The following is a 144,179-nucleotide window of genomic DNA, read 5'->3' on the forward strand; positions in this document are numbered from 1 at the left end:
TTTTCTTTTCTGTGGAAAGGTTCATTTTTGCCATATATTAGATTTCAGATGTAAGTGATATCATATGGTATTTGTCTTTCTCTTTATGACTTACTTCACTCAGTATGAGAGTCTCTAGTTCCATCCATGTTGCTGCAAATGGCATAATTTTGTTCTTTTTATGGCTGAGTAGTATTCCATTGTGTATGTATACCACCTCTTCCTAATCCAATCATCTGTCAATGGACATTTAGGTTGTTTCCATGTCTTGGCTATTGTGATTAGTGTGCAGGGACCTTTCAACCTTCTGATTAGTCTAGGACCTCCCTGAACAAAGCAACTATTTCTTAAAACAACTGAGTCTTCTAACCTCCTGAGTTTTACAAACCCTAAACCCAACCCTACAGGGCTGCTTGGTGATTATCCAGATTAGAGAAAGAGGTGTCACTCTCCATTGTGCAGCAGTTTTAAGGTAAGATAGAACAGCTAAGATTCTTAATAACTTCCTCAGGTCCTTGGTAGAATGAAGTGGGGAGTGAACAAGTGAACACTTGCAAGCTTGCTAAAAAAAATCGGCCTCTATTGAACACAGTCCTGAGAAGCAGACATCCAGGTGTGCAATTCTTGGCTTCCACTGGCTATTTCTCCCATTGCTGGGGTTTTCATAATCTTCTTTTAATTTTTAAAATTTTTAACTTAATTTTATTGGAATATGTTTGACTTACAATATTGTATTAGTTTTAGGTATACAGCTGTCTTTATTGCAGGTCAAATACCGGACTTTCACCTTTTCACTGCTTCTTCACTGGTGACGCAAAGAGGACAACAGCTTATAGTAGCTGTACTGAAATGGCAGGTGAAAGTGCTTAATGGTTAAAGGCTGGAGAGCACTGTGGATGATGGACTAAATGTGAAGATCTTTTATGTTCTAAAAATATCTGACTTACAGATCTTCATTCCCTTCCACGGTAAACTGGTTTGGCTAACCCCTAACCATGAACCCATCTTGTATGTATGTCACTTTCCTTGGTTGCATCTGAGGCTCTTCTACTAAGAGCTTTCCACTGACTAAGTTGACTAAATTAACTGAGGCTTTTTGTTTCTGGGAGAGGGACCAGATTAGAGCAAACAGCAATGTAGGAGGCACTCAAAAAATATTTCACCCATGAAGTTGGCCTTTTTCCTTCACCAAGACATCTTATGTCTCAGGCTGGCATGGGTGAGTGGCTTCAGCCGCAGCCCAGAGTTTGCCAGGTAAGCTAAGAATGTTCAGCCTAGGTTCTAGGCTGCTTTAGTATATCTTCCTGAGGTATATGTGTCCCACGTGTGTCTCAGCAAGCACCTCATGAATGGATAACCAACTAATTATCCAACACATGCCTTGCCACCCACCAGCGGGGGTCTCAAAGAGCCATGCCCTGCCCTGCCACCCAGGACTTTTTTCACCTTACCTAATTATCCTATGGTCTGTAGCATCTGCCATTACCAGAATTCAAAATTGAATTTCCCTGGAATTTTTAATGATCTAGTTGAGTTGCCTGAACATAGAGTACATAGAAAATTGTCTGGAACTAAACATACCAAACCACTTACGGCATTAATCCTTGGGGTATTGATTGGAGAACTAAGGGGAAATCTTTCCCATTCTAGTTTATACATGTTGGTATTGGTTGAAAATTTGTCAACAAATATGCTTGTCTTTTGTAATTGAAATCATTTCAAGTAACTTAATCTGTGAATGTAAATTTGGTGCCAATTTAAATTGGTTGACGAAGGAGGGCAGGCTTAGGCCATAAGACACCTGAATGGGAGACATGCCAAGAGTACTTAGATTCCTGAGCCAGGGATGGGTGTGGTCATCCTGAAGCAAAGCAATGAGGGCTCTGCCCAGGCTGGGTAGGGGCTAGGAGTTGCAGCTGACCCCAGTGCCCACCAATGGACTTGTTTCACCATCTCACCCCACTCACACCATTCTCAGAAACAAAAGCTCAAAGGGGTGAGTGGTTTAGGCAGAGTTAGAATGGGGTGAGTTGTGAACAGGGAAAATGAGGAAGTCTATTTCCTGTCCCCTTTCTCCTATCTCAGAACCTATCCTTAAGTTATATTAGACTCAAAGGCCTTAGGGATCAGGAAACTCTTTAGATGCTCTCTTTTATTCACAAGGCAGCCTAGCTTTTACCCACCCCTCCCACCCTGTCCACCCCACCGCCCTTAAAATCTTTTGCAGAATGAAGTAGTAAGTCTCCTTTGGGGCATTAGCCAGTGGCTGTGCAGTTAATTCATTTGAAACGTTGGGGGAAAGCAGATTTGTTTTCATACTTCATCAAAGTAACCATGCCAGCATACGATCCCTAAAGGCATGCCCAGGTGATGGATGGGAAATGAATAAGAATCTTTGTATGTACAGACTATAGCACCTTTCACATAAATTTAATTCAGAGACTTCATCAACAGCTTGTTGTTTAGCTGTATTGCATTTGGGCTTGGGGTAGGTGAATATCCACCAGGACACCAAGATAGCTGGTGACTTCTGATGACTTGTTCAGTGTATGTCCATGGCACGCCAGAAGAGGGCAGAACAGGATGCCAAGAAAGAGATCAACTGCTTACTTCCTTGGGCCTAGTTATCCTAGGCCATTGCAGAGACAGATGATTGACCAGATCCTGAAGGATTAAGGGGCCTCTAGTCTGGTCCATGAGGTGACTGAACCAAATAAGTCATTTCTCTGAGTCTCTGTTTCAAATGTGCAGCTCATTCCCAGGACCAGTGCAAGTTTTGGCAAAGAGAATCAATTTGAATTCTGGCTTCAATTAGACTGGCCTTTTGGCCTTTAAGCACATTTGCTAAGGAGCAAGATTGGCCAAACCCATTGACTGGTAGCTTAATTGCTTTTTGTCCCTGGGGACTTATCTTAATTTAGGAATATAAGAAGACAGCACGATGATTGCATGAGGTTAAACAAGTAAAAATGGCTTCTCGCAGAAGACCTGCCCTCACTAGTCTGAAGGAAACATACACATATCTAATACCTTCTATTTTTCCAAGGACTTCCAGATATATTATTTCTTTTGAATCTCACAACATCCCCATGAACTAGGTAAAGAAAAAACAAATAGTCCCATTTGACCAAAGAGGAAACCTGATTTGTCCCAGACAAGTTAATGACAGAGCTTGGACTATATCACAGGTCTTCTGACTCCCAGAATTATGTTCTTTGGACTATGCCGTATATAATATGTCATATTTCCTATTTTTCCCCAAACATTTATTGAATACCTACCACATTCCAAGCACCATTCAAAGAACTAGGGATAGGGCAGTGAACACAACAGTCTTTCCTCTCATGGAACTTAGATTCTAGTGGTAGAGAGAATAAACAAGTATAAATACAGTATTCTTTTTCAAGTGATGTTGGATGCCACAAAATTTTGTTAAAAAAGATGAAAAGTATGATGAGTGTGATTTCAATAAGGTAATCATAGAAAGCATTGTCCATTAAGGTCACATTTGAATAGAGACATGAAAAAAAGGGAGGGAGCATGTGGAGGTAAATTCTTCCAGACCAAGGGAACAACAGCATGTGCAAGGACTAAGGCAAGAGTATACATGGTGTGTCTAAGGAACAGCATGGTGAGTTCATATTTTATAGTGATAGCCACATGCATCCTATTGTATTTGAAGGCAGACAGCAGTTCCACCTTAGTCTGTTGTCCATGCTCTCTCAAAACTTGATGAGATTAGAGGTAAGATGATGCAGGGGTCTTCAGTGAATTGCTCAGTCAAAGCAGAACTGAGCTATAAACAGCAGAGCAGGGCTCTAAGTCTGGTATCTCAGTGGCATCATCAATCAAGGACTGAAATGGACTGGACTAACACATACATCAATTAAATTCAGGTTTAAAATAAAGGTTGTGTACTCTGAAGTTCGGTGTTAGTTTGGGTTTGATCACTTTATAAAATACACAACATTGGTTCCAGTTTTAATCAGTTCACTATTTATAAAGGAAAAATAACAACAAACTTTGGTACAGGTCACAGTTCAGTGAATATATTTGGCTTCAGTTGGTGAAGTATGGATTAACCAAAGAGTATGGCTAGTCCCGGCATTTGGCTCCTGGTTTGGTTCCATTCAAATTCCAGTATTCAATATCAATCAGGGTCCCCTTCTGTAAGCAGAGGTAGACCATCTTGAAGCACTGATGGTTTTAGTGATGCAAAACTTTTTAAAAAATTGATTCAGTGGATAGTTTTTCCTCTGACCAATGTTTTGAAACAAAACCTAAGAGGCTGAAATTTCAGTTAAGAGCAGTGTGACTTAATGGTTTGTGTTTGCTTATTTCATTTCATGTTTTGAAGGAACTTGTTTCTAACTACCCAGCCAGACAAAACCCAGGAAGCACACACTCCAACTCTGATTGCTGAATATGTTTGCCCCCCACCCTTGTGTGTGCTCCAGTAGCTGCCTCATCCATCACATGTCTGTCGAACCAAGCATCAAAGCTGGGAACCTGTTCCCTCAAGTGGGAAATAAATTCCTAGAATTAAGAATTCCAAATAGTCCAGTGCCTTGCAAAGTCTGCAGTGAAAATGTTATTTTTGTCTCCTTGGATAATTTCACATCATTTGAGGATAATAGAATGTGAATCTGGTTTTGATTCCACTTGCCATTTATGGCTTTTGTGGCCTCGGGCAGTTTGCTTACCCCCTCTGAGCCTCAGTTTCTTCATTTGTAAATTGGAGTTAATAATAGAGCCTGCCTCCCAGGACTGTAGTGAGGATCAGAAGAGATCACGTATGTACAGTTTCTGCCACATAGTAGGTACACAGTGACAGTGCTTACGATAAAGATGAGATTTTTTTTTTTTTTGCTAAAAGGAATAGATTAGCAATTTCCTGATTTGAAAATGACGTGTTATCTGGCTCTTCAGAATGCTAATGATGCCTAGAGTTAATGGCCACATTTGATGTTTACTCCAAGGATGATGAGCTAAAGAGGAAATACGCCTTTACAAATTCCAGTTACTTGATTTCTCATAAATAGACAATCCAGATTCTTTCAGCACCCCTACTGCAAACAAAAATCCACTGTAGAGACCATTTATCTGGTTTGGCTGCTTCTGTGAACCTGATTAACAGGGTATTTGCCAGATCTCTTTGCCATATGTGCCATCCTTGCATTGATTCTTTGGCTCAGAGATCTCATTGGAAAGAAGCGGAAAAGAAACTCCAACTATTGCCCATCTGGCAGTACCTCCTTGACACTGTGATAAAAAGTGACTTCTAAACACATGCCCGGGATTGCCAGGCTATATGAAATATCTAGCTGATCTCACAGCATACAGACTAACCAAAGAGTTACTTTAATGAGTAACACCTTAGAAAGAATGTAGACAACAGCCTACTCCAAATTGTTCTATTGCAGTCAGGTCGGTGAATGGTATTTTAGACCTCTGGGTAAAAGTCTATTGACTGGTTAATATTCAACATATTAAATCATCTGGAAACTAAGTTTATCTCTATAAGGGACAGGAAGGACAGGTTAGAATAGCAGTTGCCCACTGGAGTTAATGTCACCATTGCCTACAACTGACTTTGAATAAACTCAATTTTCTCTTTCCCAAGATAGATAATACCACACTGATGAGTGTCATAATTGAGTTAGCACTCACTGGCATAAATACAGGATGGAATTTTAAAATCATTTAACCTAATATCACAAAGGCATTATTTTAAAAAGTTAGTCTGAAAAAACTGTTACGTGGGAGATCTGGCAGCTCTTAGCAGATACTTGTTCTCGTTGTAACCTTTCACAGTCAGAAGATTTGGGTCAGAGAATTTGGAAACTAATTGGTCGATACATGATCCTAAACTGATCCATAGATTGGCAAATTCAAGCCTCTCTCCCTTGTGGGAGGAGAAAGTTGGATAAATATATTATTCACATAAGCATGATTTACTTCCTTGTAAGGTCTGAAGACTAAGTCCATTTAGAAAGTATAAGTCAGGAAATTCTTAAGAGTGTAGACTAAATAATCAAAAGTTGGGGCCTTTCCTTTCTGTTGAGGTGATATAACTAACCAACTGAGCTCGTCCAAAAAAATAGTCTGTGTAGCTTTTTCAATCAGTGCCAAAGATGAAGAGAGAAAATGCAAGATCATGGAGCAGGCTAGAAATGATAGTGCCACATAAAGACCTAATTAACTGCTAATGATTCATCTGTTTCATAATGGAAAGGGGTCAGAATATATTGAAATGAAGTGCAGAAGCTATTGAGGACACTTGGTGCCAACAGCCAGTGTTTGAATTTAGCAGTAACTATGTACCTGAAATAGGGAGAAAGGAAGTTCTAGTCCCAGCTCTGCCACTAACCATCTGTGCAAACTTAGAGAGGGTGCTTTCTTCTCTGGGGAGTGTTACCCAGTCTGTGAAATAAGAAGTTGAACTAAATGATCTTTAAGGTCCCTTCTAGCCTTGAAATTCTATGAATCTATTTATTGGCACCATGAAAAATGAACAAGGTATGAAAACTCTTTTGGGGGGGTCTGTAGGTGGGGTGTTTGGGTAGATGATTAAGGATGGATATCATTTTCATCAGCCATTAAGCTTGACCTGCTTTTTCATTCATACATGCCAGAACCTTTGATAAGTGCTTTGGACAGTGTGCCAATACTACTATGAATCATTGAGTTATTCTCATTGCTGTGTTTATGCCAACTACTATTTCCCATATCTATAATCAGAGTGCACATCCCATCTGGTATTAGTAGCCCATGACTTAAATCAAATAGTAAGGTTAAAATGACCACCAAAGTGATTTATATTGTTAATCTGGGAGGAATCTTGGAAGAAACCTAGAAATTTAGACATAGTGCATACTTCTTTACCTTTCTAAAATGTACAAAAGCTGACATTTCTTTAACTCTACAGCCAGTGTTTTAGAGCCATAGATGAGAAAATGATGATGCTTTCTCCATACCTTTAAAGTGCTTTCAACTCAATCTTATATCTCTTAGCTAAAATCTTTGCCAGTAGAGAAGAATGAATGGTGTGATCAGTTGCCAAAATATTTACATTTGACTTTAGAATTTGGGGTTGGATTTTTGTTTGAAGAGGTATTCCTAACACTTGGGGATTTCATTCCATAAGCCAAACATTGAAGTTGCACTGCAAAGGGAAGACACAGGAAGCATTGGGAAGTTTAGCCGACTCTTCCTTTCTCCCTCTACATACTAAAGATGACATCTCTCAGAATGATGTGTAACAACCAGTCCGAGAGGAACCCCAGCCCTTTGGGCTACCTTTTCTTACCACATCCACCAGGAGGTTTGGCTATAATTAACCATTGTTTCCAAAGGTCTTTGTTTCCAACTCCAGTGGGAAAATCTATAAATTGGACTGGAAAAACAAGGGAAATTGGACTAGTAATAAAAGGCAGTGAAAGTGAGTTATTCTGATGATCCATCTGTCCATAATGAAGAATTTACTAAATTTCCATGTCATAGTGTGATGAGGTGAAAATCATTAATGCATATATGTTAACAATCTTTTTCCTCTCTCAGTGCATCAAGGAAAAGTTGAGTTTTATTTTTTCAGATTCTCACCATTCTAACCTCTCCCTCCTATGTCTAACAAAATTGATTGCTTTTTGTGATACACAATTGAGAAGAGAGAGCAAGAATATGTGAGAGGCAGAGGAAAAGGATTTAGGCTGCATTCTAATATACATAATAAAGTGCTTAGAGAGAAGGAAATATTGAGAAAAGAGAATTGTTCTGCCTGGAGGCCCAGGAAAAGTTAGGAGTGGAGGGCGGCGTGGGGGATAAGGATGGAAAATAGAGACACTGGAGACCTGTGGAATATTATGAAAAAAAAGACATACAGGAGAAAAAGGGGCATTTGATGAGTTGTTCTGAATCCCCTTCATGGTTTTTGGTTAGTACAAGAATTTGAATCATTTTGAAATTACTTTTGGTTGTTAGACTATGTCTTTGACCAAGACCTACTCTAATACTGGACAATGAGGGTCCTTACTGTATAAAAGCTTCACTAATTTCACAAAATCATCTTTCTGTGAGGTTGAACTCCTTGTCCCTGTACATGTACAATGATATTTCACAGCAGATCTGCCAAATTGACTTTTCCAGGTAGCTAACCTCCAAAGCCCTGCTGGAGGCCTAGGCCCTGGTGAGATGTGGTCTGGTAGCAATAACACTATCCCTCATCCCTGACATTTGGTTAGAAATTTTAACTTTCCCCAGTGGTTTGACATCAGTTTTCTCTTCTTCCATCCTCATGGCATCCCCATTGGGTAGGTAGGACCAGGATGTATCTCTGTTGTCCTTTGCCACAAGTAATTGGCAGAGACCACAAATCCTTAGGCTCCTAATCTCAGTGTTCCATGAGAGACTCCTCAGAGAATTCAACGATGAACTATCTGTGATCCAAAGGATCACTTGATACAGAGGATACTTGAGAGAAAATAAGGTTTATGTTAACTGTCCATTCTTCTAGGTTCTCTGTGCCAGGTCTCTATATTAAGGCAGATGAACAGAAAGCAACTTACCTTAACCATGCTATCTTAGCTTTCTGAGAGAAAAAGACTCTTACTGCCTTAAGATTTGACATTTTACACACACACCCGTTTTTTTGAAGGGGAAGAAAAGACATTTCCATTTGAAGATTATATCTGTATCTTTTGTAAAACCACATTGTCCATTATAATAAATACTACCTATTATACAAGGAATTACATGACTAATTCCTCCTAGAATTCAATGGCAGGGGAAAAAATCTGTCTGGGCTGATGAACCCACAGGCTTTTTTTTTTTTTTTACTTGACAGAGAACCATGCAACTCAATTTTGTTGTTTTTTTTTTTCCATTTTTACCTTAACCGCCAAGAAACAGTAAAATTTAGTGGTCAAAGACAGTGATTTATCATAGGACTGTCTAATCTTTCTATCTCTGTTTTCTATAATTTTTTTCTGGTTTTAATTTTTTTGCAGTTTTAGAGCACATGGACTCTGATTATTTTCTTTTTTTAATGATTTTTATATTTTCCATTGTAGTTGGTTTACAGTGTTCTGTCAGTTTTCAACTGTACAGCAAAGTGACCCAGACATACATACATATATACATTCTTTTTCTCACATTACCCTCCATCATGCTCCATCATAAGTGACTAGATATAGTTCCAAGTGCTATACAGCAAGATCTCATTGCTTAGCCATTCCAAAGGCAATAGTTTGCATCTATTAACCCCAGATTCCCAGTCCATCCCCCTCCCTCCTCCTCCCCCTCCCTCTCCCCCTCCCCTTTGGTAATCACAAGTCTGTTCTCCAAGTCCATGAGTTTCTTTTCTGTGGGAAGGTTCATTTGTGCCCTATATTAGATTCCAGATATAAGTGATATCATATGGTATTCCTTTCTCTTTCTGACCTAGCTCACTTGGTATGAGAGTCTCTAATTCCATCCATGTTGCTGTAAATGGCATCATTTTGTTCATTTTTATGGCTGAGTAGTATTCCATTGTGTAAATACACCACATCTTCTTAATCCATTCATCTGTCGATGGACATTTAGGTTGTTTCCATGTCTTGGCTATTGTGAATAGTACTGCAGTGAACATAGGGGTGCTTTTTCTTTTTCAATGAAAGTTTTGTCTGGATATATGACCAGGAGTGGGATTGCTGGGTCATGTGGTAGTTCCATATTTAGTTTTCTGAGGTATCTCAATACTGTTTTCATAGTGGTTGTACCAATTGACATTCCCACCAACAGTGTAGGAGGGTTCCCTTTTCTCCACACCCTCTCTAGCATTTGTTATCTGTTGACTTGTTCATGATGACCATTCTGATAGGTGTGAGGTGGTACCTGATGGTAGTTTTGATTTACTCAAATTTACTGGAGTTCCCGTCGTGGCGCAGTGGTTAACTAATCCGACTAGGAACCATGAGGTTTTGGGTTCGGTCCCTGCCCTTGCTCGGTGGGTTGACGATCCGGCGTTGCCGTGAGCTGTAGTGTAGGTTGCAGACGCGGCTCGGATCCCGCGTTGCTGTGGCTCTGGCGTAGGCCGGTGGCTACAGCTCCGATTAGACCCCTAGCCTGGGAACCTCCATATGCCGCGGGAGCGGCCCAAGAAATAGCAACAACAACAAAAGACAAAAGACAAAAATAAACAAACAAATAAATAAATAAAATAAAAAAAATTTTACTAATTACTCGAATAATCAGTAATGTTGAGCATTTTTTCATGTGCTTGTTGGCCATCTGTATATCTTTTTTGGAGGAATGTCTATTCAGGTCTCTTCCCCATTTTTCAATTGGGTTGTTGGTTTTTTGGCTGTTGATCTGTTTTTAATTTGAACTGATATGTTTTTATGTGTTCTTAAAATCTGAAAACTGCTTAAGTCTATTTCAAGGATACACATTAGGGAATCATAGAACCAAAGGCTCTTAGAGTGGAAAGATATTATAAAAGATCATTTATTCCAATCCCCCCAATACAATCCTAGAAATATTATCTGCTCTCTCCCCACCACATGGTCATTCAGACTGTATTTGAAGACCCCCAATAACAGAGAACTCACTATCTTTGAGGCCCAAACATTCATTTTTGGACTGCTCTGATTTCTAGAAAATTCTTCCTTATATTGACTTTAAATCTTTAGCTAATTTGCTTCATATTGTATTGCCCGAGACCACATAAAACAAAGTGAAACCCTGCTCCCCATTGTATCCTTTTGCGTATATCAAGAAAGCTCTCATGACCCCACTCCTAGTCCTTTAGTCTCCACTTTTCTTGGCTAAGTATAATTCCTAAAGTTGCCTCCTTTCAATGCCTTAAGAGAAAACCCTAGTAAACAATAAACTGGATTCTTTTCAGTGCATAAATAGGGAACACTTTTGCTATCAAAGGTCAATGGCCATCAAGAAAAAAACTGTTAACCAACAATGGCATAATAAAAATATGACTTAATTTATCTCTTGGAGATTTTATGGGGGAATATAAAAACACCACTGCTTTTCACATGAAAAACAAGATATTTAATCTCAACTTAATAAATACAACAAGGAGTTCCCTTGTGGCACAGCGGGTTAGGGATCCAGTGTTGTCATTGCAGCGGCTCAGGTCGCTTCTGTGGCCCAGGATTTTCCACAGGCCACAAGTGCAACCAAAAAAAAGCCCACAACAAGTACAAAATATATTTTGGCTTTTATAATGGTTAATTAAATTATATATATTTATATAGAGATACAGATAGAGAAAGGTAATGAGAGAAAGACAAATGAATGGGAACATGAGAAAAACATTAGATAAAAAAGGAAAAGAGGAGTTCCCACCATGGCAGAGCTGGTTAAGCATCTGACTGTAGTGGCTCAGATTGTTGCAGAGGTACAAGTTCAATCTCCAGTCTGGCACAGAGGGTTAAAGGATCCAGCATTGCCACAGCTGTGGCTCAGATTCAATCCCTGGCCCAGGAACTTTCATATGCCGTGGGTGTGACCATAAAAAAAAAGAAAATAGATGAAAATGTACAGAGGAAAGATACATACACAGAGAGGCATAGAAACACATTTATTCATTCAACAAATATTTACTGAGTGCCTTTTATATATGTCAGGCACTGTGCAGAGTACAAAAATGAATCAAACATGGTTCCTACCCTCAAGAAGCTTGTAGCATTTACTTTTTTCCTCTCCAGATTAGTGTATAGTAAGACACCAAGACAAGTATACAAATAGCTATAAAACAAGTTAATATTATATAACCATTAACAAAGTATAGGTAAAATTATCACAGGAATTCAGAAATAGGGGCATATCACTAGAGGGACCGAGGAAGGCTTTATGGAGGAAGTGATACTTGACTAGGCTTTGAAGGATTGGTAACATTTGGACCTATGGTGATAGCAGGCTGGGGGAGATTTCAGGTAGAGGGAAAAGCATGAATAAAGGTATGGAATCAGAAAAGGTCAGGGGAAAGAGCAAGCAATAGAATTGTGCTAGAAAATAAACTATAGAAGGATAGAGAAAATTACAAGATCTGAACTCTAATCCCAGAAAAGTACACGAAAATATAGACAGATATAAAAAGGGAAAAAATTTACTTCTCTGGATTAATATAACCACTTTATGACACCCTTTGGGAATACTGTCACTAAAAATCATTAGTGTTGCATTTTATAGGCGGAAATAAGGCTGTTTCATGTTAATGTTTTTTCTTTGAGGTCAGTGACCAAGTTATCCCAAGTCTGACCAATGAGACAGGTTCTGCAGGCTCATAACCATCCCAACAAATTAAATCTGACCCTAGATCGCTCCTGGACCACAGGATACCCAAAAGAACAAGAGGTCTTCCCTCTTGATCATACCAAATATGCCCCAATTAAGAAAATATACTGCTACTTACAAAGAACCTACCTCCATCCGCTAGGTCCCTAGAGGATTCTAAGCAATTGCTTGGGACAACTGCCTTTCCTTTGAACTCTCATTCCATAATGCCATGGTTATGAGAAATTCACCTGGGACTACTACCCATAATGGGTTCGATCACCCCAAAGTAGCTGGAACCAGTGCAGGGACAAAGTGCCTCCCTGACCAGCCTATTCCCACAGAACCGCACTCACAACTCAGATTTCATGGCTCTGGAAAGGTGGTGTCAACAGTAGTCAGAGTCAGTTCTTATCTTGCTTTGGAGCATGCGAGCTTGGTTCTCCTCTGACTCCCCTCCCTATATACTGGAGCTCTTATTTGGATGATGGACACAGCGAAAATATTCCTAAGATGTCCTCTGAAGTCAGGCCTCTTCTCAAGGATTTCTGAGACTTTAAAATGTTGTAGGAGTTCCCACTGTAGCTCAGCAGGTTAAGAACCTGACACAGTATCCATGAGGATGCAGGTTCAATCCCTAGCCTCACTCAGTGGATTAAGGATCCTGCGTTGCCTCAAGCTGAAGCATAGGCCGCAAATGCGGCCTGGAAACTTCCATACGCCACAGGTGTGACTCTAAAGAAAGAAACAAAAATTTAAAAATAAATAGTTCTAAAATTGGAACTAAGGCCATGTGCTAGCAACTACAAATGAATCCATAAGGCTGGGTAGAAATGGAGGTTCATTTTCCATCCACTAGAGCCAAATCAACTAAGGAACAGGTATGACTATGGATGAGATCCTGTCTGCATGATAAAGATGATTTAGTGATCAAGGAATCCGCAATCTCTTTTTTTTTTAATCTCTCTCTATCGACTGTGATGTCAGTGCAGTCTCCTAGCTCAAAACATCCCAAACCAAAGTATTCCTGCCAAGTTTATGCCTATAAATATAGTGATCTTTCCCCGGGATCTCTAAGAAGTGTTCCTAAGGGCCTGGGGTTATTCTTGATAACTCAGACCTCTTTTTGATTTGGTAAAACAGTTCCTCTTTTACTAACTAGATGGTGACTTTAAGAAGATAACTTCTCCTCTCTGGACCCTAATATACTTTTTCTCCACATTTCAATAGGGTCGATGGTCTCTAAGGCCCTGCCAGCTCTGAGTCTACATACAGGCCCATTCATTTGCTTGGAATTAAGTCACCTTTGAAAAAGCTTTAGTAGCTTCTGCTTGCAGTGAGCCAACGTGAGAATATAGAGTAATGGTCACCTCTGTTCTCAGTGTCTCTTTGAAAGAGATCCACTGTTGCTTGGCCTGCAGCATATCCAAACTAGAAAGGATATGGGATAGCAGGATTGACCTGTGCACACTACTATATATAAAAGAGATAGGTTACAAGGACCTACTGTACAGCACAGGGAAATCTACTCAATACTGTGTAATAACCTATATGGGAAAAGTATCTGAAAAGGAATGGATCTATGTATATGTATAAGTGATTTACTTTGCTGTACACCTGAACCTAACACAACTTTGTAAGTCAACTCTACTCCAATAAAATTTAAAAAATAAAAATTTTTAAAAAAGAGTTTTTAGAAACCCATCCAGAGAAACACAAACAACACACAAATAACAAATGTATTATGTGTTTTTTAAAGATAACTTGTGTCCATGTCTGTGGTCTACCTGTCAATCATCTTGACCTGAAAGACGGCATGAACTAGAAAAGTGGTGAGAGAGAATTGTATTGCACAGATTCCATTATTTTAATGAGCTCGAAGCAACCAGCCAGGTGGGAAATGTGCTTGATTAGGTCAACCAGCTTTGGCTGGAGAAGAAGTTAAAATTAAAGGGCCAATTCATCGTGGTCTTTTGTCTAATTAATGCTTACTTGATTCAACTGAGTTTTCAAGTTACATTCAATTGTTTGATGTCACATAGATGTGACCACCCAGTATACGAAATATTACTATTTGGCTGTTTGCCACCTCCCACTCCTTGCAAGTTGATTCCACTTGGATTAAGGACAAGAATGTGATGAGATGAGTAGCTTGGTAATAAAGTTGTTTATACTAAGTCTAAGACAAGGTAGGCAGAATGGGAGTCCTTGGAACAACACTTTTTGGTAGAGTAGCTTTATGTAGTAAACCAAGTTACACATGAGGCAGATAGCCATCTGCTATCTCCTCCTGCTTAGCTATGCCAAGTGAAATAAGGAACAAGTGGGTCACTGAAAGCTGCCCACAATCTAAACAGAGTCAGCTTCTCGCCACCAAAAATATGAGTAACACTGCCAGCCATAAAATAAAATAAGAGTAAAGTGGACTAATTTGAGAATCGGGCTGACTTCAGGTATTCTTTGGCTGGATGGATGTTATAATAACATGCAATAATCTACTAAGTGAGCCCAAACAGGAAGGATAATATAGAATAAAGGATTTAAAGGGATTTTGAGCAGTTTTAATTTCCTTTGTGCCTTTCTGTGTTTTCTAAATTTTCTACAGTGAACATGTATTGCTGTTGAGGTCAGTAAGAACAAAATCTAAAGGAATTTAAATAATCCCCCATAGGATGACCACCTGAAGTAAGCAGAACCCAACTTAAAGTTCATTAACATCTGGCTTTCTTTTTCTAATAATCCAGTTTGAGAAGAGGCAAATCACAAGAAAACAAGCAGATATAAGGAGTGTGATGAAATTAATTGAAATATCCATTTGAAAACCTTGTTTAAATTATTTTCTAAATATTTTGTTCTGCACAAGGAATATAAGTTACTTAGGAAAACGTCGTCTTGAAAAAAACGTTTTGGTCTCCCTTAACCACCAACCCAAGCTAGTGTGTGAATTATTAGCAACAGGCAAATAGAGAAATGATCAGTTGTATCTAAGAATAAGGCTATACACTCCATTAAATAAATGAAATGGTACATGAAATTAGAGAGTGTTTTTCTCTTCCACAAATAATTAAAACACTACGGCAAATTGAGGAAAGGTTAGTTTGGGTCGATGCAGAAGGCCTTCAGGAAAAGGAATCCAACAAAGGATAGAGTGGTTGTAAAGAGAGGTTCATGATAGACTCAAAGGAAGATGTGATCATGATCAAGACAGGACTAGTAAGTTATGCAAGACTTGGTTGACATGCTGAACAAGAGAAATCTCAGAGAGGGAACTAGGAGAGAGGATTAGACACAGAGCTAGCAGCCACACTCAGTGGATCTGACGGCTCACTAAAAGACTGGTCAGTCTTCGCTTTGCAGGCCCAGCCCAAGGGGCTATACAGTTCCTTGGGCTAAAGCACTGCACTATATCTGGGAGAATCCTGATCCATGGAGCTTCCAACTGCAGCCTCTCCCCAATAATCCTTCCATAGTCATAGCAGAGGACAGAGCCACCTCGTCTGGAGAAGTGAAGTTACCCTTTGAGTTGGTCCCTTTTATGGAAACTTCCCTCCAGCTTTGCCTCTTTCTAGAAGTCTTTAAAAGCTCAGCTTTTGACTGAGACCTTGCCCCAAGTAAAGGATGATATGTCATGTCTCCTCCTCCTCTGCCATATCTAGAAAAAGGAATTAGAAACTCAGTTCAAGGAGGTTGAGAGGCAACTTGAGCCTTTTCTGCATCCTCTTCAATGGCTTTAGCGTAGTTAATAGACCCCCTCGAGGCTGAAAGAAGTTAGCTTCTGTGAAGGGAGAATAGTCCAAGGGCGCCTTGACTGAAGATTGAGGGAACACTGCTGGGAAGAGCTTTTGACTCTCAGCTCAGATTCAGGGTGAGTTGATAATGGAAAATTAAATATTAGTGCGAAAGGTATCAAATTATACCTTAGGCATTTCTTTCTTTAAAAGGGCTTGTTCTAAAAGAATTAACTGCTTTACTGGCTGATATGTTTGGGTTCAGCTGTTTTAATAAAGAGATTATTTTTTATAATAAAAGAGAGGAAAAGCTTGCTTAACTATTTTAAACATGCCTGTGTCTTAAGCCTTATTGCTTTGGTCCATGTGACTGTGGCAAGCCACTGCCAATAACCCCTTGAAAGTAGAATCTGGAAAACTAAAAGCATAAAGTAAAAACAAATGTTCAAAGGGATTTATTTTAAGGGCAAAGGTAAGGGCTTGAAAGGGAGGGTGGGCAGGGGAAGGGAGAGAAAGTACCAAACTTTAAGAGAATTGCTCAATTCAATCTATGACTTCTGCATCTTTTACCCTGGCAATATCTCTTGCATCTCTTCCATCATGTTCAGAATGTGACCCTGAGACCCAATGGGAGACTCACCTAGCAAGGACAATTCAGTTATGTTGCCTAGATTCTCCTTACTTAGACAAGAAAAGAGACCATGACAATTTTGGAACGATTTCGAGTAACAAGCAATAGTGAAACAAACTTCGTCCTAGGCCTCAGTTAACCACACAATTAACCAGACTCTTCGTCCCCCCTCCTCTTCTGTATGCATTCCAGCCAACTGAGGTCACAGTGGACCGGGATTCAGATGTATGTTTGCTACAAGATCTTTTTTTTTCCTGGCACTAATCTCATAGTATCTAAGTTATAAATTATGCTCATTAAATACTTTCAAGAGATTCAAGCAAAATGAAAAAGAAAACAAAGCACCTCCTACTTTTTTTTTCTGTGTGAAAAATCAAGGCCTTCTTATCTTAGTCCAAGGAGGGCCTGCTCTTTTGGAATGACTAAACTTGGAGGTGGTTTGTCTGCCCTTCCTTCACATGCGTGGTAGTTTACATTCAAATGGCCTTTTGGTGATAGCTACTATGTTGGCAGCAAAGCTTATTAGTTACTTCCCAGGGGTTGCTTTACACTGGAATTAGGCTTGAAGAACCCTAGAGATTGGTCATCCTCAGAAGTACAGTCATTCACTCATTTCTTGCCCAGGCAGAACACTTTGTTGAACTGGAGTGAGCTTTTCCATTGCTTCCAAGAGAAGATTCCAATCTTGGAACCCTTTGCTCCTAGGTGGGAAGAAGAGAAAATAGTAAGTGTACCTTCTCTATCCTAGGCCACAGGATTTCAATATAAATGATTCCAAGTCCTGAAACACCATGCTACTTCATGGACAGCTTACAAATTGCTAAACTTTCCTGGATCATTGAATAAATAAACATTATTGTACTTGTCAGGACTGCATAATTACAATTGCATACTATTGCTATTTACAAAGTTTTTACAGATTTAACTAAAAAAGGGGGGATATTAATATATAGATAATTCTCAACTTACTAATGAGATGTGTCCTAAATATTTGCAGGTCAGTGATTTGGAGTTTGGAACACCTTGTTGCATGGAAACTGCATTACATGCATGGTGGTCAGGTTTCTAGGCCTGTCTACAAAGGCTGATTTAACCCACATGAAGCAGAGTTTTATTAGGGCTCTGGCAAAGATCCTAGGTCCTGAGAGCAGAAGCAAAAGCATGTTTTCTTCTCATTCTTTGCATTCAAGGAAAAGCCGATGCAAAAAAAAATTCAAGTCAGAGTTTCCGTTGTGGCTCAGCAGGTTAAGAACCTGACATAGTGTCCCTGAGGCTGTGGGTTTGATCCCTGGCCTCGCTCAGGACATTAAGGATCCAGCATTGCCACAAGCTGCAGCTTAGGATTGCAGATGCAGCTCAGAGCCCGTGTTGCTGTGGCTGTGGCTGTGCCCAGAGGCTGCAGCTCCGATTTGACCCCTAGCCTGGGAACCTCCATATGCCCCAAGTGCAGCTCGAAAAAGAAAAACAAAAGTTTTCAACTCGGAGAATCTAAACTGCCTTTCCTACTCTCATACTTGTTTTTGCCCTTTTCCCATCTCATAGGGATCTGTTGCTCTTGCGTTGTCCCAAGCCCTCCACAGTGACCCTCCATTTTTCAAAACTGCCAACTTCCTCCCTTCTCCAAGTACCCCTCAAAATGAACCTTCCCAGTCTTCCTGGACATGTAACTCAGTTCCCCTTCATTACGATATGAGTGATGAATTACCCCTTACCCTCCAAAAGGTATCTTTGTGGTGGAAAGAGGAGGCTTTCCCTACAGAGAGAGCCTCCTGTTTCAACCCCAAATGAACCCCAGTTGGTAAAAGTCTAGGGAAGGTAACCAGATAAAGTAATAACCTCTTGGAAGTTTTAGGAAGCGACAGACATTGGAGGACAGGGGGAAGGAGCTACTAGGTAGACAGCAGGGCACAGCCTGAAAGGCAAGCCCTGCAGTCTGTTTGCCAAAGCTGTACCCCCTTTCATAGCATTTTTCCTTCCACCCTGTCTGACATCACAGCGCTCTCTAAAGGTTTTGGCTTTCTGCTTCCACGGTTGAGGCAGGGCATGAGAGGCATTCTTAGGTCTTGCGGGTCTTTTATAAGTTGGGTCTATATCACTAAGAGTCATTCTGAAAATTCATAGAAAGTTGGAAACATTCTGGAATAGGTGATGTTTCTGGGTGACATCAACATAGGGCATTTAAGGAGAGGCCCATGCGATGTCTGGGAGCTCTTGAATTTAGGTCAAGCCTCCTGAAATGTGTTAAGGGTGCTTTTTTTTGAGGATTTTTGTGATCTGCCTAGCCTGGCAAAGCCCTTGTGGTCCCTTTACATGTTGATTAAAGTTCACGTGCAAATGAGGCCAGGATCCAAGGTCAAATCTACTTTGAGGCCAGTTGGCTTCAGTTTGTTCCATATCCCATGGAATCTTGCCCTCTGTCAAGGGGATCCAGATGAGTAAGGGTAAACGGCCTCACCCACATGCATCTGCGATGCCAGGACAGTGTTCCCAAGCACACAGCCAGTGATGATGCAGTGTCTTCTGCTGCAAACTCCAACACATTTTTTAGGAATGGATAGTTTCTTGTACAGAACCCCCAGTGCCTGTGCCACCCTGCCAAAGGCAAATCCTTTAAGAGCTTCCAAACTCTTTCCTGCGTAAGAAAGAGTCAGAGAGACAAAGACCGAGGCAGAGACTGAGACTGACTGTGTGCTGTGTCTCTTGGATGTTTCCTTCCCCACAGGAAAGAATATCCTGGAGATTGGATGAATGAATATGTGTCCCAGCTGTTTATCTGCTTGTATTAGTTGATAGAAAAGAAGAGCCCAGTGCCAGGTGACAGGGTGGCAGAGGATGGTACAGGGGGCTCAGGGAAGCCACATGCTCAGTACAGAAGCTTTCTGAGGCATAATTGTTATGAATCATAGAGGGTACCTATGCTAGTTGCAGAAATGAAGATACACTGGGTTTCCTTGGGAGAAAAGCAGTCCTAGAGAGTTGACGAAGTCAACAGAGGTTAGTGGGAATATGGGAAGTATGTGGGTGCTTTTGATAGTTGCTGCTAGATTTGCGATTATTCTGGAACATGCCAAAAAAGAGGAGGGAGCATGAGTGTGTAGAGATGCCCTAATGTTTACTTTAGAATCTTTTGATTTCCAAGGGTATGTGCAGGGAGCAATGGTACTTAGGGTCAGTATCTCCATGAAAGAGAGAATAAGAAAGCATGGTAAAGAAGAAAAGAGATACCGACAGGAGCCCAGTAGCGCAATGGATTCCTCAGAGATAAATACAAGAGAATTCTTGATAATTAGGCTATTGTTGCCGCTTCAGAATGATACCATTCTAGTAGGGGTGGAGGGATGAGGGAAATTGTTCTGAATTCAAGCCAGGTACTCAAGGAGTTGCCAGTTGTATTTTGGTTGGCAGTGCCAAACTCAGAAGCAATCAGGCAGGGCCTCCATAGGAAATGACTAAGCATCCCCTCAAAGATGATCTTGCCAATAGATCCTGAGGGAAAAAGAGATTGTCTCGACATTGCTGTGTGGCTTAGATAGATGTGAGTCTCTAAAGACCGGAGGTGGTTCAGCATGGTGGCCCAGGTGCTCAACAATGAAAGAGACAAGTGCACCTGCCTGATAACTGGATAACAAGGCCAGCCTTGTTAACATTCAAATATGTTATCAGAGCAGGAGGCAAGGATCTCTCTCAGGCCAGGGCAGCCAACCTCCCTCCAATGCAGCTTGCTCTGCAACAGGCATCCCTGCAAGGGTTTTGCACAACTCAGTGGAGTTTGGAAATTTGCCAACTCCATCACACTCTGCCAGCAGAGTGTAGGCTGAGACTGGTGCCCATGCCAAAGGGAGCCCCAGCTTTGAAAATTTGGCAAGCTCCTGGGCTCTGTTTTTCTGCTGGCCATTACCTTTTGGCTTGTTTCTCACTAGCTGCCTTTCTGCTCTTCTTCTTTGGAAGGCTGAGATCTCCGCTGGTTGCAGACCATGGCCCACTTGCCTGCAGGGCAGGAGAGACACAAAAATTAGTGAGGAGAGTGTGGCAGAAAGAGGTCATGGGAAGGTGCTTAATTAAGTGTGATCTCGTCTTTGTCTACTGGTGGGGGCACGGGAAGGGGCTTCGTGAAGCCTTTTTTCCCAACCAGCCAAAAGGTCTCTTCTGTGCCTTTACCCTTACTATAGAAAATATGGAAAATCACAAGTGTACTATACCCAACTTTCCTAAAGAAGCCCATCTGGTCAATAGGGTGCAAATATTCTGTTTGGATCAGAAACTGTCCCGGCTTTCCCCCTTGTCACCACTCCCTGGAGTCTTCCTTCCTGCATGGCTTCTTTGCCACTTATACCTAAGGCTCAGACAAGCTCCATAGGCTGCCACAGCAGCCAGATGAAAAGTGAACAGCATTTCAAGCTGTCATCCAGATGTTTTGTCTACCCGCTGCCATGCAGCTCCATCTTTGGGAATGTGTGTCTGTTTCACTTCATAGGAACCAAACATCTGCATGCTCAATTGCAGATTTTGTTTGTCATCAATGCCTTGAGCTTTTGGCATTAAGCCACCCATTGTCTTTTGTATCTGGAGTACTTATGTTCAGAGTCTACCTCCTCCCAACCCTCCACCTTCCATCGGCTCTCACAAAACCCAAAAAGAGAATAGAAATGGAAAGTACCCTGTGCAACTTTGTTCTTAAGCCCAAGACATCCTGGCCGCTTTGAGAAGTCTACACTTCTGCAGTGTTCTTTTCTTCCTGCCCAGGGATGCTTACAGGTAGAGACCCCAGAGAGGCCTCCATCTGTAGCCCAGTTAGTTGAGTATCAAGAACCAAGATTCTGAGAAGAGAAAGGGAATGTAAACTCAAGCTCATTGCCCCAGAGCCTGAGTGATGACCTCAGAAGAGCCAGATTTTCTGCCTCTGCCCTGCCCTCTCCTCTTTCCAATCAACCCTCCTCAACGGTGTGTTTCTCTCTCTGCCTTTCAATTCTCTTTTGTCCGTCCTCTCGATTTCTCTAATCCGTACAGGGGAAATGTGTTTACAAAGACTGAGAAAAGTAACAGGATGTGTTTCCAACTCATTAATCTGAAATATGGCCTCACACTATCTAGGCAGATCTCATTTGGAACAGTTTTAAATTGCTTAACTTAGAAATTTCAATTAGGTTTGCCCCCTTTAAGTATCAAATCTATCATTCTCTATTTTACATCACATATATCCATCCCTTAACAAGAATGACAACAACCATAATAATTAGCACATTTAATTGGAGAATCTCAAAACATTTTGCAAACATTTGGTTCAGGGCTCTGAACAAGCCCTTCAGGAAGCAAGTAGATTGAGAATACCACAAGAACCAAACTTCCATGAACAGGAAACCAGCCCACCCTAAACCTCAGATAACTGGACTATTTTGAGCCACTCTTTTCAGGAAATTATACTCATATCACTCATTTCTACATTTATCCCACACTTCTTATACCAAAGTTGGGAATACAGTCATGGCTCCATCCTTAAGGAGCTCATAGTATAGTTAAGTAAAAACAACTGTCAGGCCATGTCTTAGGTCCTAAACAGAAGCCCAAGTGGTCTGCCTCTGAAATGCTCCCTTTTCCTCACCACACCTAATACAATGTCTCGTATAGAACAGGTGCTCAGTAAAGACAGACTGTTCCATTAAGTGAAACTCTCAACCCTTGAATACTTGGAATACTCAAGTTGTCGTTGGACCTCATTTTGGTAAAACCTATTCTCAAAACTTGACCTCAAGCCCCAGCCATATTTGACTGCTTGTCTTGAGAGCTAGAGGCTATCAGGACAGCATGCCAATCCCCAAGGGAGCTTTGCCAATGCCAGGGTTATCCTGATATTTGGGTGAGTCCTGGGACATACCAGGATGCCAAAAATAATGGTTGCAAAATAGGATGGGAGTATTATGGACTCAGGCAAGTTTCCAAATCAAAGAGTAGACACGGGAGCTCCAGGGGCTCTCTGAGGTTTTGGAGCCCATCCAGGAGAATTCTTAGAATCCTAGCTCTCTGTTTACCCGACCTACTTCCAAAATTCTGCTGAAGGGAGAGAGGAGAGAAACAAGTATGCAACAACTAAAACCTAAAGCAAACTCTTTGACTCACTCTCTATCCCTAGGCAGTCCCAGAGACCCATCCCCCAAATAATAGCACCTTACTTTGGCCTTACTTGACATCTCCTGTCTTATTTAATCCTCACAAAAACTCTGGAAAGTAGGTTTATTATTAACTCATTGCACAAATGGGGCCCCTGAGGTTCATGGTGATAAAATGACTTGTCAATAGGCAGGCATAGCTGGGACTTGAACCTAACTCTACTGGACTCCAAATTTTATTTATTTTTTGCTATGACTTAGCTATATTTTATTGAGGCATAATTGACATACAACATTATACTAGTTTTAGGTATACAACAAAATGATTTGAAATTTGTATATATTGTGAAATGATCACCACAATAAGCCTAGTTAACACCTTAGACTCCGAATTTTAAATGTTCTTCCCTCGGAGTTCCTGCTGTGGGGCAAAGGATCGGCAGTGTCTTGGGAGCGTTGGAATGCAGGTTCAATTCCCAGCCCACCACTGTGGGTTAAGGATCTGGCATTTTGCTGCAGTTGTGGATTAGGTCACGACTGTGGCTCAGATCTGACCCTGGACACAGGAACTCCAGATGCTGTGGGGCAACCAAAAAAGGAGAAAAAATATTCTTTCTTATATACCACATAGCTTTTCCAACACACCGGAATCAAGGGGCAGGTCTACAGGCCAAAAAGCAACTGTTGGGACTTTTAAAGCTTGTGATCAATGAGCTTCCTGATAATCACAGGCCAAAAGAGGCCTCTATGCTGAGAAATGAAAGCACAGAGAGGATGAAGTTACCTGTCCAATGTCACACATTGAGTCATTGATGGGACAAGAATTGCAGATCAGACCTTCTGACCTTCATGACTATCAGTACGACCTCATTACTTCTTAGCTCAACTTCGTGCTTACTTAGTTGCTGGTATGTAAATGTCCACCTCGATAAGCAATGAGATCCTGCTGTACAGCACAGGGAACTATATCCAATCACTTGTGATGGAACAGAATGGGGGATAATGTGTGAAAAAGAATGTATATATGTATATGGCTGGATCCCTTTACTGTACAGCAGAAATTGGCAGAACACTGTAAATCAACTATAATGAAAACAAACAAACAAATAAATAAATGTCCACCTCTGGTAAGGACAACATAAACAGGTTGAGAACAACCATTTAGGAAAAAAACTTCTCAGAATGTAATTCTACCTAAGAGGCCCTGGCAGATATATGTGACAAGCCTAGATGTATACAAAGTCTCAGCAAGGAGTTTCAGATTTGTCCAGAAAACAGTAACTTACACAGGACTCATTCCCCATGTCAGAGAAGAGGTAATAAAATGACTTATCAGCAGGCCACTAGGAGAAAATATTGAAAAAAAGCAGAACTGGCCAGTTAAGCACTGATGGTTTGCTGCTAGTATCGTACAAGAGCAGGTTGGAGTGGGCAGCTGGATAGCCACCCAGAGAATGTGAGCTCTAAAGCGTCCTCGTTTTGGTCTCTTTCTTTGTATCCCCCACCCAGCCAATTAGTCAACTGCTCGGTGTTCTCTTCTCTCAGCCAATCCAGTCAACATCTTTGATTCCACTGAGGGAAACAACTTAAAGTGTCATCATTCCAATGAAGGAGATGGGATGAGAGAAAAGAGTATTGTTGCTGGATCCAAGCCTTGAGCTTAAGAGAAGAGGCTCTGATGAACGAATTCTAAACATCAGCCAGCTGGAAGGAGAGGATGTTTCTAACCATCAGTTTTGAAATCACACCTGGCTAGCCATCAAATGTGGTCCTTCTGACCTATGCACTAGAGGGATTCTTGCTTTCCAGCAGCAGGAAGTGGATGAGGGGTGGAGATGTTGAATTAGAATTTCTAAAGTGTGCTGATGGAGTTCCCATCATGGCTCAGCAGTAGCAAATCTGACTAGGAACCACGAGGTTGCAGGTTCAATCCCTGGCCCCACTCAGTGGGTTAAGGATCTGGCATTGCCATAAGCTGTGATGTAGGATGCAGATGCAGCTCCGATCCCACATTGCTGTGGCTGTGGTGTAGGCCAGTGGCTACATCTCCCATTTGATCCCTAGCCTAGAAACCTCCGTATACCACGGGTGCAGCCCTAAAAAGACCAAAAAAAAAAAAAAAAGTCTGCTGGTAATATCGTCTTACTGGGGATACTTGCATGCCGTCAAGGGAGAAGGAATCCTCTGTCGCCCAGTCCCTACTATATAATATCCAATACCTGCTTCTGGTGGGGAGGTGGGGGTATAGAGTCCTTTCTTTGAGTCTTACTTTCTGTTCTTACCCTTCTTCTCATTGGCCCTTCCTTTCCTCTGGGGCGCCCTCTATTCTTCTCTCTCAGTATCTCCCTCTCAATCTCTCTTGCTCAGGAGGTGCCTACAGCCCCAATAACCAAGGCCTGATGTGACCTTAGGGGAAGCCTCCCCCTGCCTCTTCCTTCAAATTCCCTGCGGTAGGAGAAACTGTGAAGCTGCAAAGGGCCCTTTTGTAGTCCTGCTTTTGTGTGTTAACCACCCAAAGATGTGATTGCTCCTGACTGGTATTTGGGGGAGGAGGACAATAAAAACCATGGAGGTGGGGGCGTATTTTTCTTTTTCAGTTTCAAAAATGGCACCTCTTCAGCTCTTAAATGAGGAAATCTGTGTCTAGTAATACAGGGAGTCAAATGCTTCAGGAAACCAAGCCACCTTTGTCCCCTGCTGAGAAATGACTGAATATATAGAGAGATCACAAAAGCCTTGGGTGATCTGATTCATTGCCCAAAGAATATTGCCACCCTCATCAGAGGTGAGAAAGGAACTTCTGTCCCCTAATAAGTGACCCATCCCCTCTGCTAGAAGATATTAAGGATCTATTAGAAGAGACAAACTAGGACTAGTCATAAAAGGAATTAGTTGATCAACTAGAATCAGGCCTTCCAATCTTTGACTTCTGAAATCCCTTTATAAGTAAATCACCCCATTTAAGGAAGGCATACCAGTGACAGAAACAAATTGCCTATCACTCAGTGCCCAGATCTTGCTTTGCCCAAGAATAATCACTGAGGAAATAATTTTCATGCACAATGGTATCATAGAAAGAGTACTAAGTGAAAATTTAGGTTTCCTGGGTTATGGCTTGATTCTATTATCAATTGGCTAGGTAACCCTGATCAAATTAACTTCACCTTTTTGAGCCTTGGCTCTTCATCTGGAAATGAAGGAGTTAAATTATCGACTCTCTAGGGTCTCTTAAAATGGGGACAGCTAGGGGCCCTGGGGTCATCCAGAGGAAGATGAAAAGAATCCAGTGGACATAGCAAAAAAAAAAAAGAAAGAAAGAAAGAAAGAAAAATGAAAATGACTCTAATCCTGAATCCCAGATCAAGTGATAATCCCAGCAGAGAAAAGGCACTACAAAATGTTTGTCTTTCATCAGAACTGACTTTATTCCTCCTGGTCCTTGGGGAAAGCTATAAAGCGTCTCTGTAAACATGGGGTCAGTGTTGTGAATGCAAAGTCAGAAAGGGAGGCCACCAAGCAGATGGACAGAAAACCCCAAATCGCCAATACTGTACCTTACTGAACAATGCCTGGCACTGCTAAGTACTAAATGAAATGGAAGTTAGAAAATGAAAATAATAGGGCAGCTCACTGAAATGCCAAATTCTGGGCATTTTTTAGGACAGAAAAAAAAATGCAACTCCTAGTCTAAAATGCGCAGAGGGACTTTTAACAATCCTCACTGTAGCCATGTTTTAAGGAAATGAAAACTGAGGCAAAGGGGAATAATCTTTTGGGAACCACCAACAGAGCTGGAAATTCTGTCCAAATGATAGCTCCATGTCTCAGACACTCAGAAACTCTCTCGGCAGACCGTGAGCTCTCTAGAAGCAGGTGTGTCCAAGTGGTTGGACTCAAAAAACAAAAGGACCTTATACTTTGAGCTCTGTCCTTCCTCTAAGCTCCACTTCATAGCCCTCCCTCAGGGTTCGGAGGATTGTCACTGTGCTGTGACTGACATGAATGCGATAAGCTGCGAAAGAAAGAGAGGCATGACTTTGGATCCTTTCAGATAAAATCTGTGAGAAAATATTAATGTAATAAATGCTCCTACTTCTAAATGAACTAGACCTTAAGCAAAATCCCTGGGAGAGCGAGCTTTCTGTTTCACAGGAGGAGGCGGGCAGTGATGACCTTCCTCTCCAGGCCCAAATAAAGCATTGGTTCTATAGCACCTATCAGCCTCCTAGACACTATCTCGGAGGAAAGGCCATGCAATAGAAAGGTGTTAATTTAACTCGAAGGTTGAAATGAAGAAACTAGCAACCACCACTTTCCTCTCAGCTGAAACGTGACCTCCTCTGAGGGAAGTTAGGCTTCAGCAGCCACCCTCACAGACCGTAGCTGGGGCTGAACTCTCAAGGTTTACATATCCTACTGACGAGACAAAAAGGGGAGTTCCCATCGTAGCTCAGTGGTAACAAACCAGATTAGTATCTATGAGGATGTGGGTTCAATCCCTGGCCTTGCTCAGTGGGTTAAGGATCTGGTGTGGTCGTGAGCAGTGTTTGTGGATCACAGATGAAGCTCGAATCTGGCGTTGCTGTGGCTGTGGTGTAGGCCTGCAGCTATAGCTCCAATTCGACCCTAACCTGGGAACCTCCATATGCCACGGGTTTGGGCCTAGAAAGACCAAAAAAAAAAAAAAAGAGAGAGAGACAAAAAGGTGTCACTTAAACTCATAAAACTATCTTTTGATATTTCTGTACTTAAAACCTCAAGGAGAAATGTCCTAAAACTTCTGCCAACATTTTCGGGTGACTGTCCTTTGGGTGGGTGTCTCTAGCTATGTGTACACACATGAATGTATTATTTTCCAACTAATGATCCCAATCAGTTGGGATAAGAGCTTTACATGGCAAACTATGACTAAAACTTCTATTTAGAAATTAAGTGTAAATCTTTGCTGAAGAACAATCATTTAACTGAGGTCGGATCCTTGACTGTCCAGAAAAGTGTCATCCTATGAAGTAAGACCTCGTTCAAGTTGAGTGTTCAATAAAAGCCCTAGACATTCTCACACACACTTGAGAAAGTAATTCTTTTAGAATCAGAGTACAATCTGAGTAGGACAGCAGGGCTGAAAAGAACTGCAAGAAATTTCTGCTGGATGTTCTCATAATGACTTTTCGTCTCTTGACAACATAGTATTGTTTTCTGCGTCTCCCTCGTTAACTGATGGTTACCCATAATTTCTGCTCCAAAAGGGTTGTTCTATTCTTAAAAGTCACATGCTCACCTTGTGTGTCCCTAGCCATCCCTAGGTGTGCCATTCCACTAGCATCTGGTCATCGTCGTGAGGGAACCTTTCAGTAGAAGAACCTTACTGATGGGGAACACACAGCTCAAAAAAGAGAGAGAGTTCATTCCAACCACCATCCAGTTATGTGGCAAAAAAGATCACTCCAGGGCTGGATCACTAGTCACTTCCATTCCAGAATCAGTGGATTCAACTAAGCATAAAGGAGGTAGTGACGAAATTGATTTTTTAAAAATAGACCAATGAGTACCCTAGTCTCATATCCAACAGAAGGTTAGAGGCTACCTCTTTACAGATCTTCAATCAGTTGCACTGCTTAATGTCATATTCCGGTCACAATGATTAGCTTCCAGAAAAGCACTCTAACCAGTTCCTCTTGGGCAGAGACCACATACACAGGCTGCTTTTTATCCTTCGCAATGCCTTCCTTGCATAGTCAGTGCTTAATAAACACCTGCCATGCATGATTCACTCCATTTTCTCCCTCCTAGTTGATCACTGGATGAGGTGCTACCTGAATTTGAAAAATCACTTTCGGCTCTCAGCTCTATATTTCCAATGTGAAATGTGTGGCATTTCCCTGGTGCAGCCAGCATATGCCTTTAGTGTTCCACAAGCTTACATCAGTCCAGAGTACTATGCCAAATCTGCATTGTGGTTCCATGATCAATTTCACTTCATCCTGGGTTGCACTTCAAGAACAAAGTTATATGCATGCAGCAGTTCCTGTATGACTACTTTCATGGCCTCTGCCATGTCTGGGGAGTTCGAAGACTTTCCCAGATGTCAGAAAATTTATTCTGACAACAGCCTCTAATTTCCGTGCTGCCTCCTTAATCATGGCAGCACAGGCTAGATTGACTAAGACTGGACCCATTGTGCAAGCTTGTTTCTGCTTATGAGTGATGAGGAGTGGGGTCAGACAGGGCGCCACCCACTGTGACATAGGCCACCATATCATCAGGGACTACTTTGCGTACATTGCTGAAGTTTGAGAAGAGCTTGTCTTGCTTAGTAGCTGCCAGATCCAGGGCTGCAAAGGGACTAAGTGAGTTTTTTAATATAAAATCCATGAAAACTGTGTATAGAATCTATTGTTCGCTATGCTTTTTTAATACTAGCTTGAACAAATTGCTTGGCTCAGCCGTGATATAGGTAAAGCACATTGTGATTCTGACATTGCCTTAGTAGTGGCAGAAAATAACAAGAAAGGGTTGCCAGTAGCAGACAAATGGCATAATAGCTTGTACAGTTTTCTTTTCAAGGAAGTGGGGAGGAAATGGTATCTTTGATACCATGCCTGTTTTGACAGAAGCTAAGGGTTTTATATACAGGCAAGTTGAAATTAATTATTTCAGAATTCCAAGCTCCTTAGATTGAGGGATTATTGGTAGCTAAATTCGAGGGGGCTATTTGATGAAGCCAGAACTCCTGGGGTCCTAACTAGTTTAAAAGAGGACCAGAGGAGCAAACAAAAACTGGCTGGGAAGCAACTGGCTCTGGGTGTGTCTCCGCAAACTAGTTGAAAAACTAAAAATGTCAGTCCCTTATCTATTTCTTTTTCAACATGAGACCCCCAAACCCACCAGGCTGGCCAATTTTTTCCTTTACCAAAAGGATATTTTTTAGTTGTTTTGATCAAATTGTCTGGCTGTTTCAGTGTCACCTAACTACAGCTTCATTTCTGGAACAAGAAAGGTACATCTTCAATCCAACATCACCCCCTACTGGTTTAGCATTAGGGACCAAAAAAATATGTGTTAAATTTCCTTCATCTTCTCAAATTATCTTTTATTTTTTCTTTGAAACATTAAAATATCTCTCTGCTCTCTCCCCTCTCTTGAGGAAGAATCACTTTCCCAATAGTAGGAGATTACCATCCTATCCATTCCTCTAGAAGTACTCACGTAACCCTGTTGATTCCATCCGAGAAGCTGTGTTCACACTGTCTCCAAACAAGCAGTATATGGGCATGGTGAGGCCCACCACTCCAGCAACAACTGGCCCTATAGAATAGCAGGCAAATGGGATTACAGTCAACAGGTGTGCATCCAATGCTATGAGAGGAACACGGCCAAGGGAAGGAATGTAGCTGCGTAAAAGAATAAAGTTGCCACCAAATAGCTCTGAGAATCTGAAGAAAATCTTATAATGAGTAATGAATTCTTTGCCCTACAAGAAAGAAAATTTGTAACGAAGCAGAAACGACTAACCTTCTGATTTATACCTTTGTTCCAAGTAACAGTTACATCCAAGATGCTTATATCTGTCAACAGGGACAAATAAGCATTCAACCCAATCAGAAAAGCCTGGGCAGAGACTCAAGACCCAAACATGTTTGTTGCAGGGAAAAAATATGACTCTTTTTAATGCCTTAGGGTTGGAAGGAGGGATCTCAGAGGGCTATCTGTCTCCCAAATTGTATCTTTTAAGAGAATTATTACTAAGACAGTTGGAAAATCTGAGAAGTAGAGTTAACGTTCAATCATTTGTGTTAGGGACATGGAAGAGTAGTACATAAAGATAACCTGAGAATATTTTCTGTCTGCCTTTGGAATGGCTTTTGTTTTTTTTGGGGGGGGGGTTAATTTTTTTATAGTTGTTATTTCCCCAATACAATTTTTTAGGCTTTTGTTCTTACATTTAATATGGCCATGTTAAGTGTTCAGAGAATGAACATTACTTGAAAACATTACAGCACCCACACTGAAAGATAGTTCAGGAGGATCTAGAAATTTCTCCACCTTCACCTTTTTGGTCTCTGTTCTGTTTCTATGTGAAAATTGTTCAGCATTATCTTTTTGCTGTTTGCTGGGTTAGAGAAAATAATTGTCTTTGCTTTGAAAAGTTCTTTTAGAACATTAATTTTTAAGAATAAAAATAATAACTACAAAGGTTATGTTTCTCGTGTTAACTCATTTTTAACCCATTAAGAAGCATTTGTTGAGCACTGGACTAGGCACTAAGGGGAGAAAAAAAATAAATGTAGCACAGGGTCTCAGTTCTCCAGGAGTTTATAGTATAACTGAAGAGAAAAGACTACCAAACCAGAAGCAATTAGGCAACAACCCAAGACAATGTATGGTTGAGGCAAGATAAATGGTACAGGCGCAAGTGTTGTAATAATTTAGAAAATTTGGGAGGGTGCTTATTAAGACCTGTTTCAGTCAAAAAAACATCCAATGGAGAAGGTAAGATTAGGTTTGGATCTTGATGGGTGGGTAGGATTTGAGTAGGAGACAAGGGATATGAATCAAAGGTTTGTGGTTGGGAATTAACATGGAATTTTGGGAAGCTCTTGGAGAAAGCCATCTGCCTAGTTCAGGTGGCTAGGAAGAACCTGGAGACAAGGTTAGTGGTAGGATTGTACAAAATGGAAGACTGAAACACTAGAGAATTTTGAGCAGGGAATTACATGATGAAATTCTTTTTATTTTCCTTTTTTCTCAATCAGTGGTAGAATGCATTGAAAGGGGAGAAAGTAAAACCAGGGAAATCTGTTAAGTAGCTGTTGCAGTAATTCAAGCACAAGGTTGTAAGTATTGGAAAGGAGGTGATGATGGATGGGGGGGCAGCAAAAAGGAGTGATAAAAGAGAGACATGGAAGGAGAACCAAAAGACATGTTGGCTGTGTAATTGACAACCATGATGAAATTGTCATGGGCTTAAGAGCTAGCTTTTGCTGGTTTTTTGAGAAAGATGACTTGACGTTTTAGATATGCAGAATTTGAAGGAACAGTGAATCACCCAAGAAGAAATGTGCTGAGGGGGGTTGATGATATGAAACTGAAGCACAAATAAGAGGCAAAGGCTTTCCTTTAAAAGACTGAAATCTGCTATGTAGTAAGCATTCAGGATACAAATGTGAGTAAAGTCTGGTTCCTGCCATCAAGGAGCTTATAGTCTAATGAAAGGACAGGCAAGCAAACACAAATTATGATGATGATTATGAGAAGCATAGATATAAAGAAGCAAGAGTGGAAGCAAGAAGATGCTATTGCATATGCACAATGTGGTATGTGGAATGACTGGCCAACAGGGACCTGCTGTACAGAACAGGGAACTCTACCCAATATTCTGTGATAATATGTATGGGAAAAGAATCTGAAAAGAATGGATGAGCATGTGTAACTGAATCACTTTGTTGTACAGCAGAAATTTTCACAGTGTTTAAATCAACTAGACTTCAACAGAACTTTTTAAAATGAAAAAGTAAAAATGTACTTTTAAAAAGATGTTTTGCAGTAATCCAGGCAAGAGATGGTGGCCTAGACTTGAGTAATGAGATGCAAGAAGAGACAAGACAGAATCAAGAAATACTGAAAGGGTTTGCATTTCTCTAATAATCAGGGATGTTGAGCATTTTTTCATGTGCTTGGTGGCCATCTCTATATCTTCCTTGGAGAAATGTCTATTCAGGTCTTTTGCCCATTTTTTCCATTGGGTTGTTAGTTTTTTTGCTGTTGAGTTGTATAAGTTGTTTCGATATTTTAGAGATTAAGCCCTTGTCCGTTGCATCATTTGAAACTATTTTCTCCCATTCTGTAAGTTGTCTTTTTGTTTTCTTTTTGGTTTCCTTTGCTGTGCAAAAGCTTGTCAGTTTGATTAGGTCCCATTGGTTTATTTTTGCTCTTATGTCTGTTGCTTTGGGAGACTGACCTGAGAAAACATTTGCAAGGTTGATGTCAGAGAATGTTTTGCCTATGTTCTCTTCCAGGAGTTTGATGGTGTCTTGTCTTATATTTAGGCCCTTCAGCCATTTTGAGTTTATTTTTGTGCATGGTGTGAGGGTGTGTTGCAGTTTCACTGATTTGCGTGTAGCTGTCCAGGCTTCCCAGAAATTCTTGCTGAATATACTGTCTTTTTCCATTTTATGTTCTTGCCTCCTTTGTCAAAGATTAATTGACCACAGGTGTTGGGTTTATTTCTGCATTCTCTATTCTGTTCCATTGGTCTGTCTGTCTGTTTTGGTACCAGTACCACACTGTTTTGATGACTGTGGCTTTGTAATATTGCTTGAAGTGTGGGAGAGTTATGCTTCCTGCTTGGTTTTTGTTTTTCAGAATTCTTTTGTGGTTCCATATAAATTTTTGGATTGTTTGTTCTAGTTCTGTGAAAAATGTCCTGGGTAATTTGACAGGGATTGCATTGAATCTGTAGATTGCTTTGGATAATATGGCCATTTTTACAATATTAATTTTTCCAATCCAGGAGCATGGAATATCTTTCCATTTCTTTACATCTTTTTTAGTTTCCTTGATTAATGTTTTATAGTTCTCGGCATATAGGTCCTTTGCCTCCTTGGTCAGGTGTATTCCCACATACTTGATTTTGGGGGGTGCAGTTTTAAAAGGTATTGTGTTTTTTTATTCCTTTTCTCAAGTTTCTTTGTTAGTATACAGAAATGTGACTGATTTCTGAATGTTAATCTTGTATCCTGCTAATTTGCTGAATTTATTGATCAGTCCAAGTAGTTTTTGGGTTGAGTCTTTACCACCTCATACAAGTCAGAATGGCCATCATTAATAAGTCCACAAATAACAAGTACTGTAGGGGGTGTGGAGAAAAGGGAACCCTCCTGCACTTTTTGGTGGGAATGTAAGCTGGTGCAACCACTGTGGAGAACAGTATGGAGGTACCTTAGAAAACTATACATAGATCTATCATATGACCCAGCAACCTCACTCTTGGGCATATATCTGGACAAAACTTTCCTTAAAAAAAAAAAAAAACGCATGCACCCGCATGTTCATTGCAGCTCTATTCACAATAGCCAAGACATGGAAACAACCCAAATGTCCATCGACAGATGATTGGATTAGGAAGAGGTGGTATAGATACACAATGGAATACTACTCAGTTGTAAAAAAAAAAAGAATAAAATAATGCCATTTGCAGCAACATGGATGGAACTAGAGACTCTCATACTGAGTGAAGTAAGTCAGAAAGAGAAAGACAAATACCATATGATATCACTTACATCTGGTATCTAATATACAGCACAAATGAACCTTTCCACAGAAAAGAACATCATGGACTTGGAGAAAAGACTTGTGGCTGCCCGGGTGGAGAAGGGAGTGGGAGGGATCGGGAGTGTGGGGTTATCCCATGCAAATTATGCTCTTGGAATGGATTTACAATGATATCCTGCCGTGTAGCACTGAGAACTATGTGTAGTTACATATAACAGAGCATGATAATGGGAGAAAAAAGTATGTATACATGTATGCGTAACTGGGTCCCCATGCTGTATAGCGGGAAAAAAAAATTGTGTTGGGGAAATAACAATAAAAAAATTTAAAAAGAAATACTGAAAGGGTAAAATGTTCAAGACGTAGTAATTGGTTGAATGGTGAAGGTCAGCATGAGAGAGGAGTCAAGGAGGATAACCCCCAAACTAAATGGAATAACTAGGTGAATGGTCATAACAGCAACTGAAATAGAAAATAAGTATAGGTAGAGCATCAGAAACCAATGTTGTATAACCAAACAAGCATGGCATATACTGAAGCCTCAATCTATTTGGCAAAAATACTGGTTTAGAAAAATATTGACTCATGAGTATCAGTGCCAAAAATGAGAGCGACATTTATAACTATAGCGGGTTAAGAACCTGACTAGCGTCCATGAGGATGTGGGTTTGATCTCTGGCCTCACTCAGTGGGTTAAGGATCTGGCATTGCCGTGAGCTGTGGTGTAGGGTGCAGATGCAGCTCGGATCTGGCATTGCTGTGGCTGTGGCGTAGGCTGGCAGTTGTAGCTCCTATTCGACCCCTAGCCTGGGAACCTCCAAATGCCACAGGCGTGGCCCTGAAAAGAAACAAAAAATGAGGGCCACATTTATAATAAGAAAGCAGATGTCACAACAGAAGAGAGAATATAGGAAAAATACTGGTTGAAATGACCTAACTTAGTAATTGCAAATATAAGGGGATGCTTTCAAATATATTTTAATCAAGGTAAAACGCAATTCTGATCTTAGTGTCTTAAAATGACATTGATGGGAGAAACAATGTTTCAGAAAGAGACCCATAGATAAATTCTTCAGGACTAATGCTTTGTTAGTGTGAATATGCATACTTGGTGTGTGTATAATTTTGTATTTTTAGTTAAATTTTTTAAAAATAATGAATGAATAATGAATAACAACCAGTGCTATTATAAAATATAGGCATCAGATTTTAGTGCCAGCATGTGCCTTTGTGTTTATAATTATAACATTACCGGATGAAACCAGATGATATCTAGCACAGTGTGCCAGTAGGTGATTCACAATAATTTGAATATATTAAAAAAGTGGTAGAATTGAACCATAACATGGCACATTGTAATATACTTAAGTTGATTTTAAAGGAATGTGTAAGGTAGCAAGGTCCACATATGATCCATCATGCCAGGATACAAATTAACTGGGTAAAAATAAGAAACTATAAAAACATACAAATTCTGCGTCTAATACTTTTGATATTAGTGATATATTTTCAGTAGAACAGCATTGTTTGTCAAAACATTAAAAGTTGTCAGTTTGAATTTCATTGTTTTTATTTTTTGATGCTTTGTTCATTGATTAAAAGAATATGTATTTAACATACAAAACTCTAAGTACAGGAAGAGGAGGCAGGTTATGTGGGCAGAAAAATCATTCAGTTTTGAATGTGTAAAATCTGAGGTCCATGTGGAACATTTAAGTGGAAATGTCGGCAGCAAGTCTGATATATAGGAGTGAAGCTTAAGGGAGAAGACAGGTGCTGAAGTTGTAGAGTTGCAGGTCACCAGCGCACAAGTGGTAGTTAAACTATAGACACAAATGAGATTGCCTAGAAGAATATATAAGAGGAGAGAAACAACGGATGAGGGACAGTACCATGGGGCATATCAATATTTAAGGACCAGATAAAGACAGAAGGAATTATCAGACAATAGTAGAAAAATGAAAGCTTCGTTAGAGTGAGTTGAGAAATGAATTCCAGGGTCGGGACCTACCGAGAGCCAGGAGACCACAACTCAGAGCTTTGTAGAAAATGTGGGAGCAACCTCAGTTAGAGAACAGGGATTGCTAGGAGAGCCAGTACATGAAATGGAGAGGAAGCATTCAGAGAGTGAAGAGCAGGTCATAAAAGCCAGTTGAGGGAGAATTGTCAAGAATACCAAATGCTGAATAGATAAGGGCAGACTAGGACTGAGAAAAGTGGTGTGGGCCGAAGCCAGATTGCAAAGGGGCTGAAGAGGGAGTGGATAGTGAAGAAATGGCATACTGTCCGTCATTCTTCTCTGACATTTGGTAGAAAAGGGATGAAAAGGATGGGGAAGAAAAGGAGCCTAGAAGAGCAAAGCAAAGATAAAGAGGAGGAGGGTGGGGAGAGGAGCAAGAGAGGCTAGTAGGTGAAAGATCTATGAAGATACCTGTGAATGTGTGAACATAGGTGGAAAGGGTGCAGTGAAGGGGAGTCCTGAAAATGTTCCAGCAAGTGAGGAGGAGTGTGGGAGAAAAACTATGCCAGGAGTTGAGATTTTAATGAATCGAATTAATTATCCTAAATACAACATACACAGGCTGATCCCGTCTCATAGTCAAACGTGGAAATGATGGCTATAACAAGAAAGATAGACTGGAAAGGTTCGGGACCTAGAACAGGGGCTGGGAAGAGAGTAAACTTAGTCACAAAGGAAGGATGCAGCACTTACACACCTGGATATTCCAGCTGCCAAGAATCAAGGGAGAGCTACCCTCTTCCTCCCGTTTTTAGCCTTCCCTTGAGGTGTGTGGGAACATCTTCTCTTGCGTTAGCTGGTGGTTGTTACCTGAGTGCAGGCCTATTGGAATCCGGACTGGCATCTCTGGCATGTGCTGCATCTTGAAGGTACCCACAGAGCTCAAGATGTCTAGGGACATGTTTGCAGTCTCAGTTGTGTGCCTCCTGCCATTCCTCTTTGGGAGGACTGAGGCCACCATGTAAGCATCGCCAGTGGTCTCTTCCTGGAAATCAAGGGAAAGAGAATTAGGAAGCAAATAACGTGTGTGTGTGTGTGTGTGTGTGTGTGTGTGTGTGTGTTCACAGAGCTTAAAGGATAAGATGGAGAGTAGATGTTCTTCTTGTAAAGTGAGGAAGCCCAAGAGAGGCTGTGATTGCTTCACAGGCCTGGCTGCACATTGAGATAACTTAAGAAGCTTCATTTAAAAAAAAAAAAAATACTAATTCTAGGTCCCATACCCATAGATTCTGTAGTTACTTTGCAGGTTCCTGGTTGGCCCTAGAGAATGATCAGGCTCCAAGTAATTCCCAGGGCAAAGGAAAAGGGAGATTTCTGAGACTGACTGGGGATTTTGGTGGGGGATGAGCAGGCTTTCCCAGCAAGCATTTCTCTAGATGATGTCTGATAAATGAGCTAGGGCAGCCTTAAGGCAAGTATAGGTAAAGGAAGGAAGTCAAAGATTCTGTTCCTTCTGCTTCACCTTGCAAATATGATTGAATTAGTTTTGCAGTCTCCTTGGGTGTGAGAACTTGGCCTTTGCCCACCAGCTCCCTCCTCCTCTCCCAGTGCCAGTGCTCTAAGGAGCAGCAGTACCAGGCTGTGCAGGGGCCAGTTAGAACGGGACACTTGTACATAAAGTCAAGTCTGTGCTCCTCATCTTCCCCACAGAAGGGTGCTCACTCTTTTAGGTGACTAGTAAGGGGAAGTTTTTCCAGTAAATCCAAAAGATAAGTAAGGGGAATGGACTTCTATGAAGTGTGCCTGTCAGGATCTGCTAGTGCACGTTTAGATCCAGTTAATATCTGTGTTCTCCTAAAGAACTACACTCAGAAGGCCATAGTTAAGGGCATAAAACTCTGAAGTCACACAGCCTTGTTTAGAATCCCAGATGCACCATTTACAAACTGTGTGTCCTTAGTCACATAACTTATCCTCTCTGTGCTTCAGTATCCTCATCTGTAAAATAGGGATAGTGACAGCACCTACCTCATGGAGTTTTCTAAGGACTAAGTAACTTGATATACATATATCACAGCACTTAAAACCTGCCTAGTGGATGATGAATACAAGTCATTGCCGCCATCATCATCATCATCATCATCATCATCATCATCATCATCATCGCCAAACTGACATATACCTTGAAATAAGCCATAGGACTGCGGCTATGACTCAGCCCCAGAGAAAATTTAGCAATCAGCAATAGACTCCCTCATCATGACTTTCTATATAGCCCATCACTGTGATCCTTTGCACCTATGGGACTTTGTACCACAGGATGCTTCCATCCAGAGCCTCCCTTACCTGGTGCAATTTGAGAAAAGGACCCCCTGCCCTCAAATAAGCATGCATGCCTATGCAGAGGGAGGCATCAGCACAATGCAAATACTGTATGGGAGGAGGAAACTCACTGGTTGGCCATTATCAGAGACTGGCAGTTGACCCTTCAGCTTTCAGTCACCCAGGAGTCCCCAAGGATGTGGATGAGAAGATTAGAAGGGCAGGGAGCCTGGGCACTGCTTGGCCTCCGTATGACACTGCTGTGGGGAATTGTGGGTTGCATAAACCAGCGTAAGGACACAGAAAGGAGTCTGATTGAGATGGAGTGGTAGCTGGAGAACTGAAACTGAAGACAAATCACCAACTTCATAATTCTGCAAGTAGCTTTCTCACTTCTATTTCAGATTACCAAGTGCCTGGGGAGGTGATTCCAATTTTACAGGTAAGGAAAATGAAAACACAAACAGGTCTGGTGACTCGCTGCTGGTTCAATTTTTATTTCCTTTGCACTGTGCTGTTTTTATTAAACAGCACTGAAACATTAGATTCCGTTTTGGGATTCCTAGAGCCCTACTCTATCCTGAAATCAGCCCACTCACTTCATCCTGCGGCCATAAAGTACCAAAATACTTGACAGCCTCATTCCCAAGACCCCCCAACAATTATCTGAACAGTATCAGCTGGATTGATTAAACCAGTGGCTGTGTTGCTGCCCACACTGAATCATCTTTGATTTTAGTTTCAACTGAATTAGCTTTCAGTGATTTGTTTTTCTCTTCAGGCTGCTTGAGTTCAACAAGTTAAGACAGGTAAGTCTGATTCCATGGATTTTTCCTCCACCATGGTTTCCATGTGTGCTTCTTGATTAGTTTGCAGTTCCTGCTGATTGACAGGTATGATGTCTATTTCTGAGCCCTATTTAGGCAGCTTGGCGTAGCCCTGAGGCTCTCTGCTTGACCTGAAAGGGCCCTGTCTAATCTGAGATAAACACACTACCCTGTGTGTGATTTGAGAGTTGGAACGTTTCAGACTACTGTGAAGGATCCAATGAATGGAGCTACTCATTCTCCAGCTCTACCTTGGTTCCTGGGACAGAGGAGCTGTCTAAAGTGTGGGATGCCTGGGGCATCTTTCTCCATCAATAAGACAAGTATCCATGTTGCAGACAACATGGAAGTGTCCCTGCACAGCTGTGAAATTTTTAGTCATTTTCTGCCTAGACAAGACAACACGTACAAGCAAGCATGGCACTGAAATGAGTGAATGTAGTTATCTGTTTTCTACTCATCTTCTGCAACCTTTGATAGGAAGAGTGGAAATTGATAGGCTGGAGGGGTGAGGGAATGTGAGAGAAGCGGCTTGCAACCTCACAAGTAATCACTTCCTGAAACCTCAGACCAACAGGTGGGCTTTAAGTTACCCTGTGGCAATCCCAAAGAGCCTTGGGTCCAATGGCTCTTTGACATGTGTAATGCCAGAGTTCCCTCCTGTTTAAAAACAGTACCTGAAGGAGGAAACCAAGTTTTAACAGCATGTATTAGATGTACGCAAACTTTACCAAGACAAACTCTGTAGTAGTCATCAGCTATGGGCAAAACACCAATACTTCTGTAGCCCCTGGAGGGCCTTGCGTGTTATTGCCTGCACTATGAGTACTTAGACACTGAAGTGCAATAATGGGTTTTGGCCCCAACCTCTTCTTAGTCCCAGTTCTAGAAAAGAGCTCAAAAGATATCTGACCAGCAGTCTCTTGCCAGGTTGAGATTGTTATCTTGGAAAGTGTGAACTTACATGCATTCTCTCAAGTCCTTCAGTTCCAGTGGGAAACCAGTGGAAGTGGTGTCCTATTTAAGTGTTAATTCCTAAATGATGGCATCCAATAAAATTGCCTCCTTTCTTCAGTTTTGGAGTACACATAGATGTGCCTCATCTAAAAATTCCTCTCTGGACTATATTGCTCTGCTAAGTTATGTACCTTGTAGACATCATGACTGCCAATGATGGCATCAAACAGTGTGTACAGATCATTGAGAAGATCCACCACCTCAATGGGCTCCCTCATGGCCGAGATGGTGGTAAAGCCCACAATGTCGCTGAAGTACAAGGTGACCAAATCAAAGCCCTCAGGTTTGACTCTGCAGCCTGTTTTGAGGGATTCAGCAACTGATCTGAAAAGCAGACAGTTACTCCTCCAAGGACACAGACCTCCCTCCATGACACACAAAACATCTGCTAGAATACAACCTCTCCAAAAATCACTGCCAAGTAAAATGATAAGGAAGAAAATGTCAGCTGGATGAAAACATTTATTCTACAAATAGATATTGAGTGCTTACAGTGGGCCAGGCACTGTGCCAGGTGCTAAAAGGTCTGTACCTTGGTGGAGTTTTTTCAACTCTCTTTCTCAGCTTTCCCACCTCCGTCATCACCTGGTGGGGGTGAGGGGGGAGTGGAATGTTCCCAAGCGGTTTCCTTTGCCTGAGACTAGTTTTCCCAGTTATCTCCTAGAAGATCAGGTTACAACATGATAAGCTGCCTTAGAAAATTTGGAAATTGTAGCAGCACACAAGGCTTTCACTTAAGTGATGAAGGTAGAGGGAACCTAGAAGAACAACCTTGCTACTTTCCTCTAGGACCTCAAAGACCTGCCACCTTTTAATCGGTCAACTTCTAGGAAAAGTCATGAAGTGACACATAGAAAAACTGAGGCATCAAAAACTTAAATAACGAGCATGATCCGCAAGCAGTGGAAAATTAGGAAGTGTGCTCTGCTCCCTTGGTTTTCCAATTCTTCTTTGATTTGAAGGTGTGATTCAAATCTACTGGGAGTAGAGAGGGTACAGGACAGGGGGAGGGAGCAGTTAGTTGACCAGTAATTTTTTTTCCATTTTTAATAGAACACACTGATACAAGCATTCGCACTCCTCAGGTGTTCACACATACGGTGGTAGCATCTATGTTAGAAGCTTTTCCGCTTTCTGTTTTTCAATTTCCAGCTCTTCAGTCCGCTCCCAGATCAAATCTTCCAAGTTGCTAGAATATTGCTCCAGCATCCGAAACATAGAATCAATAATATTAGTCTTCTTCCCTTTATTGAAAGTTTTAAACTGAAAGTAAAACAGAGAAGAGAAGCCAGGGAATTCTTATTTCTTAAACTTAGAGGTCATGGAGCAGGACCCCCTTATCAAAAATCCCTTCCTCCAAAATGCCAGGGCAGGAGAGAGGAACCCAGGTATAAAGAGGAAAAGTCATCACCCATCCTTATGGTCACCTGGCCCATTCACAGGGCTTTTTTTCCCCAAGTAGTTCTTCCTCTACCCTTCTGGTTCTTTCAAGTCTGAGCTAAGGTGCTCTCCGGGCAGGATCCTTCAGTTCTGAGATGCTAGCATACAAATAGTGGCCCCGTCAAGGGCAACAGAATTGGGTCTTAAGCTCAGGCCAGCTATGAGTGGGGGTAAGGGGAAGAAGTCAGTTCTCTTATTTTTCTAGATCATCAACCTACAAAGTAATCCTTCTTTTAAGATTTTGATTTTTTTTCCATTATAGTTGATTTACAGTGTTCTGTCAGTTTCTACTGTACAGCAAAGTGACTCAGTCACACACACACACACATATATATATATATATATATTCTTTTTCTCAAATTATCCTCCATCCTTATTTTCTAATGCTATCATGTTGCCAGTTCGTGGACAGTGGGAGGTTTCTTGCCCTCTTAAATATGACACAAGATCTACATGATAAGATCTACCCCTATTTCTTACCAGGGGGTCTAGGAATAGTGGTGTGTCATAGCACTTGGCCTTTGTGTCAGTCAGGGTCATGTAGAAATTCAACTGGTCTTGCCCCTAATCCTTTAGAGGTAGCTGCGTGCCACAGATTTTCAATATACCCTCCCAGAACCCTGTTCCTCTACAGAGACAAGGAGCTTGGCATCATGAGGGGTAGCCCCTCCTTACTGCTGAATTCAGCATCCAAAAGGCTGGGTTGACACCCAGGAGAAGACTGGTAGTAATTTTGCTCAGCAGACAATTAGGAATCTATCCCACTAAATGCTTTTACATAGATGGGCCACACGTGTTCCACGAGGCACTTAATGCCCCAGGGCTAACACTAGGAGTTTCCTTCTGAGCCTTGTCCACATCTACATGGCCACCAAGGTCCTGCAAGTAATCTTGGTAGCCAGCTTACATGCTTTGGGCTCTCACTATTTCCTAACCCAGGGAACCTCCCTCTCCTCCTCTTCCCATCTAAGTTGTATTGGCTGCAGGGAGGTGGGAGGCTACCTTTGTCTTTCCAACAGTCCAAACTTCCACCGAAGCGTTTCAGTGAGGGCAGCCCTAGCAACGTCTTGTCTGAAGGCTGTATGATGTGCACTCCTTCTATCTATCACCAGCTTCTCTGCTGCCTTCTGAAATAACATCTCTAGCATCAACATGAGGGCAAATGCTTTTTCTCCTGCCTCGTGGTAAGTTTTCAGAAATTTGACCTTCACGGTCCTTTGCCTTTTCCATACTATCGAACACCTGTTTGAGTGTCCTCGAGAAACTCAGCCGGGCTAATGGAAGCATTGTTAGCTGGGGATACGGATGACTTCATATGCAGGGCCCCTCAGGCTTTCAATCCAACTCTTTCTTTTTTCCGCCTCAGATACCTGCCACTCAGAAAGCATCTCTGCACTGTACCCCAGCCAGTCTCAAGAGCCTCTCCGCCAGAGATGACACCACGCTCCCAGACAGCACCCTCAGTTTCAGTCTCTTGTAGTTTTAACAAAGTCCTCAACTGCATACTCCAATGTAGGAACCACACCCTAGCTGCCTTTGCAGGGCTCTCTCCGTCCGCTCTTCATTCACCCCTTTTAATCTCCAATTCTAGGGAGTCAACCTCTTTAGAAATTCAGTATCTTAAGGAGAGAACTTATCGCTTTTCACATACTCTATTGCCTCAAGGAGCTCCCTAGGAACTAAGGAATCCCCTGCTTTTGTACTCCACATTTGCACTTCTTTCCCTCTTGGACACCCTTTCAAACACCCCATCATTTTCCTGAACCCTCCCCCAAAAAAACAACATGGCATCACTTAAATGGGATACACATCAGAGTTCTCTGGAATTTCCAAAGCAGATGGGGCTCTATGAGGAGTCCCATCCATTCCAAGACACATCTATTCCATTTTCTAATGGTCTTAATGTCATTGCCTTGCAAATGCCTCATGGTTCAATTCCATCTTTGAAAGATCAGTTAGGTCAGATCCTGGATGGTCTGGAATAGAGGTTTGGATCCAAAAGAGCACCAAAACCAACTCTTGTGCTCTTGGAGGATATACGGGGGATGCTCCAGCATCTAAGGTTTTCAAGCAGCCTATTCTATGCTTTTTTCCCAAGACAAATGCATTTTTTCATGCAAGGGGTGCTTTCCACAATAAGACGACAACCCAAGGAGATAGATTTGGGTAGGCTGGCTTCAGGATGGCTTCTGGGCAGTGCTAAGATTCACAGAGTACTTTTTTTTTTTTTTTTTCCTTTTTAGGCCGCACCTGTGGCATGGAAGCTCCTGGGCCAGGGATTGCATCCAAGCTGCAACTGCAGCCTGTGGAACACCTGCAGCACTGCCAAATCTTTAACCCAATGCACTGGGCTGGGGAGTGAACCAAGTTGTCACAGAGACAACACCAGATCCTTAACCCATTGCACCACAGCAGGAACTCCTCACAGAGTCCTTCTTACCTGGTTAAATATCTCATCAAATGTGGGTTGCTGTTCTGCAGCCTCAGCCCAGCACTGCTTCATCAGCTGGAGACGCTCTGAAGGGGCGTGCTCAGGAGGAACCACAGTTCTATAGACGGGAAGAGGCTTCTTAACTCTTTCTATGATTTCTGTCCAGAAACAAGAAGAGAAAGGTCTACAACTTTTGGGGAAAGCACCAACATTTGACAAAGATAACTGAGTTTTAGCCAAGTATGGCACTGGTCAGGAGAAATTGCAGAAAGGCCATCTCTTTTGCTTTCTCCTTAGGTAGACCTGAATATAAATTGTATCTGAGCAAAGCCTGCATCAGTCAATTCAGGAAGAAAAGAGAAACTAATCAATTGAGTTATTTGGTATTTTTTAAGCACGGCTTTATTCTGCTTTTGCTAGATTTTAGATACAGCCTAATTTCAGTTCTAATGCTACATCTCCAATGATCTGGCTCCCATCACCCACCCCCAAATCCTAAGCCTCTCGATTCCCACAGTAGACACAGCTAGCCCCTACTGAAGACCCAGGCCCAGCCCAGGTCAAGGCTATGGGCCCTGCCCGGCCCCTAGGGGAAGGGAAAAAAATACTCCAGCAAATAGTTTAGGGCCTCATTGGTATCCTCCTGGCTTCTGGTGCTTCTGGTACTTGTACTCCATGTTCAGTGGACTATTCACTGCATAATACACTTAGGGCTGAGCACTCTGCATGGACTCTCTGCTTCCAGCCTAGCCTTCTCCATATCACTCTGAAAACATGAATTTGGCCACTGTCACTTTCTTGCTTAAAATCCCCTTCATGGATTTTTCTTACCCACAAGATAAACTTCAAGCCCTGACTATCTCTTCAGCTCATTCTTTCTCCCTCGACCCCTGTCCACACCCCTGATTCTAACATCCTCATCATCCTCATCATATGCCAAACCTTACTTCCACCACCAGGGTGCCTTTCCCACCCATGCATTGGCTGTAACATGCCAACAGTATTGCTTTATATGATAATAAGGGTGCCCTTGCCTCCACGAAAGAATTTCAGTTGTTGCCTCTGACTTCTCAGCTCCTTTGACACTGCACCTTCTGCTCTGTTAACTCAGATTGGCCCATGCCAATAATGATTTCTCCATCATATCTCTCACCCTGCCCCTAGTGCAGTAGATTCCATGGAAATTGGCCCCTTGGAGTACAACTGCCACATCCACTCTCTGGTAGAGTCTCTTTCTCAGAACACCATCAAGTTCCTTTGCTCCATTCTCAGAATACCCATGAGTTAAATAGGTCCCATCTCTGCTTAGGCCCAGCTTGCTTCATGTCCTTGAGGAGCTCACAGTTCAATTGAGGAGACCAACAATGACCAGCACTCAAAGTGCTCTAGCTGATATATGCACTGGAGAGCACAGAGGGGACACCTGATAAACACTAAAAAGGTCAGCGAAGGTTTCCCAGAGGATGTGACATGAGTTGGATGCGGCAAAGTGGAGAGAAGTCAGGGGCACTCCATGTACTGTGTACAACATACGTAGAGGCACAGAGGTGGGAGAGACTGTGGTGCTTTCAGGGCACTGCCAGTCATGTGGCTTAGCTGGAGTATGGAGAGTGACAGAAGATAAACCTAGAGATGTGGCTTGGGCCTGGATCATGAAGAGCCTATGTTATGTGAGGAGACTGGGCTTCATTTAACTTAAGAAGAGGAGGAGTTTGGGGGGCTTTAGGGAGAGGCATGAAACAGTACTCTGAGTAGGGCAAAAGACAACTAAGTATTTAAGGTTCGGTTTGGTTTGATTTGGCTCTTTTAAAATCTTTTATTTTGGAGTTCCCGTCGTGACACAGTGGTTAACGAATCCGACTAGGAACCATAAGGTTGCGGGTTCCATCCCTGGCCTTGCTCAGAGGGTTAAGGATCTGGCGTTGCCGTGAGCTGTGGTGTAGGTCGCAGATGCGGCTCGGATCCCGCGTTGCTGTGGCTCTGGTGTAGGCCAGCAGCTACAGCTCCGATTTTGACCCCTAGCCTGGGAACCTCCATATGCCGTGGGAGCCGCCCTAGAAAAGGCAAAAAGACAAAAAAAAAAAAAAAATACGAATCAAAAAAATAAAATCTTTTATTTTGACATATAGACTTCTAGAGAAGTTGGAAAAAGAGCACACTAATTGCCTATATATCTTTCACTTGGCTTCCCCCTAATGTTAGTAACCTATAAAACCGCAATACAAAGGAGGTTAATGTTGGTACAATACTATTACTAACCTAGAGTCTTTATTTGCATTTCATCCGTCCTCCCCCTCAAGTCCTTTTTCTGTTTCACGATCCAATTCGAGATCCCGTGTGGCATTTCATTGTCATGCCTCAGTCTGCTCCAGTCTGTGATAGTTCTTCATTCCTTCCCTGTCTTTCACAACTTTCAGACTCTTGATGAGTACGGCTCAGTTACTTTGTGGAATGCCCCGCCATTTGGGTGTGTCCGATGTTTTCTCATGGTTAAACTGAGGTCATACATTTTTTTTTGGCAAGAATACCACCAGAGTGGTGTCGTGCCCCAGTCAGTGCATCATGGCAGGCAATACGTGATGCTGATGTACCTTGACCACTGGGTTAAGGTTGTAAGGTGATGTCTGCAGGATCCTCTGCTAATAAAGATAGAATTTTTCCATTGATAATTAGTTAATATCTAGGTAAGTTTATATCTTTTTTTTTTTTTTTTTTTTTTTGGCTGTGCCCATAGCATACAGAAGTTCCTGGGCCAGGGATCCAACCCAAGCCACGGCAATGACCTGAGCCACATCGGTGACAATGCCAGATCCTTAACCCACTAGACCACCAGGGAATTCCAGGTTCATACTTTTAGCATATGCAAACATCCTGTTCCCCTCAAATTCTGGCCTGATAGCCAAAGATTTTGATGGGAGATAAGGCTAGAAAACTATGGCGTCTCCCCGAAAAGAATAGGAAGACTTCGACATACAGCAGCATCATGAGGGGGGACTGAAATATCTGGCAGGGGTGGGTCTCAAAGGAGTGGGGGGGGGTGCCGCAAAGAAAAAGGGACTAACACAAGTCCTGTGGGCCCTTGGTTTATGTCACAGTTTGGAAAAGGGCCAGCTTCTTGGGTGGGGGAAATTTCTTCCAAATGCCTAAAGCTGTCTGGCTCCCAGCCCCACCTGCTCACAACCGGCAGGCAGTTAGCACAAACAGAACCATGTTCACTCTTCTGGCCAATCGCAACAGCCTGGGTTGGCCTGATGAGCTGGGTCATGGTGGACTCCTGGTGCCCTCTTCTAACTTCCCACTTACCTTTGGCAGGCAGATCCATCATGCAGAAGGGGGTGCCCCGGACCATCACTTCTTACAAGATGATGGCAAAGCTATGGACATCTCCTGCAAAAGAGCCTAACCTGCTGCCCCTCGGGGCTCTCAACAGTTCAGGGGCCATCCACAGCAACTCTGAAAAGAAAGCATTGTGTAATGAATACAGGGAGGATTAACTGACAGCATTTGCAATGCCCTCAAGGGCTCCAAGGGTGCTGTTTCATTGACTGCTTTATATTTTTATTAAGACAGACTGGCATGCTAGCGCCGCCCCCTCTTCTCCCCAGGGTCTGAATCTATGAATCTAAGGAATTACTCACAGAGAAAGTATACTACTTTCCCCACCCCAGGACCATGCAGGCAGACACAGCAGAGGAGTGGGGAAGGCCAGAGAGGCTCGAAATAGAAAAACTGTCTGGTGCTGGCTTTCTTGCTCTCTTGAGCCTGCAAGTAGCAAGCAGTTGGCAGGTTTCCAAGGAAAGGCGAGTGCACTGTCAGATTGGTTGCCATGGATTTGCTGTGTGCTGAGATCTATATGTGTCTGATAATTTGACTGTGCCGGGCTCGGGGGTTCACAAGTTGCTTTCTCTTGGTCTTATCTAAGAGGATTAGAGGATCCCCAAGTCTCCTCTGCTCCTTGCAGAGCAAAAGGGTACAAAAGTTCCTTCAATTCAGTTCTGCAAATATTTATTGAGGGTTTACTATGTACCAGGCACTGTGCTAGGGACAGAGGCGGTGCCAGAGATGAATTAGACCTTGTCTTTGCCCTTGCAGAGTTCACAGACCAGTGAACTAAACATGTGTACCCCTAACTACAATACAACATAGTCGTGAGGCTCACTGTATAGCATAAGGACATGAATCCATTAAAAACCAATACTGAGCCCCCACTGTGTGCTCTGCTGCATTTCAGACCCCAACAGGGGGAAAATAATATTATCTCTTTTTAGAGTGGTATAGCAGTCAGAGACTCAGAAATTTAGGGAAAGGGCCCCGTAAGCAATATATAAAGACATACCAATTAGTAATAGAAATTGAGTAGGCAAAGGTTGGAGGGAGCGTTTTGTATTCAACCATATGAGATTGCCATTTCTGTAGATCCATGTCATTCCATGAGGGTCAAATTAATAAGAAAAAAAAAACTGATCTGGTGCAATAATCCAGGAAGGCTTCCTGGAAAAGTTAAATCTTAAAGGAGCTTGTTAAGAAGGTCAAGGATGCAGTTTCCTAGAGCTGAGAGGGTAAGGGCTTTGCAGGGGAAAAGAACAGTACGTGCCAAAGAACAAGAGGTAGAAAGGAGCAAATTGTGGATGGGGGTAGTGGTAAGCAGATTAGCTTGGCTGAAGAGAAGGGCTCTGTTAAGGAATAATGAGAAATGAGAAATGGGGTTGATGAAGTGGGGGGAGGGAGGGTGGCTGGAAGAATGAGGGCAGAAGGTGAGAGGCCCCCGAGAGCCAAATGAAGGCATTTGGAGTGAATACAAAAGGCGGTAGGGGTGCTGGAACTGGAGAGGGATTTGATGAAAGCCGTGTTCAGGAAGATTAATCTGGCAACCTGCACAAACTGGATTGAAGAAGGAGAGAGGCTGGAAGCAGGGAGAGCAGCTAGGAAGTTATTACAGTAAGAGCCAGAGGAGAGGGGAAAGGGGCCTGAATGGGGGTGGGGACGACAGCAGCCGGATGGGGAAGCGGATACATGGAGGAGGAAGTGACAGGGCTGGGGAGAGACCCAAAGTACTCCTGCCAGGGGAGAGAGTTGGAGCAAACAACAGGTTGACGTCCAGCTAGGGAGGCTGGAGAAGAGTGTCTGGCGAGGACAAGGGTGGCAGCGGGAAAGTACTGGCTAAGTTTTCATCTTGTCGGATTTGGGGTGTTGCGAAGGGAGCCCAAAGGATAAGATCCTATGAAGCAGGAAGGCGGATAAAAGGTCAGAGACTAGTTTGGCTTGTTAGTGAAACCCAAGAAAGGGAAACATACTCTGGAAATTCTTACTTGGAAGTAATGCTGATCAAAATGATGGACCAGGGAATTCTAGCCTCACCCCCACCCCCACCCCATCACATACTCATCTCTCTTTGTCCTCCAGGTGTCCCCAGCCTTTGTCTCCCAACTCCCCCACCCTCTGTCAAAGTCTCTGAGAGCACTCACTACAGTGGTCTTGCCCTTCTGTCTCCTTGCCTAAGAGAATTGATATTTGTAAACAAAACGTAAAAGACTGAATAATACTTTAATCAAAGGAAGACATTTCTGACTGTGGGATTTCAGGCATATGGTTTGTGGAGGGAGAGCAGGGGGGTATTTGGGAGCAGGAAAATGGTATGCAGCTGCCACTTCCTGGCATCCTCTCTCCCTACACATTTAAAAGCACAAGGAGGGAAAAGAGGACAGGACTCTCTGGTAAAAAGCTGGGTGATTAAATGCAATCATTACCAAATAGTATTTTCAGAGAGCACTTACATGTATGTTGTTAATGGCTAAAATGAGGCTTTATCTGCACTATACTTATGTAATTGAGAGTGGGCAGTAATGAATACACTTACAACCCGCCCCCATTTCCCCATCCCCACTCCAGAGCCAAGTAAGAGCCACTACCTACCATTAGACTTGAACTCTCAGGGAAAAAAAAAAACTAGAAAAATCACTTTGCCTTGTTTTGTGTCTGCTGGAGCCAGGACTAACTCCAAGCCCTGCTATGGTGATAAAATCAACCTCAGAGAGCCAGTGTAGTATGGCGCAAAAGAACACAGAGTACAAGAGACCTGGGTTCACAATCTCAACTTGGTCACTAATCAGCCCACCTTTCTAAACCTGTTTCCCCATCTGTAAAACGGAAATTGAACCAAATGATTTCCAAGAGTCTTCCAATTATAAGATTCTTTTAGCCCTGTCATCTAAGGTAGGAAGCAGCAAATTTATTTTATTTCAGCCATTCATTGATTCAACAAACATTTATTCTGCCAGGTACTAGGAAAGGCAGTGAGAGAGGCAAACCTGTTTCTTGCCTTCATAGAGCTTATAGTTTAGGGAGGGAGAGAAGACAGATAACTAAACATATGATACCAACAAAGTGCAGTATTACGGCAACGTGCAAAGCCTTAAAGGATCATAAAGAGGAGAATCTAGCCAAGCCTAGGGGGTCATGGAAAGCCTCTTGAATCAGTGGCATTGAAGTTGATGGAGCCCTGCAGAAGGAGTAGCATTTAGCCAGACTCAGATAAGTGGGTAACAGAGAGGGAAGAGAAAGAAGAGCATCTCGAGCAGTGGACATAGCATGTGTGAAGTTATGGAAGTAAGAGAGAGCCTGATGCAAATAAACAACTGGCAGGTGGAGCAGAGAGATGGGGGCGGGAGGGGGGTGGTCGTGGCCCAGACCACGAAGGGCTTGTAAGCCATGTAAAGGAGTTTGAACTTGATCCTGAGAGCAATGGGAAGCCATTCAGTGAATTTTGGCACAGCCACAACAACCATCAGATTTGCAGTTTAGAAAACTCCCTCTGGCTGCGATGTGTGAAGAAAAGATTGAGCATCTTGATTGCCCTTGCGGTTCAGAGAATGAAATGAAATGGTAAGAGGGAGAACCAGAGAAAGAGAGACAGAGTCTACTTAAAAAAAAATTAAAAAAAAAAAAACCACTACACCTATCCTTTCCTCACTCTAAGACCAGAGTTTCTCAAGCTTGAAAGCTGCCAACCTGTGAATTAAATAGAATTCTGGGAAGGTGGACATTGTGTTTTATCTCTTATAGATGAGTAATTTTGACAGGAAGCTAAGTACTTCCCACCCTGCAGCTGTTGTCTCAACATCCCAGTGCTAACACCAGGCAACTACTCTAAGCTTTCAAACTGAAATAAACCCGATAATAAACATATGACTAAGTCGGCAACAAGAACGGGTCCACAGGGAAGAAGAAAGAGAGACAGAGAGAGAGAGTCAGAGAGAAAAACAATATTACGTACTTCTATTGTCATTATCAGGAGTTTTAAATCCTTCAAAGCACAGATGGGCAGAGGAAAACAAAATTGTTATTAAATGTTTTCACTGAGCTAGTCTTCAGAAGATCTGAACTGAATTCCTGAAGCGGCGTGCTGCTAAGCAGCTCCAGGCAAATCTGGAGCCTCAGTTATCTCAACTGTAAAATGAACAGGTTGGACCAGATGTCTCCCGAAAGTTTCCCACAAGTATTGTCAAGTGCAAAGATAATGTCACTGATAACCGGACTGTCCATCTCTATCTGGGCATGGGTGCCTCTCTGTGTCTTTCATCTTCACTTCTCCTAGATAGTAACGTCAGCAGTTTTAAAACTTCTAACACCAAAGATTCTTTTAAGAATGTATGTTGTCATTTTGCATCTCTCCCTCTCCTTGTCTCCTTTGGATTGTCTGTTTCTCTGTGTCTTTCCATCATTCTGTCTCTTCTTCCCCTTTGCAATACTGGTTAAAGCTTTTAATGTGCAAATTTCCTATATGTATTTAACCCCATTCATTATCTCTCCTTCCTACTCCTTCTCTCTCTTCCTCTCTCCGTTACATCAGTCCATTCCCTCTGAGTTCTCACCCACTCGCGTGTCCCATCTCAAATTCCTCCTATTTCTTTGATCTGCTATGACCCCTACAGGCATTGTTTGGTGCTGCCACTGGGGCACTGAACATAAGACACAAACACAAAATGGACATTAGAGGCATGCCTACTGATCTACTAGAAGGCCATAGTTCTGTCTGAAACCATCCCACACAACCCATGGAGCATTTAGTTGCTGCGGGGGGTGGGTGGGGGCTCCTTGCTTCTTTCTCTCTGACGGAGACAGTGAGGGGAGGCTCTAGTGACATCCTATTCCAGAATGGGCTTTGTGGGAGTCCAGCTACCAAATTACCTTCCATTCAATCTGACAAGTATTTATTGAGCACCTACTGTGTGCCTAGCACTCAGCAAGTTCGTCCAGGGACACCTGGGGTCTCCAAACAATATAACCTAATCCTGCCACAGCAGGAACTCAACATTATTGCACAGGCTTTGTTCAGAAGGCTTGGCTGTGCTGAGATTACAGCCTGCAGACTTCATTCAACTCCTTTGGCTTGGAAATGAGGCTGATTTTCAACAAAAGTGGGGAGTTGAATCAGCCTGAGGCTTTAATTCAGGGCCTGTTCTCATTTGAACTTTGGCGTTACCTCGTGTGCATCAAAAGGGTACAATACATTGCTTACCTTCCGCAGAAGGTTCCTCTTGGGGGAGTCTTAGCATTTCCAAGATGTCATTAAAGCCATAATCTGTCACTTTTAGTACAAAACGCCCATCTACCACACAGTTCCGAGACTTCAGCCTCCCATGAGCAAACTCTCTGTGGTGTAAGTACTTCATGCCCTGCAGATGATACAAACAACTTTATTTAGCAACTTATTTAACTATTTTGTGCTTTTAGAGCCACTTTCTGAGATTGTTAATGGCATGAGCTATTATGCTCCAGAATTCAGCCTTTTTCTCTTAGATGCAGGCAAAGCAAAATTTTGACAACAAGAATTATTTCCAGGTCCCTGGAAGCTTTGATGAAGAATTTTGTACCTTGTAGGTATAGAGCATTGTGTGTTATCTGGAGATTTGTTGACATTTCAAACACAGGATAGATAAATATATATATATCCAACTATATATATATATATATATATGTATATATATATATATATATAGTTTCCATTTCAAACACAGGATGGAGATATAGATAGATAGATAGATAGATAGATAGATAGATAGATAGATAGATAGATACACACACATGTATATATCCAACTATATATACATAATTGCCAAGAACTGGAAGATTCTGATTTTCCCCTAAAAGGTCTAGCCCAACTCCCATTCACTACTGGCAAGGATGAAAACTGGTAGAGCCTTTGGGGTGGGTAATTTGGAAACAGCTATCAAAATCGAAAGTATGCATACCCTGGGACTAAGAGATTCTACTTCTCCCCCAAAGAAATGTTTGCATACATGCACAAGGAGAAATATACAAGAATGCTCATTGCAGTTCTGCTTTATATTATGTAATTGGATCTATAATAAATATCTACCAAGAAGGGATGCCCAAATTGTGATACCTCCAAACTATGGAATATTCTGTTAAAAATAATAAGATAGATCTACATGGTCAGATAGGGAACCATATCTAAGCCATCAAGTAAGTGAAAAAGAGTGAGTTGCAGAACTGTGTGACAGCATGTATTTTAAACAACAAAATCTATCTATAATGAATGTAAATACACATAAAATACATTGCAAGGCTAATTAACAAATTGTTAGTGGTGATTAATTTGGGGGGAGGATAGAAAGGAGGATTGAGTAATTGTCAGTATTTTTCCCATATATATTTATATCATTTGATTTTTAATATGAGTGAGTACATTGTTTTTACAATTAGAAATATTTTATTTTATTGTGCATATAAAACATTAAAGTTATATAAATGTGCAAATTTTATTTTTAATTTTTATTTATAATTAAAAATAGGCAATAAAAAAGAAAGCTAAAAGGAAGAAAGCTGGAAGCAAGAAAGCAGAATACTACTGACTTCTGCATCTGCTTGGCAACCTTACATGACATTCAAATGTGTGATCTACCAGGACTTTATCAGATGGACTTAATCATGCACATATAAATACATCCATATTCTAATGCAGTCATCTCAGGACTGTTTACGTTGAGTCCTTTTAAGTATCTGGCTCTATCTTGCAGTGTGACACCCCTTTGTATTTGTATGCTTTACATCTGGCAACCTAGGGATGTTTGTAGTCCCCAGTACTTACAAGCAGAGTCTATAGTGGGTGAGATTTCTCCCAAGCTGTCTAATGCTTGGGTTTCATTCATCGTGGGCCTGAGAGGACTGTCATTTAGAGGTTTCTCCCTTAACTCACAGGACTTTGCTTACAGAGTGAGTGGAAAGAGTATTAGAATATGAATCAGGAGATTCAGATTTTCTTATCAGCTCTACCACTTAACGGCTGGCTGATAAATATTTATTGAATACCAACTATGTGTGGCAGACACTATATAAGAAAAGGTATCTCATTTAGCTTCTCTGAGCCTCTGTAAAAGGAAGCTAATCACACTTCTGTTATGGAAAACTGGAATAAGATAGTGTCTATAAAGCTGCCTTGAAGAGGGTTAGGCCACAATGCAAAGGTCAAGATTGTGATCAGTATATTAGAAGCTCAACCAGTCATTGATTTTCCAGATTGGCCCACTAAAATGAACATAGACACAATTTTCGTATCTCTCCACAGAGTTCATGAACTCCGCTGAAGCTCACCCATGGACCCATCTGTGAACCAACCCCCTTGGCTATTAATAGTCCTTGCCTCCGAGAATAAAGGCGCTGCCCGATGGACCCAGTGGTCTTTTGGCTTTCTGGTCATGCTGAGTTCCGCATCTATACCAATGATATACAAAGATCCATCACCTAGTTCTAGATTGAACCACCTTTTAGAAGGCGAAAGCCAGGAGATGGCTTTCAGCACCGAAGAGCCTGGGGAGGAGCACTTTCCCACATCCAGAGAGCAGAGAAATGGGATGGAAGAAAGGATTGCTTAAGGCAGAAGAGTGCTCAATGGCTATAGGAAGTAAAGACAAATGTGCCCCTCAAAATGGGCATTGAGGACAGAAAACAAATCCTTTCTGTATCAGGACCTTATAATAGATATGGACGAAGGGGCTGTTGAGAAGAGGTGGGGGCAGACACAGGGAAGAAAAGTGGAGGAGTGAGAGGATCACAATGATCCAAAGAAAATAAAACATCCCAAAATATTGAAGTTCTAATCTACAGGGAAAACCCATTTCCTATCTTTCCATTAACCTTGATGAGATCCAACAGGAGCGATGACTTAAACATCCTATCTAGTTTCACATCCTAATTTGTCATTTATGTCTTCCATGCTCCTTCCGGAACAGAATTCTGTCACAATGGCAAACTTCCCTAAGTCGTAGAAGAAGCCCGATAAAGAGTTAATATTCTCAAGACGAAGGTCCTTCATCTGGAAACAGAGGGAGAGAAGAGAGTCACAGCTGTCCTATCTCAATTGGAGCTAAGACCTTTTCCTGATTCTTTAGGGACTCTGAGGAGTAGAGCTCAGTGACCCAGGAAGACTGAAGAGGTTAGTACAGTAGGAGGTAGAGTAGATTGTCTTTCTGTAAATATTCATCTATGCAGAAGCTATTAAAATAAATAACTTACATAAACATCAGGCCAAAGTCTACTAAATTTGCTTCAGAAGAAACATTTAGAATTTTGACATTTTACCTTTGCTTCCATTCATTTTTTTCACTAGTGTGAGAAGCATTTAGTGTGTGCCAACAATGTCCAAGACATTGAACTGAATGCTAGTGATACAGAGATAGACAAAATGAAATCAATATCATAAAGGAGCTCACATTGAAAAAGGGGTGATAGACAAGCTGTATTTCCCTGTGAAATGGATTCTAATGGAAGGGAGAATGGGACACTGGTGGAGCTCAGATGGTAAGAATCTAATTAAGCCTGGGGGACCAGAGAAGGCTTCCCTGAGGAGGTAATGTCTGGACCAACATGAAGGGCAAGTAAGAGTTGACCATGTGGGTGTGACATGGTGGGAGGGGCTTAGACTGAGAGTATGCTATGCTGAAGAAACTGCAACAGGTTTAGGGTGGCTAGAACACAGTGCAAGGGGAAAAAAATATGAGACATGAGACCGAAGAGATAGACAGCAGCGACATCCTATGCGAACATAAGAAGCTTGCTGTGGAATTTTAATTTAATATTATGGGCACTCAATAATTGCTATCTATTATTACTACTGTTTAATGGGGGGTATGAGAGAAAAGAGCTCCATGATCACTTCTAGTTTTCTACTTGGATTCCTGGATAGATTGCGGTGATATACATCAATAAAAGGAATTCGGGGACGGTTTAGTTGTGGATATGTTGGTGTCCCACCCATATCCCCTTTTCCATGCATCCCCTCAGCTTCTGTGAATGTTGGCTGATTACTCACAGTTGCTCTGTTCTGGGGAAAATTGTCCTAGAGCCCAAGCCAAGTGGGATCCATCTTACCTGAAAGGTGGGGGCTCACCCACAGACCTCAGCCAATGATTGACTGACTAAGAATGGTGCAAAAGTTCAACTCCCTAGCCTCAAGGTGGAACTCATGGTATAACTTGTGCTCCAGCATTTCTCCCATAAGATCATAATGAAGCTAGTCTTAAGCTAAGATCACATACTTGCTGAGCTTTTACTTCTGACTTATCCTACATCCCTCACTCCCTTTCTCTTGAGAGCATTCTCTCAATGAGTAATTTGAACAAGAATCTCTGTCTTAGGCTCAGCTTTTAGAGAATCTGACCTAAGACAGTGGGAAAGCAAATTTTGGGTGGTAGGGAAGGCTGATTAATTCAGGTTGAGACATTAAGAATGAGATGCCTGTGAAACATCTTACAAAGATAGTTGGATACTCAGGGTTTGAGGCTCAGGAGAGAAGTGTGTTAAATAGACTTGAGAATTGTAAGAATGTGAACGGTAAGATGAAATTAATAGGAGTGAATGAGATGACCTAAGGAAAGCATAAAGAATAATAAGAAAAAGGGGGAAGTATCAACATTTAAAAGATGGGAAAGGAAAGAACATCCTGCGTGAAGACTTAGAAATGAGGCCAGAGAAATGGAGAAAGGCTTATTTATAACAATATTATGAACACCATGGGAAGAATTTCAGAAAAATAAGATAAATGCCAGAAGGGATTTCAGGAAAATATGATAAATACCAGAGAGGTCAAATAAGATGAAGACAACTATACCTAGATGCATCGTAATCAAAGTCTTAAGTCTGAAAATAAACTTTTATAATCAATCAGAGAATATACAAAAACCTCTTCATGATTAAAAAAAGTAAAAAAGAAAACCAGAAGTCAAAGACACATGTGAAAAAAAAAAACTTGGGTAACATCAGACCCAATTGAAAAACATTAAATGCTTTTTCTCTAGCGTCAAGAGCACTACAAGGATGTCTTCCTTCACTATTTCTACTCAATATTGTATAACAGCATCAAAAACATTGATGAGAAAAATTGAAGAAAACTTAAGTAAATGAAGATCTATCTGTACCACATTAATGGATTGGAAGACTCAATATTGTGTTCTTTATCGTGCAGTGACTTGATGTTGGATCTCAGTTTCCATATCAGGGATTGGACCCAGGCCACAGCAGTGAAAGTGCTAAATCCTAACCACTGGGCTGTCAGGGAACTCCCAATGTTGGTAAAATGTCATTTTCCCTAAATTAATTTATAAATTCATATAACCACCCATGAGAAATTCCAGAATGCTTTATTGAATAGACAAGTTGACTCAAGAACTTATTGAAAATTAAAATGAACTACCCTATCCAAAACAATCTTGAAAAAGAACAATTTGAAGGGAGCTTACCCTACTTAACTACAGAACTTACTCAACAGTTATGATAATCAAGACAGTGTGATATTGGCAGTAGGGTACACTAATGGGTTAGTGAAACAGAGTCCAAAACTATACCCACACATATATTGTCAGTTAATTTTTCACCAAGTTGTAAAGTTAATTAAATAGAGAAAGGAAAGCTCTTATTAAACAATTGTTACTGGAACACTGGATATATCTATGGAAAAAAAATTAACTATGATCACTGTCTCAGTCCATACACACAAAAAAATAATTCAACATGGATCATAATTCTAAATCTAAAATCTTGGAATAGGTAAAGATTTCTGGGCCACAAAATAAATTATAAATTGAATTTCCTCAAAATTAAAAGTTTAATTCATCAAAAGACACCATTAAATGAACAAGCCACAGATTGAGAAAAAATATTTGAAAACATATATCTGACCAAAGGCAGTATATATATAAAGATGTCTGCATTTCCATAATTAAAAGACAAAATCCTCAATTTTTTAAATGATCAAAAACGTGAACATACAGTTCACAAAAGAATATATACAAATGAATTATAAAAACATGAAAAGGTGCTCAATAAGTTTAGTCATCAAGAAAATGCAACTTAAAACCACAATAACATTTTTACACACTTGAAAGACAAATATCAAAAAGACCAATGTTGCTGAGAATTTAAAGCAACAGAAACATTTGTACATTTCTGACAGGAGTGTAAAATGTTATAACCAATTTGGAGAACTGTTTGGATAGTTCATATAAAGTTACACTTAAATCTACTCTATGACTCAGTCTATTCTTAAGTATTTACCCAAGAGAAGTGAATATGTTCACAAAAATACTTGTACAAAAATGTCTGTAGTTGCCTATGAAAATATATTCAACATACTAATCATCAGAGAAATGCAAATGAAAATTACAATGTGATATTACTTCTCACCCACTAGAGTGGGTACTCTGAATTTAAAAAAAATAAAACAGAAAATAACAACTGTCAGGAAGGATGTGGAGAAATTAGAACACTGTGCACCGTTGACAAGATTGTAAAATGGTGCAATTGCTATGGAAAACAGTATGGAGGTTCCTCAAAAATTAAAAATAGAACTACCGTATGATCCAGTAATTCCACTCCTGGATATATAGCCAAAGAATTGAAAGCAGAATCTCAGAAAGATATTTGCACACTCATATTCATGGAAACCCAAAAGACCATCAATAAAGGAATGAATAACATAAAATGGAGTATTATTCAGCCTTTAAAAGGAAAAAAATCCATTCACATGAAATGCAAATCAAAATCACAAGATACTATCACACACCATTAAAATGGCTACTACCAAAACCATAGTCGTTAGAGCTCAGCAGTTAGCGAACCCGACTAACATCCATGGGGACACAGGTTTGATCCATGGCCTCACTCAGTGGATTAAGGATCCGGCATTGCCGTGAGCTGTAGTGTAGGTTGCAGATGCTGCTCGGATCCTACGGTGCTGTGGCTGTGGTGTAGGCTGGTGACTACAGCTCCGATTGGACCCCTGGCCTGAGAACCTCCATATGCCACAAGTGAGGCCCTAAAAAGACAAAAAGACCAAACAAAACAAAACACAGAAAATAATAAATGTTGGCAAAGATGTGGACAAATTGAAACTCTTGTGCACTGTTGGTGGGAATGTAAAATGGTACAGCTGCTGTATAAAACAGTATGGTAGTTCTTCAAAAATTAAAAATAGAATTACTGTATGATCTAGCAATTCCAGTTCTGGGCATATACCCAAAATAATTGGAAGCAAGGTTCTATGGGACATTTGCACATGTTCATAGCAGCATTATTTACAATAGCTAAATCATGCAAGCAAACCAAATATCCATCAATAGGTGAATGGATAAACAAAATGTGATACATATATATAGAACCTTGAGGACATTATGCTAAGTGAAATACACCAGTCACAAAAAGACAAATACTATGTTATTCCAATTATGTAAGGTGTCCAAAGTAGTCAAATTCATGGAAATAGAAATTAGAATGTTGTTTAACCAAGAGTAGGGGGAGGGGGAAAAAGTGGGTTGCTATTTAATGGGTACAGAGTTTTATATTTGCAAGATGAAAAAGTTCTAGGAGTTCCTGCTGTGGCGCAGTGGGTTAAGAATCTGATTGCAGCAACTTGGTTCACTGCAGAGGTGCAAGTTGTATCCTTGGCCTGGCACAGTGGGTTAGAGGATTTGGCATTGCTGCAGCTGTGGCTCAGATTAAATTCCTGGCCCAGGAATTTCCATAGGCTGTGAGGGTGGCCATAAAATTTTTTAAAAAAGTTCTGGAGATGCAGATGTATTTAACACTGCTGAACTGTACATTTAAAAATGTAAGGTTGTATTTTATGTTACGTGTTTTTTCATAATTATACAAATATTTATAGTCACCTATTCATAACACACACAAAAAATAGACTAGCCAAATGTTCATCAAGAAATTTGTAAACAAATTGTGATATATTCATAAAATGAAATACTACTCAGCAATTTTTTAAAATGAACTACTAATACATGCGAACATGTGAATTAATCTTTAAAAGGATGATATTGAGGGAGTTTCCTTCGTGGCTCAGCAGTAGCAAACCCAACTCATATCCATGAGGATGCACGTTGGATCCCTGGCCTTGCTCAGGGGGTTAAGAATCCAGACGTTGCTGTCAGCTGTGGTGTAGGTTGCAGACTCAGCTCAGATCTGGCATTGCTGTGGCTCTGGTGTAGGCTGGCAGCTGCAGCTGCAATTCCACCCCTACCCTGAAAACCTCCATATGCTGTGGGTGCAGCCCTAAAAAGACAAAAAAAAGTAAATAAAAATAAACATACTATGCTGAGAGAAAAAAAGCCAGACACAAAAGGGCTTATGCTCTACCATTCCATTTATACAAAATCCAAGGACAGAAAAAATACTAATTTATGGTGATAGATACCAGAACAATGGTTGCCTCTGGTAAAAGAAGTGACTGAGAAGGAAAACAAAGGAAATTTCTGGGGTAATGGACATACTCTGTACCTTGTTGGGGAAAGTGGTTACACAGATATATGGAATTATTCAAAGTTAATGAACAGACCACCTAATTATACCTAAATAAAAAATGTGTTTTAAAAACAAAGGAGACATTATAGCAAGTGAAATAAGCCAGTCACAAAAAGACAAATACTATATGATTCTACTTTTGTGAGGTATCTAAAGTAGTCAAATTCAGAGAAACAGAAAAAGGGATGGTGGTTACTAAGAGTTGAGGATGAATGGGGAAAAGAAGAGTTTTATTTAATGCGAACAGAGTTTCAGTTTTGCAAGATGAAAAATTGTGATGATCTGTTGCAAAATAATGTGTATGTACTTCATACTACTGAACTGTACACTTAGAGATGGTAATTTTTGTTATTTTTATCATAATTAAACAATTAAAAAACACAATGAGGGGAGTTCCCCTTGTGGCTCAGCAGTAACCAACACAATTAGTACCCATGAGGATACGGATTCAATCCCTGGCCTCACTCAGTGGGTTAAAGGATCTGGCATGGCTGTGGCTGTGGTGTAGGCTGGCAGCTACAGCTCTGATTTGACCCCTAGCCTGGGAACCTCCATATGCCATGGGTTCAGCCCTAAAAAAAAAAGACCAAAAAAAAAAAAAAACCCACAATGAGATACCCATGCAAGCCCACCAGAATGACTAAAACCAAAAAAGACTGACAGTATGAAATATTGGTGATGCTGTAAAGGGAGCTCTCATAACTTGCATGCAGGAAATTGAAATAGGAAGGAAATGTTTGGTAGTGTCTTGTAAAGTTAAACTTATACTACACTTTAACATAGAAATTCCACTCCTAAGTACTTACCCAAGAGAAATTAAAATATGTGTTTTAAAAGACTTATAAAAGTAATATTCATATCAGTTTTATTCACAATAGCCAAAATTGGAACTAGTCTAAATATCCATGATCAAGAAAAGAGATAATTACATTGTGCTATATTCATACAATCAGTGACTACTCTGCAATGAAAAGAACAAGCTATTTATACATACAATAACATGAATGAATCAGTCAGTATGCTGTAGGATTCCACTTACATGAGGTTATAGGATAAGCAAAATTAATGCAAGATAGACCCAAAAAACCCAGAACAGTGGTTTCCTTGGCGGGGGCAGGGGTGGGGGGAGGCAATAATATACTAAGAACACAAGGGAACTTTCTTGGAAGAAAGAAATATTTTATATCAGGGATTAGCAATCTTCTGTAAAGTTACATATAATAATATCTTAGGCTTTGCAGATCATGTATAGTTTCTATTGCATAATTTTTGTTTTCTTTTTCTACAACTCTTGAAAATTATTTAAAAATATTCTTAGCTCCCAGGATGTAAAAAACAGGTAAGAGGCCAGATTTGGCCAATGGGCCATAGTTTCCCAACCCTTATTTTTATCATAATAGAAGTATAGTTTATATGGGATATCCCTTCATCAAAATTATGTATCTATGATATGAGCATTTCAGTGCGTGTGGTTGTACCTCAGAAATACAGAACTGCAAAATAATAACAACAATAATAATAACCAAATTAGAGATGTGGAAAGTTGGTGGAGGTATAGATGAAATAATAATGGTAGAATGTGATAATTATTAAAATTGGGTGATGGGCATATGGAGTTTGGTTATATTATTCTGTTTTTTTATGTGATTATTATTTTTCATGATAAAATTTTTTTAAAAAGAAAAGAAAAACTTCCAGGATGTAGCTGAAGCAGTACTTAAAGGGAATTTGCTAGCTTTTAGTGACTATATTATAAATTAAAAAGGGTTCAAATCGACTATTTAGCTTTCCACTCAAAAAACTAGAAAAATGTTTTCGATATCGCTTTGGCTATTCAGGGTCTTCTGTATTTCCATACAAATTTTAAAATACTTTGTTCTAGTTCTGTAAAGAATGTCATTGATAATTTGATAGGGATTGCATTGAATCTGTAGATTGCCTTAGGTAGTATTGTGCTTTTGACTATATTGATTCTTCCAATCCACGAGCATGGTTAGAACATGATGGAAAAATGAAAAAAAAAGAATGTGTATGTATGGGTGGCTGGGTCATTTTGCTGTACAGCAGAAATTAAAGGAACATTGTAAATCAACTATAATTTAAAAATTAAAAAAATAAAACTCAGTAATTAAAAAAGGAAAAACTAGAAAAAGAACAACAAATTAAAAACAAAGTAGAAGTAAGGAAATAATCAGAACACAAATCAATGAAATACAAAGCAGACACACATGGGAGTTCCCATGGTGTCTCAGCGGTAATGAACCCAACTAGTATCCAAGAGGATGTTGGTTCGATCCCTGGCCTCACTCAGCGGGTTAAGGATCTTGCATTGCTGTGGCTGTGGCATAGGCTGGCAGCTGTAGCTCCGATTCCACCTCTAGCCTGGGAACTTCCATATGCCGTAGGTGCGGCCCTAAAAAAAAAGAAAAAAGAAAAAAAAAGCAGACACACAATAGAGAGAAATAAACAAAGCCAAAGGTTGATTTTTGGAAAAGATTAGTAAAATTAATAATCTTCTAGCAAAACTGGTCAAGAAAAACACAAATTATCAGTATCAGAAATGAAAACAGGAGCCAAAATCAGATTGAAAAGCTATTTAAAAGATTGCATGTGGAGTTCCCGTCACTGCTCAGTGGTTAACAAATCTGACTAGCATACATGAGGACACAGGTTGGATCCCTTGCCTCGCTCTGTGGGTTAAGGATCCGCGTTGCCATGAGCTGTGGTGTAGGTCGCAGACACATCTCAGATCCTGCGTTGCTGTGGCTGCGGCTGTGGTGTACACCGGCAGCTGCAGCTCCGATTGGACCCCTAGCCTGGGAACCTCCATACGCTGTGGACACCACCCTAAAAAGCAAAAAACAAAACAAAACAAAACAAAAAGATGGCATGAGTATATTATGTACAACTTTTATCAGTAAGCTTGAAAACATATATGAAATGAACAACTTCTTTTTAAGCCATAACTTACTGAAACAGGCACAAGAAGAAACAGTTTGACTAGTCCAATATCTATTCAAAAAATTGAATATATATTTTAAAATCTACACACACACAAATAGAGATCGATTTAAGCAGAGAACTGACAAGATCAGGTTTGATTTTGATTCTGCCTGCAATGTGAAGAAAAGTTCTGAGAGTGGTAAAAGTGGATGTGCATAGTTAAAAGACAATTGTCAGTGGTTGCCAGGGCTTAGGGGAGAAAGGTGTGAATAGGCAGAGCATAGAAGATTTATAGGGCATTGAAACCATTCTGTAAGTTGCTATAATGGTACATATATGTGCATTTCCCAAAATGCATAGGATGTACTACCCTATGAACCCTAATATAAGCTATGGACTTCGGGTGATAATGATGTGTCAATGTAGATTCATCAATTATTACAAATGTACCACTTTGGTTCAGGATGTTGATAGTGGAGAAGGCTCTGCATGTGTTGGGGCAGAGTGTGTGTGGGAACTCTTTACTTTCTACTCAATTTTGCCATTAACCTAAACTGCTCTAAAAAATAAATTATCTCTTAAAAAAAATGGGGGGAGTTCCCATTGTGGCTCAGTGGGTTAAGAACCCAACTAGTGTCCGTAAGGATACATGTTCAATCCCTGGCCTCACTCAGTGGGTTAAGGATCTGGCTGGGATTGCTGCTGCAAGCTGTGGGGGTAGGCCTCTGATGTAGCTTGGATCTGGCATTGCTGTGGCTATGGCATAGACTGGCAGCTGCAGCTCCAATTCAACCCCTAGCTCAGGAAGTTCCATGTGCCTCAGGTCCAGCTCTAAAGAAGAAAGAAAGAAAGAAAAAGAAAGAAAGAAAGAAAGAAAGAAGGAAAAAGAAAGAAAGAGAGAAAGGAAGAAAGAAAGAAAGAAAGAAAGAGGGAAAGGAAGAAAGAAAGAAAGAAAGAAAGAAAGAGGGAAAGGAAGGAAGGAAAGAAAGAAAGAAAGAAAGAAAGAAAGAAAGAAAGAAAGAAAGAAAGAAAGAAAGAAAGAAAGAAAGAGAAAGAAAGAGGGAAAGGAAGGAAGGAAGGAAAGAAAGAAAGAAGGAAAGAAAGAAAAAGGCAATTGCAGTAGCTCTAGTGGGTGATGACGATGTCTTGGACTAGGATGGTAATAGTAAAAATAGAAGAGAAGGACATCAGAAGTTTAAGGGAAATGGAGAAGCTTTGAAATATGGGTTGTAGAAAGTGAATTAACCAGTAAAGTACTACAGTGGACTTAAAGGACAATGTTAAGGGACATTTTAAGATCAATTTAACATGAATTTATAGTGGAAACAATATACCTTGTTGCATGACTTTCCGCCATAATACTTGGCTGTTCCAGTACAGACACAAAGAGACTTAAGAGTTAGGATCATGCAGAATATGATTTTGTGTGTCTGACCAAAAAGGCAGAAATAAGAATGTATTCAACTGTGGAATCTAAAGTGGGCATGAAAGAAGATAAAAGAAGGGCTTGTGGGATGGGAGAAAGTAAATGTCAGTAGACTGGAAGACCCAACGTAACATAGATGCACAGTTGAAAGAAGAGAAGACTATAGTGAGGGAGTGTGATGTTTCAATCTATGATTTTGGAAATAAAGCATTTTCAGCAGCAATGCTAGATAATGACAAAGCCCAAGGTAAAATGATAGCAGCGGATGGTCAAAGTGGAATAGTAAAGATGTTTGGAGATTATATGGCAAGGAACTAAGTAGCCAGGTTATTAGATGGTACAGGGAGTATACCACTCAGTTCCAGATGATGGGAAAGAACATGAGACTGGGAGATAGATAAGCCTGATTTTCCTGCATACACTTTTGCAGAAGTTGCAACCCTAAAAGGTGTTGGAAGTCATCAGTCCTTTGGCCTTCTGACTCCAGCTGTTCCTTTTCAGGAACATCCATCTGATTGGTGCAGGGCTCCCTTCTATAGCTAGCTCCCCAAGATGTGCTTTTTTCCAATCTGGCCTCTGGTACTCATTCCCAACATTTTGAGATCATGAAAGCACATAAGTAGGCAAGGCAGTGTTGGACTCACCCTGGTAACATCATCAGATCCACCTCCTGCTTTAGAAAAGTGCTAGAAAGGAATTAGGAAAGTCCTTGCTGCTATGCAGCAGGTTAAGGATCCGGTGTTGCTGCATCTGTGGCGTAGGTCAGAGCTGCAGCTGAGATTCAGTCCCTGGCATGGGAACTTCCATAAGCTATGGTGCAGCCAAAAAAGAAAAAAAGAAAGAAAGAAAGAAGGGAAACAGGGTATTTCACATGGTAAATTCTGGGAAACTGACCTTCACCCTAGGATCGAGTTACTCTCTGCACCTGACATGGCAACACAAGTTAGCAAGGGTACACAAAAAGTTGTCATGAGAATAATGGGAACCAGTTTTTTAACTGCTGGAGAAAAGAGTTACAAATATGGAAAGGGAAAATACAGCATGAACTCTGTGGCATCCAATTACAGTTGGAAGTATTAGTATGAAGTCATGCTTTTAGATACATAGATACCTAGATAATTGAATAAAATTTAAACCACTGATATAAAATATGGATAAATAAATTATAGAGAAGGTGGGGCTCTTTCTTACAACACAATGCCAACAAATAAGCATAGAAAGAATGCTAGAGGTAGAAAATCATCAGTGGATGCTAAAATTAGTAGGTTAAAAATTGGATGAAAAGCAAGATATTGATACAAAGTATCTCTCTACAAATTATGTATTAATTACAATGGGGAAAAATAACAGTAACCCTACAGGGGCAAAATCTGTTAGACCCCACCTAAACCAAGTGATCAAAGGTAGTATCACTAATAATGGGAAAATTAACATTATGCACCTCCTAATACAAGGCACTGAAATGAATACCGCATCACTTCTGTAGCATTCTGGTTGAGGATGCCTAACCTAAATCTAGCCGTGAAGAACATGGGACAAACCCAAATTGAGAGATCGTCTACAAAACAACTCACCTGAATTTAAAAAAAAAAAAAATCAAGGAATTCCCGTCGTGGCGCAGTGGAAACGAATCCGACTAGGAACCATGAGCATGCAGGTTCGATCCCTGGCCTCGCTCAGTGGGTTAAGGATTCGGCGTTGCCGTGAGCTGTGGTGTAGGTCGCAGATGTGGCTCAGATCTGGTGTTGCTGTGGCTGTGGCATGGGCCAGCAGCTGCAGCTCCGATTTTGACCCCTAGCCTGGGAACCTCCATATGTCGCATGTGCAGCCCTAAAAACCAAAAAAAAAAAAAAAAAAAAAAATCAAGATGAAGAAAAACAAAGAAAGGCTGAAAATCTGTCTCAGATTAAAGCAACTCAGGAGACTTACCAACCAACTACAATGTGTGAACTTGGATTAGAAACTGGGAGAAAATTAGCTATAATGTAGTATGACCAATGACAAAATTAAAATATGGACAGTATTTTAAATAATATTATTGTATCAATATTAAATTTTCTGGACTTCCCTTGTGGCACAGTGGGTTGAAGATCCAGCATTGTCATTGCAGTGACTTGGATCACTGCTGTGGTGTGGGTTCGATCCCTGGTCCAGGAAATTCTCCATGCCATGGGCATGACCACTACTCTTTTTTCCGATTTTGATAATTATACCATAGTTATGTGCAAGAGTGTCTTCATTTTTAGGAAATATACACTGAAGTATTTAGAGGTGAAAGGACATGATGTCCAAATCTTATTCTCAAATGGTTCAGAAAAAAAAATATATAAAGTCATCTCTCGGTACACTGGAGATTGATTCCAGGACTTCCAAGGAAACAAAAATCCACGGATGCTGAAATCTCTCATGTAAAATAGTACAGTGGGCCCTGTGTATCCACGAGTTCTGCACCTGCTGATTCAACCAGTCTGAGGATGGTTAAATCGGGGGCTGCAACCCGTGGGTATCGAGGGCCAACTGTACATAAATACATAAATATAGAATAAAAAGCACTAGATAAAATGTAGACAATCGCTGAATCTGGGTAGGGTAGACAGGAGTTCCTTGAATTATTCTTGCAGCTTTTCTGTAAGTTTAAAATTACGTCAAAAGTAAAAATACCCCCCAAAAGGTATCAAGAACACACTCTACTTTGGGTCAATACCTATCTTCTTATTTCCATAGTTCTAATTCATCAGTTCCCTCGGGTGTGGTCCTGTTTGGCTCCATACTTTGGATCCAGCTCTCTGTTTAGCATCCCTCATCATCAGACCAACGTGGAACTGCCTGTTCTAGCTCTGACCTTGGTCCCCCTTCTGGATTCATCTCTCGCTGTTTTTCCTTCAGCTCCAGGCATCAAAACCATATGTTAGGGAAATACCAGGACATGTGCCAGATGCTTTACATGTATTATCTCAACACTGGGAAGTAGACAAATAAGAAAAGTCATGCTCAGGGAGCTTAGGTGACTTGCCTAAGTTAACATGCCTCTTAAGCGGTAGCGCTGGGAATTGAATCCTTCATGTCTTTTTTTTTTTTTTTTTTTTCTGCTTTTTAGGGCTGCAGGTGTGGCATATGGAAGTTCCCAGGCAAGGGGTTGAATTGAAGCTACAGCTGCTGGCCTACACCATTGCTCACGGCAACGCCGGATCCTTAACCCCATGAGTAGGGGCCAGGGATCAAACCCTCATCCTCGTACATACTAGTCAGGTTCATTTCCACTGAGCCACAAGGGGAACTCCCCTTCATGTCTTTTTGACTCCAGAACCCATGCTTTTGCCACTGCATCATACAGTCATAACAAGTCAGTAGCAACCCTGTAATTTTCCTGCACTGATTTGTTGAAGGGTCTCCTAACAGCTGGCATTAGTTACTTAGAGAAAGGACTGGTTTCAGTAGGAATATATGTTAAGAGAGGGTTTCTCATACCATTTCACACATATTACTTGCACTCGACTTGATGGATTTAATGTCTCCAAAGTCTCCAGAGGGGAATTTTTTCAGCCATACCCAATCACCCTAGAAAGAAAAGGTAAAGAGTGTTGATGAGCCTTAGTTGCCAACAGCTTTAGACCAATGTCCCTTCCATATGAAGGGTCTATAATTGGACTATCAACCCAAACAAGCTTTGTTCTTCCTCTCTCACCCTTGACCCCATGGAACATTCTGTATTCAGAGCTTAAAAAAAAAAAAGTCCTACAGGGAACTTAAAAATTCCAATTAACTAAAGACAGGGAAACAATTGCAGGTATGCAGACCCCAGAAAAGGAAGGATACTGCTCTCTGCAATGACTTCCTTAACTAGCTGCAGAAAGTGCTAGGTCATTTCACTCATTCATAGCTGAGTGATGTAACACCACGTTTCCTGCAATGAATGGTGATGGTTGGTGGTTGCAATTCTCACTGCCTTGGGGCGTCTGTGGTAAGAGACGTAGGGCAGGAGATGTAGTGCAGCAAATGTTCCCTGCATTTACCTTGATCCATTTTTCTCTCGTGGGACAGGCCATGGTGGGGGGGGGGGGGCTTGTATGCTTTAATCATAAACCAATTGGCTTAAATACCGATTAAACTTTTTTTATTTGGATGTATGAATGCAGTACTATAGGAATATGCATAGTCTAGACTCTTTCAGAAGTCTGTTTCTGACTTTTTAAGCACAAAACAACTATTCTAAGGCTGCTGTCAAGTCAAAAACAATTATTTTATTGTCTTCACTTTAACTGCCTGATAGATAATTTTCTTCTGCGTGCATAGCCTCAAGGACTCATCAGTCACCAAGCCCTATTTAGTTTCTGTCCAACCCAGATTTGAAAAAAGCAATACATATATAGATTCCTTTTTCTCTGTAATAATAATAATAATGCCTTACATTTGCACAGCGCTCCCTACCCTTCAAAGTGCTTTCACATCTATTACCTATAGCCTGGAGATTCCATTTCAGGCTGCACCAATTTGTCATCAAGTAGAGATAATAAAGCAGAGAGCTCTGTACAGTCAAATTCCAAGAAGAAGAGAGTGTCGCCACTCTCTTATTGAGGAATATATCCAGCTGTGGCACTGCATCTGGAGACCTGCCGGAGGCAAAGGCTAATAATGGGAGCTGCAGGTATCTGAGTTACTCACCTGTACTTTGTGTTAGAGGGCATCTTCTAGTCAAGGAGCTCAAAACTTTTTTTTTGGCCATGGAGTGCAGCAGCTTAATAGGGGATCTCATTTCCCAGGCCAGGGATTGAACCTGGGCTGCAGCTATGACTGAAAGTGCTGAATCCTAACCACTAGACCACCAGGGAACTCCCCAAACTCTTTGACTAGGAAGTGACTTTCAGAGACCTTCAGCAGCAGAACAAAATTGTGCCAGCCAGACTCATGCCCAAAAGTTTAGAAAGGTAGTCCAGGAGCAGTGCCTGCCTGCAACAGAGTGGTCAAAGCACCAAAGGCAGCTTTCCTAGTCTCTTGCCCAGCAATTCTCTGACTGTGGCCCTGGACCAGCCCCATTGTAGTCACCTAGGACCTGGTTAGAAAGGTTAATTCGAAGGCCCCAGCCCATACTTACCCATTTGGTCTTGGGAGTTGTGCATGAGTGCCTGACACGAGCTTGAAGTTTTAGTCTTCAGAGAACTTTGCCCTTTAGAGGGATCAAAGGCTGAGGTTTAAGCTGAAAGAATAAACTCTAACTGGGAATTTATAAATTCAGCCAATGGGTGGGTTATACACTGATGGGCAATAAAGCCTTCTCAACACCTTTCCAATTACATTACTTAGACCATGGTCACTGCTAGTCACTATGGCACCTTTGTGCTGATTAGAAAAGGGCGTTTTCCTGCAAGTAAAAAAAAAATAGCCATTATGTGAGAGTATTATTTTGCAGCCCGGGGTGGCCTATGATGTTGGCAGCAGCCCCAGCTGTATATGTGTGTGTATGTACCACACTCTCATTTACTCCTACATCTCCAAACGCCAGGGAACACATTCCACTAGCAGCTTCAATACTTTGCATACCGCCAAGCCTGCCTGCCAGGTGAGGCCTCTTTGTCAGGTTTGGAATCAGGCTGTAGAGATGGAGGTGAGAAGCTGGAATTAGGCCTCCAAGAATACTAGGCAGGAGAAAGGAGTAACCTCAAGAAATTCCCGGGGCATTGTCAAGGCAGCACAACGCCAAGTGCACATACATTTATTTACTCGTGACTTCGTATGTGCATAGTTAGGATGCTGGTATAAATGTAGATATGAGGTTTCCACTGCCATCTCACTCCAGAACTAGGCTGGAATGCCAGAATCACTTTGCCCTTTCCAGCACCACTCTCATATAAGTTAGTATATGTCTACAATGTGAATAGTACCATCTTAGATGTGGTTCCCTTGTGCAGTGCACAACCTGAACATCAGTACTGGAAGCCCTGACTCTGCCAATACCCAGTGCCTTAAATCTTCTTCCTGGAGCCAGCCCTATTACAGACATGAGTTTGCTCTCTCTCTTGCTTATTAATTTTTACAAGCAGTTAAGCAGAGCTTTTCTTCCTGCCAAATCACCAAATTCGAGAACTAGAAAGGGTCTTTGGTATTTCCTAGTATGAACCCTTCCTGTTTAAAGAAATTAAAGCCTAAAGAGATTTGCCCCAAGGTCAAAAGGCTAGATAGTAACAGAGCCAAGGTCTTCCATCTCCCACTTTTGTTGCTCTTTCCTCCCATGGGCTTTCTTTGCTTTGGGGGATTTTTATATGCTTAAGATTTAAATAATTCTCACAATGTTTGTTTATAAGCAAAATTTTATTAAGTCTGTTTGTGTCCTACTTTATGAATAATGAGGAAAAAGGAGGATATGGGCAGGTTTTATCTTTACCACACATGCACTATTTGTTGTTTTTTCTTTTAAGAGAAAGGATAATAAAATACTTCACTCATCATTCACTTTTTAATTAAGAGGAAGAAACATCAAACTCTAGCCACTAAGGTTTTTAGAAGTAAATTAAAGTCCATCAGTTTTGCACCAAGGCCATGTTGTATTAACTAAGAGTCGAGAGAATTAGGTTCTAGACCGGGCTTTGCCTTAAATTCAAGGGTGGCCTTGGAGTAGCCATTTCATCGGCCTGAGCCTCAGTTTCCTCACTGATAGAGCTGGACAACTTAGATGATTTCTAAGGTCCTTCTCTGCGTTGATGATCTGATTCTGTGATGAGAGAGAGAGAAGAGGGTTGATAGAAAGGAGAAGGATGGAGAAAAAACTATGTGGGCTGTTTCTATAGAGAAAGAGGCTCTGGGAAAGAGAGGTGCATGGGGAAGGTGTGTGGTGGAGAGCCAAAAACGAGACAAAGAGAAAAACATGGGGAGAGATGGAGAGGCAGAAGGAGAATGAAGAGGCAGAGAATGAAGAGGGAGGATAGTAAGTTCGATAGGTTCTCTGTGAGTGTGTCAGGGTTGCACCACTGCTCACCTCACCCCTCTCCCCTAGACACTGGCTATTAGAGCAGACCCTGACATGTTCCCATGGCATCTGCCATTCATAGGGGTTTCTCCCCAACAGTATGCTCATCTGGCTTGCTTTTTACAAATCACAGAGCATCTCTGAGATAAGGGCTGACTTTCCTGTACAATTCCAGGGGCTGTGCATCTGTGTGTACAGTCAAAGTGTGAATTTGCGTCAGAGCATGACAGTGTAATTGCAGGTCCTAGAGAATCTTGTCCTGTGTTATTGGGTGTCTGCTATTCCAAGCACATTGTCTGGAACTTCTAGATCTTCCAATAAAAATTCTTACAAAAACTCCATCTATTGTAAACAAAAAGTAGATAATGGGAGTTCCCTTTGTGGCTCAGCGGTTAACGAACCCGACTAGGATCCATGAGGATGCAGGTTTGACCCCTGGCCTTGCTCAGTGGGTTAAGGATCCAGCATTGCCGTGAGCTGTGGTGTAGGTTGCAGATGCGGCTGGGATCTGGCATTGCTGTGGCTCTGGTGTAGGCCAGCGGCTGTAGCTCGGATTCAACCCCTAGCCTGGGAACCTCCATATGCCTCCGGTGCAGCCCTAAAACAATAAAAATAAAAATAATGAGTATTCTTTAAAACACTCCTACTAAAGGGTGTTTCAGAAGGTACACTGGACCGCTCGTGTTTGGTCTGTTGATTCAATTAACTTCCACTCTCTCCCAGCATCTTCTTCAGCTCTAGCTAGGCAATTTTCCAGCTTCAGCTGTCTTCCTTTGCACCGTAATCTTGACCTCATGGTGTTGTATTGCTCTCGCTAACACCCTCCTTTTGTGCAGATAAAGTCCATCTTTGGCCTGCACAGTTCAAAAATACTCATAATCTGGTGACCAGTGGTCATTATGGAAACTAACTCAACTGTCTGCCCCTTTCCAAAATAAGGAAATATCCGATAGATTCTCTAAGGCCAATTACATACAGATGGTTATTTTGTACCTGCTTATTTCTAGACTATAACCTTCCAGTTCCACCAAATAAAACATATCATAATTCAACACATAAATTCTTCCACAGAATCAGAACATCACTTGTGCCTTAGAAGAGGCCTTAGAGTTCCCTTAGTCTAATAATTCTCAACCCGGGCTACACATATAGGGGAACTTAAAGAAACAAAACAATGCCTGGGCCCACCCCATACCAATTGAATCAGTTACTAGGGGTAGGAGCCTGTGCATAGGTATCTTTTTAAGTTTCCCACAGAGATTCTAATGAGCAGCCAAGATTAAAATTTAGTTCAGGGAGTTCCTGTTGTGGCTTAGTGGTTAATGAATCCTAGGAACCATGAGGTTAAGGGTTCGATCCCTGGCCTCGCTCAGTGGGTTAAGGATCCGGCATTGCCTTGAGCTGTGGTGTAGGTCACAGATGGGGCTCGGATCCCAAGTTGCTGCGGCTGTGGTGTAGGCTGGCAGGTGCAGCTCTGATTAGACCCCTAGCCTGGGAACCTCTATATGCCATGGGTGCGGCCCTAGAAGAGGCAAAAGGACAAAAAAAAAAAAAAAATTAGTTCAACCCTCAATTTACAGATGAAAAACCAAGAGACTTCTTTAGGTATCAAGACTCACTTCAGAATCTTATAGAGGTGTCAATACATTTATAAAGCCATCAGCCCCATTCCATTTGCCATTCCAAAGCTATGAGATTATCTTATCTTTGGTGTTTGAGAGAATAGAACTGTCAGTTCCCCAATACCTCGTTTACACTTGAAACAAATCTCCTCTTTGACTAAATTAAGTTCAAGGCAAGATGCAGAGGTTTCCTGCTACAAATTTAAGTCAAAGCACTTCAGGTACACTAAGCAAATATATACCGTGCTAATCTTGGTGGTTTAAGTAGCTGTCAAATATTTATCCAATGGAGGAGAGCATTCACTTGAAAAATCCAATGGTGGACAACTAAAAACTCATTCTGGCCTGTTTGGGACTTTCTTTGCAGTTACTGTTGAAATTGAGAGTATTCGCTGCTTTGGGGAGTATCTTCAAACAAAACAAGGAAACCACACTGGGAAGGCCTCACTTTAGAGGGACAAAAAGGCAGTCTAGTTTCCCTTTTACCCCCTGCTTAACTCTTTCCTGCTGAGACGAGACAGGTCATCTCTTCAACTGATGCAAGATTTGTTCTGGTTGCCAAATTCCAGTATCTGAGAACAAGAGGTTGGGGGTGGCCTCTTAAAGCTTGAAAGACAGAAATTTAAGTGAAATAAAAAGGATTTTTGTTTTACACAGCAGAAGGCAACTTGTTACTCCATGAGGCAGTACAGGCTGAGAAAAGGAAATAAATGAATTAATTTTTAAAAGAGTTCAATACTATCAGAGCATAACAGGTATAGGAAGAGCAACCAGAATTTGAAGGAAAGCGTTTGCCCCCAAACATGTCTTACTCTATATAAACATGTCTCTAGACATTCCATCAAACCGTTCACCCAGGAAGTCAGTTCTTGTATTATTATTATTATACCTAAATCCGCTGGAATGGGTGACATGGTTAAGGGTTTGGGTCTCATGGACTTTTTTCCCACGTTCATAGTAAATACATGCTATTAAAAGGGGCAATGAAGTTGTGAGTAGATTAGTTGCTGAGGAAAATCATTATCAAAAATGTCACCCAAACAGGTCCCTAAGTGGCTAATGGACAAAAAACTTATCAAAAGGAAAGACTTACCAAAATTCTCACTATTTCTACCCAGAGACTAAGTCCTAAATCTCTGCCTCATTTTAAAAGCCAAGAAGGCAGCAAATTAGATAGCTGTTGGATATCCTACCTCATAAATCGCTATGTTGGAGTTTTTGTAGGTAACCAGAGTAAGACTCCCTGAAGAAAAGGAGAGCCTTGGGGACCTTCCACTTTGGACTTCTGAGGTGATCTGGACGCTTACACTGGCACGACTTCCTCTCTGTGAAAGGATTAGGAAAGAATGTTTATGAACAAAATTATCATGATTAAAGACAGAGCACTGAGCTATTCTGTAGATACTGGCTTATCTGGTTTTTTTTGTTTGTTTGTTTGTTTTGTTTGTTTTTTATTCCTAAGAGAGTAATGCTGATTTGAGCTCTATAAACATGAAGTTGATTAATTTTGGGTTTTTTTTGTTGTTTTTTTTTTTTTTTTGCTTTTTAGGGCTGCGTGTGCGACATATGGAGGTTTCCAGCTAGGGGCTGAATCAGAGCTGCAGCTGCCGGCGTACACCACAGCCACAGCAACGTGGGATCTGAGCCGTGTCTGCAACCTACACCTCAGCTCACAGCAATGCCAGTTCCTTAACCCACTGAGCGAGGCCAGGAATTGAACCTGCATCCTCGTGGATACTAGTTGGGTTTGTTTTTGTTGTGCCACAGTGGGAACTCCCTATTCCCTGCATTTTTTTTTATGCTAGGATTGGTTCTGTGCTTCACTTCCATATGCCACAAAAGAAAGGTAAATGTTTAAAGAAACTTCCATCTCCTGAAGAAAATTAGAGTCATGGATTTGAGGGGGCAAGAAAGAACACCATCATGATTTAATCTGAGACTCTCATTTTATAGACAAAATTAAGAAAAAGATGAAAAAATAACATTTGAGGAGTTCCTCTCGTGGCTCAGAGGAAATGAATCTGACTAGCATCCACGAGGATGCAGGTTTGAGCCCTGGCCTCACTCAGTGGATTAAGGATCCAGCATTGCCATGAGCTGTGGTATAGGTCACAGACATGGCTCAGATCTGGCATTGCTGTGGCTGTGGTGTAGTCCAGTGGCTACAGCTCCAATTCCATGCCAGCATGGGAACCTCCATATGCCACGGGTGTGGCCCTAAAAAGACAAAAAAAAAAAAAAAAGAGAGAGAGAGAGAGAGGGAGAGAGAGAAAAGAAAAGAAAAGAAAAGAAAAGAAAAAATGACATTTGAAAAATCAATAGCAGAACTAGGACAGAATTCCACCCTTTTGGCTCTTAGGCCTAGCTCTTTTTGTTATACCATCTTCAATGGCATCCTTTTTGGTGCATGATTAATAGCAGAAGGTAGGTCAGAAAGCAATAAGATGGTAGAGAGTGACTGTATCATCTGCCTGTGATTTATGAGTCTGATGCTTAAATTCCTTATTTCTTGATTTGTTAACTTGTACATTTAAGTCTGGTAAGAGGGGGCTGGAAAGTGCACAGTTGAATGACAAAAGGAAGGGTTATCTGTAATCTGTGTTAACTTTTAACGTTGACCATCTTTAACTGAACTTAATATCTTCAACCGAATCAGCAGATTTATTTCAAATGAAGAAATGATAAATCAACAGGTTATCAGGTCATGATGATCATTGTACAACTACAAATGTAATAAAATTCGCTGCATAATTAAAAAAACAAATATTTTAAAATTAAAAGAAAATCAATAGGTTCCTCATATTCTTCTCTGTGTCTTTCTTAGAATTATAGCAATTCAGAGTTAGAACTTATATTTGGTATTGTCTAGGCCATTCCCCACCCCCAATTCCAACACCCTCATTTTACAATGGAGAAAGAGAGACCTAAAGAGGAACTTAGGGACTGGAAGAAGGATGTAGATGTTATATTTCTGGTCTTGTGTTCTTTTTACCACATCCTGCCTTGTTTCATTCTTGCTTGCCAATAAAAATTAATCTTAAGTACTTTCACGCACTCTGCCCTTAACAGTCTTTGATAAACTAAAGCTCTCTAGTTGATTGAGCCCCGAGTTGAGTTCATCCTACCAAGACAAGACTATCACAAAGTTCTAAGGCAATAATAAACTAGACCCAGCCCCTAATGTGTTGAAATCCCAACAGCTCAAGGTTCAGGCAAGATGGAAAACTTGATTCTTCACATAACCCTTGCATAAACCTGAACTCTGCTCAACAGAGCAAGGCCAGAGAGGAATCTACTTCCTTTTCATTCTTTATTTTCGTATCTCAACAGGAGCACCTAACTCTGTATTATTGAGATTAGACCCCTCCGTGAAGGACAAAGGAGAAAGCAAGAGAATCTGCCAAAATCCACATACATTTGGGCTTCAGCTTCACTTTCTTCTAAAAACTTCCTTTCCTGACTTGACTTCTACTGACCTGCCAATTTTTCTAGACTGAATTAATTTTATATTCACCAAGAGTTTACACTTTCAGACATTCCATTTGGATGGAATTCTTGGCTTGGCTTCTTGACTGATTAGACACAGCCAGCTGCAAGTTTGTGACTACACAGCAGTTAAGGAAAATGTATGCTTCCCCTATCTTTTCTCATCAGAACCCCTGATACAAGCCAATTGCCAAAAGGGATCCGGAGGCCAAGAGCTATGTTCTTCTATGTTAATGTCATCCCTTGCCACCTGGGCCAATAGAGTAAACAAACAAACAAACAAAAACAAAACAAAATTCCCTGTAAGTCTCTCCATCTCAGTTGCTCTTCATTTTTATCATTCATATAGTGAGAAGCGGTGATGATTTTTTTAACGCACATCATGTCCAAATTTATGCACAAGTGATAGAAAAGGTCTATTACCATGAGCAAAATTTTAAAAACTGTAGACACTTTGTTCATCTGAAGGTAGCACTATTCCGCTATTTATGGTGATTTTGTGAGAACTGCTATGAAACAAACGTTTTGTGTCTCAGGAGGAAAGAAAGAAGGTATGGGGGGAGGAAGTTTTAGTTACTGGACTGTAACTGCAAGGCCTGTGCAAAAGGAAAGGCTATTTCAGTCCAAAATTGAGCTATGTTTATTGTTTTGACACTTTAAACCCAAAACATCTAGGCAATCAACATGAACTATCATTTTGACATGGAAACCACTGAAGAAGCAGGGATTTTAAAAACAGGTTTGTTGCCCTTAACCAAAATTTTACTATATATTGCTACATTTGGACAACGACTTCTAGCCATCTGCTTTTACCACTAATTACCCATTATTGGATAAAATATTTTGTCACAGAATTGAATACTTGTTTTCTTAGTATTAGGTTATCTGTTGGGATTGCTTTAGATCTTGTACCTACCCTTTCTAATTGAGGTGGGAAATTTCATACAAGGCATGTTGAGTATGACAAATCCAGACAGATTCCACTACATGAGTCCTAGGTGGCTTCAAAAATAGAGACTGACATCAATAAGTTTTGATGGCGTAAGGACAGGATGTAGCTTTCAGCCACAGTGATAATTTTGGCACTCAGCGATTCATTTCCAGGAACATGATATCAACCTTACAAAAGGACCTGGTGATTTAAACAAGTCAAGAGTTAGGGTTATAATTGAGACTGAACCAAACAGCTGAACATTGATTAATTTGATTCCAGCTGTGCAGAGTATTATCATGTAAATCCATCTTCACCCAACCAACTAGTTAAAGCACACATTTTAGTGTCACATGGAGGCAAATGATCAGTTCTGTCCCAGAGATAATTAAATCCCAGATCTGCTATGCTGGTGTAGCAAAAGTAAATAGCACCTGGGGACAATGTGAGGTGTTTGCATCCTTTCCCTATACCCTACCACCACCATACTAGAATTTGCAAAGTCTAGTGTCTTCATTTTGACCACATAGACTGGGCACAAAGAGACACACTCTCCTGTTAGAGTTACATTTGCCCAAACTCTTCCTCACACATTCCTTTCCCAAGCTCTTGTTTATACTGTTTTCTCTGCCTAGGATGCCTGTAGGGGCCAGCAGGTAATATAAATTGATGAAATAAGCTGGTTATAAGACAATAGGGAGTGTCAGGAACTGTATCAAACTACAGACACCATTTTTGCAAACTTTTCCGAAAAGGGCAATTACTGCAGAGTTCCAGCCAGTTACCACAGTGATGCCCAAAGCTGATAGAGCTTCCAGCCCTTAAAGAATACCCAGAAGTCCAGGTTTTTATGTGTAATCTCACAGTTCCAAAATTCTGGCCACAATTTTTATAACCATAAAGGTCATACAAAAAGAGTCACCAGTTTGTGACATCAGACCTAGACAAATCCTATCCTTTCTTCTTTAAGACCCAGATTTGGTGCTGGGTCCCAAAGAAGCCTTCCTCTTCTGATCTATCTCCTCTGAAGTTCTACCATGTTTCTAGTGTCTTTTGTGCAATATGGCATCTATCACCTCTTTTGTGTGGTATTATTTGTCTGTCTGACTTGATTGTCATCTCCATGAAGGCAAGGACTCTGGGCCGTCTCTTACAAAGCTCAGCCCAAGGCCAGAACATAGTAGCAGGCACTCAATGAAAACTGCCAATTACAACATAATCACAATCAAAACAGAGCCTCTTGTGACATTTAACTCCCTTTCACAAGTCGATTCACTCACTAAACTTTTACAAGCAACTGTTACACTATCGGTACCACATCAGGTGATACTAGCTAACATTTAAAAAAAGAAAAAGATAAAAAAAAAACCTGGCATTCCTGTCGTGGCTCAGTGGAAACGAATCTGACTAGCATCCATGAGGATGCAGGTTCAATCCCTGGCCTCGCTTAGTGAGTGAAGGATCTGGCGTTGCCGTGAACTGTCGCAGACATGGCTCGGATCTGACGTTGCTGTGGCTGTGGCGTAGGCTGGCAGCTACAGCTCCGATTTTACCCCTAGCCTGGGAACTTCCATATAATGCGAGTGAGGCCCTAAAAAGCCAAAACAACAACAACAACAATAACAACAACCAAAGTGATGTACCTCTGGCCTTAAGGAGCTAGCAATCACATGTTGAGTCCAAGTGTATAAAGAAGGGCTATATGTGGTCCAAGCTACACTACAGCTCAAAACTGTTCTAAGACAGCACTATCCAATAGAAATGTAACATGAGCCACATTATGTACTTTTAAGTTTTCTAATAGTTACACCAAAAAACCTAAAAAGAAATGAGTGAGATTAATTTTAGTAATATACTTGATTTAACCCAGTATACTAGAGTACTATCATTTTGATGTGTAATTAATATTTTTTAAAAATTTAATGAGATTGGGGGGAGGGATGGACTGGGGGTTTGGAACTGGTGTATGCACACTGAGGCATATGAAATGATTGGCCATTGGGGACCTGCTGTATAGCACAGAGAACTCTACCCAATATTCTGTGATGATCTATGTGGGAAAAGAATCGGAAAGAGCATGGATGTGTCTACATGTGAATCACTTTGTTGTCCAGCAGAAATGAGCACAACCTTGTAAATCAACTAGACTTCAATAAAACTTTTTTAAAAAGTTTAAAAAGTTCTTGCCTCCGTAGAGTGAGGCTGGAGAAGAAAGGAGAAAGGAGAAAAAAAAAAATAATGAGCTATTTTATGTGTTTTTGTACTATCTTCTAAATCCAGTGTGGATTTTACTCTTACAGGACAACTCAGTTCAGACTAGCCACAGGCCAAGTGCCCAGCAGTCACTTGTAGCTTGTGGATACCATGTTAGAGAGTGCAGTGAGAGAAAAGGATACTCTTTACCTTGCTGCCAGACTGGGGATTGATAAATGTCACATCCTTCAAAGTCAGTAGAATTCCATTAGGTCCTTTCATCAACTGCATTTTATTTATACGACGTCTGAAACAAGCATAAAATCAGAAGGTCACAGGATGCTGGATGTTTTGCAAACCAGGGGTTAATTTCCCCTATGACAGAAGTTTAAAAATATATATGAGATAACAGAATAACATCCACACATGGATGTTTACCATTGTATCTACAGCCAAGAGAGACAGCAACCCTGGTCCTTATAGCCTGCGGTACTACAAAGACCAAAAGAGACAAGTGAAAATGCTGTGAACAAGGTATCAAAAGGGAGGGTGCTGCACAGGGATGGTATCTCAGACTAATAAAACGATGGTCCCACATCAGGGGCACATTCAAAACAACACTTCTGAATATTTTTAAAGAACTCAACACCTTTTCTCATATGCCATAGTATATATTCTATTTATAGTAGGGTCAGGAATCATTAATCTTCATTTTACAGCTACGAAAAACACAATAAAGACACAAAACAAAATTAAGCAAATTATGTGAGATCCCATAGCCTGAGGCAGAGCTGGGGCTCACATCCTTGGTGTCTGGCTGTGGGCCCAGATTTCTGCCCGCAAGACCACTTGTCTTGCAAAGTTGCATCGATGCGTTGCCAAAGCAACAGGTTGAAAAGTGGAAAAATTCAATCAGTTGGTTGCTTTGTCTACATGATTCCAAACAAGTGGGCTGACTGGGTTTTTTTTTTTTTTCCTTTGACTGAATTGGTCTCTTGTCTGAGCATTATATAGACACAGTTTAAACCTGATTCTCTCCAAACATGCCCATTAATTTGCAGTGAATGCAATTATTTCTTATAAATCAATTACTAGACATGTAGGAGTATATGATGTCTACCCACACAACCAGGTAGGTCCTCAGCTGAGCTAACTGGGCAACTTGAGGGAACCTTGGATTAGTCCATGTGGTTGTTTTGTTCTGGTCTGTCTTGGGAGCTCTGATAACTACAGTTTGGCTACACTTTTTCCATAACCTCTTCATGGTCACACCCTGTGGAATGTATTAAATCCAACAGCCAGAATGGAGTAAACAACCACTGAATCAAAATGCTTTGTCACAATGCTTTAAGAAGTCTACAGTGTCACTGTAGCTTTAAGTACCAGCAACCCAGTCCGTTTTTCTCAGTGATTCCACTGATTTGTAAACAAACAATTAATGTGTTTCTAATTGTCTGCCAACAAATATGTCCCTTATCACTGTGGGAGCCGCTGCCCTGCAGAGAAAATTAAAAGAGCCCTGTAGTGAATTCTTGGGTAGAGCGCATGAATCTTTTGGCAAAGTAAAGCCCCACTCCCTAACTTATCTATTGCATATGTGTAGTGAATTGTCTTAAAGCAGGCACACCTGTAAAAATATTCATGCTACAGGATACACTAATAGAAAGAAAGCTGGACTCCCCATTCAGAGACCTGGGGTGTAGTGCTGATTCTGTCATTAATTAGCCAGATGACCTTGGATAAATAATTTAACCTCTCATGCCCCTGTGTCCTCATCTATCTCGCAGGATAATCGTCCTTGCATTACTTGCTTTATAGGGTTGTTTTGAAAATCAAATGCGATAATATATGTGAAAGTGCTCTGAAAAGCATGGAGCACTATGAAAGTATAAGAGCTCATTATTATCATTATCATCATTAGTATTACAAAGCACGAGAGAGCTTTATAGAAAGGCGAGGCAATCTGGTTCGGCGTAGGGAGAAAGGAGGAGTTCAAAGAATCCTTTGTTTTGGGGTGGTTGGGTTCTTTGCACGTCTTTCTTTCTGGAAAAAAAAAAAACTTAAACAATCAAAACACAGAGAAAAGGAAGGAACAGAGAGCCACTCTCCTGCAAGTAATCACCATCTATTACAGAAACTCATCAGCCGCTCGGCTCTTCTGATTGCAGCCGTGGTGGGCAGAGAGAGGGAGGAAGGCAGCAAAGAGAGGGCATCTTTTGTGCTTTGTTAGCTGAAGAACCAAGGCCCAAGTGACTCTGGGAAATGATGTGCCTCTCTCCCGTCTCTGAGTTTTCTGTGACCACTTGAAGTACCAATTGTCTCAAACTCATTTTCCTCTCCAATCATTTTCCTCTCTAATCATGTCCCTCTCCAATCATTTTCCTCTCCAGTCTTCTTTGCCCTTCAGCCCACAAGCTCCAAACAAACGCCCCCCACCCCCACTTCATGATTTTTTTTTTCTTTTTACCTTCTCTTCCTATGAACTGCAGGTGGGGCTTACTCTATGCCCAAAGAATGAGTCCATTCCTTGGGAAAGACCAATGAGGTCAGACATTTGGGGGGTGGGGGTTGACAAATAACATAAGCAGCTGAGTGACTCCATTTCCCACCTTGCCATGGGGTGTTTGGGCATTAGGGAGCCAGATTACTATAACTCTTCACCTCTCCCTAGAAGGGGAAGAGGGAAGATCTTGATTGGATAGCATTTATTTTCACTAAGTATCTAATGATGTTAATTAAATACTTTATTCTTTGGCAGCAGCTAAAGACATTAAATTTCTGTTCTGAGCAGGGTTATGTCACAGTTATAGAAATTAAAAGAAAAACTTCCTTTGAACTATTGTCTTTATCAAGTGTGCTTTAACAATTCACAAGCTACCTAATGCTTCATGTGGCTTTATCAAGTTCCTAATACTGGGGAGATTAGATAAGAGTGGTTTTTCACAGCAATGCAAACATATTAAACCCTGAGTGTGACACCTGTTAGAGTTTCAATCCAGGATTCCACAGACTCATTAGAATATTGGAGCTGGAAGGGCTCTTAAAAATCATCTAATCCAATTCCTTCATTTCACAAGTGAGAAAATTCTGGCCAAGAGAGTTTCAGGTCTGGTCCAAATTTACACAGACTACTTGATACATTCTAGACATTCTTCCTTAGAATTTGCCAAAAGAGCTACACTCCATTCCCTACCAAGTTCATGTCATATGGTTGTCAGGACCATTCTTACAAGGAGATAACAAAGACATGGTTTGCAGGATGGAAAGGGTTAAAGTGGGAGGGTTGTGGTTGATTTCGTTTTTCATTTTTTTCCCAAATCATGCTGATACAGGGAAGGTCCAACTGTTCAAATGCCAAGATTATAAGAAATGGGTGTCATGTTAAGCCATCTTCAGCCATTTATCCTTGACCCTGAATTAGTTCATTGTAATAGTTGGTCACATGTTAAAGGATCTGAGAGAGGAAGACAGAGACTTGATGATAATGAGATGTTGACGATTAGCTGGGATAGCTTTTGTCCAAGGAAGAAGGACAGTAAAAACCTGGAATGTGATACCCTGGGCAAAAGGCATGAGTGCCAAAGAGAGGATCCTAGGCTCCCAACAATCATCAGGAGAGTCCCATGTGCTTGGGCAGGAGTTGAGATTTACCGTTTCTTGAGCACTGACTGTGAGTCAGGTGTTGTTGTAGGTACTTTACTTGCTTCAGTTTATTTAATCCACACTATAGTTCTGTGAATTAATATCATTATCCCTAAATCTTAGATTCTACCCAAAGTCTGCTTAATTCTTGGAACTCGTTAAAATATCCCAGTCCGTACCTACCAGTCCATACCATTTGGGGAAGGAAATGGTTATAGGAGACTCTGCTGGTGGAAAGGGGAGCACAGAGAGGGAGTAGGCAGGCCCTAAAGTACTAGTTTTCTTATTTCCCGATAGTGTTGAGAGCCAGATCTGCTCACAGGCAACAACACAGCTGAGGAAGTTATTCTTGGCATCATGAAAACACTTCACTCTAAATGGGGCTGGTAGGGTCGGTAAATCACTATGGAAAAAAAGAAAATCAGTGGGTCATGTAAGGAGGCACTTGTACTGAAACATGACTTCCCAGAAATCAATATTAACAAGGTTATTACGAGATGTATTTTTATATACAAAAAGAGGGGAAAAAAGTACCTTATAAAGTAAGAAAATCCATTAATAGCAGAGCTACAAGCAAAGCAAGGCAGATCATCACAGCAAAGACAGGGTCAATGCCTGCAGAGAGGAAGAGGAAGGGGAAGAATGGCATCAGAAAGAAGCTGTAAATAAACAGCACCACAGAGCGACTCCTCATGCTTTCTGATGACTCTAAAATCAAGCCACATCTACCTAACTTAATTCCATTTTTCTCCAGAACAGTCTGTCTTGTTGACTTTATGGACACAGAAAGCAATTTCACTGTTCTGAAGCAAAACCACTCACAACTCTGACAATAACAAATCACATGAATTAAGGCTGACCCGGGTGTTTATTTGGAGAAAAAAAAAAAAAAAAGTCCACGAATGGAAAACTTTGAGTACCTTAATTTAAGTTGGACAGCAATAGAGTTCTTGAGACCAAATACGTTATCTCACCTGTGAAGGGTATTATGTTGCCTTCATAAAATAAAAGACTTTTTAATTCACCCGAGCCCATAGACCTCATGAGTTATAGATGAAAAACATAGCACTTGTCCTTCAAGGGTAAGTCTGGTTTTGATAATTCGTGGTTTCACTAGGATATAAATTGTCCTCTTGAAAATCTAAATATGGATGGAGTCTGAAGATTTCAGAGGAAAATATATGATGATGCAAGTGAAGAGGTTGCTAGGTATGTCATGCTAAAGCAAAAATAAGTCAAAGTCTATTTCAAATGGATGCCTTTGGTTCTAGAAGGGTGTGGGGTATACTTGCATAGGGATAATATTATAGATCCTTCCAAAGTTCCCCTCTGGCCCTCAGAGATTGGATGGAGTTTCCCCTCTTCCACAATCTAGAGGCATTCCATCAGTCAGTCAAACTGCATGTATTTATTGGATGCTTACCATGGTGGGTGGTTGGCGGGGGGCGGGGGGCATAAGAGTTATTAGCCATGGTCCCTGCCCTCAAGGAGCAGTCTATATGGGAGGAAGAGACACAATCAATACCCAAGAAATAATTGAAAAGCAATTTTGTGCTAAGCTGTGAGGGACAGATTTTTTAGTTCAGGGGGAGATCAGAGAGGAGAGGGTATAGATATGGTATTTCTGAAGGGGAAACTGATTGACAGGATTTGGATACATTAGGGGAAGGACAGGTGAATTTTCTAGCAAGAGAAACAATCACAGATCATAGCCTACCAAAGACCAAGGAGAAGGGTCATCCTCTTATTAGAGGGCTCTTTGGGAGTGGGACCCTTTTAAAAATGAGTGGGGACGTCTTTAAATTATAGATGATTATTCAAGGCTGCAAAGTACCTCTCATTTTCCTTATTATTTTAAATTAACTACATAAAGTGCCAAGATGTTTGTGTCACATGAATGCAAATGATTGATTCCACGAATGTCCCAATCTTAAAATATGCCTTCCCCTAAAGAGGTTCCCTGTAACCCAAGCTGAGCCAAATTGACTACTGGTGATTTTCCATTCCCTACCTCCTTGGCAGATCTTCCCTTCTGCAAACCAGCATTTTGTGTCTGCCCAAGGGGGCCTGCCACCAGGGAAGTGAATGGGGGTCTCCCTGAACCATAGCAGCTCCGTTTCCATGCCCACAGTGTAAGTACTGTGGAGCTCCCATTCTTTCCAGTTGGTGTCCAAGATTACATATTCTGAAATTCCATTTCCATTTGAATCTGTCCTTATCAACTGGTTGAATCCATAGAGCTGCATGTTTCTGGAGTGCTGAACCAGGCTGGCAGCACTAGCCCGTCCATTTTCTTTCATAGCATTATTCATGGCTTGTGCGATAAAGTAAATTGAATTGTAGATGGTTCCAAACAACGGTGAAACCTATTTTTAAAAATTACAATTATCTTGAGCCCTAGTTGCCCTAGAGCAATCTCAGAGTGTATTCCAAGCCTGTGTTCATTATTATGGCCTGCACGTCTGAGTGGAGGTGAGCTATGAAGACCCAGGGGGGGAAAAAAAAACAATTGTTTCTGAGGACTTGCTTGGTTTCTCCCCTGAATTTTTCTCTTTTTCTCCCCCAGGCCTTCACATCTTTAAATATATCAAATATGACAATTTTATGAGCAAACCAAGTCATACACAATATATTTTTACGCTCCTAAACTGAGAAAGTGATTTAGAGCTATAAAGGACACTAAAAAAAAAAAAAGTACGAAATAGACAAGAGACACTCAAAAGAAATTTACCGGGTTAATCACTGGTGCATTATGCATGGATAAAATCATTTGGCTGGCCCTACTAGAGTGGTAGGTGTGTGTGGTAAGACTATAAATAATGTCCCCACACTCCACATCTGTGTCCTTAGTTCAAAATGGCCATTTTGCTAGACACATGATCCCCAGAAAAAGTGAACACTAGAATACAGTTTTAAACACATACCCCCACACATACACATGTAGACATGCATACTGATACGTACACAACCTCAAATATAGAGCCAAATGTTGGACTATATGGAGACCGTGGGTTTTAATCAAGAAATCCTATATCCTAGTGGTGTGCAAAGTGGCAAGGCTTTGGTGAGAAGCCACCAAAAAGCAGTAAGGCTGCTACAATGAATAGCATGACCCTTCCTGCTATATAAATATGGTAAAGGCAACAGCATCTGTGTACTGTGCCTGATGCTCTGCTCATTAACCTTGTGAGTTTCGTTTTTGGAACAAACCTTGTATCCTTTTTTCCAAAAATGTGGGAAAGAAGAGCCAATGTTCTCTCTCAGCTTCCCCCGCCCCCACACTGGCCATGGCTTCATGGTTTTTCATACCATTTCACTTCTAGGATGGAGTTCAAGAAAGCTATGGTCATGTCATTTTCCTAAGCTTCAGGGAAAGCTAATACTTGCTACTTTGGTTTCACAAAGTCTAGAAAGCTATCCTCCTGTAACAATCTTTGTCAGAATAAAAGGGTTTAAAATTGAGCGAATCATTTTGTGTTGGAAATGATTCAACAAGTCAAGATGCAGAGAGGTGTAGCAGCTAGCAAGACACTGCCATGCCTTATTAATGTAGAGCAGAGGGTTTTCAACCCTGGCTGCACATTAGAATTACCTGAGGAATTTCAAAAATACTAATGCCAAACACAATCCAGCCAAGAAAAAGAGACACTTTAGGTTGGGGACCCAGTAATCAGCATTATCAAAAGCTCCTTAGGGAGTCTAAGACCAATAGTGTAGAAGAAGACATACTGGCCTAGGGTCTGTTCCTAATGCCAGGATGTTGGCCAAGTCTGTTATTCCCTCTCTCTGGGCTTTAATTTCTTCCTCTCTAAAATGAGGATACAGAATCATGAATGTCTAAACCTTAGGGATCATCTGGTCTAGCTATCTTACTTTCTAGATATGAAAGGGAGACCTAGAGGCGTTAAATGATTTGTCAAGATCAGTTAGCAGGCATAAGAGCCTGTACAAAATAGTCATAAGATTTTGGTCCACATCAAAAGGCCCTTGATATTTTCAGGACCACTAGTTCCTGCCCAAAACATCCATAAGACATTTGGTCCATGCCAAAGTGTCCTTGATATTTGGTCACATTTATGCAAAATGTTCAGAAGACATTTGGTCCACATCAAAAGGTCCTAGAAACTCGACCCTACCCAAAATGTCCATGAGAATATTTGGTCCATGCCAAGTGGTTTTGGACAGGACTAAATATCAAGGACCTTCATTTCTCTGATCTTTTACCATGGACATGCCCCACAGCTCCGTCCTTTGTCCTCTTCTCTATCTACACTCACTCCCTTGGGCTCCTCTTCTCTCATGGCTTTAAATATCACACTTATCAAACTATACCGTAAATCTCCGATTTATACTTCCAGCTAAGACCTCTTCCATAAATTCTGGACTCATATAGTTAACTGCTTACTTGGTATCTCTGCTTGAATATTAAATTTCAGTATACCCCAAGTCAAACTCCTGATCTCTGCCTCAAATCCTCCTGTTCCATTTCCAATGAGTCTTTCCCATTTTTGTTGAAAGCTACTGCTTGATACCAGTTGTTCATGCCAAAAACCTTGCCCCAGTAACACAGCTAATCAACAGTAGAGCAGAAACATCTTACTCTCCTGAGTTTTATCCCAGTGATCTCCCTTTACCACCCTGCCATTGCACACACTATAGAAATAGGCATGGTGAATGGGTGCCACATCCTGCCACCAAGTCATCCACACTTAGCTGCCTAGCACACACTGAGGTCCCTTAAGGCATCTTCACTAACTCTTCTTCCTGAGATTCTCAGGTGCTGCATTTACTTGTATTTAGGATTTCTGCAAGAGTCTTCCTGTTTTCGGGGGTTTTGGTAGGCTATGACAATAAACAAAGGCTGGAAGGTGGAGTATAAAATCAATACTAGTAAAACAAATGAGTAAAAAAAAAAAAACAAAACGGGGTAGCAAACCCCTGAAAGCAAGGGGAATGCTAGTATTCTGTTTAGAAAGGCACAGAGCCTTCTGGGAAAGGGATTGTGTCTAACCTACAGCTAAATGCAAAGATTAAAACTCTTAAAAACAACACCCTCACCTCTGAGTTGACCCATCCCACAGGGTTTCCAGCTGGCCAAGTTATGCTGCCCTTTGTACTCTCAGACTGACCCCTGTTAGAGCTGACTGACAGCAACTCAACAAGATGACTGAACCCTAAAGCTTGTTCTTCAGAATTCTCTAGCTTCCACCACATATCATATGCTACACACACACACACACACACACACACACACACACAGAGCCGCAAAACTATGGGAGAGGGACTTGAAGCTAAGGGAAAGAGCATAGCTGTAGCAACAGCATTCAGTTGCACAAGAGGGGATGGTCACTATGTCCCACTCCCTCTCTGTGAGGGTTTAGATTTGTGTTCTAGCTGGTTTGTGTTGCTATTTTACCGCTGTGCCCTTCAGCAGCGGTAATTGCCCCTTCTCATAAGCCAAAGGCATACTCTGTTAGCATAGGTAACAAAAGCTCTGTAGTTGCTTGCAGCTGCTTCAAAGAAAAAGAAAAAGAAGAGGTAGAGAGTGGGTCGAGAGAAGTTAAGGTCACTCTTTACAACCCTCTGTCTTAGCTTCTGACTATAGTTCCAAAGAAGCAAGATTGGCAGGACCTTCCATCAGACAGATGACCTTGTTACATCACAGGCCAGAATGGACCAGGAATGATGCAGTCTATTGCTTTTGACTACTGTATAAACCTGAACCTGAATAAGTGAATGAATGAATTGCAAATAAATGAATGATATTTGAAAATTGTCTTTCATTGTTATTCAGTAACTTTAGCTAGCTCTACCCTAGGTTTTTGGAGCTTGTATCCAGGAGAACAAGGTCTGGGTCAGGAGTGGTGATATTTGAATTTGTTCACTTTAATGGTTCATGCTGTCATTAAGTTGACTATCAGCAGTCTAGATTTACTGTGTTTGAAAGACCCAAAACCGGCTTCCAAAGAATTCTGTCCTTGGAAGTGTACATTAAAACATACCTGGCTTGGCAAGCATCACTTAAAGGACAAAATGGCAACATCACTTTTGACCAAAAACCCAGGCTCATGCAGCAATCAGGAAACCAAAGGGCAATTGAATTCTTGCCATTAAAGGTGGTACCTCCAATAATGCATGATCTCAGCCCTTGGACTTTGCCAAGAACTGGCTAATAGCCTGATTTGTTTGATATGATATTCATGAACATAACACTCTTATTTTATATAGAATGAGATACAAAGACAATTTGTAGCCACTCTGAGCTGCAAGCAACCTTTTCTGACAACCTGTCTGGTGGGCCCCATCCTGGAATGTTCCAGTCCTAACCGCATCCGCATCAGCCTAGCATCCCCCTGCCAAGCACCCATATTTATAGTAATGGAAAACAATAGGTGCAGGAGCTTATGGTCCCCCAGGCTTGCTGAGAAATCCAGAGGATTTCCTTTGCTTAGCCAAATAAGGCTACACTTGGAAAAAATATCCAAAATGTGTGTTCTAGCAATGTGCATTTGTATCCAATAGAATTTCATTGAAAACAAACGTTGGGAATACAATGAAAGTGAAGAATGCAGGAACCAAACCCTTATTTCAGAAGCCTTTTTTGTGCCAAAATATAAAGGTGCAAAGTGATAATCTTTGCCCAATCATGCCAAGGCCAAATTAGGAAGTTTGTCACTGATGTCCCACCATCTAATCTCTTCATTCTGATTTATTTTTCTCTTTTCATGGGTCCTCATAAAGCCCTACCACCTCCTATATGAGAAGAAAATAATTCAATAAACCCATTCAGGTCAAAGTATTAGTCACTTAGTAATGTTACCTTACGTTAAGCACTAGACATGGAACACAAAGAAAAATTTTTTAATGCTAATGTGTGGTTGAATGGTCAGGTTCTGGTACGTCTGGTAGTAGATGTGAGTTGGAATCCCAGCTCTGCCACTTGCCATCTGTATGACCTTGGACAAGTTACCTTGAGCCTCAGTTTCATCATCCATAAAATGGAATTGATAATACCTAATTTGTAGGCTTGGTCTGAGGATTCAGTGGGATCATTCATATAAACTACCTGGTACAGAATAAGCACTGAATACATGATAGCTGCTATTGTTTGTATTTCAGAAGAGAAGCACAGGCCTCTGGTAATATCATCCTGGAAATGTGGTGTTTAAGACCATTGTCCCAATCTTGAATTTGTGACCAATAAATAAAAGAGTCCCAATTATAGACCCAGCATCTTTAGCACCATGAAATGGTAAAACTGTTCCCTTTCGTTGGGTGAAAGATCTTATTTCTATTTTGTTTTCTGTTATATTGCCTGCAAAGTTCCTAGCCCATCATCATAATAAAAATAACAACATTAATAATAATAGTAAATATTTATTTAGGAATCGTTAAGGTGCCAAGCAAGCCCTTTATGTGTGTTAACTCATTTAATCCTCGAAACTCGATGGGGTGAGTACTATTATTATTCCCAATATAAAAATAATGGAGATAACAGACAGCATAAGTAAATTTACAGCAGTCTGCCTTCAGAGCCCATGCTCTTAAATACCACGTTATAGCTGAACTTAATAAATATTTGCTAAATTAATTAATGAACTGTGGTTAAACCCCCTGATAAAAGAATATCATATCTACCTTTTGTAACTTCTTTTTTCTTTCATAACTTCCTGATTTTAAAAATAGCAAAATTAAAATTTTTTTCTTCATTCCCTTCCTCCTCTCAACCATCACTCCCAATCAACAAGGAGCACAAGAAACAGAAACAATAAACCTCCATATCTGATGGTATTAGGAGACATCTATAATCCTGAACCACACAATAGGAAGATAGAAAGCTGCTACAAGAGTGGTAACTGATTTAGCTGAGTGGAGGGTGATTCCATCTAAGTGTCTGAAGAGGGGACTATTGGTAAGCAACAAACAGATTCGCACCCTGTGAATCCTAGAAATGCTTAGGAATTTGAGGCAGTGTATACTAAAGAAGTGTGGACAAGACAGAGCACTAAGAGAGAGATTGCTGTTTGAATGTCTGTAAGGAGCACTTAGACTTCTGCCATCCCCCCCTCTGCCAAGGAGAGCCAGATCTCGACAGGAAACAGGTTAAACGGATTCAGAGAGGCTCCAGAGCTGGAACACTTGATCAAAGGGAAGGTGAGAGTGAGGTGGGCTATAAAAAAGAAACATGGAGTTAAAGTGTTCATACCTAATGATGAGAATCCCTGTCTACTTCCCCTAACATGGCTTCTAGAAAAGTGACAGCCAGGATTACGGCTCCCAGGAAGGAGAGTGGAACATTCTTCTCTGAAAAAAGGGACTAGCCCAGGAGATAAGAACTACAGATATTGACAAAAAAAAAAAAAAAAAACAAAAAAAAAAAAAAAAAACACCAAAAACGAAAACAAAAATACCACCAAAAACAGCTGGCAAGCCAATTGCCCTATATTGAGACCCACAGGTCAATATACCCAGCATGTACATACACTTTCATATCCTCCTTTAAATCTTCACTCTCAAATATGAACAGACAGTCAGGATCATCAGACATTTCAAGAAAGCATCCAAGATTAAACAGAAAGATCAAAACAAAGAATCACGAACAATTAGGAACTGAAGAAAACTCTAAGCACAGAAAATGTTAAAGAAATGATAATGAATATTTTCAGAGAAATAAACGAAGATACTACATCCATGAAACAAAAGCAGGATGATATAAAAATAGAATAATCAAACAACAAGAATCAACTCTTGGAAGGTAAAAATATGATAGCAAAAAAAATTAATCAGGAAAAGAGTTAGAACACAAAATTGAGCCACACCTCCAGAAAGAAAAAGTAAAAACAGAGATTATGAATGATAAAAGAGAACTAATAAGACAATTTAAAAAATTAAACCCAGGCAGTTTTATATCCAACTAATAGTATTTCCAGAGAGAACAAAGAAAAATGTTGAGGAAATTATCAAATAAATATCACAAGAAAATTTTCTAGGCAGAATGAGCTTCTAGATTGAAAGGTCCCACCAAATACACAGCAGATGTCAAAGATCCAGACATAATCATGAAATTTCATTACATCAAGAATAAAGAGGAGTTCCCGTCGTGGCTCAGTGGTTAGCGAATCCGACGAGGAACCATGAGGTTGTGGGTTCGATCCCTGGCCTCGCTCAGTGAGTTAAGGACCTGGTGTTGCTGCAAGCTGCAGTGAAGGTTGCAGATGCAGCTCGATGAAGGCTGCAGATGCAGCTCGGATCTGGTGTTGCTGTGGCTGTGGCGTAGGCTGGCAGCTGCAACTCCAATTAGACCCCTAGACCAGGATCTTCCATATGCCACAGGTATGGCCCTAAAAAGAAAAAAAAATAACAAAAAAATTTAAAAATAAAAAAAACGAGTAAAGAGATAATCTTAAAAGCTTCGGGGGGGGGGATCAAGGAGGAGTGAAAACAGGTTGCATCAAAGGATGAGGAATGACATTGGAGTTCTGAACACCAAGAGTAGAAATAAGATAATATGCCATGTCTTCAAAGTGCTAATAGAAAATACTTTTTAACCTAGATTTATATACTTAGTCAAACTATCAATCAATAGTGAAGACAGAACAAAGACTCAGTGCAAAATTTCAAATATCTAACTCCTGGGTACTTTTCTCAGAAGCTACTAAAGGATGTACTCCACTAAAGTGAGAGAGTAAACAAGCAAATGGGAGTTATGAGTCATGAATAGTGAATCCAGCATAGAACAGAGAGAAAGGAAATTTCTAGGGTGATAAAAAGTGAGATCCTACCAAAATAGCTGTACTGCAGCCTAAGGAGCAACAAGTTTAGATTGGAGTAGGAGGCCAGAGAGCCTCAGGGAAAACAAATGACATCGATAAGGGACTTAACAGGTTTTACCATGTATAAAATTGTTTTCGAGAAGATTCTACAGCTTTATCAGACAGCATAGAAAGACTTGGATATCCAAATTAAGGTAAAACAAAGTTAAAAATAAAGCAATTATTAACTCCAGGAAAAATCAAGTTATACTAGAAATGAATTATTACTATAGTATACCACATGGGTCATCTATGAATGATATTTAGATAGTATAATTTTTTTTTTGGTCTTTTTGCCATTTCTTGGGCCACTCCCTCGGCATATTGAGGTTCCCAGGCTAGGGGTCTAATCGGAGCTGTAGCCGCCAGCCTACGCCAGAGCCACAGCAACGTGGGATCCGAGCCGCGTCTGCAACCTACACCACAGCTCACGGCAATGCCGGATCCTTAACCCACTGAGCAAGGCCAGGGATCAAACCTGCAACCTCATGGTTCCTAGTCGGATTCGTTAACCACTGAGCCAGGACGGGAACTCCTAGATAGTATAATATTAAAAAGAAAAATATGGAGTTCCTGCTGTGGTGCAATGGGGTAAGGATCTGGGGTTGCTGCAGCTGTGGTGTAGGTAGGGTTGGATCCCTGGCCTGGGGACTTCCATATGCCATGGGACCAGCTGAAAAAGAAAAAAAAAAAACCACAAAATAAGAATTTAACTAAAAATTGTGACATAACTATATTGAGGGCCTGAAGGAGTGTAAGTATATAAACACTAATAATCCTCAACTATAATGGGAAGTCAACAAATAATGTCCAAAATTGAGTAATCAAGAAACCAGTAGTCGTAAGGTATTTAGAAACATGAATACCACAACAAAGAACAAAAAGACATGCAAGTGGTTGCTTCTGATGAAGGGTGGAGGAAGGCCTAGGGACTGTGTTGTTGTTGATATGAAACTTTTAGCATTTCTTAATTTTTCTAAACTATGGGCATGCATCATTTTGATAGTTTTTTGTTTGTTTTTATTTTTTGAAGAAGCAAGTGTGTAAACTAAAAAAAGATGCAAATCACTGCCGTGAGCAATATAACCTATATGTAGAAATTTCAACTCTACTGGAAGTTATTGGGTAAGGGAGGAATATAGCCATCTTTTTCGTATATGTGTTTACTTATTTACTGTCTCTCTTTCACTAGAATTTGAGCCCCACAAGAGCAGGAACAAGCAATGTGCTAGTAAATGTTGGCAACAGTGTGAGGAGGGAAAAAACTCTTATTTGTAGCATTCACCAATGTCTGTGATGTGAATGCTCTCAAAGCCTGATTTCAGGCAACCAACATGATGCCACCGAATGCAGAGTTGGGAAAAGAGGCACACAACTGGCTTTTATTAACTGGCTCCACCAGACTACTAACAAAAATCCTGTCTTATTTACTGTTCTATCTGGAGTTCAGCATAGCGCATGGCACATGGCAGGTGCTTAATAAAGAGTCGTTGATCTATTGACTGAATAGGAAAAACCAATAGGAGCCCAGGGATAAGCAAACATTGAACTACATGATTGGATATGAGAAAATACCAATTGGAATTCTGAAAGTGAAATAATTTTGAAAACTGGAGTGGTTGGGGGACTCTGTGCCAGTAATCAGAAAACCTCAAGACAGTAGGAAGCTGAGGTCAGACAATAACTTAGATGCTAGATCGCCATCAACCCATAAGGTCATCCTGGCCCCAAAGGAGAAAAATTGGAAATGAAGTAGCTGTAAGCCAGGCACTCTGCTAGACACTTTACACATATCACTTTGTTTAATCTTTCACAATAATCCCAGAAGATGTAGATTGCAAACCCACTTGACAGATGGAAAAATTGAGACTCAAAAATCTAAGTGACTTGCCGAAAGACACGCAGCTAGTAAAAGAGCTGAGGTTTAAACCTAAGTGTGTCTTTATCATATGTTCTTCCTGCCATACGTATAGCTGCCTTCAAAAGTACCTTTCAGCAAGGTAATTTAGGGAAGGGGGGTTTGTTTATCAGAGATGTGAAAATAATTGTCTCACTCTTCTATTATTCTTTGGTTATGAAGGTAAAGCCGAGGCACCTGCAAAGTGGGGGTGGAAATGCATCCAAACAGGCTTTTTTATAAGCTCTAGAGTCTTTGTTTTCGCTCTCTCTATTTCCTTGTCTAAAGCAGAGTACATGCTGCCTAGCAACCAAACTAATGGCGTCTTTTTTTTTTTTGCCTTAATTACCTTATGTTCTCCACAAGCTCAAAGAGATTAGATAAAATATTAAGAGTAGAAGGTCTAAATTTTTGTATCAAAATATCTGCTTATATATATGTATAATACACACACACAGATACACACAGACCCTTCCATTCCTCTCAATTCTGTGATTAAAGTAAAAAAAGATGGCTTAATCTCAAATCTCTGTGATGCTGTATCATTGGCTAAAAAAGCACAAAAGAATCACCACCGGCTTGCTTGTCTACAAATATACCAAACAACTGAATTGAGCAACCATTCTTAGCAGTTTGAGGGATTCTTGCCATTCTTGACCAAATCAAGAAATTGTTTTCAATTCAATATGTGGGTGTGTCTCCTAAAATGCATATTGATTCTAAACATATCGGTGGTAATACAATTCACATTCAATGCTGTAAATATCTCTGCTAGTCACTTTTTTTTATTAGAACAAGAATCAGCAAATTCTGCTATCAATATTCAGGACCGAAAGGGATAAGAAAATCTAAGTTTCATCTGAATCTTTTATTCAGAGAAAGAGGCAGTGCATAGGAGAAAGGAATGAACTGTATACAAAGAGGAGAAGATCACGGAGAATGTGAGTGTCAGACACAATCAGTTACCTACCTGACAGCTTTCTTCCTTGCTAATAGAATCTCAATTTTGTTCGCACTTTTGCAACAGCCATAGGGTCAGTCACGTGGTCTCATTCTTCTTTCTAAATTATTAGTTATATGGGTGTGAGACACCATTGTGACCAGGAAAATGTGGGGAGAAGTCTGCCTGAGGAGCTTCTGGGCAAGATTTCCTCACCCTTAAAAAGAGTCACAGGGAGTTCCCACAGGTTAAGATCCAGCATTGTCTCTTTGGCAGTGCCTGTTCGATCCCCAGCCCAATGTGGTGGGTTAAAGGATCCGCTGTCGGTGGCAGCTCTGGCCCCAGTGCAATCCCTGTCCTGGAAACTTCTATATGCTGTGGATGCAGCCATTAAAAAAAAGAGAGACACTCACACACACATAGACACACACACGAGAGGGACAGTCCCCATTTTTGTCTGTAGACACTTCCACCCTGGAAGTGATGTCTGGAACCGTGGCAGTCATTTTGAGACCATGAGAGCAACCAGATCGTGGAAAGTGGAAAGGTGAAAAGAACCTGGTTCAGTGATAGCATCGTTGAGCAGCTGAATTAACTGACCTTAAAGCTCCCATACCTTCCAGTTTTGAAAAAAATATATACATTACTTGGGCCATTTTGTGTCTGATTACTTATAGCCAGAGCAGTATAACTAATACAGTATGCTAGCAAGTGCTAGAACTTGTAAACTTATTTGTCATTCTAAATACTTCTGAAAATGGCTGCCTTCCGTGTCTGGCCTCTAATGTATAAAAACCCCCTCTGTATTTTTTCTAGACTAACTGGCATCTTTGGCCTTCCTATCTTCCTCTCATATTCCTTGTCTTCTTTGTATTTTTCCCTTTGTTTTTGTCTTTTGTCCATTTTTTGGCCATTTTGTTTTTGTCCATTCATTTCTCTGCTTGCATCCTGTCCCCACTGCTTTTCCTTCCCCTAGTTCTCAAGTGATTTCGATTTGAACCTGAAATGTTTATACATATATTCATCTTACATACCTTAAATATAATTTCTTATATATTCTTAGGGAAGAATTCTTTGCTATTCCAAATGATTCCTTTCATACAGACAGAGCTCTACTAGCAAGAAAGGCCTGATCTCTTCACCTCCCTTACTCATTCCTTTCCACAAAGGAGGGGCGACTTAATCGGACGAGTTAGTTTGGAAGAGAGCTACACATATTTAGCAATTTCCAAAATACCCCCGGGAGTAGAATATTTCAATTAAGAACCACTGGTTTATTCCAAACCACCCTTTGTACAGATCAGAACGCTGAAGGAAATTACTTTGGTCCAATCACACTGCTAGCAGGTAGACCATACCACTTCTGACCCTAATACCTCTCAAGACCAACCTCAAGTTGGGAGCAGACTACCTACAGGGAGTCATGCTCCACTGTGCTCTTCCAGGCTATACGTTTTACAAAAGTCATGCCCTCATGGGGAAAGAATATAGGGGTCCAGCAATGCTGGTGACTAGATGGAGAAGTCAGATCATCCTCAGATTCAATATTGGGAAACTCAAATACAGACAGGCAGACGCCACATTCTTCAACACCAGCTTTATCAATGCTGAAGGTAGTACCTTCTTATATACCAGTTCTCTTACTGTTGAATTGGTTCAGAACTTGGATCAAAAACAAGATTTCTTTTCCCTAGGCCCCCTCGGAACAGCACTGGTATAAAAGTTTTATTTCCCTATTCTTAAATATATTTTATGTCTTCTTTATAGCCATATGCTGTCATTGCAGGTTGCTTGAAGATGAAAAAAAAAATTCTCCAGTAATGTCTTTGTTTTATTAATGTTTCCTTAGAAAGAAAGGAAAGAAAGAAAGAAAGAAAGAAAGAAAGAAAGAAAGAAAGAAAGAAAGAAAGAAAGAAAGGAAGGAAGAAAGAAAGAAAAGAAAAAAATAAGGAGTTCCTGTTGTGGCTAACAAACCTGACTAATATCTATGAGCATGTGTGTTCGATCCCTAGCCTCGCTCAGTGGGTTCAGAATCTGGCATTGCCATGAGCTGTGGTGTAGGTCACAGAAGTGGCTGGGATCCCTCATTGCTATGGCTGTGGCGTTGACCAGCAGCTGCAGCTCCGATTCAACCCCTAGCCTGGGAACTTCCACATGCCACGGGTGTAGCCCTAAAAAGACCAAAAAAAAGTTTCCTACAAACAAAAGGTGTTTTTAACTAGTGTGTGGTTGTCTTTGACTCTATGGAATAGAGGCACTTGATAGGAAATATAGTTCTCTTCCTGACTTTTGAGCTTTTCGGCTTCCAAATAACCTGCGAATCTACACTTGCTTGATCTGATTCCAGCTTCTAGGAATTTCACCTCTAGCTGCTGCTTCTATAAAGGCTTGATAGAAGGTCTTTTCCTTGGACTCCTTTGTAATGGTTAACACAGCATCATAGGCTTCCTGGGAGTTTAGGATGGTTTCTCAGAACCTGGTAGGGGGCATGCTTATAAGGTAAACTGTAGAGCACGGCGGTGTCATAGGGAACAAAGACATAGGTTCCATCAGTCATTTTCAGATCGTGAGCCCATTCCAAGAGATGCGTCTCGGTTTCTCCCCCAATCAGGGCTGAATGCATACACATGATGATTACTGAAACCGACAAAGCAGGGAGGTTATGGCAGCAATACGTTAGTAAAATGTGGTACCAAAAACTACAGATTGGGAGAAATAAATGTATTGTGACCGATTTGTAAATGATTTCTGTCTGATGTCTTCAAGATGAGCAAGATGTTGAAGCCTTGAGCTGTGGCTAAGGTATATTCAGGGCCCCTGATTAGGAGATAGGGACAAACCAGACATGTCTACAAGCTGCAGAGGCTTATACTAGACTGGAATAAGAACTCATATAGCAAGTGGGAAGTAGCATAATAAAGAGGCTTTTGGGGTTGGAAGACCTAGGTTTATATCCTAACATCACCAGTTACTAGCTATATACACCTAAGTAAATTACTTAACCTCTCTGTGCCTCAGTTGTAAAATGGAGATAATAAATATATGCTTGTGTTCAAAAAGCATATATTTATTATTAATTTATACCACCCCTTCTATAGTGTGGTATTGATGATTGAAGGAGCGATGTTTATAGTGGGCTCAGCATACCGCCACTCAATAAATGGTAGCTATTATTATGCCTAAGAATAAGAAGGCTAGAGGGAGAAGATGGGAGATATTCCCATAGCCACTGCTACTTTTTATTGCCTACCTCCTACCAACATACATTCTACGAGATGTTGACCAACTGTTCCCACCCTTGGCAAGGCCACTGTCGGGTATGAATGGCACTAACTCACACTCTGTTATAAATGCTACTAATATTATGGGTGATATGTTCAACTTTAGAATATCTAACTTCCCTGTAATTGGAATTACTTTGCACTCAATTTAATTCTTCCTAGACTTATGAAACTATGTTGTTTGGCAAGGCTATGCTAGAATAGAGTGGATTAGAGGAGGCCACGGTTGAAGAACGGCAGCTAGATCATGAGGCTGAAAGTCATATCCAATTTCGCCCTTGGCATGCTAAATGAGTTTACTTTAAGCCCACTTGTGCTTCAGCACCCACATCTTTAAAATGTAGATTCCAATGCATTTCACAGGTACATTGAGTAGTTTAATTTGATAATGCCTGGCAAGTATTCTGAGCTTCTTGAAGAAAGGCAAAGACCCCACTGCCAGTGGTAAATATTAATTATACACGCTTACACGGAAACTTTAATCTCAGGAACTGAGTCTGCTTAAACTGCGCTTAATGACTGGTCTTTGGTATTTACATATTGCTTCATCTATTTTCAAAAACCTTTGCACTTGTTAAATATCCCCAGAAAATGTCCCCGTTTGGGCTAGAGCTGGTATCCTTCATTTTTGAAGGTGTAACTAACTAGTAAGTTATGAAGTTGATTTGAATCTCACACACACCATAACTTTGAATTTTCAAATGACCATTGGCCCCTTCAGTATAATTACCCTGAGAGTTTCTACATGTGCAAAGCTTCCTTTGAATAGTCTAGGGCTAACCTTGGGGCTAGTTTGTGAATCACGAGGAATTCAGCCTCCCTTGTTCATCATCGTACATTGTGTAAATGGCAAAATGGAGTGCCAGAGAGGTCTGACAAGGCAATGATTGGATTTAGAAAGAGAAACTGGAACTGAGGGCCCCTGACTCCCCAGATTTGGCAATACCATTAAACATGAATCACTTTGGCCAAATTAGTGCAGTAACAGGTCCATGAGGGGAAAAACTGAGTTTAGTCAGGGGCTGCTTCAGTTCGGCAGCCAGTTCATCCAAGTCTTCTTGGCAAGTAAGTCAGTATTGGCATCTTCTTCTATAGAGACAGAGATTAGATGACATGACCAGGGTTACCCAATGGAGATAAAATTCCATTTAATTAACTTAAAGGAATATTAAAATTACTTAGATGGATGGAAAATGTTCAATAGAACTCAGTGCTTTGTGTTGGATGAAATACTGCAAATAGTTTCAATATTACATAAAACATACTGCGTGTATTGGGCGCTGCAGTGTGCCAGCCAGATGCAGCCTTCAGAAATGAAGTATTCATTCTCTGAGCTGCTGGGAATGTTAGGAGATAAGAGCTGATACTGGGACTTGCCCTTGGCCGAGGAAAACTACCTCTCCCAAGGCTGCACCAGCTTAGTAGTGTGCTAGAGCGGGCTTGCGCTTCTTCACAAGACCCTGAGGTTACATTTTCAAGGATTTTATGAGCTAGTTATTGTCATGTCGGAAGCTTCAAATTGGCTACAGTGGGCATTATAATGCCATGGAAATCACAAACGCTAAAAATCAAGGCTATCCCCTTTCCTCAATAAATTGGCTGTTAAACAATTATTATCTGGCTCAGTAGTTAACGAACCCAACTAGGAACTGTGAGGTTGCGGGTTCGACCCCTGGCCTCGCTCAGTGGGTTAAGGATCCAGCTTTGCCGTGAGCTGTGGTGTAGGTTGCAGACGCGGCTCAGATCCTGCGTTGCTGTGGCTCTGGCGTAGGCCCGCAGCTACAGCTCCGATGAGACCCCTAGCCTGGGAACCTCCATGTGCCACAGGAGCAGCCCTAGAAAAGGCAAAAAGACAAAAAAAAAAATATTATCGCATTGCACACCTGTTTCTGCATCAGCCTGTACCCAATGACTGGTCAACATGGAGGCATAAAGGCCAATTCTCCTTACCTCAATTCTGGACAAATCCAAAAGGCCATCCCAGCTTCAGAACCCCCACTGGGGCTGGCCAAGACCTTTGTTGTGACAGTTGAATTCTTCTCTCTTTCCAGTCCCAGTGCCACCTCTCCCTCACGGGTGCTGTCCTTGAAAGCATTCCCCCAATAAGCTCCCTGCACACAAATCTCCATCTTCATCTGCCATGCTTTTTTCTAGGGTACCAACCTGTGACACTGGTTTAGAGCCCCACTGTACCCTGAACTGACCTCTATAATGGCACTTAGAAGATTTATTGCCCTTATTCATTCATGTCAGCCTCTACTATGAAACCATGAGCTCCTTGGGGTCAAAAACTGTCTTATTTATTTCTTTATCCTGGTATATAGTATGTATCCAATGAGCAATGAATGTTGGGAAATTTCAGAAAGAGAGGTTGTGTACTTGCATATCTTTTGTGAGTTCCTTGAGATGTGCGATATGGGCATTTGGGATTATTCATATAGAAGAACAATTCGAAGGGATATTTGCTGAGCAGATACTAACATGCCTGTCTTTAATACTTTGTGCTCAAAACCTTACTCTCAACCCGAATCTCTCCTATTCATCTTCCTTTCAGTGGCCCACCCTGAGGACCAGGGAAGGACGAAGAACTTTTATAACTAGAAAGACCCCCTTTGAGATCAGCTAGCCCATCTTACTCCCCCATTATTTTACAGATGAGGAAAGGGAAGCCTCAAGAGGGAATGGTCACAGGCTCCTCTGGTTTTTGTGGGGGTTTTTTTGTTTTTTTGTTTTTGTTTTTGTTTTTTTTTTGGTTTTTTTTGCATGGTAAGACTTTGCCATTGAACACAATGGAAATAGCATAAATACTGAATTCAAACAACATTGTCTTCATTTAATAGATTGAGTGCTTTGTGAACAGGGATTTGTGGATGCATCTGTTCTACATGATTATTTTACTAAATAGCTTCATTATCTCAAAATGACATTCATTAAAATGGGATTTTACCTGTAAGTTGTCAGGAAAGGATTAGTGGACAGAAACCTTAAATCCTAGACAAGGCCTGGGTCAACAGGTGATCGTTGAATAATATTAATTTGTGAGTTTCCATCCCGATTGTTAACAGTCAAGCCACTCTATAGCCTAAACAAAGACCAGGAGATACATCCTCCTGAGATCCCATCTCAGCAGGATACGATATTAGCACTTTCCTTGAGCCACCTGAACCCCACTTGAGCTGTCTAGCATCTGTGTCTTCATACTGTGGCAGGCTGTCCAGGACCCTCTCTTTCACCCTCAATGCCAGCAGCAGGAAATGTCATGAAACTCTAGGAGAAGCCAATTCCCAAGGCACTCAACTCCCACTTCCCTTCTTATTTTTGAAATGCTCTCTCCAATACTTCCTCAAGGGAGAGGAACTGTGTTTCTCCAAAAGCAAAGCGTACTTTCTTTCTCCCCGATTCCTGGCTATGGAGTTCCTGGTGGAGGAACCTGGTCCCGGACTCGTCTCGCACCTTGCGAGATGGAAATGGTTTCTCAAGCTGGCGCTGAAGAAGTTCTTAGGAGTCATATTCAGGTTGTGCACTCACAATATTGCTTCCAATCCATGGAGACTCCGCATTCTATTGTCATTGATTTGCATGTTAACCCTTCTGTGACATTTCCTACCACCAACATTCCTTTTAACCTAGTTGATGTTAACAAACGTTGAGAGCGATGGGAGAGGAAGCCGGCTGGTTGGGGGGTGGGGGCATACATTGTGATTTATCCCAACTCTCACGTTCCCCCAGGATGCACCCCATCTGGCCACACTGTGAAAGAAGGAGATTCACATACTCCTCCTCTCAGTTCTCCCCCACCCACTCTATTAAATAGATAACATAAGAGGAGGATGGGAGGCTCAGGAATATGCATATTTCCCAACCCCCCCCCAAAGTGTGATTCAGCGCAGGAGGCCCTCAAACCACACTTTAAGAACACTGCAGTATATGGGAGTTCCTGTTGTGGCTCAGGGGTAAAGAACCCGACTAGTATCCTTGAGGACGCAGGTTCGACCCCTGGCCTCGCTCAGTGGGTTAAGGATCCGGCATTGCCATGAGCTGTGGTGTAGGTCGAAGATGCAGCTTGGATCTGGTGTTGCTGTGGCTGTGGTGTAGGCCAGCGGCTACAGTTCTGCTTTGACCCCTCGCCTGGGAACTTTCTTTTTTGTCTTTTTGCCTTTTCTAGGGCTGCCCCTGTGGTATATGGAGGTTCCCAGGCAGGGGTCTAATCAGAGCTGTAGCCACCGGCCTACGCCAGAGACACAGCAACAGGGAATCCGAGCCACATCTGCGACCTACACCACAGCTCACAGCAATGCTGGATCATTAGCCCACTGAGCAAGGGCAGGGATCAAACCCGAAACCTCATGGGTCCTAGTTGGATTTGTTAACCACTGCGTCACAGTGGGAACCCCTAGCCTGGGATCTTTCATGTGCCACAGGTGCAACCCTAAAAAGCAAAAACAAAAACAAAAACAAAAAACACTGCAGTGCATGATGTCTGGCTATTTCTCTGGACTGAGGACACCACACACATTTTTGGCCTCAAATTCTAAGAACACCGTGTACTTATCTGCCACTAGTGCTCAACTGGTCCAAGTAGCTCAGCATGATGTCAGACACATAATACATTCAAGGGCCATGAGTGTGCATCAGATCACATTTTTTCATACTACAGTAAAACTGGTATTAAAAGTGCATTTAGGAGTTCCCATCGTGGCTCAGTGGTTAACGAATCCGACTAGGAACCATGAGGTTGCAGGTTCGATCCCTGGCCTTGCTCAGTGGGTTCAGGATCCGGCGTTGCCGTGAGCTGTGGTGTAGGTCGCAGACGTGGCTCGGATCCCATGTTGCTGTGGCTGTGGTATAGGCCGGTGGCTATAGCTCCGATTAGACCCCTAGCCTGGGAACCTCCATATGCCGCAGGAGCGGCCCTAGAAAAGGCAAAAAGACAAAAAAAAAAAAAGTGCATTTATTGTCTTCATGTTGCTGCTTAGCCTAAGATAATTTTTTAATATTTCTCCATACCTTGCAACATAGGTTTTCCTTAACTTTTCCTAAACTGCTATCCAGATAAGGCCTCTTAAATGCCAGAAGCCTAGATGTTTAGAGATTCCCTCTTGGGCTGGGGCCTTGATAGTTACATACTTACTAATCGTGGACTCATTCATGAGAGCAAGTTGTCGTTTTAGCATTTATATCGACTTGCCTTTATTTATACCAAATTCCCTATCAACACTAAGGCTCCTGACTAGAGCATATTACAGTATCACTATTGTTATTACTGTAGGAAAACTGGGCCAACACTTGTTACCTTGAGGCAATTACAAGAATTTCATCAGTGGGCTCAAAAGTTAAGAGAGGAAAATGGAAGGGCTGGCTGAATTGTACACCGTGGAACATAAGATGTCAAAAGTATGCTTTAGGGGCACACCTCAAGTAGCCCGGAGGCAATAGATCCTAAGTCTTTCATTAAACCAGTGATTCTCAAAGTTTGATCCCTGAACCAGCAGCATCAGCACCACCTTGAATTGGTTAGAAATGCAAATTCTGAGGCCCTATCCCTGCCCTCCCAAGTGGAAACTCTGGAGGAGGGACCCAAGCCCTCCAGGGGATTCCAGTCACACTTAGGTTTGAGAGACACTGCTTTAGATCAACCTGAATACATAGCTTGGCTTTGCCACTCACTAGCTGTGTGACATTGGGCAAGTTATTTAACCTCTCTTAGCCTCATTGAGAAAGTGCATTAAATAGTAATCAGCCTTACTTTACAGGGCTGCTGTAAGAATTGAATGAGATGTTCATATAAAACCCTGGCAAAAGGAGTTCCCATCGTGGCTCAGTGGTTAACGAATCCGACTAGGAACTGTGAGGTTGCGGGTTCGATCCCTGGCCTTGCCCAGTGGGTTGGGGATCCGGCATTGCCGTGAGCTGTGGTGTAGGTTGCAGACACGGCTAGGATCCCGCATTGCTGTGTCTCTGGCGTAGGCCGGTGGCTACAGATCTGATTTGACCCCTGGCCTGGGAACCTCCATATGCTGAGGGAAGCAGCCCTAGAAAAGGCAAAAAGACAAAAAAAAAAAAAAAACCCTGGCAAAATGACTAGCACATAATAAATTCTCCATAAATATTAGCAATTAACATGTTTTCATCACTATTATGGTTGGGATTTTTTTTGTGGGGGGCGAGTTGGGTTTCTTTTGATTTACAAAAATCTTTAAGATGGGAAGAGATTGGCCAGGTCCCTGGCAATAGATAGTAATAAGATATCGAATTCCGAAAGAACAAAAAAAGGACATTCTGACTGTGTCCTATATTCTGAACATCGTATTGTAATGAAGCACTCCCAATTTGGAAGAATTTAAAGGAATCCCCAAACGGTTCAACCACCTGGTAAACCCAAATTGAAAGGATTTCACAATCGGCCAAGCATTGATAGGCAAAAAGGTGAGGAGAAGGGAGGAGGGCTCGAAATAGCCATTTGAAAAGTTCTCTAAAGAGCTTTTTAGTGGGGCCTCCTGCTAGCTTTTGTGAGAATTAGCAAAAAACCTCTTCTGGATCATTGCAATCCCACAGGTGCTGTGCCTGGTGAGTGATGTTCTTTTATGCCATTGGATCAAAACTTTCCAACAGGACTCACGGTTTAAGGAGCAGAGGGTGGAGCTGGATTCTGGCCCTCATAGCCACTCATCTAGATTCCCTTGAGCAGGGCACAACCTGCAGAACTGCCTATGGTAGCCCTGACCATAAATTGAGGCCTTTGTCTTTGATTAATATCTCCTCTACATGACTGTTTCCAGGAACAAAGAAAATTGGTAATTTAATTGCTCCTGAAGCTTAAAGCTGACAGTCTTGGAGAGGCTGAATCCCCCCTTCTCTGGGACTTCATTGACTCCATTCTCTGGTGGTAGTAATGCCTACACCTACCTACTTGTTTTGTGAGATTCCCAGGTGTTGTAAGACTTGAAAGAGAATACCTTTCTCCCCGAGGATTCAATGACATTATCTATATGCAAATACCTTGTAAACTGTAGAGAGTTGTTCACATGTAAAGTGGTATTATGGTTGCTTTCATTGTCTCAATGGCCGCCTCTAATAACACCCCTGCTGTTTCCCCTTCCCAGAGCCCACAACCATGATGATTGTTCTAATCATCTTTCCTATTAAATTTTATTATTGTCCTGGTGTTGTAGAAGCAAAATTTAGACCAGTTTTTGAGAAAGACATTCCTTCTAACTCCAGGAAGGTGCCAGTGGTATTTCCTAATTGGAAACATAAATTTACAGGGAAGACAAGTGGCATACCCACCAGTAACGGGCCAGCTTTCTCTAGCCTCCATCCCCGTCACTATCCCTCACTGCCACCACCACTGCCACTGCCACGTGTGGCTGTGGTCACTGTTATTGGGAGCAGATCAGACAAAACGAATCTTCCAATTATTTCTTACTTCCGAATATTGCCAGTCCTCTCCAAAGGAAGGGATCCCTTTCCACTGTATCTGTTACATCACAAAAGGTCCTTCTCTGAAGGTTTGCTTGGGGGTCCACGATGTTGAGAAGTAGCCTCATATCTAGCCGCATAAGGAAGAGACCACGCACCCTCCTCGGCTGAGGTCACATAAAACCTTAGTGCCTTTGCAGTCACAATAGTTAGCAGCTAGGAATACTTTAACAGGCTCAGTCCCACCAGTTGAAAACAGGGCTAGAAAATCAGCTAGAAATTTGATCTACTATGTGCTGCATCCGGTATGTTGTCACTGTCCTCATTGCGCTCTTGGCCCAATCCCTGCTCGCTGGCTTCTGGCCCAGTTTCTCACCAAATCCCCTATTTTCTGATGGAACCAGAGATGTGCCCTGCGCTCCAGGCTCTGTGGCTCAAGTTCTGATACTCTGTCTATTTATATTCATACTCTGGATCCTGCTTCCCATAGTCCTATTAGCTGGAGCCCTGCTCTCAATGGATGGTCACTCCTCTTCTGCAAGTCCTACTGTCACATCCCACCCGCCTCTTGGAGTACCCTCAGATACCAACAACTGGCTGTGCCAGGTGTGAATACCACACACTCTTTTGGCCCCTGCACACTGAGCTGCCAGAGGTCGTACTCAAGCTACAGCTCAACCAATGGCTCAGTTTCCTCACATCCACCCCCAACCCTTGTACATTCTCACTCATGTCACCGAGGTCCCAGCATGCCTTACCTGAGTCTGCTTACATCTTGTCAGAAACCAGGGGCAAAATCCTGGGGAGCAGAGCTTTGTCTTTACTCCCTTTGACCTCCCTTTCTGTGTTCCTCCTGCATTCTCTGTTTTTGTTCTCCCTACCCAGGCTCTTCGTTTGCTCCATAACCACATACCTCCCTCTCCAGGCTTCGCCACCCCCACTCCCACCCTTATCCACCCCCTCACTCCCCATCTTAAAATGTCCATTCCCTTAGTGGGCTGATCCACACTGTTACATAGAACCCAATCTGATTCAACAAAGTCAACCGAAGACAAAAACTGACTGGCAACTTAAACTAAGCCACATTTATTTGCATCTTCGCCAACTCGAAGCCTTGGTGCTTGACTCTGGCTGCATTTTACAAGCACCTGGGAAGCTATTTAAAATACCTTTGCTGGGAATCTCTGGAGGTGGTATTCTGGCAGCAATCATTCTGAAAAGATGTCCAGATAGATCCAGCATGCAGCCAGCGTGAGAACCATTGACCTAAAGGAATGAATCTCCAATAGTAGGGCAATAATATGTACATTTGCTTCTTCCCTGCCTCAAAAGAGTTGTGGGTGGTGAGCCCTCAATCCCAACTTCTCTCAGTCTGACAACCCAAAGAGCTTTGGGGCCTGGATTTATTTAACATTTCATGGTAGAGCCCCAAATGTCATTTCAAAGAGTATCCTATTTAGAATGGGTGGGCTGGGAAACACTCACGGAATGTAAACTTGCAGGAGACACTGGGCTTCATGAAGATTTGTAACATATTGTAAAGTTATGATATGAAATGTTAGACTGTTTCTGGCATGACTCCTCCCTGGAAATGGTTTTATATCTTCAAAAATAATTCTGTGCTCTGCTTTGAAAGTACCAGGCTCTATTATGAAGTAATCAGAGCCACACTGATTGCTTAACATTTATAGGATCTTATAGACTGGAGCTGGAAGCAGACTACTGTAGTTCCTGGAACTAAAAATTCTTGCCCTCATCCTCCCTTAATGATCATAATTAAGATCCAATACTGGAGACACTTGAAACTTAAAATGGGCTTCTGGGTATAGGCCAGCCCTAAGCTGGACCATTCTCTAACAAGCCCATTGTTATGTTAAGGAAATGACCAGGACCACGACTAATCCTAGAAGTAATCAGTTGGACAAGTAGTTTCTGAGCTGTTTGTCCTAAAGTGATGGAGTGGCTGCAAGAGAGGATGAGCAGAATTTCCACAAATCGCTGCTACTTTCCGGAAAAAAAAAAAAAAAAAGTAAAGTGGAGATTAACAAATTAGAATGGAAAAAAATCAAAATCACGTGACACAAAGGCTTGCAGGGAGTGTATGTAAAAGGCAGCCATCTGATAGAAGAGGACCAGGAAGGGCTCCCCTTTCCTGAAATGCACCCGATTTGTCCTGGGTTGGTGGGTCAGTCCTCTGCTTCACACCTGGCCCAATGTCCCTGCAAGAATAGTCTTTGAACGTGCAACTTTCCCTTGGAAGGGAAAAGGTTACCAAACTTAGGTAGGCTTCTGATTTTAATAGATTTTCATTTCTCAGCTAGGTCTCTCCATGGCGGTTAGTTGTTTGCTGCAGAGAGAGAAGCCCTGATTTGTTTTGTTTTGTTTTTTGTTTCATTTGGGGGAGAGGGGATGGGTGGAAGCGAGAAAGAGTGTGTGCATTTCAGAGTCCAGAAAAGACAGTTCTAAGAGAGATGTGATGACACAGGGCACTGGGCACTTATGAAGGAAAGTACCCAGAAAGGAAGAAAGGTAAATCTCTCTCCAGTGACTAGACCAGACAAAAATAGAGCCACAAGAACACCTCTCTTTGGCTGAGTGGAAACTACTAGGATCCTAAGGGTGTAGAGGGTGTGTGGCTACAGTTACCTGATGCTCACCTTCCGCTCCCAGATGCCGAGCAGGCACCGGCACCCAAGAGCATTTTAACCACCGAGGCCCCTGTGCCTTTATCCAGTTCATAAAATAGGCTCTGTTGAAGCAGGACAGTCTGGGGGCTGAACGTGGTTGAAAGGGGGTGAAAGCATGAAGAATTGGGGGGCAAGGTGCTCTCCTAGGGTGTGAGGGTAGGAAACCTTGTGGACATTGTAATAGCTTTTCCCTGAAGCCTCCTTTAAAGCTCAGCCTTGAGAAAACACTCCCTGCCAATTCGGTCTGCCTGGCCAATCCGCTGGAGAGCTTTCTGGATGCGTTGGCTGTCTTGTCCTGTGGTCAGGACGACCCCTACAGGTAAGCCGCGGCTCTGGAGAGCACTTGCAAGGCATCGGGCTGTGTGTACCCAGATGTCTTTCCTCCAAGGAATTAACTCCTGCGTGAGCCCACTGGAAATATGTCACGACAGTTACCAACACCCGGACGGGAGAAGGCAGGGTCCGAGAAAAGATCGGGTGGCGATTTTTATTGTCTAATTCATAATTCACACAAGCCCAAGAGAAAACCCCTTTGTGCCAGCTGTTTGCCAGCAGCGAGGCTGCCTCGCAGTAGCCAGGGTTGGCAGGTCCAATAAATCCTGAGGCCATCTGCTGGCGGGAAATGAAACTGGAGAGGGCCCGGAAGTCTGGCAGTCTTCATGAAGAATCACATATTCAAAAGAGTAACCCAGGTCCAATGATGAGTCCCTGTTGACCCGCTCAGCGACTAACCAAGCAGCAACCTCAGGCAGGGCCTCAGAGAACAACGGATCACAATTCCAAGGGCCCACCACCCCTATCTTGGGGCAGGGGGGGGGGGGTGCCACACCTGCTGCAGGAGGGATGTGAGAGCCAGGAGGCACCAGCAGCACAGGAGCTCGAAGGATCCTTGCTGTCTTCTGGGAGCCGCACGCCAGAGCATAAGGTGAGAGAAAGGCCAGGGTTCCAAGAACATAGCCCTCCTGCTTCCAGAAGGCTAATGAAGAAATACTACAAGGTTAATCTGCTTGTCCTCAGACAGACAGTGGTGCTTCCAAATGCCTGTCAGTCAGAAGAAAGGGTATATTACTCACGATATTCCTGAAGCTTCTGTAAATAACAGTTATGAAAGAATAGCAAAAGAATGGCAGTCCTTGAACTGAAAATTTCTTTTGTAGATTTATTTTTTATTAATGTATAGTTGATGCCAATTTCTGCTGTACAGCAAATTGACCCAGGCATGCATGTATATACATTCTTTTTTCTCATATTCCATCATGTTCTGTCTCAAGAGACTGGATATAGTTCCCTGTGCTATACAGCAGGACCTCACTGCTTATCCATTCTAAATGTAATAGTTTGCATCTACTAACCCCAAGCTCCCAGTTTATTCCATTCCCTTCCCCTCCCCCTTGGAAACCACAAATCTGTTCTCTATGTCTGTGAGTCTGTTTCTGTTTTGTAGATAGGTTCATTTGTACCATATTTTAGATTCCACATGTAAGTGATATGACACTGTATTTATCTTTCTCTTTCTGACTTACTTCACTTATTATGAGAGTCTCTAGTTCCATCCATGTTGCTGCAAATGGCATTATTTTGTCCGTTCTTTTTTATGGCTGAGTAGTATTCCATTGTGTATATGTACCACATCTTCTTAATCCATTCATCTGTTGATAGACATTTAGGTTGTTTCCATGTCTGGCTATTGTGAATAGTGCTGCAATGAACATAGGAATGCATTGTCTTTTTGAATTATAGTTTTGTCTGGATTTATGCCCAGGAGTAGGATTGCTGGATCATATGGTAGTTCTATATTTACCTAGACTGAAAATTTCTTTTCCCTACCCCAACCCAAACTCTTCCTCTTCCTCTGCATCCTATAATCTTTATCTCAATAGATGGCATCTCCATCTACTGTTCGCCTACATGCTCTGGTCAGAAACGCAGTAATCAGCTAAGACTCCTCCTTCTTCTCTGTCCCCTCATTCAGTCCATCACCAAGTCTCTTGATTCAACTTCAGTAAGAGCTGTGCATCTCACAGTGTTGTAAAGATTACATGGATTAACATACAGCGAACGCTTATAACAATCTGGCATGTCATCAGCATTATATTAGTGATATTATTATTACACTTTCAAATATGTGCATTTTTCTCCACTGTACTGCCCTCTTGGAGACAGACACAAACATAAATAGATTGTGGCTCAGTGGTTAACAAATCCGACTAGGAACCATGAGGTTGCAGGTTTGATCCCTGGCCTTGCTCCGTGGGTTAAGGATCTGGCGTTGCCGTGAGCTGTGGTGTAGGTAGCAGATGTGGCTCGGATCCCGCGTTGCTGTGGCTGTGGCATAGGCTGGCAGCTGTAGCTCCGATTCGACCCCTAGCCTGGGGACATCCATATGCCGTGGGAGCGGCCCAAGAAAATGGTAAAAAGACAAAAAGACAAAAAAAAATAGATTATGGCAATGCAGAGTAAAAAGTGCTATTATTGAAGTAGTCCAGAAAGAGGAAGGCAGAGCGGGTCACTCAAACCCAAATCTCAACAATAGAGAAGAGGGAGGAGCAGGAATGTCTCTCTGAGTTGAGTATTGAAAGAAAAGTTAACCAGGTGAGTAGGGTTGCAAGGGGAGGTTGGTGCCCAGAGCCTTCTAGGCAAGAAGAACAATATGCAGTAAAGCCCAGAGGTTCAAAAAAAAAAGATGTTTTAAGAGTTCCCATCGTGGCACAGCGGAAACGAATCCGACTGGGAACCGTAAGGTTGTGGCCTCGTTCAGTGGCTTCAGGATCCAGCGTTGATGTGGCTGTGGTGTAGGCCGGCAGCTGCAGCCCTGATTCGACCCCTAGGCTGGGAACTTCCATATGCCTTGGATGCAGCTGTAAAAAAAAAAAAAAAAAATCTTGTCCAACCTCCCTTCTCCAAAATAGACTTATTCTGCATGCTATGTTAAAGGCACGAGGGTGAGATAGAAGATGGAAGAGTGTGGACTCAGCCTCCATAGAGCTTCCAGCCTGGCAGGAGCCACATGCCTCTCTCTCCAACCTCCCCCCAGCCCCAATCCTTATTTGTCATGGCAAAACTTGGGAGCCAGGGCATTCTAGGAGCAGCCCCTTCTCTGGAGTAGCATAGGAGGGGTCCCTATTTCTGGTCCGTTTTGTGGCAAGGATATTGAATTGTATGCAATCTCTGTCTTTATAGAACCTCACTCGTTCAACCACTAGGTGTGAGCATCAGTGAAAGCAACTCTATGTGGGGAACAGAGCTCTGTTCACAGCAGCAAAGCCGGGAGACCAACAGATTGGCTCTTTTCCCCTAAACACACTTATTTTGATGCATCATCTCCCAGAAGTGGTACATTTACATCAGAAATTAGCACTTGCATAACAAAGGCTAAGACTTCCTGAGTTCTCACTGCGTATCAAACATTGAGCTAAACTTTGCATATGTTATCTTATTCTAAAAACTCTATTTATTTGTTTATTTTTTTATGGCTGCACCTGCAGCATATGGAAGTTCCCAGGCTTGGGGTTGAATCAGAGCTGCGGATGCCAGCCTACACCACAGCCACGGCAATGCCGGATCCAAGGTGTATCTGTGACCTACACCACAGCTCACAGCAACGCCGGATCCTTAACTCACTGAGCCAGGCCAGCAATGGAACCCACATCCTCATGGTTACTGAGCCGCAATGGGAATTCCCAAAACTCAAATTAAAATCAACTTGTCTGGTTACCAAAGGAGACAGATTGCAGGAGGGAGGGATGGTCTGGGGATTTGGGATGGAAATGCTGTAAAATTCGGTTATGGTGATCATTGCACAACTATAAATGTATTGAAGTCTATTGAGTTTTAACAAAATCAACTTGTCACAGCCCTTTGAGGTAGGTACTGTTATTACCCTCATTTACAGATGATGAAACTGAGGCTCAGAAAGGGTAAGTAACTTTCCTGGGGACACATGGTAGTAGGACGGGGCTTTGTACCGCAGTTAATTAAGCACTGCCTGCCCACAGCCACTAATCTGCGAGGTCTCGGAAACCATCCTTACTATACCTTCTATGCTCCCCAGATTGAGTTTGAATGATTGATTGGTGCTTTGTTCTCCATGACATAATAAATTAGGTAATGAGGGGGAGGGATGGAATCAACTGGGAGAAATAGACAGAAATTTATTAACCAACCGGAAGGCATTTGCCACTCGTGTTCCAACCAAACCTGGGGACCCCTCGCTCAGGGGTCAGTGTTGCAGAACTGGGGGGTGCAGGTCTCCGATCACCTTGTACTCTCTCTGAAGCTCATCCCAGTGTTTGAGAATGGAGGTCTCGGGACTACAGTCTTTGGCACGTTCGTGCAGCTTCTTCCTCATCTGCAAGATGCAGGTACATTTCATATAATGCTTTTGAGGTAAGGGATTACATAAGGTAGAAGGGTGATCACACGCTTGTCTTTCAATAAATGCCAGTTCTTCCTGGCTGTTTGGAAAGAGGACTACATTGGGAATCTGAAGGCCCGGATCCTGAACCCAATTCTGCCACTGACTCACCATGTCGCGTTGAAGATTCCATCCCCCCTCCTAGGTCTCTGAAGCTCCCTTTCTTCTCTGTTATGCATTGATCCTGGGATTCTGTACTTCTTCCAAGCAGTGACTTTTCTAAACCTCCGTGCTTTTACACTGAATTCGTTCAATGTTCTCTAGGCTTTGCTGCTCTAGTTAGCTTTTGGCTGCAGTGGTTTGCACTTGCTTCTATCTGGCAGATCCAGCTCCTGATCATTTAAAATTTTGGTCTAGGAGTTCCTTTCATGGCTCAGTGGTTAATGAACCTGACTAGTATCCATGAGGTTGCGGATTTGATCCCTAGCCTTGCTCATTGGGTTAAGGATCCAGCGTTGCCGTGAGCTGAGGTGTAGGTCACAGACACTGCTCGGATCCCACGTTGCTGCGGCTGTGATGTAGACCAGCAGCCATAGCTCCGATTCGACCCTTAGCTTGGGAACCTCCATATGCCATGGGTGCAGCCCTGAAATAGAAAAAAAAATTTGATCTAGACTTCTCTGCCAAGTACCTATAATGTGAAGTCCCACCCACTCCCTCACCCCACCCCCCCAATGCTAGAGTTATGCTACGCTGAAAATCTGGATTCCTAAAACCATTCACTATCTTACCACCGTTTTTTTTTTTTTTTTGCTTTTTTTTTTTTGCTTTTTTTTTTTAATGGCAGCATATGGAAGTTCCCAGGCTAAGGGTCAAATCAGAGCTGCAGCTGCCAGCCACAGCCACAGCAACAGGGGATGCAAGCTGTACCTGCCACTTACACCACAGCTGGCAGCAATGCTGGATCCTTAACCAACTGTGCAAGGCCAGGGATCGAACCCGCATCTTCATGGATACTAGTAGGGTTTGTTACCCAGTGAGCCACAGTGGGAAGTCCATATCACCATTATTAACAAGCATACATTAAGAACCTGGTTTGTGTAGGCCCATAACAAAAAAAAAAAAAAAAAAAAAAAAAAAAGCGGGGGTTGGGGGCGGAGGTGTAGGACCTGGCCAAGAAATCTTACCAGAAAAGAAAGTATGTACATCAGGAGAAAAAGAACAATAATGTCCACCAACATAGCTCACATGTAGGGTCAAATTTGCAAGTTTCCTGCTTGCTTTTGCTCACTATGGTATCTCCAGTGCTCCGCACAGTGCCTGATACATAATAGGTATTCAGCAAACGGTTGTGGAATAAAGAGCAAAGAGGAGACAGGGAGCACAGATGAAATGGTTTATATTACCATGTTTTTTGAAAAAGCCTTCAGGCCTTGGTCAGGAACCACCTTTGGCAAATTATCCAGTAGGCAAAGTCTGTATTCAAACTTCTAGTCCAGCTCTATCCGCCCTATTAATGGAGAAAAAAACAACTCTAGAGAAAGAAGCTCTTTAAGCTATTTCCACTGATATGAAAATAATAATATTTGACACTTTCCCCTCCTCCCCGCCCCCACCCCGCAACCAATGGTGTGTGTTTTTAATAGGGGGTAGGGAGAAGTTTATGCCAAAAGAATTAATCTATAATATTATCCTTTCAATTTCAAACATCAGTTGCATGTAGGCAAAGGGGGTTGAACCCCTTTTTAACAGAAAAATAAAGGGCTGTTTGGTGCTCCTTAAATCAAATTGATCAGCTGTCTATTCTAGTCGTAAGGTCGGCATTCTGAGTTATACTCCAAGTCATTCCCCCTAAGCAGAATGCTTACCCATTCCAGGTTCTAAAAAGTTTGTTTTTCATAGGACTTTAAAGGATTATAAACCATGATCAAGTGGGATTTATCCCTGGGCTGCAAGGATGGTTCAAAAATATATAAATCAGAAGTTCCCATTCGTGGCACAGCAGAAACAAATCCAACTAGGAACCACGAGGTTGTGGGTTCGATCCCTGGCCTCACTCAGTGGATTAAGGATCCGGCGTTGCTGTGGCTGTGTAGGCTGGCAGCTGCAGCCCCAATTCAATCCCTAGCCTGAGAACCTCCATATGCCACAGGTGCGGCCCTAAAAAGAAAAAAAATACATAATAAAGGCCATACATGATAAGCTCACAAGTAACATTATACTCAATGGTGAAAAACTAAAATCTTTTCCTCCAGATCAGGAACAGAATAGGGATGCCCTTTCTCACCACTCCAATTTAACCCAGTACTGGAAGTCCTAGCTAGAACAATTAGGACAAAGAGATAAATACATAAAAAGCATCCACATTGGAAAGGAAGAAGTAAAATTATCTCAGGTCCTAGATTACTTGACCTTATACATAGAAAACCCTAATGACTTAAAAAAAAAAACCCTATTAGAACTAAAAAGTGAACTCAATAAAGTCACAGGAACAAAATCAACATACAAAACTTAGTTATATTTCTTTCTTTCTTTTTTCTTTTTTTTTTTTTTTTGTCTTTTTGCCTTTTCCAGGGTCGCGCCCGGGGCATATGGAGGTTCCCAGACTAGGGGTCCAATCAGAGCTGTAGCCACCGGCCTATACCAGAGCCACAGCAACACGGGATCCGAGCTGCATCTGTGACCTACACCACAGCTCACGGCAACACTGGATCCCCGACCCACTGAGCAAGGCCGGGGATCAAACCCACAACCCCATGGTTCCTAGTCAGAACAATTGAGCACTGAGCCATGACGCAAACTCCATATTTCTATATACTAAAAAATGAACTATCTGAAAAGGAAATTTAAAAAACAATCTCATTAAAAATAGCATCAAAAATGATACAATATTTAAGAATAAATTTGACGAAGGAAGTGAAAATCTTGTACACCAAAAATTACAAAACATTGATGAAAGAAATTAAGGAATACATACAAATAAATGGAAAGACATCTCAGATCATGGATTAGAAGACTAAATATTCTTAAAATGTCCATACTGCCCAAAGCAATCTATAGATTTAGTACTGTCCCCATCAAAATCCCAATGGCATTTTTTTTACAGGAATAGAAAGAATTCTAAAATTCGTATGGAATCATAAAAAAACCTGAATAGCCAAAGCAATCCTAAAAAAGAACAGCAAAGCTGGATGTATCATACTTCCTGATATGAAACTACACTGCAAAGCTATAGTCATAAAAACAGCATAGTATTGGCATAACAATAGACATATAGGCCAATGGAGCAGAATAGAGAACATAGAAATAAACCATGCATATGGAGTCAACTGATCTTTAACAAGGGAGCCAAGAATACACAATGAGGAAAGGATAGCCTCTTAAACTTTTTTTTTTTTTTTTGGTCTTTTGTCTTTTTTTTGTTGTTGTTGTTGTTGTTGTTGTTATTGTTGCTATTTCTTGGGCCGCTCCCGCGGCATATGGAGGTTCCCAGGCTAGGGGTTGAATCGGAGCTGTAGCCACCGGCCTATGCCAGAGCCACAGCAACGTGGGATCCGAGCCGCGTCTGCAACCTACACCACAGCTCACGGCAACGTCGGATCGTTAACCCACTGAGCAAGGGCAGGGACCGAACCCGCAACCTCATGGTTCCTAGTCGGATTCGTTAACCACTGCGCCACGACGGGAACTCCGCCTCTTAAACTTTTAAATGATAATGGGAAAACAATATCCACACAAAAAGGGGTGAATCAGAGTTACTTTATACTGTATACAGAAATTAATTCAAATGGACCAAAAATCTAAATGTGTAAGAGCTGAAACTACAAAGCTCCAAGAAGAAAACAGGGGGAAATCTTCTTGGCATTAGTCTTGGCAATGGTTTCTTGGATTTGATGCCAAAAGCATAGTAAACAAAAGTAAAAATAGACAAGTGTGACTACATCAAACCCAAAAGCTCTGCACAGGAGTTCCCATCTTGGCTCAGCAGAAATGAATCTGACTAGTATCCATGAAGAGCAGGTTCAATCCCTGGCCTCACTCAGTGGGTTTAGGATCTGGCATTGCCATGAGCTGTGGTGTAGGTCACAGCCACGGCTTGGATCCCGCATTGCTGTGGCTGTGGTGTAGGCTAGCAGCTACAGTGCCAATTCGACCCCTAGCCCGGGAACTTCCATATGCTAAGGGTGTGACCCTAAAAGATTAAAAAAAAAAAATTCTGCACTAAAAAGGAAGAAATCAAAAGGATGAAAAGGCAACCTATAGAGTGGGAGAAAATATTTGGAAACACTATGTCTGATAAGGAGTTTATACCCAAAATATATAAGGAACTCCTATAACTCAATAGCATAAAACACCAAAAATGTGATTTTTAAATGGGCAAATGACATGAATAGATGTCTCTCTGAAGAAGATATCCAAATGGTATGTCTTTGAGTATAGACAGAAGGTGTAGGAAAAGGTGCTTGACATTGCTAGCCATCAGGGAAATGTGACTCAAAACCACAATGAGATATCAACTCACACTTGTCAGGATGGCTTTATTATCCAAAAAAATATATATCAAATATTGGCAAGCATGTGGAGACATTGGAATCCTTGCACGCTCTTGGTGGGAATGTAAAATGGGGTAGCAGCTATGGAAAACAGTAGGAACAGTCCTCAAAAACTTAAAACTAGAACTACCATATAATCGAGTCCTCTACTTTCTGGAGATATATCTAAAAGAATTGAAATTGGGCTCTTGAAGAGATATACGCACTCCCATGTTTATTGTGGCATGATTCACAAGAGCCAAAATATAGAAACAACCTAAATGTCCATGCATGGATTAATGGAAAAGAAAATGTGATATATACATAAAACAGATTATTATTAAGCCTTTAAAAAGAAGGATATCCGGCCACATACAGTAACATGGGTAAACCTGGAGGATATTATGCTAAGTGAAATAAGCCAAGGGAAACATTGTATAAATGAGATATCTAAAATAGTCGAACTCAGAATTCCCACTGTGGTGCAGAGGAAACAAATCCAACCAGGAAGTATGAGGTTGTGGGGTTGATCCCTGACCTCGATCAGTGGGTTAAGGATCTGGCATTGCCATGAGCTGTGGTGTAGGTCGCAGACACAGCTCGGATCCCACATTGCTGTGGCTGTGGCGTAGGCTGGCAGCTGTATCTCCGATTGGACCCCTCGCCTGGGAACCTCCATGTGCCACGGATGTGGCCCTAAAAAGCAAAACAATAGTAATAATAAAATAAAATAAATAGGTGAATTCATAGAAGCAGAGAATAGAACAGTGGTTGCTGAGGGCTATGGAAAGAGGGAAGTGGGGAGTTGGTGTTTCATGGTTATAGAGTTTGTTAAACAAATTGAAAACTCTAGAGGTTTGCTGCACAGCATGGTGTCTATAGTTAACAATGCTGTACTTTGCACTTAAAAATTTGTTAAGGGAGTTCCCGTCATGGCGCAGCGGTTAACAAATCCGACTAGGAAGCATGAGGTTGCGGGTTCGATCTCCAGACTTGCTCGGTGGGTTAAGGATCCGGCGTGGCCGTGAGCTGTGGTGTAGGTCACAGATGCGGCTTGGATCTGGCGTTGCTGTGGCTCTGGCGTAGGCTGGTGGCCACAGCTCCGATGAGACCCCTAGCCTGGGAATCTCCATATGCCGTAGGAGCGGCCCTAGAAAAGGCAAATAGACAAAAAAAAAAAAAAATTGTTAAGAGGACAGATCTCATGTTAAGTGTTCTCACCATAATTTAAAAATTGCTTTTTGGGGCAGCATTTTGTAAGTTTACACATTTACAACATGGGTCTTTCCTCAAGTCACAGGTCAGAAAGGACCCCTTGCTGTTGGTCTCGGCTGTTGTTGCCCTTTGTCAAATAAACCCCAAGCTGAAGGTTTGCTCCTCCACTCTTCCTGGGCTCTATTTCATACATTGGGTGGTATTTCTCACTCTGCTAGGACTCCCTTGAGAACTGCAAGGCGCTGGGTTGCTCTTGAATTTAGTCTTGATGCCTGACCCCAGGATTTTATGGAAGGAAGCTTAGTATGAAAAAAAAAGTAGGAAGACAGAGAAGAGAGGAAGACAAGGAAGGGAGGGAGGGAGGAAGGAAGAAAGGACTTCCCTTAGTGTTTCAGATGCTATATCCATGAGGATGCGGGTTCGATCTCTGGCCTCGCTCAGTAGGTTAAGATCTGGTGTTGCTGCAAGCTGTGGCATAGGTCACAGCTGCAGCTCTCATTTGACCCCTAGCCCAGGAACTTCCATACACTGCAGGTGCAGCCGTTAAAAAAAAAAAAAAAAAAAAAAAAAGGCGGGGGAAGGAAGGAAGGATGGGAGGGGAGCAAGGGAGGGAGGGAAGAAGAAGGAGAGGGAGATGCCCTAAGCCTTCACCTGCTGATTTGAGTTTAAAAACAAAATTATAAAGCTCTCGTGTAAAAGACACTGTCTTCAAAACAAGCCAACCGAAACTTTCCTTGGGGTTAATGGGAAACGTGGACATAACTAAGAGTTTGAAGGTATGAAATTTTGAAAATAATTTACTACTGACCCACAGCTCTTCTGGGGCCGTTGCCTAGGTAACTCAGGTTTGAACACCTGCATGGAATGGGACTTCCATGGAAAGTAGCTAGAGCAGAGGGATGCAGTGCTTCATTTCAGGTGGCTTTCGCAATGTGATGGGAAGCCCGATTTCACAAGGAAAATAACTGTTCTTTAAACATGTGCAAAGAAAGACTATGACAAATAGCTGTGAGTAAAATGGTCTCTCATCCTAACTTGTCAAGCTGAGGACTTATACAGATGATTGATCTTTGCAGTTACCGTCGGAATCAAGTTAACAGCTTGTGTGAAACAACATCAGGAAGAAATAAAAAGAATCATGAAAGAAACTGGAGTTCCCGTCGTGGCTCAGTGGTTAATGAATCCGACTAGGAACGATGAAGTTGCAGGTTCGATCCCTGGCCTCGATCACTGGGTTAAGGATCCGTCATTGCCATGAGCTGTGGTGTAGGTGGCAGACACAGCTCAGATCTGTTGCTGTGGCTCTGGCGAAGGCCGGCGGCTACAGCTCCGATTAGACCCCTAGCCTGGGAACCTCCCTATGCCGCGGGTGCTGCCCTATAAAGACAAAAGGCAAAAAAAAAAAAAAAAAAAAAAGGATCATGAGAGAAACTAAACGAAAGCTTGGATGGGAGCCTTTGAGCCCAAATCTTGATGTAAAGTGTCTTGAAAGTTCTCCCGTGGCCACCTTTCTCTCCTTCCTTCTTTCTCTCTTGCCTTCTTGCTTTTTGTCCCACTGCACATTGCAGTAAAACTGATGTATCTCAGTCAAAAGTCTGAGCTCCCAAGTGGGCTATGTTTTTGCCCCATTATAATCTTTCTAATAAACAAGAGTTGTCAATTACTTACCATGTAATTATTCACCGCTCAACTGTCTTCAATTTACTGTCTGTGCGTGCACATCTCTGGCACGGCTACTGCCTATGTCCATTTCAGCGCATCCTCTATGCCTTCATAATCCTGCCAAGGACTCTAGTCTGTTGATAAATTCCATTAATGGGGTAAATAATTGAGAGCTATAGTAAATCTTTTTGTAAGTCACTCTTCAACATCCCCTGACCAAGACCGGGATTAGGATTTACGGAGTCACTGCTAATCCTTTAAATTGATCCCACCTGTAACAGAGTTAGTACTGACCTAAAGGCACTGACCCAGAGATTAACAAACAATTGGAGTCCTCTGGATAAATACGTCCTCCGAGAACTACTGCCTTCTTCTACCTTTCCAACTTGGACTCACATGCCCTCGGATTTTGCCTCTGTTTTCTTCCTTTTGCCCTTCCATCTAATAACTCTGCCTGCCCTTTTTCCCAGGACAGCTTTCAATGCTAGCATATCCGTCATCAGTCCAGGATATAAAAAATGATCCAGGCTGGCTCCCTGCAAAATTCAAAGTCGGCAAAGCTTGTCTCCTTCTTCTCTTTTCCTTAGATGCCTTCAACTGCCTTTCCTTCCAAGAGAGACCCCTAACTGCCCCCCTGCAACTCTGCACACTCCCCCACCCTGGTACTTTGAATCTGTGCCTTTCCCCCTTAGCAATCCTTTTGTTGTGAGCACCATTCATTCAGGGACTTGTCCTGGATTCCTAAGGTAAGGGCTGAGGTGTTGGGGGCAAAAAAAAAAGATTTCCGTTGAATGTTAGCCACCATATGGCAGACATTTTAAAAAATAACAGCTTTATTGAGACATAATGCACATACCATAAAATTCACTCTTTTAGAGTACAATTTGGTGCTTTATTTTATTTTTGCTTTTTTAGCGCCGGACCTGTGGCATATGGAAGTTCCTGGGCTACGGGTCAAATCAGAGCTACAACCACAGCCACAGCCATACGGGTCAAATCAGAGCTACAACCACAGCCACAGCCACACGGGATTCAAGCCGTGTCTGTGACCTACACCATAGCTCACAGCAACACCATATCCTTAACCCACTGAGCAAGGCCAGGGATCAAACCTGCATCCTCATGGATACTAGTCAGGTTCATTAACCCCCCAGCCACAGTGGGAACTCCCTATTTGGCGCTTTTTAATATGTGTAATCACAAGGTTGTACAACCATCACCACTATCCAATTCCAGAGCATTTTCTAACCTCCTACAAAGAAATCCTGTACCCATTTAGCTGTCATTCCCTATTCTTCCTCTCCTCCCAGCCCTTGTCAACCCCAGTCTATTTTCTGTCTTATGGACTTGCCTCTTCTGGACATTTCATAAAAGTGCAGACAATATGTGATCATTTGTGACTTGGCATTTTTCAAAAGTCATACATGTACTTACATCTTTCTTATGGCTGAATAATATTCCACTTTACTGGCTATACCACATTTCACTTACTCATTTATGAATGGATAGATGCATAGGTAATTTTCACTTTTTAGCTATTATCATTCATGCTTCTAGGAACAGTGTGTACAAGTTTTTGTGTGGGCATATGTTTTCAGTTCTTTTGAGTATATACCTAAACATGGAAACATGGAATTGCTGGGTCGTGTGCTAATTCTATAGGGGTTTTGGGGAGGGTTTTTTGTCGGTTTTTTTTTTTTTTTTTTTTTTTTTTTTTTTTTTTTTTTTTTTTTGCTTTTTAGGGCCACACTCACAGCATATCAAGCTTCCCAGGCTAGGGGTCGAATCAGAGCTGTAGCTGCCGGCCTCCACCACAGCCACAGCAACTTGGGATCCAAGCCACATCTGCGGCCTATGCCACAGCTCACGGCAATGCTGGATCCTTAACCCGCTGAGCAAGGCCAGGGATTGAACTCTCAATTTCATGGTTCCTAGTCGGATTCGTTTCCGCTGCACCCCTGTGTTTAGTTTTTTGAGGAGCTGTCAAACTGTTTTCAAAGGGGCTGTACCATTTTGCATTCCCATCATTAATATATGAGAGTTCTTGTTTCTCCATGTGTTCTTGCCAACTCTAATTTGCCTTTTTTTTAGTATGGTAGGCATTTTCCCATGTACATTATCTCACTTTATATTCAAAGCAACCATGAAAGTAGCTGTCATTCCCCCCATTTTGTAAATGAGGATACCAAGCCTCAGATAATCAATAATAATAATCATTGAGTACTGATAATAGGACTGGCATTCTTGGAACCCCTAGCTCTTTTAATCTGCACAGTGATCCCATAAGGTAGATATTGTTTCAATTGCGGACATAAAGAGATATTAAAATACAGAGTTCTGTCATGGCTCAGCAGAAACAAATCTGACTAGCATCCATGAGGACACAGGTTCGATCCCTGGCCTCGCTCAGTGGGTTGAGGATCTGGCGTGGCCGTGAGCTGTGGTGTAGGTCGAAGACACAGCTTGGATATGGCATTGCTGTGGCTGTGGTGTAGGCTGGCAGCTACAGCTCTGATTTGACTCCAGCCTAGGAACCTCCATATGCCCTGATTGCAGCCTTAAAAAAAAAAGAGAGAGAGAGAGAGATTAAAATAATTTATCCAAACAGCTATTGATCAGTGGAGATAGAATTCAACCAAGAAAGTCTGATTCTGGATAAATGGTGAAATCAGAATTCAAACCCAATGCCATTGGCTCGAACAAAGCCTATTCTTACCCTTGCCACATTCCTCTGATGCATCTCTTGGGCATCCCTCCAAGGCCGCTTGTACTTTAACAGGGACACTGGGAGAACCTGATGACTCCCCAAAGGAAACAATCCCTAATTGTAGAATGTTGGGTGACCTGATAGAAATATTCATGTAAGCGAGAGCCCTCTTGGCTTCTCTACCTATGGTGCCAGCATATACTTCACAGGAGAGTTCCGAGGAAGGCTAGGATGCTCAAAGGACCACATTCAAGGAATACTTCAAAATCATGAATAAGGCATGAAATTCCAAATTTATAGGCAGGAGTAGTTGGGAATTAGCATATAAATAAAACTTCTAAAGTGATACTTTTATTAAGAGTTCCACAAACACTTGTCTCTATGTTAATAATTATAGCTAACAGTGAAGATTCACTATGTGCTAGGTACCACTCAATGGGCTTTACATATATTAAATCAATGATTCATCACAACAGCCCTATAGAGTTTGTATTATTATCTTCCACATTTTATAGATAAGGAAACTGAGGCACAGAGAGGTCACGTAACTTGCCCAAGGACACACAGCTGGTATGTGGTGGAGCCAGATTGTGAAAATAAATGGCCTAGTTTTAAAGTCAAGGCCCTTAACCACTGCCTTTTCAATTGCAGGATGGGGCCATTGAGTTTATCCATAGACTCAAAAATACCCATTGGATCTCTAGACTTCAGTGACAGTATAATTAATGGTGAGAACTTATAATGATTCAAAACTATTTGAGTTCCTTGTGAGTCTAAAAATTACAAAAACTTCAAATTCATTCATGAGTATAATCTTAGGGATCATTCCTGTGGACCTTCTAGAATTTCTGTGTCAGAAACATCAGCGACATCGTCTGGTTAAATATTGTCCTTCAGGGGGTCTCGCTGAAGAATGTTCATGGGATTCTACTGGATTTTATTGAAACTTATGTCACTTCCCATTCTATGTTCCCAATATCAAAGCCTCACAATTTACAGAAACTTGGGCATCTCTGAATAATCTTTACTTCCCAAAGAGCCATGGGGCAAAAGGATCCAAAATGGCACCCTCTTTCCCAACAAGACTGTGAAGCCAGACCCATCGCTCTAGATTCCCTCTTCACTTTAGCTGCAAAACAAAAACACAGTCCCTTAATATTTAAAGATTTTTTTTTAAACTACTAAACACTACAGGAAGCATCCAATTATATACACCATGGGAAAGTGGCAAAGCGTTTCCACAACATTAGCCTGGGATCTATGTATTCTTTTTGAGACTGAGACACAGGATGAATAGTTCTGCAGGGCTGGAGCCTGAGCTATAAAAATAGGTCCAGAATGGTGTGTTCCTAGTTAATCATCCAGAACAAGGCTTGGACAAGTAGCTCCTTGCAATCAGGAAGTCACGTGAGAATGCAGGGAGCAAGGAAGGTGGGGAAAGATGACTGAGAGCGGGGGAGGAAAACTACAAGAAAGAAGGTTAGACAAACATCCACATTTTGCCACAGGGGCTACTGTGTCACATATAACCCCACTGAGCTTGAGGAGGAAAACAAAATTTAACAGTCGCTATGAGCTCTACATGCCAGTCACTGTGCTACAAGCATGAAAGGCACTCCTCTCCTTTCAATTGTCATAAAAACTCTATGATGCATGTAATATCGTTTTCTCCATTTTTGACAAATGAAGCTTAGACAGAGCAGTAATGTGCTCAGGGTCCAGCCAGATCTTCCTGATTCCAGTGCAGGCTCTGAACTGCAATTTTCAACCCTCTCCTTGAATGTTTCATATAGGAGTTCCCGTCGTGGCTCAGTGGAAACGAATCCAACTAGGAACCATGAGGTTGCGGGTTCGATCCCTGGCCTTGCTCAGTGGGTTAAGGATCTGGTGTTGCCGTGAGCTGTGGTGTAGGTCACAGACGTGGCTCGGATCTGGGGTTGCTGTGGCTGTGGTGTAGGCTGGCAGCTGCAGTTCTGATTCAACCCCAGCCTGGGAATTTCCATGTGCTATGGGTATGGCCCTAAAAAAAGCAAAAAAAAAAAAAAGTTTCATATAAACCCTACCCCATTGAAAGTTCTTTTGTAAATTCTCTAGTAATAAAAAATTTCTCCCTTTGCTTATAATACTCAACAAGATATATATTGGTTATTAAAGGAAGGATAGCTTTGGGCAGCAAGCAATATAATAATCACTTATAATTTAGCATCTACCCCAACCAGCCCTATATCATTTCATTTATTTCTCACAAAACTCTAAGATGGAGGGGACAATTCTTATACTCACATTAGAGGTGAGGATAAAGTCCAGAGAGGTTGTACCACTTGGCCAAGATCACACAGCTAGGAAATGGTGGAGTCGGGGGCCCAAATCAAGCAGCATGGCTCTAGGGCTGGGCGCTTGATAACTTTGATATATTGCTTCAGGATGCAGAGGCACTATTAGAGGATAATTTGTTTATCTATTTATTTATCCATCAATCTGTTTATTTATGGCATTATAATTGAAGTTGTTTTTCTCCAGTTTTGAAAGGAAAGGTGGACTCCTGACCTAGTTTTCTGCCGCATTCAGCCCAGAAATCTTGACCAGACTTTAGGTCAGTGCTGCCCTCTAGCAGTCAGCTCCCAAACTGAAATTAAAAGCTGAAGTTGTAATGACCCCACGTAGTCACAGGATGTCGCTATTATACAAATATTCTCAAACTCCTGCTAATTTTTTTCTTCTTTTGCTTTTTAGGGCCGCCCCCGGGGGCAGGTATATGGAGGTTCCCAGAGCTGTAGCCGCTGGCCTACACCACAGCCACAACAACGCCAGATCCAAGCTGCGTCTGTGACCTATGCCACAGCTCACTGGCAACACCGGATCCTTAACCCACTGAGCAAGGCCAGGGTTTGAACCTGCATCTTCATGGATGCTGGTCAGATTCGTTTCCGCAGAGGCATGACGGGAAGTCCCCTGAATTTTTTTTTAATTACTTCTGTTGCACGATTTGTAAAAGTATTTTAGAAAATGCAGGACAGTAAAAATCAGAAAAATTGTTTTTAACGAACACGGTATCCTTCTAAAATCAAAATCAAACAACCTATACAATTTTGTAAGCTCCTTTAAAAAAATCTGATACTATAACATATATAAATTTTAGGGCTCAGGGAGTTCCTATTGTGGTTAAGAACCCGACCTAATGTCCGTGAGGATGTGGGTTCCATCACAGTGGATCAAGGATCCAGCCGTTGCCGCAAGTGGAGGGACAGATCGCAGGTGCAGCGCCCGTCTAGTGTTGCAGTGGCTGTGGTGTGGCTCCAGCTGCAGCTCCAATCCATCCCCAGCCCAGGAATTTCTGTATGCCGCATGTGCGGCCCTGAAAAGAAAAATACATAAATAAATAAACAAACAAATAAATATAAGGGCTATTGCTTTTGGAATGGATAAGCAATGAGATTCTGCTGTACAGCACTGGGAACTGCATCTAGTCACTGATGATGGAGCATGATGGAGGATAATGTGAGCAAAAGAATGTACATATGTATGTGTGAGTCATTTTGCTGTACAGTAGAAAATTGACAGAACACTGTAAAACCAGCCATGACGGAAAAAATAAAAATCATTTTTAAAAAAAGATTTAGAGTCAAGCGAACCTGCCTTCAAATTCCAGCTCTGCCTTTCCTAGACATATGACCTCCGGCTACTTGCATGGGTTCCTTAAAGCCTAAGTTTCCTCTTATGAAAGAAATTTTGATTAAACAGAGCTATAACCCACCACTCTTCTGGAGATTAAAGAAGCTGATGCATGTGAAGTGCCTGGCACACAGTAGGTACTCAAAACATGGCATTTCTTAGCCAGAGCATTTTAAGACCTCAGCTTGCGGCAGTGGGATCAAACCTGCGCTACAGCAGCATCCTGAGCTGCTGGAATGACAATGCTGGGTCCTTAACTCACTGAGCCACAAGAGAACTTCTGAAATAATTTTTAAAATTCTGCTTTCAGGGATTATAGTTTGACTTCTTAGCAGAAATTGTATATACTCAGGAATTCTTACAAGCTTATATAATCCAACCAACAATCTTTCGAATGTTTGAAATGTTTCTGAATACAGAAACAAATAATTTATAAAATTGATGCATTACATTTTTGACATGTACTTAAACATTTATTGACTTTAATTTTACAGTTACCTACATATTTTCGAAGCCAGTCACTTTCATCAAGTGTCAAACACCCTTGCAATTCCTTTAAAAGTTCATAGACTTTAGACATTATGCCTATAGTGCTCAGTGGATTAAAACAAAAGTTTCCGGGAGTTCCTGTCATGCCTCAGCAGTAACGAGCCTGACTAGTATCCATGAGGACTCAGGTTCAATCCTTGGTCTCATTCGGTGGGTTAAGGATCCAGCATTGCTGTGAGCTGTGGTGTTGATTGCAGACCGGGCCCAGATCCTGTGTTACTGTGGCTGAGGCGTAGGCCGGCAGCTGTAGCTCCAATTTGACCCCTAGCCTGGGGACTTCCATATGCCACAGGTGAGGCCCTAAACAGACAAAAAAAAGAAAGAAAAATAAAATAAAAGTTTCTGGAGTTCCTGTTGTGGCTCAGTGGTTAACAAATCCGACTAGGAACCATGAGGTTGCGGGTTCGATCCCTGGCCTCACTCAGTGGGTTAAGGATCCGGCATTGCCCTGAGCTGTGGTGTAGGTTGCAGACACAGCTCGGATCCCGCGTTGCTGTGGCTCTGGCGTAGGCCAGTGGCTACAGCTCCGATTAGACCCCTAGCCTGGGAACCTCCATATGCCTCTGGTGCAGCTCTAGAAAAGACAAAAAGAAAAAAGTTTCTGGCTAACATTATTATCCTTTTACTTATGCATTATTTTATGGCTGTGGAATATTAATTTTGCCTATGCCCCAAAATGTATTCAACCATTCCCCTATTATTATATATTTAGGTTGTTTCCATTTGTTTTCTATGATAAATGATGCTACAATTAATATCTTTTAATATAAACTTCTTTTCCATATCTTAGGATTATTACCTTAGAACAGATTTCCCAGAAGTGAAATTACTGGGTCAGAGTATATTGAATATGAGTAACAATTTTTGACATATATAGTCTAGGTATTTTCCAAAATCTTTGGAACAATTTATGTTCTCTCCAACAGTAAATAAAAATGTCCATTTCGTTGCTCTGTCATCAGCTCCAGATTGTCTGAAATTTATATCTGTTTATTTCACAGGCCAAAAAAGATGATATCTGGTTTTAACATGCATTTTTGGATTACCGGTGAGTTGTTTAAAAATTCTTTTGCCATAATTTTGTAAGTCATATGCATTTCCTGTTTTGTAAAGTGTCTGCTTCTTCCTCCACTTCTAAGGTCCGGTGGTAGACAGAGAATAGCCCCAAAGGAATATTTTGCCCAGCATTCTGCAGAATCGGCAGTTAGTAATGCTATAGAATCACTATAAACTCTGGCTAACACCATGGACTGGTTTACTCCACTTCCATTCCACCCCAGAGTCCCATCCAGCTGGGGTTTTGCATGGGAATTAGATATCACTAAGTAAATAAACATCTTACGTATTTCATTTCTAGAAGATAACACAGAAGAAAATCTAGATAACCTCAGGTTTGGCAGTGTTTTTGGTTTTGGGGGCTTCTTGTGTGTTTTTTTGGAATGGCCACACCCTTGGCAAGTGGAAGTTCCCAGGACTGGGATCAAATCCCAGCCACAGCTGTGGCAATGCTGGATCCTTTAACCCACTGAGCCAGGCGGAGGATGGAACCCATACCTCCACAGAGACTTGAAGCACTGCAGTCAGATTCTTAACCCACTTTGCCATGGTGGGGACTCCTTGATGTGGTTTCTTATCACAGCTATGGCTGCTCTTCATCTAGCTCCCTGGGTGTTCATTCAGAGAGAGCTGCAGCAGCTACAGAGGTCACAGTGGCAGGTCCTTGATTCTGGCAGGGCTCTCAGGGTGACATCAGAGATAGTAATTCCCTTGAGGTTTCAATTGAGTATTTTGGGGAACCATCCTTTCTTCCTTCCTTCCTTCCTTCCTTCCTTCCTTCCTTCCTTCCTTCCTTCCTTTCTTTCTTCTGCTTTTTAGGGCCGTACCCGCAGCACATGGAAGTTCCCAGGCTAGGGGTCAAATCGGAGCTATAGCTGCCAGCCTACGCCACAGCCATGGCAATGCGGGATCCTTAACCCACTGAGCCAGGCCAGGGATCGAACCTGAAACCTCATGGTTACTACTCAGATTTGTTTCCACTGAGCCATGAAGGGAACTCCGGGAACCATTCTTTTAAATCCAGCCTATACCCCACTCCTTTAGACCTTCCAGCAATTCTGTAAGTTCTCAATTCTGCTTTAAATTTGTTCCTGTAAATCGTTATAAACTTCCTGGAATGTAGTCTAACTGTATCTATTATAGATTTATGTATACCCTTTGACCCAGCAGCCTTTCTTGGAAATCTACTGTAGAGAAATAGGAGCATCAATAGCCCAGGGAACTATATCTAGTCACTTATGATGGAACATGATAGAGGATAATTAAGAAAAACAATGTGTGTGTGTGTGTGTGTGTGTGTGTGTGTGAGAGAGAGAGAGAGAGAGAGACTGGGTCACTTTGCTGTACAGTAGGAATTGACAGAACACTGTAAACCAACTGTAATGGAAAAATAAAAATCATTAAAAAAATAGAAATAAGAGCATCGGGACTCATTGCCACAAAGACATTTACTGCAGTGTTATTCTTAGTGGCAAAAAAATCTAAAAAAACAAAAACAAAAAACCAACCCTGGAGACAACCTGTATTTCCATCAATAGGGGAATGGCTAAATTCTTTATGGTACATATACATTATGAGATATTTTAGATCAAACTGGAAAAAAGTGCTGTGTGTATATTGATATGTGTGTATGTGTGTCATGATATATGATATATTTAATGAAGCCGGTTGTATAATTCTATTTTTGGAGTAAAGAGGGAGGGACATCCCTTCCTGGTTAACTTCTTAGAGTGGCTCGTTTCCTGCACTAAATTCTGACAGATACACACTGTCACGCTGTCACCATCATCAGTAAACATCACAAATTTAAGATGTTGCAAATACCTGGTTTGCAATCCAGTTATGGACCACATAAATGAGATAAATACACAAGAAAATTTGGGGAGGCCAGTACTTCTTAAAATATTGTACCACACAAGGGGCTTTTGCTTCAAGATGGGGTAAAGAGACCAGACCAGTGTTGCTGAAAGCGACTAGAAAAATCAGGTAAAATTCCAAAAATCAAAATCTTTTTCCCCACCTTTTTTTTTTTTGGCCACATATGGAGTTCCCAGGCCAGGGAACAGATCCGAGCCGCAGTTGCGACCTGAGCAACACTGGATCCTTAACCCACTATGCCAGGCCTGGGATTGAACCTGTGTCCCAGTGCTCCCAAGATGCTGCCAATCCCTTTGCACCACAGCGGGAACTCCTCGAAATTCCTTTTGAAAGCATCGGAAAGCCAGGACGTGAGAAGTGAGTTTCCAGAAAGAAGGGAAACATCAAAGTAAGCCCAGCTTCCTGCAGGTCGTTTTCCCCCTTAGGTTATCTGTCAATTCTTGACCCAAACACTGGGTAGAGAATGGCTGTGAAGAGGCAGAGAAGCCACCAGAGTTTTAGGTAAATATCGCGGGACCAGAGGAACAAAAATTAGAGTTTAAGTTCTGCCGAAGCCAGCTAGGTTTGAGTGGCCACCATCTGGAGGGAGAAGAAGCACAGAAACGTGAACCTGACACTCAGTATAGGCTTTTCCTTTCAGGCAACTGTCGATTAAGTTGCACAGGGCAAAAAAAATTAGAAGTCAAGCAGAGTAGCTTAAAAGTAGAATGGAGTTGGGGAAGTTTCAGAGAGCTGAGGAAACAAAAGATTGGAGTCCATCACGTCTCAAGGACGAAGGTTCCCTAGGAAACGTGCACTTGGGACCCCTTAGAGAGTTATAGCCTAGGAATGGGGCAGACTAGAGGCAGGCTGAGTCTAGCACACAATGTAAACCAGCCAAAAGTCGCTTCAGTGGCTGATTGGATTAAGATAATTTGCCCTTCTGCTGCCTTGCAGAAAGTAGGGTGAAACCTCCTTAGAGGGACACATAATCATCTAGAGCCTACATATCGTTTCAGGCACCAAATCTGCCAGTCAGTAAAAAGTTAACTGGGATACCAAGAAACAAGCCCAAGAAAGGGAAAACAAAACAAAACAAACAAACAAAAAAAACAGGCAATAGATACAGACTTTGAGTTCCCACTGTGGCTCAGCGGTTAACGGACCTTACTAGCTTCCACGAGGACGTGGGTTCGATCCCTGGCCTCACTCAGTGGGTTAAGGATCCGGCATAGCCATGAGCTGGGGAGTAGGTTGCAGACACAGCTAGGATCCCGCGTTGCCGTGGCTGTGGCGTAGGCTGGCGGCTACAGCTCCAATTCGACCCCTAGCCTCCGAACCTCCATATGCCACAGTTGCGGCCCTCAAAAGACAAAAGAAAATTAAAAAAGAAACAGACTCACAGTGATCTGGTTATTGCCGTTATGTGACTTGGACTCTAACACTCAGAAAATAAATGACAACATGGTGAATTTCACCAAAAAAGCTAGAATCTATTAAAAAAAAACAATCAAATGAAAAATCTAAAATTGAAAAACACAGTAACTGAAATTAATCATTCTACATGGACCACATAAAGCTGAAGGTTTACTGCTACTTTTCAGGACACAGTGAGTTTAAGTGCCAGCTGTGTTATTCCCTTTGGGAGACTCCACTCCCTCACTGTGTGTTGCTTTTGAAGGACTGCCAATCAATATGCTCCATGCTTCTCTAGTCAAGAGGCGGGAATGCAGTCCAAGCCAAATTAATTGGATCTTCTTAGGAATTAGAAGTTTGAGCTGAGCAATGCAAAGATGGAAAACAGTCGGAGCCGATTCATAGCGCTGGTAGTGCCTGGAAAAATGGTCCATTAGTTCTCTCTATCCGAATCCCAGAAGATGCCTTGTTTCTGAGACCTAGTTGCTTAGTATTTCCTTCTGCAAGGTAAACTCTTGCCTTCCAGATAAATCCCTTTATTTGCCAGTATATTCATTTAGGTAAGTATTAAACAAAATCTTGTGGCTTAAAAAACATGTTTCTCATTCTTGTCCAATCCAAAGTGGGTCAGCAGAATGACTATGTTATTCAAGGACCCAGGCTCCTTCCATTCTTTGGTTCTAAATCCTCTAGGTCTTAGGAGCTGCTATTATTGAATATTTCTGTCTCCTGCAAAAATTCATGTGTTGAAGCCCTAATCCCCAATGTGATGCTATTTGGAGGTGGAGCCTTTGGGAGTTAATTAGGTCATGCAGGTGGAGCCCTTATAAATGAGTTTAGTGCCCTTATAAGGAGAGCCACAAATGAGATGATCTCACTCCACCATGTGAGAATACAGCAAGAAGGTGGGACCTCATCTACAGACCAGGCAGAGGGACCTCATCAGGAACTGAATCAGCCAGCACTTTGATCTTGGTCTTCCTGCTCCAGAACTGTGAGAAATAAATTTCTGTTGTTTATGTTACTCAGTTTATGGTATTTTGTTACAGCAGCTTGTGTTGACTAAAACAGGCATCCTCTGCATTCAGCTGGCAGGATCAAATGTGGGAGCTTTTTATGAAATATGGCACATGTCACTTCTGTTCATATTCCATTGGCCAAAACTCAGTTACATGGCTACAGTTCATTGCAGGGTGGGCTGGAGGATTCAATCTAGATGGACATCCAGAAGGAAAAGAACACTGATACTGTTGAACACCTGCAGTCTATACCACAGCCAAAGTTAGCTCTGTTGCTTGCAAAGGACCCTCATCAATACAGATACATAGGATTTTAACAGACAGAACTTGAAGAGGGGGGCAGTTAAGATAGAGAAACTAGTAGAAACAAAGAGAACAGAGCATCATGTGGTTTGGCTGGAGTGGTAAATGGGTGATTGGTGTTGGAGGAGGTCGTGGAGAGAACATGACCACCAGTTGGCCTACAAACTGGACTTGGGCAACTGAAGGCTCTTCACCCCCTCCCTCACCCTTGGAATGTGCTTTCTGCTTGCCTTCCTCACACTAGAAGCTCTCTCAAGGACACAGCCTTGAGATAACAATGTGTCGTTGAGACCATCTGGACCATAAATGTGACTGAACCCAGTTAAGACCTCTATATAAACTTTTGAGATTCTGAAAGATAGATGCAAAGACCTACTCACTTTGCAGCCACTCAAGATAAGCCTAGTATGTAAGCTGCCTTGCTCATTAAACTTGCCACCTACCAATTTGAAGGGCTCTGGCTCTTTCTTTGATCTCTTCTTGCCCTCTGTGTACAGGGGCCAGTTTGTGAATCAGCAGCTGAGAGTAATAGAGGCAAAGTCGTAAGAAGCAGGTAGGGTCCCAAATGTCAAATTAATTCTCTAAAAAAAAAAAAAAAGTTTGCTGTGGCTCAGCAGTAACAAACCCGACTAGTATCCATGAGGACTCAGGCTCAATCCCTGGCCTCACTCAGTGGGTTAAGGATCTGGCATTGCTGTGAGCTGTGGTGTAGACTGACAGCTGCAGCTCCGATTCAGCCCTTACCCTGGGAACTTCCATATGCCGTGGGTGCAGCCCTAAAAAGACAAAAAAAAAAAAAGTCTCTCGGCCAAGGGTTGAAAAACTCTGGCCTATGAGCCAAATCCAGCCCTCTCCAGGGTTGGTTTTGTAGGTAAAGTTTTCTTAGAACACATCCACACTCATTGTATTATGTATTCTCTATGAATGTTTTTTACTATACAATGGCAAGGATGAGTAGTGCAAAAGAGAACAGATAGCCCACAAAGCCTGAGAATGCTTACTGTCTGGATGTTTACATGAAACATCAACCTGCCCCTGCTGTAGGCAATTGGGAACCATGGAAAGATTTTGAGCAGGTAAGCAGTATGGAAGATGACAATGGCACCACTGCATAGAGGTAAATGGGAATCTCTGAGCTGGTTGTATGGTTTGGGTTAGGGGAAGGGTACGGCTGGAGAGGAGTCAGATAGGCCAGTTAGGAAAATATTACAATAGTCTACAAGAAATAATAGTAGCTGCCATCTATCAAATGGCTACTAGGTGACAGCCACTGTGATATGTACTTCGCAAGCACTATAAAATTTTATCCTCACAATAGCCTTGTGAAGCACATACTTTTTTTTTTTTTCTTTTTAGGGCTGCACCTGTGGCATATGGAGGCTCCCAGGCTAGGAGTCCAATGGGAGCTACAGCTGCCAGTCTATGCCAAAGCCACAGCAACTTGGGATCCAAGGTGCACCTGCGACCCACACCACAGCTCACAGCAACGCTGGATCCCTGACCCACTGAGTGAGGCCAGGGATTGAATGCACATCCTCATGAATACTAGTCAGATTTGTTTCCACTGAGCCACAGCAGGAAACTCCTTAACCCTATTTTTATCCCCACTACCTTATGTGAAGAGCACTAGTGGTTACCGTTGTTTTAGGTTTCAGGTGGAAATTTGCCTGAATTGACATCACTCTGTGGTCACCAGTAACTGGTGGGACTGTGTGTGTCTCTATGCTCATGGTATAAACTCTTCATCTAGATGAAGGATGCGTGGACACTGAGGGGCATAAGCAGTGGACTGCATTCGATAACTTCCACTTGCTCCTCCAGATCCATCCCTCTACTTTTCTCCCCCCAGCTCTCATTCCTGGAAAAGCTGACCTTTGTGGATTACATCAACAGGCATCCTGCCCTTTAGTTAATGTCTAGTTATAGCTGTCCACTGGGGGTCCATGGTAGGATATCATAAAGAGATGGAGGAGTGAGGTTAGGCTGTTTATTACCCCATCTCTTTCCTGTGGGGTCACGTGGAGCTGGTTGTGTCCATCTACCAAAGGTCACATTTCTTTTCAGAGTGGTCCCATTACATTAATCTTTTTTTTTTCTTTTCTTTTTAGGGCCACACCCACGGCATATGGAGGTTCCCAGGCTAGGGGTCGAATCGGAGCTACAGCTGCCGGCCTACGCCAGAGCCACAGCAATGCCAGCTCCGAGTCACATCTGTGACCTACACTACAGCTCACGGCAACACTGGATCCTTAACCCACTGAGCGAGGCCAGGGATTGAACCCGAAACCTCATGGTTCCTAGTCGGATTCATTTCCACTGCGCCACAATGGGAACTCCCTACATGAATCTTTTTGAGTTCTTGTAATCCCTTCCTTCCCTGGTTCCTTCCAGCCTAGGGGTTTTAACAGCTCCAACATATAATGTCATCCCTTGTGGTTTTGCTACACCCTGCCTATACCTTTATAAATAATCTCTTTATTGCATCCTTCCTGAATTTTCCTATTTTGAGTGTATCATCTGTTTCCTATTGGGACCATAATATGTCCCTTCTCCTTATTTTCTCCCTCTCTCTGCCTTGTCCCTTTCCTCCTCCAATTCCCTTCATTGTAGGTATTTGCTATCATTCCAGCCATTTCCTGTAAGTGAATGACACCCAAATCCATAGCTTGGTGCCCTCTAGGCTTAACCTCAAAATCATATCTGACTCAAAATCTTCTCCCACTTCTACCTCCACTGCTATCAAACCAGCTGCTGTTATCTCAATTTTACCTCTTAAATATTTTTTCCATCTACCTTCTCCTTCCTAGTCTCATAGCTATTATACTATATAGCATGGTGATGAAGAGCATGGCCATTGGCCTCAGTCAGACTTGGGTTTGAAATCTGTATCTGCCACTCACTTGGATAAGTTTATTCTCTCATTCAGTAAATATTTATTGAGCGTCAACTTTGTGACAGGTGCTGTTCTAGTCCCTGGGGATTCTGCAATGAACAAGACTAAGTCCTGCTTTCCTGAAGCTTACATTCCAGTGTGGGAGACAGATGATAAATACATGAACAAAGCAATAAATAAGATAATTTCAGATTGTACCCTGAAGAAAACAAACCAGACTAATGGGAAATAGGGGTCATAGGAGGAAGAAATCTTAGAGTCATAATGGAAGTGTGGTTAGAAAAGAGAAGAGGGTCTTAGACTGAGCTCTGGGGCATGCCAAGATTTGGAGATTTGCAAAAAAGAATGTGTTTATGGTCCTTACTAAATGCCAGGCACTGTTCTAAGTGCATTCCATACAGTAATCCATTCAGTACTTGCCAGAACCTTAGAGAATATCATTTTCATCTTACTATCATTTTGCTAAAGAACAAGCTGAAGCACAGAAGGTCAAGTAACTTGCCCAAGGTCACAGAGAAAGCAAATGGTAAAACTGAGATTTGGATTTAGGCAGTCTTGTTTCAGAATCCATGTTCTTAACTTCCATGAAGAACACTGTCCTGCCCTCCCTATCCAGCCAAGAGGAGAGATGAGGAAGAGGGTGTAAGAGAGACTCTGAAAAAATATCAATTCCATGACTTTCAGTTTTCTCATTTATAAAATGGAAATAAAAAATTGTATGTGCTGAAAGCTCCTTTGGTGGCTCAGCAGTTAACAAACCCAACTAGTATCCATGAGGATGTGGGTTCGATCCTTGGCCTCGCTCAGTGGGTCGGGGATCCAGCGTTGCTGTGAACTGTGGTGTAGATTGCAGATGAAGCTCAGATCCTGTGTTGCTGTGGCTGTGGTGTAGGCCGGCAGCCGTAGCTCTGATTTGACTCCTAGCCGGGGAACTTCCATGTGCCATAAGGGCAGCCCTAAAAGGCAAAAAAAAAAAAAAGGGGGGGGGGTTTAAAAAAGTGACCTGAAACATAGCAGCTACAATCTGTGTTTTTGTAGTTTGCTTAGGTTACTAATCAAAGATGCTTTCTTCCACCACCCATTCCATATGGCCTTTACCCTCTGCCAGCATCCAGGCCTGATAGGGTTCTTGAATTCATGGGAAAGACAGGTTGTGTCTATAGCATATGTTCTTTCTGATATTATCATATAATTGGGCTACTTCGGTTTCCATTTGTACAATATAATTGAGCAAAGGAGTATAATAAAAATTCAGCCAATCACCTGGGTTCTAAAAATAGTCCTCCTTTCTCCCATTGTGTGTCAATCTCAACTGTCTGTGTCTCATCACATTCAGTCCTAAATCCTGAGAGAGTTCACCTCTTTCAATTTATTTGCTTTAGTCGAACTTACATTTCCTTCCCTTTGGTCTGATAAATTTAGAAAGTAGTAAATATGCAAGTAAGCCAAAATAAACATTAAATGTATAAAACAATAATAATGTCTAATTTGTGGGGTAAAAATATACAACCAAAAGGCTGGTCAAGGAGTTCCCATTGTGGCTCAGAAGTAACAAACCTGACTAGTATCCATGAGGACACACATTCAATCCACTCAGTGGGTTAAGTGGCGTTGCCATGAGCTGTGGTGTAGGTTGCAGACAAGGCTTGGATCTGGTGTTGATGTAGCTGCGGTGTAGGCCAGCAACTATGGCTCCGATTCACCCCTTAACCTGGGAACCTCCATAGGCCACAGGTGCAGCCCTAAAGACAAAAAAGAAAATTCGAGTCAATAAGTATTTCTATAAGTCAGAATAGGGCAATCTGAGTTAAAGTGTTTTATGGTCCTTGCATCATTTGGGAGAATGGCAAATACATTGATTTACTAAACTTCATTATATATGCTTAACATTTCTAGGTAACCACTGAAAGAACAAAAGCATAGCATTTAACTTCCAAATAGAAAATACAAAGTAGTTGAGATAAACAGACACATACTTTTTAATATCAAATGGAAGCAAGAAATAAGGTAGAGGAAGAGAAACGAGAGGAGCAGGACAATGAGAAATAACAAACTAAGACGTTAGCATATATAATTAAGAGTTCTCACTGTGGTGCAGCAGGTTAAAGACCCAGCACTGTCTCTGCAGTGGCTTGGGTCGCTGCTGAGGATGCAGGTTCAATCCCCAGCCCGGTGCAGTGGGTTAAGGATCTGGTGTGGCCATAGTTGTGGCATAGTTCTCAGCTGCAGCTCGGATGTGATTCCTGACCCAGGAATGTCCATATGCCTTGGGGTTGGCTAAAAAAGAAAACAAAAATTAACTATAATCATAAAAGTCACTATAGTGGTTACCTTTGGGAAGTACTGACTGAAAGAGGACAGAAAGAAGCCTTCTGGGTCTCTGAAAATATTCTCTGTTTTGATGTATTTGGTGGTTAGTCATATGTGTGTATACTTTCATAAAATACATGAAGCAGTACACTTAAGCTTTATGAACATGACTGAAGGTAAATTATACATCTCCTTTTTCTTGCTATTTACTTTGATCTCTCTCTTTCATATGAGATACTTCGCTCATATTTGTCTGCATTTATTTATTTATTTATTTATTTTAGGGTTGCACCTGTGGTATACGGATTTCCTGGGCTAGGGGTTGAATTGGAGCTTCAGCTGCCAGCCACAGCCACAGCCACAGCCACAGCAACTCGGGATCTGAGGCACATCTGCCACCCACGCTGCGGCCTGCAGCAATGCCAGATCCTTAACCCACTGAGCGGTTCCAGGGATCAAACCTGCATCTTCATGGATACTAGTCAGGTTCCTAATTTGCTGATCCACAATGGGAACTCCAAATTACGCATCATTTTAAAAATACAGATTATCAACCAAAAAACCCAGATATATGCAATTTTCTTTTCTTTTCTTTTTAAGGCTGCGCATGCTGAATATGGAAGTTCCCAGGCTAGGTCACAGGTTGAATTGGAGCTGCAGCTGCTGGCCTACACCACACCCTACACCACAGCCACAGCAACACTAGTTCTGAGCCACATCTATAACCTATGCTGCAGCTTGCGGCAACGCTTCATCCTTAACCCACTGAGCAAGGCCAGGGATCAAACTCATATCCTCATGGACACTACGTCAGGTTTTTAACCCGCTAAACCACAACAGAAACTCTAGCTATGTGTAATTTACAAAAGACACACCTAAAGGTTGAAACTAAAATGATGAGAAAAAGTTTTGTCAGGCAAAGACTAACAAAAATTTTTGTAGATCTATGTTAATATCAGGAAAACATACACTTAAAGGTAAAGAAAATAGAGAAAAATTGAGTGACTACATTAAGCCCCTAGCAACATTCTCTTTACCTTTTTTTTTGGCAGGGGAGAACTTTTTATTTATTTTTACCGAATTCACGGGAGCCAAAAAAAAGGTTGGAACTAGACAGGAGGAAGAAGTTAAGAAAAAAATAGACATGTAGTAGGAAGGAGGCTTCTTAAATAGAGCCGAGTAAGGTAAGAAAATGTAGGAGTTCCCATTGTGGCTCAGTGGAGGCAAATCTGACTAGTATCCATGAGGATTTGGGTTCGGTCCCTGGCCTCACTCACTGGGTTAAGGATCCAGCATTGCCATGAGCTGTGGTGTAGGTCACAGACGCACCTCGGATTTCACATTGCTGTTGCTGTGGCTGCAGTGTAGGTCAGCAGCTGCAGCTCTGATTTGGCCTCTAGCCTGGGAACTTCCATATGCTGCAGGTGCAGCCCTAAAAAGCAAAAAAAAAAAAAAAAAAAAAAGAAGAGAAAAAAGAAAATGTGCAGATTTTAGTTTCTCATCTTGTTAATTAAACTATGCCCTGCCTGTACCTTACATTATGATGTCTCGACAATGATAATTCACATTTCTAAGAAATTTTCGGACCGTGTGAGCCAGAATGTTGCAAGACTTCCCCAAACCTGAGAGCTCAACCAATATAAAAGCCTTATTGTACATTTTGCTTCTGAAAATAATTACTTGAAGAAAAAGAAGTTTCCAGCAGAGAGTTGAAAGAACTGTTCTACCCTGAAGATAAGACTTGTGAACACCCCATAGAGGAGGCAGTTGAAAAATAATGAGGTGAAAATGGATTATTCTCTCACTTCTATCATGATAGGAAGAAAAAGTTCCCTTTATAAGAAATTAGGTCATATCTTCACTTCCTTGAGAATGGATTCAGAATGGGGATAAAGGAGGAGGGAGTTTCATTTGGTTATTCACTCTTAACCACGTATTCCATGTAAGGTTCTTACTCAATGCTAGTGGTACAAGTGAATGTTTAATATATGAAAAGCACATAATGTTAGCCCCAGGAATTTAAAATCTAGTAGAGAATATAAATATGTAAATAATAAAAGGCAGGAGTTCCCTTACAGTGCAAAGGGTTAAGTATCCAGCACTGCCACTTCAGCAGCTGCTGTGGCTTGGGTTCGATCCCTGGCCTGGGAATTTCTACATGCGACGGGTCCATCCAAAAAAAACTTATAATAATAACAAGAGATATTAGACCACATTAATATCTTTTGAAAGATATGCATAAGTGGTGGCTAGGCAGGGCTTCTGAAATAGCAGTGTGTGGGCCTCTGTAAATCCATATGACCCAGCAATTCCACTCCTAAGTATCTACCCAAGAGAACTGAAAACATGCCTACACAAAAACTTGTACACAAATGTTTATAGAAGCATTATTTATAATACCCCAAAATGGAAACCACCCAAATGTCCATCAATGGATTAATGAATAAATAAAATGTTATATCAACACAGTGGAATACTATTCTGAAATGAAAAGAAATGGAGTACTGATACATGCTACAACATCGATGAACTTTGAAAACATCATGCCACAACAAAAGGGACCACATTCTGTATGTGTCCACTTGTATGAAATGTCCAGAACAGGCAAATCCATAGAAGTAGGACGTACATTGGTGGTGCCAGGAGCTGAGGTGAAAGAGAAATGGGAAATGACTGCTAATGGGAAAGGGATTTCTTTTCAGGACATTGAAAATATTCTAAAATTTCATGGTGATGCTTGCACAATTTTGTGAATATACTAAAAACCACTCAATGCTTCACCTTAAATAGGCGAATTGTATGGTATATGAATTACATCTCAATAAAGTTGTTTTTAAAAGCACTATCTGGGGAGTTCCTGTTGTGCCTTAGTGGTAACAGACCCGACTATTATCCATGAGGATGCAGGTTCAATCCCTGCCCTTGCTCAATGGGTTAAAGATCCAGCATTGCCATGAGCTGTGGTGTAGGTCGCAGATGCAGCTTGGATCCCGCGTTGCTGTAGCTGTGGTGTAGCCTGGCATCTGCAGCTCCAATTTGACCCCTAACCTGGGAACTTCCATATGCCACAGGTGCAGCCCTTAAAAAAAAAAAAAAAAAAAAAAAAAAAAGACAAAAATAAATAAATAAATAAAACACTATCCAATGTGAACAGGCCAAAGATGCCTGGCTAAGTTAGTTGGTAGAGCAAGAGACAATATGAACGGATTGGTTGCCAATTAGAGACCTGAGGAGAAGGGGCTGGCCACTCAGATCACTTCCCTGATTGGTCTAGACTAGTCCTTCTCAAGTCAAGAAGACCATGAAGGTTCAGATAGGGATGTTGGTAACTCCAAACATAGTTACTTTCATTAGGTCTACACTTGACCAGGAGAAATGGCTGCACAGAATAGTCACAAGGAATCCTAATTAACCCAATTTATTGCTCAAACATTCTGGTAACTTGAGGCCCCCCAGCCCTATCCTGAACCATACCGATGCCTCTTAATAACACCGAAATTAATCTAATCTGTCCCAACTTTGTATTCTCAAAAAGGTGGCAGCATAATCTCCTCTGCCATGGGTAGGAAAATAATATTCCTCTAGCATGGACTGTATGACAGGCACTGTCTCATCTAATTCTCACAACAATGTTATGCATTAATATTATTATTTTCAGTTTATGGATTGGTAGACCGAGTTATGCGATGGTTAGATAATTTGGCCAAGGTCGCAGAGCTGCTCAGTGGCATGGCCAGGATCTAAACTCAACTGATACCAACAATGATGTGCTTAACCAAGATGTAATTCTGTGTCCCAGAAAAAAAAAAAAAAAAGGCCTTTCACACTTTTCCTAGTAACTCTCTCCACTTTTTTGCACATGTTCAGTTATTTAGTGAAGACCAATTCTGTGTATTATTCACCTAGTTCCCATTTGTCTCCCCAAACATAGTTTCCATATGGTAAAAGTCATTGCTCTGACTAACCAGAACCTGGCATTGCTTTCTATGTTTGTTACCTAATCAAACTTGGGTCCATTTGCCCGACATGCAGCAAAGTCAATCTACTGATACCAGGTTGTAGTGAAGGAGAGAGTTCAGCACTTATTTCATGGCAAAGCAAGGAGAATGGATAGCTCATGATCAAAAGACCTCAACTCTCTCTTCCCATTGTGGCTCAGTGGGTTACAAACTCAACTCGTATCCACGAGGATACAAGTTCAATCCCTGGCCTCGCTCAGTGGGTTAAAGATCTGGCATTGCCATGAGCTGCAGTGTAGGTCACAGATATGGCTTGGATTCTGCGTGCTGTGGCTATGGCTGTGGCTGGCAGGTGCAGCTCTGAGTGGACCCCTAGCCTAGGAAATTCCATATGCCACAAGTATGGCCCTAAAAAAAAAACCTAAACTCCCTGATGACTTTGGGGCAGGGCTTTTAAAGGCAACATGAGGGAGAGAGCAGCAATATGCCTGATCAGATCATGGACATTCTTCTGATTGGTTGGTGATGAGGCAACTGAGTGGTGTTTCAGGAATCAACATTTACAGCCTTTTGGTTTCAACTGGTCTGGAGTCTACATGCTGGTGGCTAGAGGTTAACTTCTTCCATC

The 144,179-nt window shown here is 41.6% G+C and overlaps 1 protein-coding gene across 1 annotated transcript; it reads right to left on the reverse strand.

Annotated features, from left to right (window-relative positions):
- Positions 1–19,028: 19,028 nt before the first annotated feature.
- Positions 19,029–111,002, reverse strand: GUCY2F (guanylate cyclase 2F, retinal). Its single transcript, XM_021079862.2, is given in 25 exon segments — positions 19,029–19,243; positions 20,510–20,599; positions 20,683–20,770; positions 26,633–26,727; positions 29,922–30,020; positions 36,817–36,991; positions 40,244–40,436; positions 41,212–41,375; positions 43,993–44,141; positions 47,287–47,436; positions 52,502–52,658; positions 55,141–55,206; positions 55,208–55,318; positions 68,645–68,734; positions 74,953–75,084; positions 80,580–80,676; positions 84,546–84,573; positions 84,576–84,626; positions 86,023–86,377; positions 98,989–99,111; positions 99,113–99,297; positions 110,274–110,424; positions 110,426–110,691; positions 110,694–110,853; positions 110,856–111,002. Coding segments are annotated over 25 exon segments (3,537 nt in total).
- Positions 111,003–144,179: the final 33,177 nt, after the last annotated feature.

Source organism: Sus scrofa, chromosome X (genome assembly GCF_054392235.1).
Source record: "Sus scrofa isolate SSC_HxYL_T2T_F1_AM1 chromosome X, Sscrofa_HxYL_maternal_Yorkshire_Landrace_v2.0, whole genome shotgun sequence".
Lineage (NCBI taxonomy): Eukaryota > Metazoa > Chordata > Mammalia > Artiodactyla > Suidae > Sus > Sus scrofa.